The sequence below is a fragment of the Passer domesticus genome, chromosome 2 (assembly GCF_036417665.1).
Source record: "Passer domesticus isolate bPasDom1 chromosome 2, bPasDom1.hap1, whole genome shotgun sequence".
In the NCBI taxonomy this organism is placed as follows: Eukaryota; Metazoa; Chordata; class Aves; order Passeriformes; family Passeridae; genus Passer; species Passer domesticus.
Window position 1 is genome coordinate 26,902,378 of NC_087475.1, and position 122,964 is coordinate 27,025,341.

Sequence of the window (122,964 nt, forward strand, 5' to 3'; positions counted from 1 at the left end):
GCTGGGCTCGGTTGGGTTTGGCAGGTGCCGGTGAGCGGGGCGCGGGCGGCCTCGGGCTGGCGGCTGCTCCTCCTTGGCTTTCGCTCCTCCACCCTTGGGCGGGTGCCGGCAAGCAGAGCCAGGCCAAGCGGGGGGCACCGAGGGCGGCAGGCTGCCCCGGCCCGGGAGCCATCTTGGGAGCGGGGCTGGCTCTCCCGAGCGCCGCGGGCCGCCCGCACTCGGGATCGGCCCCGAACCCGGACCGCGCCGAGCCGGGAGCCCGGCGGGCGGGGACAGGCGGGCGGCTGTCGGTGCCTCCCCCGGCGGCACTTGGCAGCCGCCCGCGGGCAGTGGGGGAGGGCGGCTGGGTGGCGGCGGAGGAGGAGGAGGAGGAGGGGAGCGGAGGCGGGGACCAGCCGGCCCCGGCCCGGCCCGGCCCAGCCCAGCCCAGCGCGTTGCCCCGGCCGGACACGGCGCCCGGGGCGGAGATGGCGGACGAGCCGCAGAAGAAGTCGCACTTGTCGGCCCTGGTGGGACACACGAACGGGCTCACCAAGCCCGCCTCGCTGACCGCCACCCGCTCCGCGGGAGGGGCAGGCGGAGGCGCCACCGCCTCCTCCAAGAAACTCGTGATCAAGAACTTCAGAGGTGGGTTCGGGGCAGGCCGGGCCCTCTGTCCTGGCAGGTGCGCTCGGCCCGATCTTTGTTTACCGCGGCCCCGCCGCTCCCCGCCCCTTGCCGGCGGCCGGGCCCCGCCGCTGTCACCCGGCCGGGTGACACCGATAACGCCGCCGTGCCCGTGGAGGGCTCCCGGGGACACGCGTGGGGCTCCGTGCGCGGGGGCAGCGGCCGTCGGCAGCGGGCAGAAAGCCACCGTGGTGTCAGCGCTGATTAAAGCCAGGCCGGGGTGGTTGCCTCGCTGAGAGGAACACGGGCGTCAAACCCAGCAGCCGGGGGTGAGGCGCGTCGTGCAGAGGCTCGGGTGGAATTAGTGACCCCTCCGAGTGCCAGACGTACATGGCCAAGAGCACAGTGGCTTGGCAGAACTTGATGGAGCAGCAGGGACAGACATTGCTGCAGGCTCCCCCCGTTGGGTGGCCGGTTTCAAACTACCTGTGTCTTACTTCACAGAAAGACCCAAATTACCAGATAATTATACTCAGGACACCTGGCAGAAACTTCATGAAGCGGTGGGAGCAATACAGAGTAGCATTTCTATTAAATACAACCTTGAAGAGCTCTACCAGGTAAGCTGCATGAGGTTTTGGTTTCGTTTTTTTTTTTGCAAATAAACTGCTTTGGCACACATTTAACTTAATGTATTTTGATTTGTTAAAAGCTGACTGAATACTTCGCTACATACTCTGTTTCTAGTCAGTTTTTGTTTATCAGTTCCTCAGAGAGCTACCAGGATCTGGGCCCATGAAAAAGCAGTTTCTCTTGGGAGGCACAGAAAGCTATTCCTGGGCAGGTCTGAGATCTGAAGTGTTAGTATGTTCAATACTCTGCCCACTCAACATGCTGAAAAACAGGATGTTACTCTAGCAGGGTTATGAAGTTAAGTATTTTATGATGATTTTTGTCCATACTTGTAAATAGTAATGTTGAAGTACTTGATATTATTACATTAAAATACTATACTTCTGTACCTTTTGGGGAATTAAAAAGGAATCTTGATTGAGCAGGCAACAAACTGTCCCTTTATCCACATTGCAGATTACTGTTAGATTTTTACAACAATCTTAGTTTTTTGGTTGAAGTGTTGAAAAAGCATTTCTGGAACACCTGGACCACTAGAGCGGGGGCTAGCGAGGATAAAAGAGAGACTCCTGAGCCATTTCTCTACTTTCTACAACTATGTGGTTTAGTTCTGTGTTATTTCAGATGTATGTGCTTTGAGATACTTAAGTGAAGTAGCAGCTTTTTAGGGTGATCATGCTGTAAAAGACTAGTGATGCACTAAATTGTGCTACATAACATAAGTTAGTTATGAGTTTTCTGTGGGTGCAAGTGTTTTATTTGCAGATTGATGTCCTTGCTAGACCAGGACTGAAAACATTATTATGCACACCTAAAATTTTCTAAATGTTTAGTTGAGTTGTAAAGGGGAGACTGTGAGAGAGGAGAAGGCCAGTAGTCCTTACTGGGTCCCTGCTCAAGAAGATGAGCATGGATTTCAGAACTGACTATTCTTATCTCTTTAGTTAGGGTATGTAATATATGGGTCTAAAATGGCTGGTTATGTAAATGTATATTGATATAAAATAACTATTCCCTTTAAATTGAAAGCTTGACTGTAATATATTTATCTGTTGATACTTGCAGGTTCGAACAACATAAAGCATTTTATTGTTTTAAATTCAGCATTTGAAAAACCCTGCTTTTTCAAGTCTAGCAAAAAAAAACCACCAAAAACCAGCCCACAGATGCTTTGAGTGTTACCTAACTTGTTTTCAGAGGCTCAGAAATGAGATTATAGTAATATGGCTATGAAATCACTAGGGTACGTGCTTGAGTTTTGGCAGAAGAGGAGAGATATTTCAGATAAACTGTGAAGGGAGAATTGTACTTCTTGCTTTTTCTCTTTGCCTTTTTATTTGTAAAAACTGTGCAGGGCTGGTTGAATAATCCTTAACACAGCAAATCAGGAAGATTTCTGCACAGTGGGTGGCAGTGCTCGTGTGCCTGTGCATGGACAGGTATTTACTGTCCTGCCAGAGGAATAAAAGATGAGGTTCAGCATCCATTGGAAACCTGATCTGTATTTACAGATCATTTTAACTGCCTGTTGGTGAGCATAGAGTCATCCACAGGGGAAAATATCTCTGGGTGCATCAGTTCATACTATCAGGCCTTTGTGGTGGTTTTTTGGGGTTTTTTTGAGTCTTTATCTGACATTGTGGGAGGAAGTGAGAGGCCTGCTCGAGTTCAGTGCACCAGCCTGGTGTACCAGCCTACAGTTGGACCTTCTGATTTATTCATTTAATTTGGCACAGTGGCTGGGAAGAAACTGAAGAACAATGATGAGGCTGTGTGGAAGCCTGAAGGATACTCCTTTCCAGGCATTAGGGGCAGCATGGAATCAGGCATGAAGGTGCTTGGCAGAAATGTAGTCAGTGAGCAATGGGAGGGTGGCAGCCAGTTTTTTGTGACTAAAATAGAAGTGATGTCTGGGATTGGTTGTAGATTGCACAGATCTTGATAGAAGTAGCTTGTACTTGATGGGATAGAGAAAGTGGGGCAGTACAAAGAATTGCTGAATGAGGAGTGAGTGATAAAAATAATGGAAAAAGAAAATTACCTTTGCAACGAGGTCCTAAATAACCTGAATTGGGGCAGCACTGCCCTTCTGGAGGACATAGAAAAGGACAGTGTAGTAGCAAAGGAAAGACAGTAGAGCAGTGAAGGAAAAAATTATGAGAGTCCTGACTAGACTTAAAGTTGGATGGGTGGATAGGAGTAGCTGTAACATTATCTGCAAAGTGATTGTCTGAATACTGTTTGTTGCAAGTTATCATTTTACTTGCCTTAAGACCACATGAAAAATGTTACAGGCACTGTGTTATAATTTTGTTTGTTTGCCTGCTTTAATATTGTATCAAAATTGTGGAGGCCATTTTTATGTGCATTTAAATAAAATTAGATTAGGTAGGTTAGAATCTTCTGGAGCAGAGGAAAATATTCTTGGGTCAGTTTTAGCTGCTCAGGTGACAAAGTGCTTTAAATCCTTGGCAGTGTTCTGTGCAATATTGCCTCATAATATAACAGCAGTTGATATTGATGTAATGACCACCAGAACATTTGGCTTTGGGCAGAATTGGCATCCTTAGTAAACTGGGATAAATACTCAAATAAATCCTATGAACTCCCAATGAATATGTTCAAGTCTTTATGTAATGGTTAATGTGGGGTTGGTTTTGGGGGTTTTGTTATTGTTTGGGGTTTTTCTTAATTATTTTTTCCTCTCAGTTTATGTACCTCAGCGTGTGTGAATCGGTGGAAATACTTGGGAAGAAATAAGTTGATAAAAAGACAGGAAAGGCACTATACTTATTTACCATTTAGAGAGATTGGTTGAAATGTCTAACTTAAAGTTATAAAAAAATTAAAATATTTCATATGGTTGTGTTCCTGCCCCAAAAAAGCACTTGTGTGCATACTGAGGGATGCACAGAATGGACCTTCTGGAGGAGTTCTACTGCTGAGCAGTACTGAAGGAAGCAGAATTCTGGTAGTGTTTAACAGCACATCTGAAATATGACCCAGATTGTGATGGTGGATCTTGTTTGTGACACAATCTAGCAAAAAAGAGGGGACCAAAATCAGGAAGGACTCCTGAAGTCATAATTTTTCTACATAACTTTGTTTTGATGTTTTGGTTTTGTGCACAGCTTGAACATATAATGCTGATTTTTTTTTCCTTTGTCAGCCTTAATTGCATAGACACAAAAATTTAAGTTTTTTTTGTCTTATTCATAATCCTTTTTTGGTTTTTAGGCTGTTGAAAATCTCTGTTCCTACAAAGTCTCTGCTACACTCTACAAACAGCTGCGACAAGTCTGTGAAGAACATGTGAAAGCACAAATCCTTCAGTTTAGAGAATATCCTTTTGTCATGCACAGAAGTGGTTAGAATGGTTAGTTTAAATGATTATTTTTTAAAACAAGACTTCGCAAAAAATGTACCAGTAATTGTCAATGTGTTAAAGAGGTTCTTTGCTTATATGTTTTTAAATCGGTCATAGGCACCTTTAGTTATCTGGGTGAATAATTTTTGTGTATTGATGTGTAGCATCCTAAAAAGGATTTATCTATCATTTTAATAGGGATGGAAATTTTACACTAAATCTAGAAAATGTCAGTAGCACTGTGAGATTTCTCAGCAGCTATGAATTTCTGTGGCAGGTGAGTAGTGATGCTTATGGCAGCAATAACTTAAAAAAAAATCACAGTGATTATCAACAACAGTAAAAAATTTTCAAACTCAGTGTACCTGTTTGACCAAAAATAACTACTGGTCAACAGTGATGTATCACAGAGGCATTCAACAAGCCTTCATGCATCTTATGTGTATCTTGGGAGGTTCCTGGAAGAGCTCTAAGTTCAAGAGGTCATTTGGCTGTCTTGGGATGCATAGAAGGATGAAGTTTTATGGTAAATTTCCCCATGGTTTACTGAGGTTACATTGCTGGACTTTTCTTGTGGCTGATGGGTCACAGAAGTGCCTGTTGATCTTCTGTGGACACTTGGCTGTAGCCAGCTCTGTTTCCTGAAGCCAGTCAAGCTTTGCATGCTGAGAAGGTGCTTTATATCATAGGTGTCTTTGTGTAAGAGCTACGGGCTTGCATGACTGGAGCACAGGTGAATAGTCTATGTCCACCTTGCTGTCCCCACATTCCTGGAAAATACCTTAGCCAGCAGATGGTGGATGGAGAGTGCCATATTGAACAGATATTACAGCACTGTGGCTTCTGGCATTGTTTCCCAGCTCTCTATGGATTTTTTTAGCAGAAGATGATAGGATAAAGTAGAAAAAAACTAATGGCCAGGGCTCAGGACGAACCTGCTTTCCAGGTGAATGCTTTAAATGTGCTTTGAACTGTGACTCTCAGTTTCTTGGATCACTGCATTCCCCAGGTAGGTGCCTACACTCAGAGTAATTTAGGGTTTGTAATGGTTTGTAGCGCCAACATGGTTTTGGGCTGTGTGGTTTTGGTTTTTGTTAGTGGTTTGCTTTTTTTTTTCAGTCCCATTGATGACATTTGGCTTCTACATAGCACATTAGTACAGTAGTCTTTAACATACCTGTTCTTTGACAACCAAATCTTATAGTCTTCTTTCAAACAGCTTACAACCATCTTTTGCATTCCTGCTTTTTCAGACTTCAGATGATGTTATGAAGAAAACATTTTAAAACTAGTTTTTGCAAACTTTGCTTTCACTTTGCCCAATTGATAGGGTGATGGTGGATTGGAGAGTTGAAAATTTAAATTTTACAGGTGTACCACTTTGTATCCCAAGGACATGAGATCAGATTAATCAGATTTAGCCAGGATGAGTTGGAAATGATGATAATGTGTGGGAGAGGAAGGTAAAGCCTCATTTTGATTTACTTGTGAGATACATGAGAAATGTATTATTTGTAAATAACAGTCAGATGTGTTGTGTAATGAAGAAAACTCTGTAGATTACTTAGGGTGACCTGGAGATGTATGTGAAAAGAGTGGTATTTGGATTTGTTGGGATTATTTGGAACTGTAACTGCTTTTAAGAGATTAGGGTCACTCCTGTTGTGCTCAGTGTGAACTCATTAAATAAACAAAATAACCTCTCCATCCCTCTCACCTCAGTTGGTGACAAACGTGTGTTTGACGCTGGTGGGATTTCTTGTTTAAATCTGTATTAAGGTTGCACAGTGCAGCCACTAGATGGTATTACTGAAGAGCTGGGAGTGTTATTCCTTGAAAACACAGGGAGGCCTTTTGGAGAGCTGCCAGCCACTGTGCTGGGCAGCTCTGCAGTTAAGGGTTTATCCCTGGCAGGCACAGTAGCATTGGAATATCCATGGAGCAGCTTTGCCTAATGGCTGGCAGAGATCATCTCCAGAATCTGGCCTCTAAAGGTACTGGCAAACTAGTTTTCCTTAATGGATGCTGTACAGATTCTCTGGATAGTCTTTTATTTTTAAAGAAGATAAATAAATGCTGGCAAGATCATTGCAGACAAATGGTAAGTTGAATGTTTGTTCAGAGTACATATCCTTGAGGTGTGAAATCTGGCTAAAATTAGTTTGTCATAGTTTTAACTTGGTACTGCACTTCATCTCCTCCTCCAAGTTTTAGCATTGCTTTTCGCTTTTCACTTTGCTGGCTGAGGGAACTTGTTGAAATGTAGGTTCTGTTAATTCTGACTTTCATAGGTTCATATAAGGATTAAACATCACTCAGAAATATATTGAGACCTTTTTTTCTTTGGGTGGAAAGAAAAACTAACCAAGAAATGCTGAAGTTATTTGCTGTTCATCATTTCAAGTAATTGAAGAGTCTTTGCTTTTAGATAGCTCCAAGAACTAGGTTAACTTTCCAAAGCAGAAGTTGTTATCCTGACTACAGAGCTAAGAAACAGAAAAGATAAAGAACTGAAACTTGCTTTTCATCTGCCTTTTTTGTCTTCTACCTCCACAATGATTTATGCTACAGAAAAAAGTCCTCTCTGAAGCACACTCTATGAAAACTGCCTTTAAGAAGGCATCATTATAATTCCAAACTAACATTTTACAATGAGTTTTTATTGCACTGTCACTTACTTAGCTCTGGCTGCAGATGTCTCATATGGTTGAATTTCTATTTTCGTTCCTTGAATCCACTGTTCTTTGCTTTCTTGTGAGGTTAGGGCAGAGGTATATGATTTTTATCTGAATTAAAAATGGAAGGTGTTAGGGAAACTATTTGAATTTAGCAGTCTCATGAAAACAGAGTTGAAGATACTGCCTTGAAAATGTAGTTAGCATGAACCTGTGTTTTCATGAAAGGGCTTATGCTGTGAACACTGTTTGCTTTAATTACTTCTAAGCATTTTTCTTCCTTAAAGCAACAACCTGTAGCAAGTGGCTTTCTTGTCCATGTGCTGGGTTAGCACTTGTGCTATTTAAGAAAAAAAAAAATCAGCCTTACTGCTGGTTACTTTAATATGCTTGGCCAGTAGCTATATCAGCTTGAGAGTTGCTTCAGAGGCAGTGAAGTCTTTTAGGAAAGGAGTAGGTGGATAGCTGGGAATAGAAATCTCTGTCTGGCCTGGGGGGAGTTACTGACATCCGGAGTTACACTAATGCTAAACTGGGAGTTGTCAGCCTTCTTATGAGTAAAGTTAAAAATGAATTTTGAATGTAAAATTCTAGCAAGCTACAAAATCACCTCCTCTTCCTCCCAACTTCTTTAATTTAAAAAAAGATTATATTTTTAATCTTTTAACTGCTGGATGTAATGTATCTCTATTTTTCTTACAATTTTGGCAGCTAACTTTTACTATGAAAAGTTCTGTTGCACAGCTTATTTCTGTCTTAGTTTAAATCTTCTTTTTTTTTGGGTTTTTTTATTTTAAAGCAAGAAGCTAGCTATTTCAGGGTGTTTACTGACTGTATTGGAGGTGCTGTTTGAATAGCTTTGTGTATCAGTGGTATAAAACTCCTAACAAGGTAATAAAACTATTTAGCTAATGTTTATGAATTTGAAAACTGTCTTGGATATACTTGGAAATACCACCAAGTAATGGTATTAACTTCAGTAGATTGCATACCCATGGCTGTACAAGTCACCATAAATGTTTAAAATACCTACATCAGTAAATGAGATGTGTGTCTGTGATGTAGTTTTTCAGAAGTTGTTTTATAATTTAAAATACCACATGGAGGTGAAGAGAAAAATATTTTATTTGTATATTTCAGATCATGATCAGAAGCATTTTCTTATTTTTGGATCGTACATATGTGCTTCAGAATTCAGTGCTTCCTTCTATATGGTAGGTATCCATGTAAGTATTCCTATAATCTTTAGAGTGTTGATGTGCTATTACATTTGCAAAGATAGAAAATAAATTTTTCACATTATATTTGAGCTATATAATAGATGTCTAAAATTTTTTGTCAGTTTATGGAGATGCATGTGTCAGCATATGCATGTGTCATGTCCTCCTTTCCCAGGAGTATTCACTGTCAAGGGGGGTAAAAGAGGAAGGTCTGTGAACAGGGGCTTCAGAGCCAAGGCTTATGTGCAGCTGTTGTCAGAGCCTGGGTGAGGCTGGGTCTGTGGGAACCTCCCCTTGACTGCTGCTTCCCACCTTAGCACTGCTCAGCATTACTGTAGCTGCTCCTGGTTTTGACAAAATTCAGCTTCTTGCTCTGTTTTTTAAAGTAAGTCGGATACAGTGACAAGGTGCAGATTATCTTTCCAGCTCTGATCACTGGATGATGCTTTTGTACTTTCAGCTCACCATGGTCACATCTTTGGGCATTCTGCTTTAAAGCATCCCCCCTGGGGGGCATTTTACATCATTGCCCAAGCAAACAAACCCAGGCTTTGACAAAAATTTCTTGTACTGTTAGTACGTTATCTGAAGCGCCTTCCCCACAAAAAAAGTAGATAAAGTACTGAAGTAAGAGCATGTCTTCTCCCTGCCTGGCTGGCTGCTGTGCTCTTGTGAGTTTCTCAGGCTGTCTGAAGAGCTTGGCATCTTTCTCCAGCCTCTTGCTTGTCCAGTGGATGTCTTTTGTTCCCACCTTCAGCAGTTTTCCTCCAACTCTTTGTGTTAGGCTTCTTTTAACTAAACATTGGTGATGAGGTCTGTTCATACTTTGTATTATTTTTCTCCCACTGGGAATATTGCTTTTATTGAAATCCTGATGCATGTGAAGAAGTCAGAGGTAACAAGTTCTATCTAGGATTGCTCAGTTTGCATTATCATTTAGCCTCTTCATGGCATAGAGGCACCATTCCTCATCATCTTAGAAGATAAGATCCTACAGATACCAAGAATTCATGCTTTGAACAAAATTTACATATTATATGTGGAATGTCTGATGCAGGGAATTTTATTTTCAGGTATATGATCAGGTTTGGTTTTTTTTAATAAGCAGAGAAACTTACAGTCTATTATGTGAAAGTTGGACAAGCTGGTAACAATTCTCCACTGAAGTGTATGCCTGTGGTAGCATGTGATCTGGTCTTTTTAGGATAATTCTTGGTACAGTTTTGTTGGAGGATGGTGTCAAAAAGAATATTAATGTGTTCTTTTTCTGTATAATATATATATGCACTATATATTTTAAACATATGTATGATTTTTCAAAATAATCAAGAGTGTGACTAATTTCCAATATTCACATAGGGATATGGGGCTAGAGTTGTTTAGAAACCATATCATTAGTGACAAGCAAGTTCAGACCAAGACTATTGATGGAATTCTCCTGCTGATCGAACGAGAGCGCAATGGTGAAGCTGTGGACAGAAGCTTGCTGCGGAGTTTGTTGAGCATGCTCTCAGATCTGCAGGTGAGTACAGCCACATTCACTAGTAACAGCTTTGTTTTGAAACACAGTGTGGATTGCCTGAGTTGTGTTTTGTACAAAAATTATTCTGTTCACCTAGTAAATGTGTGCAAAATCTAGCTATTGCATTGGTATGGTTGCCTCTTCTTTACCATGTGCAATCATGTGCTATTTTTAAATGAGACCTCTTTGCCTGTTTTCCTTAGCAGAGCTAATGGCCTTAATAGATTTACAGGTCTTCTAGTATGTGCATTATTTTGTCTGTTTTAATCACTTAGTGTCTCATCCTAGTGTCAGTAAATGTAGGAACAGAAAAATCCCTCTCTGTCACTGTAAAAAGGTGTCACTTTTTGGAGTCCAGATCTTGGGTCTACATCACAAAAACATCACTCTACTGGCAACTTCTTAGAAATGCTGAGGCTGGAATGGGATGCCATATTAAGGCCAAGGTTTTCAGATAGATCATGTCAAGCTGCAACTTACTGGAACTTTCCATGAGCAGAGACAGAAAGTAACCAAGGAGACTGACAAATGCTGTGCTTCTGGCTTCCGCAGGTTGTCCTTGAGTTAACGTTGCAGCCTTGTGTGATCTGCAGTGAAACTTTGGAGCTATCCTTCATTCCTAAAACCTGCTGAGGTTGCTCCATTTCAAAGTGGCAATACAGCTTTACAAAACTGGCTGAAGGTTTGAAGGAGTTTGGAGGGGCAGACTACATAAAAAATCCCTTTCTGGTTAGGCAGCTTACCTGGTTTTCTGCCTTTCATGTTAATCCTCTTGACTTTAATATGTAGCTTCCTCTATCATCCCAGAAAAATTAGTCTGTTTGAGAGAGAAGCCATTGAAAAAAAATTAAAGTTTTGAAAGTGATAGAATGGGTTGGGTTGGAAGGGGCCTTGAAGATCATCTACCTCCAATCCCCTTGCATTGGGCAGGGAACCTTCAACTAGGAGTCCTTTCGAGACAAAAAGTGGTCAGAATGTAATGAGTTTTACAGCTCTGTTATATGTTTTGGAAAAATATTTTCTTCTATTCTTCCACCACACAAGGAATTTTCCCTTTTTCTTTTTGCTGTCCCACTGTTTGCATATTAATCCCTAGTTCCTCAGACTGTTATAACTTTTTATTTATGTAGTTCTTTCTGACTTATTTCCTTTCTATAATAAACTGTTAGTCATTATGCAGAGATTTTTTTATGTCTATGATTGTTATTGGTGTCCTTTTTGCACACCTTATTTGTTCCCTGTAGAAGAAATTCACCTTATTTGATATAATTCATTTTTCCTGGGCCACTGAGAGAAACCTGGCAGATCTGAAGTTGTGTTACTCAGCATATTAATATTTTACTGATGAGAATTACCTGGTTTGTGCTAGTTGGAGGTTTGGGTTTTTTTTTTGTGACGCAGAAGTATGAGTGGGAGTTTAGATCTCGGGTGGGTTGGATGTCATTGCTGTGCTGTGATGTTGGGTACTGGTGTTGGGCTGTGTTCCTTAAACAGAAGCCTGTTAATTTAGGCTGTTCAGGTGCTGATGACTGAAACAAATTGTTGCTGCTCTGGGAAGTCAGGTCTGATCTCAGTCTTTCTGAAACCAGTGGGCAAACAGAGAATTTTTTAATGTTACATTGACTTTTCTCACAGCTGTGTACATCCTTAAAATTTTACTTGCCCTCTTACACCTGACAAAATAGGATACTTTTATTGTGAGCTTAATGTAAGTAACTAAATTGATTTCTCGAGCCAGGTTTACAAGGAGTCATTTGAACAGAGGTTTCTGGAAGAGACAAATTGTTTATATGCTGCAGAAGGCCAAAGATTAATGCAGGAAAGAGAGGTAGGTGCATATGGTAGATGATTGCTTTTATGTTAGTTTTCTCAACTCTGGGTTTACATAAGAACTTTGGTAGTGCCATGGTGTACTAATGTCCAGTGAAATTTACTGGCACACAGGTATTCAAAACACACATGTGTGTTGATTTGGACCGTGGTATTGTATCAATAGGGGGAGCAGACCCCAGGTTGTAATGGAATTTGGTAGATACAATTGTGTAGTAACACAGTGACATTTTTGTAGCTAAAGTCACATTATCAACTATAGTACCTTTAGTATGAGGTTACATTGATTAATAAAAATACAGATTATGTAGTACATAACATTCTGGTGGAATAGTCCTTTCCAATTCATGTACTCTTTTAAAAATGAAGTTTAATTGTCATGGAAGAAGATTAGCTGTCTTTCATACCTTTATAGTTGAACTGTCTTGTTGTTGTCTTGTCTTGTTAGGTCCCAGAATATCTTCACCATGTTAGTAAGCGTTTGGAAGAAGAAGGAGACAGAGTAATAACATATTTAGATCACAGCACACAGTGAGTACAAATTTTATCATTTTTACTGTAAGTCAAGCATTCTTCATAAATCAGTATGATTATCTATGGTTGTAGAGACACTGAGATAATGTCTTCATTGTCTTATAGATATTATCTTGTTGAGAGTGCTTGTGAAATAGGTTTTTTTAAAGGCTTCGGTTTTTTCAAAAGTTACTTCCTCAAAATAAAAGTATATTTTCAGTAAGAAAGAAAAAAATTGTTCAGAAATATTAATTCTGTATACTGCAGTTAGAAAACATTGTATAAGACCTCAAATTTCCATTTCCAAAACAGCAGCTGATTTTAGCCATTCTTGTACTGATAAAATCTTTAGCCACAAATCTCTTGAGGGAAGGAAAGACTTATTAGAAAAAAACCCAACCAAAAAAGCAAAACCACAAACAAACAAAAACCCAAATAAAATCTGAATAAACCCAGAAAGGCAGAGGACATGAGTATCATTTGTAAACAGTCCATGGTGTGTATTTAACAGTACATCAGCTATTGTCAATGTACTGTGTGATGTTGCTTGTCCTTTTTTCACTTGGATTTTAAGTAATAGTTTGTGTTTTGTTGGATTAACACATGCCTGCAGGAACTGACACTACATAAATCCATATAGAGTTTGTCCTGTAGTAAACTGTTGCTTTTTTCTTTAGTTAAGAAAGTGACATTAAATTTATTGGGTTTTAGTCTTCTGGAGGATTTATTGGCATGTCAAAAAGGATAACTGAATAAAAATTTTTTTAACTTATTCTTTTATATATATATATGTATTTTTGTGTATTTATATATAGATGTATAGATATACGTGTGTGTTGTGTGTCATGGCACATGCTTGAACTTGGATCTTCCTGTAAATGCTGATTGCAGGGTGACTTGCATTTTCTGGTGAAATCACTCATTGAAATATATGGAACTATTTTTGTTTATAAGTTATAGCAGATACATGTATTTATTTACTATTTAGGCTAAAATATAGATTGATACCATTACATTTTCAGTCTAGAGAGACATCAAGTACTTGCATTGAATCTTGCCCTTAAAAACTTAGAAACCTACTTTTAGAAGGTTTCACACTAATTTTCTTCCCTTGTATTAAGAACCAGCAGTTACAGTTGGAGCACTTGGTGTTCCTGGAGTCATACTGTTTCTGTGTGTACCTGAAAACAGCAGAGAGGATGCTATTTAGTTGCAGCTGGCCTGATCTTGAGATGGAAATGATACTTCCAGGATAAAAGCATCAAGTGAAACACCATGCCAAATACTTCAGACAACACCTGAGACAACACAAGTGTGTTGTTGCAGCCCACAGAGGGATTCTTTCAGCTCAGCTGAAAGAGTACATGCTGCTCTGGATAGCTGACCAGATGAAGTGTGTCTGCTTGTCAGTCAGTAGGTGACCAAGGCACATGGCTTTGAGGTCATACAGAAGGTGCCTTCTGGCTCCTTCCTTAGCCAAGATAAATACTCATTTTCTTTGCTTGCTAGGATGTGGTGCTTGGCCTCAAGCAGACAAATTGTCCCTTCTCCTGTACTCAGAACAGGTCTTCCAGGGCAGGGGATGGTACTTCATACAACCCTGACTCCTGCTGTTGGAAACAGCCAGCAGCTGCAGATAGCAGTTGTTGGAAATGGCAGGGGATATGGCAAGTACCATAAAAATGGCCATGTTAAAAACAAGGATCTGTATAAACAGCATTTCATATTCACTTATGACCACTGCAGGGGTCAAATGTGATGCCCTGATACTCTCCTGGTGTCTGCCTGTTTTCAGCTCAGTGTATTTTGTGAACCTGCTGGGGTTTGTGACTTTGTATCTCAGAAATATTTGCGGTCTTTCTAGGGATTCACATCAGCTTTTCTGTCTGTGCCAGGCTTTGGCAAAAGCCACAGTTCCACAGGTGATGAAGTGCCTCCTTTTAAGCCTGGTACCCAGTACCATCTCTGATGATCCCAGTTCATGCATTGAAAAGTGATCAGTCAGTTCCTTTCACCCCTTTCCTACCTGCTAATGGTATCCCTAAGTCATCTCCTTCCCAGAAAGAAGAGTCTAGACACTTGCAGCTGTCTCTCTTGTAGCTGCTGCTGCATGTTTTGATCATCCCTGCTTCCTTCTCTGACCTTTCCAAATGAAGGACCTAAACTGGTGTGTTGTAGGGAAGGTCAGGCATGTCACTGATGGGCTGTTTCAGGAAAGAGTGTGTTAGCAAAGGCACACTTGTGTTTCAGCAAAAGTGCATCCTCCTAGGAAAGGCTGCCATCACTCCAAGTTGAGCACCTCTCTTCCAGAAAATCCCAATTAAGGTTCTGAGAACCAGTTTTGTAATACTTAACTCATAAAGAAGTGGTTGATCTTATGTTGTTCCATTGTAAGCAGGGTAGAAGTTTAAATATTGGAATTAATTAAGGAAGTGCCTTTGCACTTCAGTCATTTATTTTATCTTTTAGGTGATGAAAAATGTAAGGGAAAACTTCCCATTTTTCTGTCCTGTCTAAAATTAATGTACAAATATAAAAAGTAGGGGATATTCAAAGGCAAATTTAAAAGTTTTTGAAAATTTCTGTCTTCTGCCTCTTGCTCAATTTATGCTTGTGTGCATATGTAATACAATTAGCTGAAAATTTTACAATTAGCTGAATTTTTAACATAACTAGTATGTATTGTTTTGTTTTGAAGTTCAAACCTTTGGAGGTTTTTGATTTGCTTGCTTGTTTGTTTCCAGAATTCAGTGACTTGTTTCCAGTTATGCTTTTGTATTGTCTTTTGCAATGTAAACTTCTCACTTCTACTGTGTAAGGAATTTCCTTTTATAAATTATTTATTTTTAAATTACATACACAGTTTATTGTTGTCTCATATCACGTGATGATTTTTGTCTTAATTTGTAACCTCTAAGTAGAAAATTGTTGGTGTTTTTTGTATTATATTATTTGTGCAAGTTATGCACAAATACTCTTTGACAGAAGGCAATTCCTTTATACTCTAATGCTTCTAATATTTTTTTCTTGTATTATTCAGGAAACCATTGATTGCTTGTGTGGAGAAGCAGCTACTAGGAGAACACTTAGCAGCTATTTTGCAAAAAGGTATTTTTTTAATAATTGCAATCTGTAATTAGCAATGAAGTTATTATCATATGAATTATCATCATACGCTGCGATAGCTGTAAATTCCATAGCTTTTACTTTAGGAGGTATATTAGTCATGGGAAAAACTTCCACAGACACAGAAAGCCAGTCCTGTGATTGTTACCCTCACAGTGACAAGTAAATGGTATATTTGGAAAGAAATGTCTAAAATCTAATTCCATATTTGTAAAGGCTGCTAAGCCTCTAAATCTCCTTTAACTTGCAGCAGTGGGCTTAGGAATTAAACCTTTGGAACTGCTTCTTTCCTAGAATTACATAAACTTCCAAATGAGAGCTGCAGTTACTGTTGTAGCTTCTATTATGTGATAATCACAGAGCTGAAGTGCAATAGTTTCACATATTCTGGTGATTGTGTAGTTTAAGAATTGTGGGTTACTGGAACTGGCCGCATTCGAGGCCATGAGCTTTCCTATGCCTTTGTCTGTACCTTACCTTTTGTCTGGCAATTTCAGATAAGAACTGCAGCCTTCTTAGGAGGTCCTTTTTCATACATTAGTGTGTTCAAATTGCCATTTGTTCCTTTTAAATTTTAATCTCTCCTTTTTCACTGAATTTCTGGATTTCTTCAGTATTCCCTGATCTTTTAATGATCTTTTCCTTCTCTTGCAGTAGCTGTATTTTAGGTTTTAGATCTTCTAACAAATTGTCCTTACATCTGTAGTTTTTATGTTGCAAAACAGATGTCTCTGGTAGTCTGGTATCTTCAAGCTCCCTCACACCCATGTTTAACTCTTTCATGTTATACATGCCCTTTCTATGTATTTTTCGTCCTTTTAAAGAAGACTTATGCTCAGTCTTATCTCAACTACACTGGGAATAGCTTGTTTCACTGTTTTCAATACATTTATAGAAATAAGCTTGGTCACTTAATCTTAGCTATTTTTAAACTTATAAACAGAAGGTAAGAATAATTATATTGTGCTGATATTTGTCAATTTTGCTTGCTCTTTAATTCAAGTGTGATTAAGTAACTTTTACAGTGATGTGCTTGTTTATCAAGTGGCTTAAACAGGAAGTATGTGGTCTTGTTTTAAACTGAACTTTTTACTGGTTTGCAATGTGTGTGAGTCATCCATGTCAATACAGAGAGATTTTTACATTTTTCTAGCTCTCTGGTTACTGTGCTTCAGGACTCCAGTATTGTTGGAGCAGGTTTTGCATTCTGTGTCTCTACTGGAAAAAGTAATTTAAAAAGCTTCTATCAACACTTGACTTTCTTAGTTTTCTGTATTTGTTTGATCTAGGACGCATTTTAATTTGCTTATGGCATCCTAGTACCCTGTTCAAGTAGAAGAAGATGCTGCCTTTTTTAGGTTTTCTTCATTAAGTCAAGGAATGTGAAGTAGTCAGTTTGATACAGGAGAAAAAAAACTTTAAAAATGCAGGGTCTGTATAAGAAGCCTTTTTTCCTTATATTAGTATAACTGCTGTTGACTAGATATTTGGGGTCAGACCTAGTGGTGAGGGGTTTTTTGTGAGTACAGTAGATATTCCCAAGGCTATGGCAGTGCTTTCTGGAAGCTCTGTGAAACCTTTTATTAGGGACTTTGCTGCATGTCCTTTTCGTTTGTCAAATGTGTGACTAAATATTTTTTTTCAGTCACACAGCTCATATTAGAGAAAAAGGGAAGGCTATATTTTGTGATCTAGGTTAAAATAAAACAGATAATGTTCTGGTGTCTTTAACTGAATAGGAGGTAATGGGATGGGCTTTTCTTAATTAAGACAGCTGGGGTTATTCAGCATGGAAAAGAGAAGGCTCCCAGGAGACCTCACAGTGACCTTCCAGTTCTTAAAGAGGACTTATAAAAAAGAGGGGGCAGATAGTGATAGGTCAGGGGGGAATGGTTTTAACTAAAAGATGAGAGATCCAAGATGAGATGTTAGGAAGAAATTCTCTGCTATGAGGGTGGTGAGTGACTGGAATATGTTGTCCAGAGAAGCTGTGGATGCCCCATCCCTGGCCAGGTTGGGAGGAGATATGAGCAACCTGGTCTGGTGGAATGTGTCCCTGCCAGCAGCTGGGAATTATAACAAGATGATCTTCCAATCCAAGCCTTTTTATGACTCTTTGGTTTACAGGATTTTAATTCCATGTTCAATGAAAAAAGAGCACTAAAACCCTCTGTTCAGGACTATGTGTATTCTGTTGTCTTACATTTAAAGTATGTCTATTCTTCTGATATCTCAGAAGTATAGGAAATCTCAAAACAGCAGACAAAAGTTTACCTGGCATCATTCTTCAACATTGCTTGCCTTTCTGAACATGTATGCAAGTTAAAATATACAGTGAAAGTATTTTTAAGCTGAAGAATATAGTAGAGTATGGGATAATTTGGTAGTGATTTGCAAATCAATTTTTAATGTAATTTAAAAATTAGCATTCATGAAATAATATGATAAAGTAGGACAGTTGTACAGTGTCAGCTACAGTGATGGTGTGAATTGTCAACCTGTGTAAAATCAAGATTTTTGCTTTTTAAAAAAATGTCATAAGTCTTTGATGCTATGCTCTGGTATTACAAAAGCCTCTGTAACGGGCAGCAAAGTACTTCTGATTACACGTGGACTACATTTGCCATACTCTCAGATGGAAAAATCTGTATGAAGTTACTTGCTTGTTACCTTCTTTGGCCTTCACTTCTCCATTTGTTAGCCCAAAGCTTAACCTCATGTAGGGTGAATCAGCAAAGCAAAAGTTGCTTGAAAGGAATTTGTAATCTTGTGTTATTCCATTGGTAGGAGCGTAGGTTGTTCCCAGCACATTTTTAATCTAAAAACATGGCTCACCATGCTCCACAGGAAAAAATCTTGTGAAGTATTTATCATTACTTTAATTTTAGGGTGGTTTACTTAGCTTTCTATTTTCTTTAGTGGTTCTTGATAAAACTATACCCTTGAAAGTTATGAAGCTCTCTTCATAACCATTCTGCAAAAGGCGCACGATCATCACCTTGTTGGGAAAGTATTTCAGTTGAATTACTAGTATATTCTCTAATATATTTGTAACTGTATTTATGTAACTGTATTCAAATTCCCTTTTTTTTTCTAATTTAATTTTTTAGGACTTGATAGTCTGCTTGATGAAAATAGAATATCAGATTTGACCCAGACATACCAGCTGTTCAGCCGGGTAAAAGGTGGGCAGCAGATCCTTTTGCAGCATTGGAGTGAATACATCAAGGTATTTCAAAGATCTATTACTAATGTGAAAATTTATGCTGTTACAAATTTCTTCTGTCAAAGCCAAGAATAATATATAGGTGTATCACCAAACTTCTGTTTTAAGGAAATATGGGGAGGGATGTTAATGCTTCTGCCTCAGCAACAATCCCATGATAAGAAACAGCAACACCTGCTTTGGTTTTAAATTTCTGCTTAGAAATTGCTTTCCTTATAGGTTTGAACAGTATACAGGATGGCATTGCTTTTAAATAGAACCACATGCACATGTGTTTAGACCATTCTGGACTGTACTAGGTGCTGTTTTGCTCCAAATACACTCAAGTGTTTACATATCTGCAAAACCTGTTACTCTTCTGCAGCTTAGGCAGTGCTACTTGTAGCCAACCTACAGCAATGCTGATGGGTTTTAAAGCTGTTGGGAAGGGAATGCTTCTATTGAAAAGAATTCATCAGTCATATTTAGATGTTTTGGGTTGGTTTGTTTGTCATAATATCCATATAGTATGCTGTCCCAGGGAGCTTGCACTCTAGTGCTCTTGCAAGGTGAAGGCAGGAAAGAGTCACAGATTTTTCTCCCTGAAGTTGATAATTCCTGATGTCAGGGCTCTCCCCTGAATTGCCTATGTGTTCATCAACCTTCAGGATTAAGTGCACAAGATCAGTTAATTCCAGAGGTGTCTTTTCTGCATGCCTGTGTCTGGAGTGGAGTTCAGCGTGATCCACCAGTGCTGCAGCTCATGGGAGTGGAACATGACTACCCTCTGCCCCCAGAATGGAGAAGGAGTTTACTCCTTAGGGTGTTGCCCAGTTGAATGGTGGTGAGGTGGCTGAGGAGATCCTCCTTCTGCCTTTCTCCCAGGTCATGCTCATCACTTAATCCTAGTGCTGCCTGCCACTCCATAGGCTCTCCTGTTGTCTGTTTTATCACAATACCTGGGCAAGATCAGTTTAATCCCAGGTTCAGAGAGCTAAAGAAACTCACAGACAAGTCTATGTGCTGGTCCAAGGAAAGAAGTAGGAGTTCAAGATGGGTAGAAAACAAGGAAAGGAATCTCTCACAACAGCAAGTTGTTAAATTGGATTATCATTCCCTGTGTTTCACAGAATCAGGCCTCTTACAGCTTTGAGATGGTTGTGTACCTAGAGCCTAGGTACCAAAAGCCTAGAAAACCTTTTCTGTAGTGTCAGTAAATCTCCTTCCAAACATTGTGCAACAGTGAAGAGAGGCTTCAAGAACTTGTAATGTTTGTCTTGTGAGCCAATTTACTGTGGTAAGGGTCTGTGTTCCACTGTAGTCACCCTTTATGAATTCAGAGGTGCCATTTGGCTTTTTGCATCTAGGTTTGCTGTTTCAGAATGGGGGGAAAGCCTTGCAATTTGTGAATGTACCTTATGGAGACTGTGAGATGCCCAAATGCTGATGAAGGGGAAATTGTGACAAGTGGAAGATCTGATGGACTAGGTGACCATCAGAGGTCTCTTCCAGCCCAAACTGTTCTGTGATTCTGTGATACACATGTTGATTCTAAGGACCTTGGGAGCCTTGTGTTCAGCTTTACTCTGAAATGGTACTTGAGCGAGATCTCCATGAAAGATGACAGTGGCTAAATTCGATAATGCAATGGCAATTCTGAGGCTGGAGAGGGACTTCCCCCATCTCTTTTACTGTTGTTGGCTAACATACTTCAGTTGGCAAAAATATACACATTGATTACTCTTTTGCTTGTGCTGTGTCCTCTTTCACACCTTGGAAAACTGATCATTCTGTCCAGGGCACTGATTAAGCAAATGTTACTTGTCCAGAGGTGAAAATCCTCCTTCACAGGGTATTTTAGACATCCATTAGACAAATGGTGTTCTGTCTCTGAGATAATAAATGTGGGAACAGGAAGAGAAAGTCAGGTCTGTGGCTGCTTCTTGTGCATGAGAAAGTTTTGTTTCCCTGCAAGTCAGCGAGGATCATTTTGGTGTAGAGTACTTGATGAAAAAGAAATCTTTGAGGGCTGAGCAGCAGTTAAATTTTTGCTACCTGTTTAATCAGTTAAACTCTGTAGTGGGTTTAATAAAAATAGTGCTAAGTTTTCCTTTATACTTGACATTTCTGAGGCAGTTTCCATTTAATTTATTTTACATGAATCATAGTTCTGTATCTCACTGTGAACTTGCACATCATGGTCATGTCTACTGTATATTTTTTTTACTTTTGTCTTAAATGTAAATAATACTTCAATCAAGCACTAATGTTTGAAATCCATTAATGTGTGTCTAGTTTTTATTTTAAATTTCAATGCATCTCATTTTTTTTAAAACCTGAAGTCATAAGTAGTTCTATAAAAAAATTCCTTTTTCTAATGGTAACTTTTATAAGGGTAAATGTGTCTGTTGGGGGAGATAGGTAGCACTCTAAAGTATTTTACTATCAAAAGTGTTTGTTTTACAGAACTTTGGGACAACAATAGTGGTTAATCCTGAAAAAGACAAGGATATGGTGCAAGAGCTACTAGATTTTAAGGATAAAGTGGACCATATCATAGAAGTGTGCTTTCAGAAAAATGAAAAATTTATAAACTTGATGAAGGAGTCCTTTGAAACATTTATCAACAAGAGACCAAATAAGCCTGCAGAATTGATAGGTACACAAATATTTTTCTGTAAAATATTTCAAAAGTCTGTAGAAAGCATGATAATGCTGCTGAGTGTGCTAGTGCAATGGTGGTGCAGTCACACTGTGCTTTAGCAGAGTGGTTTTGGGACACGAGGCAGATGTTAACCCGGGCGTGTGGCGGGCCCCAGAGCTTGGGTGTGCTGTCAGGGGGGCCTGGTGGGGCACGTCACCTCCTGTCCCTGCACTCTGCTGCTTGGCCTGGTGCTAACACCTGCTCACTGGGGCTGCCACGGGAGTAACTGGTCAGGGGGAAGAGCAGCTGTGGCAAGTAAAGGGGAACTGGCTTTAGTTGTGGTAGTAGAGGAGCTGTGGGGATGTTGTGGATCTCTCAGAAAGGAGTAAGTACAGCCCATCCATCTGTCTTGAAGGCTGAAGTTGGGATAGCAATTTTAAAGCCTACAGATAAAAGGAGTTTTAATAGAGGGAAAAAACCCACTACCTTGACAGGAGAATTCGTGCTTATTAAGGGGAAAGATAATAACAAATACTTTAAAAATATTGTTTAGTTTATCCCTGATCGGACAAAAGCTGTCCTGACGGTTTTGCCTGCTGAAAAACTGGAGCTGTGGCATGTTACACCAGGAGAGGATCCTGCTCCTTGGTTGTTTGTTTTTCCTCTGTACTTTGTTTTGCCTTTATTTGGCTGATTTTGTGTCTTCCTTCTAAAATCAGCTTTATGTAGGACAGATTGCACAACATAGTGATACAGGTTAAAGCCATGATATGGGCTGTTGTCATTTGTGGATCATGGTGTTCCAGCTCCCACAAAGGTTTTCTTCTTACACAGAAGGTTGTATAAGGATACTAACGTGGCTTAATAAATACTTAGCTAAATTCAAGGCTTAGCCTTACTTCTGGCATTCTGAAACTACTAACTGGAAAGCATTGCTTCTGTTAAAATGTTAATATGCTCCCACCAAGGAGCATGAGGGACATGGTGAAGATCTATAAAAATCTAATCTTCTTTATGTTGTTTGTTTCTGTTTCTCATAAAATACATTCATATACATTGTATGCTTCCAAAACATTGTCTTTCAACAAGTAATGTGCTTGTATGACACAAAATGTGGGAACTTCTAATGTATTAATTTTAATTATTATCCTGTATTCATTTTTTGCCTTGGAATATTCCTTTTTGCAATAGTTTTCCATTATATATACCTAGGGCTCCAGTAATATTCCAGTAATACAGTAGGGCTCTGTCATTCTACTGAGCATAGGGATGGGAAAAAGGAAAATAGAAAATGTAGTGCTTATCCTGTGTTTTAACTTATAGTCGTACTTAACACATAGTAATATTTCAAGCAGGAGATGCTTAAGTTGGTTATTTCAGATCTATTTTTTAAGCTGTTACCTAATTTATTTATTTGTAGCAAAATATGTGGATTCCAAGTTAAGAGCTGGTAATAAAGAAGCAACAGATGAAGAGCTGGAAAGAATCCTTGACAAAATAATGATCATATTTAGATTCATTCATGGTAAGCAATAGCAGTTCACTGTCGATGCAATTAAAACTGTTCCCTTTGCTATTATCAGGGCTGCTTTCCTCTGAATGCAAATCTTTTTCAGCATGAATTTCTGTTCAACTCAGTCTTTAATTCAGGTTGCCTTACTCTTGAAGGAGCACAATAAATATACAGGGGAGGACAAATAGTTCTGTGGAGATGGCAACTTAGACCTTCCAGAGTCTTGTGAGTGGAGACCTGAGAGTTAGAGGTGTTGCTGGAAGTTTAACATAAATTAACCATGGCTGTAGCCACAACTTCTCCTCTAATGACAGTACAGACTTTCCTGTTCACTTATGTAAGTTATAGGTACAAAGCATAAAAACCCAGCAACTTTTCTTGACTTCTCTTTTCTCATCATGGTTGAGAAGGAATGCAGAGGAGGGCTCAAAATGACAGGAAAAAGTGTTATTGCTGAGTTTCACTGCCTTTGAAATGCATTTCCTTCATGTATCTCACTGTCTGAGCAAAACTCTTGAATGTGTTAGGATTTTTTTTTTCTAGATTGGCTATCATAAAAACCAGTGGTCTAACCAATATAGATGCATTGTCACTGCTGTGAGGGAAGTGGAATGTGTATCCTGGGCTGGGGCACAATAGCAGGAATTACCCAGTTCAGTATTAGGTTGTCTGAGATTTATGGGGTTTTCTCCTCATAAAAATCCCAAACAAGTACAATATGATGGGAAAGCAGTCAAGTCATAAAATAGTATCATTTGCATAATTGAATCATAATTGCAGCATTTTTGTCAGATGGAGATGGTGAATGAAAACAGTTGTACTGGCAGCTTGTCAACCTAAGAGAATAATTTTTCTTAATCTGAAACTTTCACCACTCTCTTTCTCTTCATAGATTTTGTAGTACTGAGCTAAAAGCATAGATTTTATTTTGAGCTGTCTAGTACATAAGAGCACTTTCAAGAGCAGATAATAAGTAGTAGGTAGTTTCTGGGCATTGGCCTTTTTGATAATGTCTTGATGCAGCTGGTTCATGAAACTTCATCAGGGCAGGATGGGGAGGGAAGAAGAATATCATAAGAAGCCCAAATTGGAAGGTGTTCACAAGGAATTACAAGAGGCTACTGTCGGCAGCACAAGTAGTGCCTTGGGTTACAGTAAATTTGTTCCTCTTAAAAGGCAAACATCTTTCACTTTCATATGGGAGAAGTTTGGGTTTAAGGTGTGAAAATTTGTGGATATCTATTTGACTCTTTCATTTCAAAAGGCTATTGGCAAACCATATGAGGAGACTTCTGTTAAATTTTCATTCCCTTAGGCTTTTAAAATATATTCTTTAATACATAGAAAAGCTCGCTCCTCCCTTTTTTCTTTTAATAAATCAGACCAGTGGAAGGAGAATATTTTCTGGACCCCAGAGTAATTTTGTGTGTTTTGTAGCTGATCCAATGGGAAATACAAGGCAGCTCAAGGTCCTGGAGCAGAATAAAAAAAAGTAAACATTTTGCAAAATATGTTAAAAAATAGTAAAATTTAAAAAGAACAAAATGTCTACATGTTTTTCTTCATTGCTACATAGTGAATATTGTTCTGCTAATCAGCTTTTCATGAGAAAGGCTTGTGTCTCAAACCTGAAGGGCAGTGATGTGGATAGACTGTATCATTTCATTTCATTTTTTTTGTTTCAATTTCATTACAGGGAAAGATGTGTTTGAGGCATTTTATAAGAAAGACTTAGCCAAAAGGCTGCTGGTTGGAAAAAGTGCATCAGTAGATGCTGAGAAGTCCATGTTGTCAAAGCTTAAACATGGTAGGTGTCTTCAGATGTGTTAAATTTGTATTACTTTTTGGCGTGCAAATTTGGAATCCCTATTTTCTCATGCTTTTAAGAAGTGACAAGCCAAATTTTAAGTAATAGCTGTTTAGCTCTTAATTTAAATAGTAAGGGAGGATGTAGTGTGTGTATACGTATATCTATCTCAGACCTTTCATTATGCTTAGCAAGAATTATAAGGCTGACTTCTTAGGTATGAGACTGGTTTATTTAATGTACCTACAAAGGAGCAAAATCCTGAAAAGGCACCTATTTGAGGGTGCTCTGTAACCTGGTAAATGTATGAGATTCTGTTGTCTCAGGTTAAATGTTTATCACTTGTTCTGTGCTTCTCTGTAATTGTGGGATCTTTGATTTTTTTTTGTGTGTGTGACAGAATGTGGCGCTGCTTTTACCAGCAAACTGGAGGGCATGTTCAAGGACATGGAACTGTCCAAAGATGTCATGGTACAGTTCAAGCAGGTACATTAGCTTTTGTTTGTATTCTGAATTTCCCACAGTCATGGGGAGGCTTTTAGTGGTCCTATCCTTTGGATTAAGCTAAAATTAAGCAAAACAGATTTTAAGCAGGTCCTAGTCATAAAAATAGTGTCTACTTACTGTTCTGTTCATACAACAGAATTTATTTATTGTATACAATAATTTTACAATTTTATTTGGTTCCTTTTAAAGTAAATTAGTCTAAATACCACATAATAATTTAGTTGACTGACATCCTTGGAATTATGTATCCCCTCATTCTGTAAACTGGTGCTGCTCTGATAAATTTTTTGTGAATGGACCACACCAGAGAAACTCCCTGAAGGTGGCTAAGTGTGCAGAAACCATACATGTCTAAGCTCCAGAGTTTCCAGCTTGTTCCTGATGCTTGCAGGAATTACTGTACATGCTCACCCTGTTGTTGCATTTCTCTCTGGGTACTTGTTTTGGGCCTTATTGAAGTCAGGATGTTGGGTTAGAGATCTGATCCAGGACAACACCTGTAATAAAATACTGTAGTGACTCTTCTGTCCCAGATTTTGCAGTCTGGCTTGACTAATGCTCTACTCCAATTATATGAAAAAGTTTTGTCTAGCAGATGTAGAAGTCCAAGGGGATCCTTTTGATCTTGCAGTCCTTGCCTTGGCTTCTTTTCTTTGGCTTTATTTGCATGTGATTAAAGCTTCTTTGACCTTAGCACCCTGTATAGACAGAGGTCTAGAATATTTCAAGGCATGTTGATCTTTTTGTAGTTCCAACTGCTTGCTGTGTTTTGACGTTGGGGAAGTGGTCATTAGGTAGTTACTCAAAATGCTGGTAGAGCATGTCTAACCAAGGTTGTGGCCTTAAGAATTTTTAATTGTTACACTAGTCCTAAATTTCTAACTTAAGTATATACATTTTCTAATTTAGTATGCAGATAGTAAGTATACTTGAATAATATTTGTCTCTTGTATTTTAGTATATGCAGAACCAAAGTGACCCAGGAAATATAGACCTGACAGTAAATATATTGACTATGGGATATTGGCCAACTTACACACCTATGGAAGTCCACTTAAATTCAGAGGTTCGTGTTTGAATTCTTCTTCTAAATACACTTTTCCAAATTAAATTATCACAGAGTGCATTAATGTCCTTCATTTAAAGTTTTTCTGCTAGATATCTAAGGGGTTTGTGTAATTTTAAGGATTCCATAATTGCAAAAAATAGAACGTAGTGGATAAAGTTCACTTCCTTCAGATGATTATTTCACTCAGTGTGTTTAGGTTTTTTTTACCTGTATAATAATAATATCATTGCTTTACTTAGCATTGCAGTCAGTTACTTAAAAGTTTGCAATGGTCAGTTCACCTTAATTTAGTCAATCTTTAACTATATTGGTTAGGCACTTTGAACTAGTCAATAGTTGTGTTTTTGCATGTTCCTTTTTTCAAAGTTCCTTCATCTCTTCCCTGCAATCTGTCACACAAAACTAGTCCCTGCATTTAAATAGTATTTGCTTGAAAAATGATTGTTTCCAAGTTGAGAGATTCTTGCAAAGCTCCTTTCAGTAGCAATTTAGTTGAAATGTGTATTTGGGGTCCCTATTTCCTACAATACCTTGTTTGATTGGAGGTGTGGGAAGTACTTCAGAGGCCAGAGATGGTAATAGGGTTCCCACTCAGTTTGAAAGATATGGAAGCTCTTGTACTCTTGTTCCTGGGGTGTCTTCTCCTCTGTGGCAGACTACTTCTGAAGGATCCAACCTGAGCAACACCATGAAAATGGAAGAGTAGAACCCCCTTACTTGGAAGTACAAGGGCATAAAGTAGTGGCACTGGACTGGAGTTCCATTCCATCCTTGGATTGCAGGAAGAATTTAAGAGTAGATGGTACTAGCCAGTGTAAAGCTGTGAGATGGAAGCTTTTTGTCCCATGACTTCTAGGTCAGATTCAAAGTCTGGGACAAAACCAGTATCTCTCTTGAGGTTTAAAACCCTATACAGGGAGTTTATTTTACTCTTATTCAAAACAAGCAAATTAAAAACCCAAGGAAAATTCAGTTATTTTTGAATTGAGGCTTTCTTATATGCCTAGTAGTACTTGAGAGCAAAATTTTGCTCTTTGGGTTAAGTTTTTCCCACCCAAGAACCTATTTTGAAACATGGTTGAGGAGAATAAAGAAATTACAATGTGAAATAATTTGGTATCAACTGCAAGATAAAATGATCATGTTTCTTCTTTTCTTAACAGATGATAAAGCTTCAAGAAGTATTTAAAACCTTTTACCTGGGAAAACACAGTGGTCGAAAACTTCAGTGGCAGACCACTTTAGGACATGCTGTCCTAAAGGCAGAATTTAAGGAAGTGAGTTTGCTTGGATAATGCCTTGCCTGTTAGGTTAAAATTCAAGTCAATTATTTGGAATCTAATAATGTGTTGCATTTTCTTTATAAAGGTAGTAACATTTTTGTGGAGGAACAATCACAATCCAGTACTGTTGTTTTGTACAGAAAGTAGGCTTTTTATTATAAACTGAAAGCTAACAAGACAACAATATGATACCTTTTGGTAATATTAATTTGACAGGAATTGTTGCTCATTCAAATAAATCAGGTTGTAATAAAGCAAGAAATTAAAACAAGAAAAAACACAGCATTTTTTATCTGTAATTTCGAATTGTTTTGATTGTAGAAATCCTGGTGATGCTTTTGGTATGCTTCACATACATAAAGAAACTGAAGGGTGTTAGTCATGTGATGGCTGTGGTTAAAATTTAAATGCTTGTTGAATTATTTAACTGTTAATAGCTGCACTGTTTGTTCATGTGGTTTTGTTTTATCTCATGCAGTATCTTGCCTTGTAATAGGCAGCTTCACGGAGCCACAGCAAAGACAGAAAAACCCTTGAATTCTTCTACTAACTCGTTGTGAATATTAATTTGAGTTAATTAAGGACAAATTCAGTATTGATGGAGGCGACACCAAAATGTCATATATTGTAATTAAAATGAAGTGAAGGATGTGAAGTAAATACCAGGCTATTCTAGCAAGCTTCTGCTGTGTATTGCATTGTTACTGTAAGAGGAGCAAAACCAGGAGATTTTATAAATATCCTGTTTCCTCAATGCTACATTCAGCAGATTCTTGTGTGCCAGGCATTCTAAAATGCGTATCCATTCTTCTAAAAATAGAAAAATTAATGTGTACTTTCTGTGACTGTCAAATGTAGGCAGTACAATAGAAAATTCTCTGAATGTTACTATTATTTGTTGTTTCTCTTTTAGGGGAAGAAGGAGTTTCAAGTATCACTCTTTCAGACGTTAGTATTGCTTATGTTTAACGAAGGAGATGAATTCAGTTTTGAAGAAATTAAAATGGCTACTGGTGTAGGTAGGAAGAATACTTTCTGGTTTTTAAATTTATTCATGAAGTGATTGGCAATTGTGATTTGGTATGTGAAGGCCTAATTTTAAGAAATTTGTCATGATCATTAGGATGAACTTCATGTGCTAATAGCATACACACACCAAAAGAGATGAGGAGAACACACTGCAGGTGTTTCTTAGTGTATTTTCTTGGTGTGTAAAATTGACCCTTCAGAAAATTATTAGTAAGAGCTGTGTGGCATGTGGTACTACTAACAACCTATTAGATTTACAAAATGTATCTCTGCAATTCTTAAAATGTAAGTGGGGATCAAGACTGTTGTGTGTACAGACTGTTTTTGCTCCTGTTCAGTTTCACATACTATATTTTGAAAATGGTCTGTTGTAGAATGCTCTCAGTTGGGGGTGATTTAAGAGATTTTTTTTCAGTTGAGCTAAGAGCTCACCTGCCTGTTGCCCATTCTTGTTGCTGGGGTGCCCCTTGACAGCTGACAGGTCTGATTTGTTCAGAGCAGCCGTGTGTGCTGGGTGTGTACTCTGTAGCTCTCTGCCTCTGAAGGACAAAGAAAACTGAGGAAGAGTACAGTTTTCTTTTTAACCATCTGCAGTATCTGTCTTGTGTTTTTATGTTCCTGGATGGGTTTTTTCCCTGAACTTAAACTCTTAAAATAATTATAGCAAAACACTGTCATCATGACTCTCTGCAAGTCATGATCAATCAGCAGCTTATACCCAGTAGTCCTTCACACGTTGAAGCTTAAGATCAACCTAATACAGCAGTATCTGAAAGAGTATTTGAGCCCTTAAAAGTACTAAAATATTGTAATATATTTACTAAAAGACTGTAAAATGGAGATATCCAGAATCATTGCAGTTCAGAATGATGCATTGCAGAAGTACAGCCTGGGTGTTCCATTGTCTCAGTGTCAGTGCTTCAGGTTACTTAGTCATCCTCTCCATTAATGGTAAGGGAGCTGAAGAAAATCCATGCCAGTGATAATAATCATCCAAATAGTCTGGAGAGGCTCATTAGGTTGGAGTGCAATGATTACAGAACATACAGAAACAGGTTCATGCAAGCCTGATCCAGGTCCTGCTTTCTCATCTTGGATTGCTGTCCCTTGGAGCTGGCATTCTGGCTGCCTGACAGCAGCAGATAAAATCTGCTGCATGGAAATCTGTTCCATTATAGCACAAAATAAGGAATTCAACAGACTGTTTTTAAGGCAGGTGGCTGGAATTGATAGTTTGGAGCTACCTCTATGCCATTGTACTGAGCACCATGTCTATATTTCTCTCCCCTTTGGAGAAGTAGTATAAAAATTCAAGTGGTAAGGACAGTTCATGGTCCACAGAGTTCCTGTGAGGCCAGGATGAATAGCACAGAATCACAGAATGGCTTGGATGGGAAGGGATCTTAAAGATAATCTAGTTCCAGCCCCCTGCCCTGGGCAGGGACAGGTTCCATTAAGCCAGGTTACTCAGAGCTCCATCCAGTCTGGTCTTGAAGACTTCCAGGGAAGGAGCATCCAGAACTTCTCTGGACAACCTGTTCCTAGTGTCTTGCCAATCTGACAAAGAATTTCTTTCTAATACCTAATCTATTCTGTTTCAGTTTGAAGCCATTCCCTCCTTGTCATGTCACTATGTGGTCTTGTAAATTTACAAGTTCCTGTCCATTTTTCCTGTAGGGATTAACTGGCCATGGCTGGAACTTGTGTTTTCCAATCACTGTTACAATAAATTATCATCAGCCTCTTTAATGAGGTTGTTCCTGGTACATTAGGACAGTGAGACAATGCATAAACTGTTCCTCAGAGAAAGAATGGTCACCTTTTCTCTGTGCTTCTTCAAGATGTGTTATCCAAATATATTCTGTGTTTTTGCTTGCCTGTCAAGGGAGCCTCTAGGAGCTCCCTTGGAGTAGTTTTTACTTCTACTTCGGAGATTGATAGGCAATTGTAAATTTCTTCCCTTTGGCACACTGTAACCTGTGACTTCACATGCAAAGCTCCAGAGTGTTTTAACAGCAGCCTTGTGTTTGGACAAAAACACAGCTCAACAATCTGCATTTACTGAGGCTGAAACACACAAAATGTATCAAATGTCAGTTTAGCCCACATTGTTTAAAGGGTTTTTCAAAGAAATCATAGAACAGTTGGACGTTTAAAAGAAGGAAAAGGTGGCTCTGTGTAAAAGATTTTTTTTTTAAATAGGTAAAAGATTATTTTAAAAATAGCAATAGTGTTAATCTTTTACTCAGCTGTACTGCAGCACTAGATTGCAAAACCTTTTGTTCAGTTTTTAGGCGACAACTCTGTTCGGGAGATCCAACACATTCCGTGATAATTTTATGCTGTGAATAAAGTATTTTAGAGACTGCAGAGGCTGTTTCAATGCAAAATCTTGATACAAGATTTTGCAACATAATTAGAATGTTTAAGACTTCATTGTATCTTGTCTAAATGCTTTTAGCCTTAAATATTACTAGCTAAAATTTTCCTCACACACTTGTGTCTATTACTTTCCTGGTTTGGGTGAAGTTTGACTATAATAGCTGTCAGCTCTACCCTCCCACAAAACTTCTTCCTGTCAATTTAGATTTCTGTATTTTTATTCTATTATGTATTTTTTGCTGTGTGATAAAAGCACTGATGAAATCTTGAAATAGGTGGCTTTGAGTTTCTTGTACACTGACTTTTTCTTTTCCAAAGTCCTGTTACTACCACACAAAACTAAAACAATAAAACTAAGTTGTGTTAATGTGAAATCTTTTCTGAAATTGTTTTGGAAGGAAAACTCACTGAGATGAGCCTAAGTCTGTCTTTGATGTATATAATCCTATGCATGCTCGCAGCATTTAACCTGTGAAAGACAAGACCAAGTTTGAAGGCTGTGAGCTACTTCTTAATTGGAACTTAGTTGGAAGAAATTATTAACATAAAACCATTAGCTTTTCAATTTATTTCTAGATTAATCCAATAAACTCTTGATGTTAATGTTTTGTTCTGCTTTCTCCCATATCTGAACTCCTTCACAGAGGACAGTGAATTAAGAAGAACCTTGCAGTCTTTAGCTTGTGGAAAAGCACGAGTATTGATTAAAAATCCAAAGGGCAAGGATGTGGAAGATGGAGATAAATTCATCTTTAATGGTGATTTCAAGCATAAATTGTTTAGAATAAAGATCAACCAGATTCAAATGAAAGAAACAGTACGTATTTTTTGCATTCATTCAGTTTATGTGTTAACTGTTTATCTACATATGGAAAGATGTTATCTCTTGTATTTTTTGCATATAAAGAAATTAATATTTAAATTCAAATTATAATTAATTTTTAGTGTAGTCAAGATGACCCAGGCAATAAAGACTTTAAAATCACTGAAACTGAAAACAAGTTAGGTTTCTTCCTATGCTTGCAAATTTAAATGTCTGTATATTAAACTAAAAGGATCTTGTAGATGTTTCAGTCCATCTTAGAAGTTTCTGTGGTATTGCGAAGTGTGGGTTCTATATTGAACTCATGAATCAAATGTCACCATGTCACTTCTATATTTAGCAGGTAAGAAGGCTATAAAAGTCAGGGTTGTCCCTGATTCTGCAGTGAAAACAAACCTTTTTTGTTGTATCTGAATTCCCATTCTTGACACAAGGTGACATTTTAATTAACAGTGGCTTTTTTCTTTTTTGCCTTTGCATGTTAAAGTCCCTGAAAGTCAGACTGGAGTTTGACACACAACGCTGCTGTATTTGGACTGTCAAAGCGTTATGTGTTCTCTCAAAAATCTTAAGGGTCTTAAGGGAGTTTCTAAGATTTACTTTTATTTATCAGATAATGCAAAATAAGACACATTTTTTTCTTTTACATTATCCTGAATTTTCTCTCTTACTTGCTTTAACAGTACACTTCCATCACTTAGCCCTCAGAATGCAGTAATGCATGCATCTGTCTCAAAGAAGAGTGCATGAGCTTCATTATATTGCAAAGGCTGACTATAGAGATAGAATTAATAAAAAGTAGCAACAGAGGGTGATATGATTTGTGGTGCTGTATTCTTCTTTAGGTTGAGGAACAGGTCAGCACAACTGAAAGAGTATTTCAGGACAGGCAATATCAGATTGATGCTGCTATTGTACGAATAATGAAGATGAGAAAGACTCTTGGTCATAATCTTCTTGTTTCTGAATTATATAATCAACTGAAATTTCCTGTAAAGGTAACTCATGTTTTTGTTTGTCATACCATCCTAGATTTATCTAAATAGATGTAATATAATGTTTCTATTCATCTTGTCTATAAGAGCAAGAAATGTGAAAACGTTTTGGGATTAAACCCAAAGATGAAGGTATTGTGTGAACAGAAATAAGTCAGAGTATCAGTACCACATCACTTATATACTGTGGTGCATTTCTCATGTAGCTTTTTGCAGTATTTTTTTAATATGTTTGCCTTTGATTACTAACTGTTATACTAATCTCATCTTTTCTTGTAGCCCGGAGACTTGAAAAAGAGAATTGAATCTCTCATTGACAGAGACTATATGGAGAGAGACAAAGACAACCCCAATCAGTACCACTATGTTGCATAAAGGAGAAGAAATAGTTTTATTTAAAAAACTTAAAAACCCTAAAAAATAAAAACCAAAATCATCCACATATATCTTTAGGACACCAAATACATATGCTGTTCCAGACTTTCCTTTTAGCAGATTTCAGGTTGATGTATATTATTCAAGCAGCTGCATGCACTGCTGTGGAAAAGAAGCAAAATGACATGTCAATTGATCACCTTTGTCAAGACTTCTTACTAATTTTTAAATGCCCTTGTTTTTTTTTTCCCCCCTTAGTTGATTTTTTTGTTCTTTTGGGTTCTTCAAAATTTAGTTTTGCAGTTTTGTTTAACAATGTCATTGAAGTTGGATGGAAAGGTGAAATCACCTGTGTGAGAAATACTTCTGTCATGGATGCAAGTCTGGTTTCTTCATGTAGGTGTTCCTAACTGCATCCACAAAGTCCCTAAATGCTGCATTCTTTAGCTACAGTTACAACTTGGGTAACTTTTTAAAAATCCTTCATTGATGAACATGTATGTACAAGCAGTGTTGTTGAAATGCACTGAAGTTTTGCACCATGAAAACCTTTAAATTGTGTTCAGTTAATTTTCTTCCAAGTTATTACAAACTTCAGTCTGGTTTGGATAAATCAGGTTTTGAAGTGAGATTCTTGAAGTGCCAAGAGGACAACTGCATTCATGTGTGTACTGAGCTGTTGGATTATTTAGCTAAAACATGAATTGTTCTATTATTACTACTTCTGCTGGCTTGGGTGGCAAAGATTAGATCTGAGTCAACGAGGCCCTACCTCATTTTAGGGCAGCAGGTGTACTTCACTGTTTCTGTAATTGCTGTAACATTTAGTTTTGCCTTGAAAATGACATCCAGGGAACCTACCAAACAGTGTGCTCCACTTTAAGAAAACAAAACCTTTTAAAAAAAATACTTTTATGGTCTCAATATTGGGAAAGCATAGCTTTTTGCCTTGAAAGACTAAGGACTTTGTGAGTACTTTGTTACATATTGTACATATGTAAGTTGATTTGAATTAAAGAGTGAAAGACACTGTAGATCTGTTAGATAACTGTAACTATAAGGAAGACACCTTTTCTGGTAATACTTGCAAGACTGTTTATTTTCTTGATTTGTCTACTGGTATGTTTAATTCTGAAAAAGAGCTACCAAAGGAGTTTGGATCACTACATCAAGAAGAATTTACCTGAACAATATTTTCTTGAGAGATACCTTACTAAGTTTATCTAATGTGGGGTTTGTGCATCAATTAAAAGGCCACTTCTTAAAGTAAACAGTGCTATGAGGTGACAGTTTGTGGAACTACATATTAAAAGTCCTTATTCTGTCCTCTGGTGTTATTAATTGTATTGCATTCTGAATTATTTTTGTTCCCTTTGTGTTTGGAAACTAAACACATTTAGTTTATTGTATTTAAAGCATATTTAATATTATAATTTAATGTAGACTTATTTTAATATTTCAATCTTCAGTTAATGCAAATAAAATCTTTGATGCGTATTAAGGATTAATTTATTAGCCTTTGTGAGAATGTGGCACTTCAGTTTATTTTTGAGGTTGTTTTTTTAGAGTTATACCTTTCATTTTGTAGTTCACTTTTTATGTATATGAAAACCAATCAGATCCATCTTACCAGACTTCTAAATCAAAAAGGAATATGTGCCTCACAGAAGGGTAATGACCAGAGAGGCTTTATCCACACTGAAAACTGGTGGTAGTGTGCAATAGCTGTTAGGAAGCAGTGAGAATGTACTGCCTGTCCCTTCTGAACCCAAATGTTCTGGTTCAGTAGTTTTAAACAATAGCTTAAAGCAGTGGTGTTATCCTGAAGATGACTGAAATGGTCTGCCTCAAGAAGCAATGTTAATTAAAAGTGCTGAGATGTGCAGTTTTTCTTAATTGTCATGAACTAAGGGCTCTTTGGTCACATTATTCTGGTCTAGCAATTAAAAATTAATTGTTCCACAGCAGTGGAAATTATGAAGCCTGTCTTTCTGTGCTCCATGCTCTTGGTTCCCAACTGTATCATCCCCTGCAAATAACCTGAAGCAGCAGGATTCAGAGGGGTTCTGCTTTCTGCTTGTGGGAGTGGGGTTTTGTCCCTCATCCGGCTGCTCATCCCCTTACCCCCCTGAACCTACAGAGAATGTCACGATCCTTGAAGACTTTCACTCTTCCAGACTGGTCTGCAAGTGGCTTCAGAGGTTCAGAAGCTTTGGGAGAGACTGACAGGCCAGGTAATTGTGACTCTTTTTCTCAGGTCCTTATTTTTAATGTGATTTCCTCAAATTTTTCTAACTGGGATGTTTTATGTGCTCAACCAAAGAGGTAAGCAGTTATGTTATGAGTCAGCCTGGAAATCACTTCTCCATAGTGAAATAGCTGCATTTGATTGCTTTGCAGTAGCTCGTGGTGGAATTTGGCTGAACAGTCTGCCTCAATCAGTTCTTTGGGGTCACATTGCCTGAGTGTACCTGTACCCACAGGGCAGAGGTTGTTCAATGTTTCTTCCTGGAAGATCACCCAGTGTTGAAGATGTTGGACAGTAAAGATGTCCTCTATAGAGCATCTTTGTTCAGGTATGTCAGGGAAACCTGGATCTTGACAATTCAGCGTCCTTAGAACAAACTGTATAGCAGCTTCTATGGAATGACAAAAATAACAGCAGGAGCCTGGATACATCTGGGGGCTCTAGCTTATCCCAACATATTATACATTTAAAAAGCAATTTTCCTAAATGTGACACGCTGTTGTCTAGCCCAACATTTCCTGAGGGAAAGCATGTGTGGGAATGTAGGCTGGGGGCTGACTTAAAGGTTCTTCCCAAGCCTGGCAGTCACAGCTCTCCTTAGCCAGCCAACAGCCTCCTTTCTGCCCTCTCCTTGGGTCTTTTTTTCTTTGTTCTCTATTTTAGCTTTCCCTGGATTCCTTTATCTGAACCTGCAATTTAACTCTTGATCTGCTGCATGTAGCTTTTTTCATCCTTTCTTTGTGCTATACATATTTGAAAAAAATAAAATTACACACCTTTCAGGTAACTTCAGTTGAAGGTTTAGATTGGATACAAGGAAAACTTTTTTTACTGAAAGGGTTATCAATCACTGGATCAATCTGTCCAGGGAAATTATGAAGCCACTATCCCTGCAGGCATTTAAAAGACCTACAGATCTGGTTCTTGGGAACACGGTTTAGTGGCAGGCTAGGCAGTGCTGGGTTACCAGTTGAACCCAGTGACGTTTGGCCTGCTGTCAGCCTTTTCCAACCTAAATGGTTCCGTTCTGTTTGTAGGTTTACCATCTTTGGCAGGTATGTTCAGGAGAGTGGACTCTGTACCATGAACTTGGTTAGCCATTCCTTTCCCTTCAGAAAGGAAGTGACTGTGTGGAGTCAGGTAATGCTCAGCAAAGGGCTATGGGAAAATGGAGTAATGTTTTGTGGAAATTCTTTCCTTGTAAAATCTCCTAGCCTGTACTCTGCCTTGACCTCACAGGACAGCTTTTACTGTAGTAATGGCTCCTAACTCTCCTGGGTGTTTGCCATGAGCAGCCCATTCTGCATCCACAGCTCTGAAGAAAGGCCAGGGAGTGCAGCAGTTTCCTCTCAGGGCCGGGAGCATGCTGGCTGGCCAGCAGCTCTGCCAGGTGAAATGTGCAGTGGCTGGACATGGACCACATTTCCTTTCCCTCAGTGAGTCTGGACCTCTGGGCTGTGTATCCAGCAGCTTTCACAGCAGCTGTAACTTTGTGTCTTGCCCTGCTACCATGTTTGATTGATGTCAGCCAACAAGTTACCAAGCAGTGGGGCTGAGGGCCAGCACAGCTGTGCAAGACTCGATGCATTTGTCCAGCAAACACCCTGGCAGTACTTGTACTGAGAGAGGTGGAAGCTGAGAGGGTGCTGTCTGTGCCCCATTAGCACAGGCCCAGTGAGCTCATGAGCCACAGCACGGAAGGGCAGCATCATTCTCTGCTGAGAACCTGATGTTCTTTGCTTACCAAATTTTACCACAATAGTGTTGCTTTATGCAACTTACTTGTATTTAGTGATCATTTTCTTTGTTAGCAATCCAAGCGCCTGTCATTTTTCCCTTCACAGATGCCTGCTGGTTTTCCAGCAGGGAGGCAGAACGCTGCACAGCAGGTGAAGTTTAAACCCGACCTTGGGCCTCCCTCCCCGTTTGTCCTGTGGCAGACTTTGTGTTCCACAGACCTTCCTCCGCTCCCCGTGCAGGTTCCAAAAACAGTGATCCAAAATGAGAACAACCCATGTCCCACCTCCTCAACTGCTCTGCAGATGAGTCATTCAAACACTTGACCAGAGCTGCTCATTATGTCCTTTTTCAAATTAACTTCTGCTTTTGGCAGTGCATGGAAAGAATAAAGATTGCTAGAAGTGTTGTGGGGAAAAACAAACAAACTAAAATAATAGATTATTGTGTCTAAAAATGCACAGATAAAAATGCAGCATTAAGAAATATATATGTATTTATAGCAATAGCATTGAAAAGGAAAGGTAGATTCCCATGTCATCCTAAGGAGCAACTAAACTTATCCAGGATCTTTTGGGGAAACAGGAACTGTGAGTGAACTGAGACAAACAGCAAGGAAAGGTCAAGTTCACAGCAGCTGAACTTGAGTTTAGCAGCTGGGAGTAGCTAAAATTGCCTTTCAAATGGGTTCAATGTAAAAATGTATGAAGGCAGCTTGGGAGCAGAAATTCTGCCTCAGAGATGATTAATCTGGAACAGCCTGCGGTGAGGAGAGGGACTATACAGCCGTCGTTGTGAGAAACAGAGGCACACTGCTACTGGCACACATTCCCATCGTGCTAAAAACAGGATTGCAGGAGCAAGATACAGCTTCTGAGGTTTCACAGCAAGTAAGCACACCCCAACAGAGTGCATGAAAGAGAGCACTGGATTACAAAGTGCTCAAATTACCTGGGCTGCCCATCGCCATTACACCTGAGAATGTTACATGCTAACTTCACCTGGTTTTGGTTTTCTCAAAAAAAAAAAAAAAAAGGGATTCCTTAACAACCATCAGCCATCTGAAGCTATGTGAAAGTGCAATTTTTGCCACGTCATTAGCAGTCCCTGTTTTGTTTTGGAACACATGTGACTCATATGTATATACCTGGGTATATAGAGACAGAACACTTCAGCGACAACAGACCACCAGCTTCCAATGTTTTTATACAGCTGAGGCTGAACTAATTCTGTGCGAGACGACTGTGCTCACCTTAGACTGCCCTCAGACTGAGCGGCAGGAACCACAGTCTGGAGGCAGTACAGAGCTCAGCGGGGTTACCGGCACCCAAACCCCCCCTCACACCGGCACCCAAACTCTCCCTCACACCGGCACCCAAACCCCCCCCACCCCGGCACCCAAACTCTCCCTCACCCTCACACCGGCACCCAAACCCCCCCTCACCCCGGCACCCAAACTCTCCCTCACCCTCACACCGACACCCACTCCCTCCTCACCCCGGCCCCGCTCTCGCGAGACCCGCCCCTCCCTCCCCGGCGCGGCGCTGCCCCGCGCCGGGTCACGTGCGGGACGGCCCGCCCCTGTGACGTCAGCGGTCACATGAGCGGCCGGGGCCGTCGCAGAGCGCCCCGCGCCGCCGCCGCCCTCGGTCCGCGCCCGTCCCTGCGCCCCGCCATGGCCCGGGCGCTGCTGGCGGCGGCCGCCCTGCTCGGTAAGGGGGTGACGCGGGCGGCTGTGCGCTCGGCGGGGTGGCGGGGGCGGGTCGCTGCGGCCTGAGGCGGCCCCGGGGCCGGCGGCGCTGGACGCGGCACCTGTGCCTGGAGACCCGCCCGCCCGCTCCCGGCCGCTCCGGCCTTGCCGGGAGCTGAGTGAGCCGCGGGGGCTCTGGGGGCCATCCCGGGCCCTGCGGCGGCCGGGAGCCTCTGGGGGCCGGCCGGGCGATGCGGGGCGGCCGCGCTCGGCGCTGGAGCCCGGGAACGCCGCTCCGAGCACCTGCGCGGGGTGTGGGACTGCGCTCCTGGAAACGCGCCTGGAGCGCGGGGCATGGAGAGGCGGGAGGTACTGATGTCATTGCTAGGAAGCAGCGCTTTTCCGTAGGGCATGTAGTGCTCCCATGCTTAATGGCTTTCTTCCTGCCCTATCTTGAGTAAAACACGAAACGTGTCTGGAATAGAGAGATTTCAGTGCCTCGATGAGAAGGTTTGTTAGGTCAGCAAGGCTGTTTTACGAGGAAGTGTGTCTTGCTTGTTTACTGATAACTACCTTGCTTTTGGTTTCTTGTCTCGAAAGCCACATCACACAACGCTATCAGGTTTCTGAGCTGTGGCTTTGGCAGCAAAGGAAACTTGTTCTGCAGCTGGCCAAAATATTTCTCAGATAGAGTAGCAGTTGAGAATGCTTATCTGCCATCATTTTTGAGCTGGGACAGTCTTGGCGAGTCCTGTAAGGTCTCCTTGGTAGTAAATATTGTTATCGCCATTGACCGAACTTCAGTTTCACTGAGCCCAGGAGATGCCGCTCGCAAAGGGCGCTGAGCAGTTCAGATATCCAGCCCTCGTGAGCCAGTGCAGCAAGCACAGTGATTTACACTGCTCCTGCTTTTCAGGGCTGCCAGCTGAAGCATGGCTGAACTGGTGTCGTAGTGGGAATTACTGGAATAGATTGTTTGGTATAGTTATGGCTTGAATGAAGAATTGCTTTACAGTTTGCTTTCAAATCAGCTTTTGTGATTTTTATGTGGTACCACAGTTAATACGTTTAGCCATTATAGTAGTCTTCCTCTGCTTAGTTGGCAGTCACTATCTTTGTTGCTTTCTGGCACGTGAGATGTGTTAGGTTTCTGCAACTGAGGCAACAGAATAGTTTATTTTGCCACAGACTTATTTATTTTTTATTTATTTTTATTTACTGATAGTCGTGACTTTGCACCAGCGTCTAGTAGCTTAGTAGCTGGGTGTTTCTGCATAGCTTTATATGACAATCTTGGGGAAAGATCTTGTGGTGCAATTAGAGACCCCTTTCTTGCTAGAGTGTGTGGTTTGGGTTGTGGGTGAGGGGAGAAGAATAAGAGATAAAAACAATAAATAGGCTGAAGTTTTCAGATATTTTAGGTCGTTTGCAGCCTTTTAATCATCTGAGTTAACGCTGGTTAGGATAAGGTCATGATCACAGGAGACTGAAAGATTAGTATGGGTGGGGCAGATGTGAAAACTTGTTTGGTGATGCCTTGACTTCAGGACAGCAGAAATTTTTTTTCCACCTGAATACCTCACCACACCTCGCTTACTGTTTCCCTTTTCTATATAGATGGAGTAGCAAGCACTAAGCTGAATGTTTCATGTGTCAGCATTGAGAATTTTGTAATTAATTTCCTCGCCACCATCAAATATACACATGGAATTAAGAAAACATTTAGGTATCGTATGGTACATGCAGGAAAAGGAGGCTGTGGGAAATGGAAGTACCTCCCCTAAACTTAGCTGCTGCTTTTTGAAATACTGAGTAAGATGGTGCTTGTCTGCTGTTGAGCACGATGAGTCAGTTGGGTTGTGTGCCAAGCCCAACAGAGCTGCTCGTGCTCTCTGAGATCTACAGCACCCGTACATTTTTTCATTATTGAAGCACAGACAAAGAGGACACATTCCTGAAAATTTAAGGTTAGAATCAGACATGTGTAGTGAATAAGTAATGAAGTGTTTGAGAATTGCAGAAGGGAAAATTAGTTTTTCAAAATAGTGTGATGCCATTTCAGAGTCACGGACGTATAATCCACGTGTTTCTATTGTGCAACTCTAGTCCAAAGAGGAATTTCAAACTTTGCTACCCATGTAGAGATAGATAGTTGAGAAACCTGATAATGAATTCCAGCCTGTGAGAAATCTGGTGCAGAATTGGTTTTTTCATGTTTGGCATTATTGGGTGTTTGCAACTGAGACCAGTATAACTTGGTTTTCACAAAACCTAACTGCTTTAATGTTGAGCAACTTTGGAAATATTGTTTTACCAAGTGCTGCCCTTGACATGGTGTTTGCTTGATAGCTGCTTGAAGTGTGTTGACACAGTCTCTAAGGATCTGAATTAGTGTGCCTGTCATCATGTGATAGGTTACTTGGCTTTGACTTCAGCAGCTTTTCTGACTCGTGAAGTAACTTCTTACTAGCTGAGAACTCTGCAGATTCCCTGACATGCCACTTCTGAGTTATGTTTCCAAGGTTTCTGTTCGGGCTGACCAAGGAGTTCATTTTTTTCGTGTAACCTGCTTCTAGATTGTTCTGTAGCGATTAGGATGTTTTCTAATCAGTAGCAGATGACAAAGTGAGGAATTGCCTCTAAGTACTGAGGAACCTGACTCAAAGATTGATACTCTGTTGCAACATTAACTGCTGTTATCTCTGAGAAGCCTTTGTAGGTCTCAAAGATAAAAGTTTATTTCTAGCAAAAGGCACACCTTGCTTTTGCTTGTTTCAGCTTCAACAGTTTGTCTTTGCTCTCAAGTCAGCTGTGATTATTTGGAAATCCCTTGAGAAAGCTTGGTGCTGAAATGGATTTCTTGGTATGTGATCTCTTAAGCTTGGCAGAAGACGCTTCTGGGCATGTGAGTGGGGGGAATTACAACAGCCATTTGAACACTCCCTTGCATTATCTTGTTTCTATATTGCATACTTTTAAATGTACCTTATGTTTTGGTAAATCAGGATTACACAGTTTTTGGGCATCTGACTTCAAGATGGACTGGTGTCCCTTTCAGTCTTAGTATAACAGTTTCCTAACCTTCTCTGTCCCTTGACAGCACCACTGACTGTCAGTACTACTTTTTCTGCTGTTAATTCCAAATGTGAGAGTTTTAGGTGCACCCTGGCATTAAGAGTACAGAGTTTAAATGTGCTTCATCTCTGTGCAGTGCATACTTGTTCCCTCTCCAGTGTTCAGCATTGAGCACAGTAGTTCACAGTTGATATGTTTGGTTTCCTTGTATTAAACTTCTGATGGCATCTGTTTTCTTAACAAGAATTCACTCTGGTATGGGAACACCTGTATTCTTACTTTCCTTGTGTTAAGATCTACTCTGTAGGACTAGGAGAGTTGTTTTATTCACCAGTTAGTTTATTTCCAGTATCCTCTGCTCTGGGGAAGCTTTCTCTTTAAACTGTCACACAGTGCTCCTTTCTTCAAAACATTGTTTGGGGCTGGCAGCTGCCTTGAAGAATGTGTGTTACTTGTGTGGTGTGATACAGCAGCACTAACCAGAGCCAGTGCAAAATGGACTTGTGTGAATGCTGAAAAGGGTCTGGCCAGGGGAGTTCAGCTCTCCCAGTGCACTCATCCAATCACTTGCTGTAGAGCTATCCCAAGACTTCCTTCCTTTAGATAGGAAGCTATAAAGAAGTTTCATGTGACTAAATTTGACTAAATTGCAGTTGTGCAATTCTGTGGTCAAATGGCAAGTGTATGGCTGTTAGGTAGCCTTTCTTTTCTAATGCTTTTGTACTTGTATAATTTGGTTTATAAAGACAGGAGTTATTAATCTTCAAACTGAAATTGAAAAACAAAATGTTTACTGCCTTAATTGAAGTCAACAATATCAAAACCATAATCTGAGATAACATGAATTTGTCTCTTGGTTGGCGAGGATGCATATTCTGGGCTGGATCAGGAACTTGATGTAATCAGGTGTTGCACCTCCTCAAGGGCAGCAGGTTCTCTTACCCTTGAATTAAGCTCTGTTCTCCCTTTCCCCACCACTGTGTGGGTATTCAAGTGAGTCCAGCCTTGTCTTTCCCTGCCAGCTTTCCAGGTAGCCAGCATTCAGTCTCATGTGTCCATTGGTGAAAGGTCAGTATAACTCATCATTTTATGGAGACCATCTTGCTTCTTGCAAAGTGTTTTGTACATCAAGCCTGTCACGGGATATTCCTGCTTTCAGTTGTTCCTGTCTTTTTCTTTCTGTGTTATCCTGAGGTGGCATAGGTGCTCAATCCTAAGGAAGTGATCTTGACTTGGTCTTCTGATAAAGAACTTGGTCCTCGTGTCCCTGTGGGAATGGTACATACATTGGAAGACAGGGCATTGGAGGAGAGTGTAACTCCTTGGGGATTTTTCCATTCTATTCTCTGGCATAGATTTGGGAGTTAAAAGTGGTGACTAAAGTTACCACTGTTCACAAAATGGCACTGAGATGACAGGATCATTCTGAACCATCAGAATGAGTAAACTACTGGGCAGTCTGGTTAACATGTACAATAGAAAATAAACCTTCTTTAGATAATAACCAGCATTTCTTATCTCCTTGGATTAATGCCCCACAGATAGCAGTGTTCGCTGTGTTTGTCATCAGAACACTTGGGCAAAGGTGCAAGGCAACACGAGAGTGCTGCAGCTCAGGTACAGAATGAGTAAGTAGGGCTGGCATCCCTTATCCCAGGGTGCTGCTGCACAGTATTTCCAGGGTGGGCTGGAGCTGAGGAGAGTCCGTGGGTGTGACCAGGCTGAGGGGTTCCCTGAGCCCCATCACAGCACATCCTGTGCCGCAGCCATGGTTTTCCTCCTGAACACTGCAGGCAGTCCCATCCACTGGATATCTGTATGGCTTAAAGTACTGATGATATGGGATGTGTGCCCAGGTGGATTTGGATGGCTTGCTGCCCTTTATTCCAAGAGGGAGAACAATGCTAAAGAAGTTTTTACTTATGCAGGAAAATGATTATAATAATAAACCCAGATTATACGGCAGTAGCTTTAGTTTTTCCTTATAGTCAGTGTTTCATGTTTCTAATAAAAATTGGAGGCAAAGTAAATCATTAACTGTAGTAACTGAGGTCCTCTTTGCAAGCAGATGGTGTACACAATTACCATTAAATATGCTTGGTTTTCTAGCACACAACAACCATTCATCTCTCTCCCTTAGTAGGTTGCCATTATATGGGAGAGTAAATCAGGAGTAGCTGTGTTTGACTAACAGGATTTCAGTTATAAAAAAGCTGAAACCTGAAAGCATGTGCTAGATTGTTTTGTTAGCTTTGTAGTTTCCAGCTTAAAACAAACAACTTTATGAGGTGGATTTCTTTAAGATAAATTGTTAGACAATCAAGGAAGTATTTGTTTTGTTTGACTTAGTTATTTTATCTCAGACTGTTAATATACTTTGGGGTTTTTTTAAGGTAGGTATGTTAGATAAAGAAGGATGCTGGATTTAATTCAAGCCAGATCTCTGGTTGTTGTTTTAACAGTTACTTTAAGTGTTTTCTTGTGTGAGACTGTACTTGCAGAAATGAGATATAAAGGGAGAGATTGTCTTATGATTTTCAATTGAAAATATGCAGCTAGAATAAATAGTATAAGCAGTCTTTTTTTGGAACTTACTGGAACACAAAGGAAGCATCTGAACCAAGTGAAATTTCTTTCATGTTAGTACATTTTTGGTAATTCCATTACTAGATATTCATAATGTAGTGCTTCCAGCCAAAAGAATAATGAACCCAACAAAACTTACTTTTTGCTATTGAAAGGTCTTGGACTGCTTCATTTAAATCTGAAGTGCTGCACTTGCTGTGCCATGGATCGTTGTTGTAGAAGGCTCTGCAGATTATTAAGAGGAACGTTTAAAGCCTAAAGTTAAGAATCTGAAGGTTGTATCAGTTTTTGTGTTTAACTGCAAAGAATGATATTGTTATGAGATGTACAAACAATATTCTCAACTTGTAGATATGCCCTGATAGAATTAAGCAATACATTATGTAACTTTAGTAGAAATATTCCCAGGATGGATTGATTCAACATCAGTTTGCTTTTCTGAAGTCTTGACATTTTGACTGTAGGCTTGTAGTGTTTGTAGGCTGGTGATGATTCATGCATTAATCACTGCTCGACACTGCCTTCACAAAACTCAACAGCTGCTTTCCTGCGAGCTGCTCCTGTGCCTTAAACTGTCTGGAGCAGAGAGTAGGCGGGACCTTCTTTCCTTCAGCGTCTTGATTTGTTCTTAGCTGGTTTTTTCTAATTTTTTCTTTGCTCCCATACATTTCACTTGGTTTCATCAGGACCTTGGGAGCAGATGATGTTGCAGCTCAGCTCTGTCTGATCACCATCCCTGTGAGTGTTGCTTTGCTTGCAGTGAAACAGCTCTCACCACTCCATCAAGGACACTCAGTGTCTCGTGCTGGATGCGTCTGTCTCGTCACTGAAACTGCAAATCCAGCAGCTGCTGAATAGTTCTTAAGAAGGACTGAGGTTTTATAACATTTGTTCCACACTAAGGAAATCAGGGTTCATATAATGATATGACTTCAACCTTACAAAAATCAAGTAGTTATGGAGGTGTTACTATTTAATGTTTATTCATACCCCTTATTCTCTATTACTTAAACTTGCTGAGGGTGATTTATCAGCACTTCATTATTCAGAATATGTCTTCCATTTGATGCTTTCTGGTATCTCTGCATTGTCTGTTTTTCTCTGAATCATTTGTATTGGACAGGTCTGTCATGTTTTCATTTAGGCCAGCAACATTTTTCTCAATTGTTTTTCAGTCTTTTCTTTCCCCTGCATTTCTTTTAAGAATTGTTTTTCTTTCATTCTTTTACTCAGTTACTTCATTATTTTTAGCTCTAAAATTGCCAAGATTTTAATAGCTATCAAACAAGGGAGTCTGCATACATACTGGAGGTATTCATTCTAGCACATTTTTCAGTCATGGTGTTAGTTCAAGGAGCAATTGATTCTTATTCCCTGCCTCTACTCTCTCCTGCGCTGTACTAAAAATCTTTAGGAAGGTGTAAGCAGCTTGCTTTGGAGAAAACTAGTGCTTGCATGAAATGTAAACAAGTTCCAGATGTAAATGCAGATTTAAACTTCCATGTGGATGAACCTGTTTCTGATACTGCTCTGAATTGCAGTAAATAACATTTCTTTGGGAATATGTGGTCCTTAATGAACATTTTATGCTGGACATAAAGACAAAGGTAGGACAGTTTTCATTTGAAATAAGTTTTCTACACTATCTGTTCTTAAGCATTTTCTTTCTTCTGTCTATCTCTGATTTCAAGTCTAGACTCCAAAAACTGGGTACGTTGGATGAATTCCAGTTTCAGCTTTGCCCTCCTTGGTGCTGGGAGAAGATGTGATGTTGCTAAGAGGAAGGCAACAAGGGAAAATGCTTGCTGGGTGCCAGAGAAATAGTTTCCGCTGTGTCCCTGCAACTGATGTGCCTTCTGCTGCAGTCCAGCTGACAAAAGTCCAATTTTTCCTAATAATTGTCTTTGTACAATTGTACACACCATAGTTTTGCAGTGAAAAGTTTTAAGATTTGTCTTTTGAGAACTTCTCAGGGGGAGAAGTTAGCTAATGGATAATCCCTCATCTGGATCTCTTTGCTATTATCAGCAGTTGAATGCATTAACATGTTTGACTCCTTAAAGCTTATTTGCTTGTGATAATGGCTTATGTCTTGCAGCTGTTTTTTTATCAGGTTTTCTGCAAGACTGAAGTTGTTGCAAATGCAAACTGATAAGGTGCTAGCATGAGAATGGTGCAGGCTTTTTGCAGTGAGGTTCACTTGGGGGGTGGTGGTGGTGACAAATTGAGAATCTGAAAAATAAAAGATTCTAAAATAAAGAACTAGTCAGGTGCAGGAGCACTGTCAGGTATCTCTTGCCACAAGTGAAGTAGGAGATAACCAGCTTTCCAGCTGTTTCCAGCCTGCCAGGGTGCATCCCCTGTGTGAAGCTTTGTTGGCACTGGTCACTGTGCCAGTCCGTGCTGCCATCAGAAGGGATGACTGCGTGCTCCCCTTGCTGCCTGTGCTTGCCTGGTTGAGTCAGTACTTTGGGCAGTTGTACTCAGTGTGCTCTGAGCGTAGAGCCTGGAGTGGAACAAGGGGCAGAAAGGCTTTTCTTTGCTTTTCTCAGCAGCTCAGTCTGAGTTTAGCTTAAACCAGTCAGGAAAACATAACCTTAGTGTGTGTCAAGGTCTTGGCCTCCTTCTCCTCCTCTAACGTGTGGAGAGCGTGAGGACGATAAAGAGAAGTTCTCCTGGCAATGGTAGCATGCTCTATCATGCTGGTTTTGGCAGTGCCTTCAAAACATCTGCAGTCAATCCAGGCTTTCTAAATGCTGCATTCAGTGCATGTACAGCTGAGTGTCCTGGTACAGCAGGAGTGAAGGCTGCATGGTGTGCTGTGGGGGGAAGGCAGTGTTGGAGGCATGCAGGATCAAATAAGCTAAGCCAGGTCTGGCTGAAGATGGTAAAATGGTTGCTGTGTGCAGAGAACACAGAAGCTACCTTGAACACTATGACTGGTGTTTGTTGCCTTTCTTATCTCTTAGGAACCAGAATGTCAACAGTTTTGGTTTGGGTGGCTTTGAGTTTTATAAATGAGGTGTTTAATTTATCCTCTGTTTGTTAGTGATGTTGAAGCTAACCTAGAAACTGTTAATGCCCAAGTTTCAAACTCAACTCATGCTTAAGTTTTACTCCCAAAATGTACAGTTGTACATATTTGTCTCTTTGAGATTGAAAATGCAAGTTAACACCAAGTTAACCATTTTTATTTTTCATCAGGCTTTTTACAGGCTTCCTCTTCATTTGAAGTGAAAGATTCAAGTGGTAAGGTCTGCATAATTGCTGATTTGACAGTAGCCTTCTCAGTGGAATACAAAACCAATCTGCAGAAAGAGGTAAGGGCAGTATCTGACTGCTTGTCATTTATCAGTATTTTTAGTATTTATAAAATATATGGTATCTTTGCAAGTGTGCAGTATTTAAACTTTCGCTGAGTATCTGTACATGAAGAATTGCTTCCATGAAGATTTTTACTCTCCCAGTCATGTTGCATCAGCTTTTCTTTATTACCAATGCTTCTTCTCATTAAAAGGCAAGGCTGAGGCTGCCTGAAACAATCACAAACAAAACATGTGGAATTACTTTTGTGACTGAAATTCCACACCTGTCCTGTTGATAACTAAGGTGGCTTTCACTGGAACTGTGAAGGCAAAGACACTACGAGTTCTCCTTTGGTAACCTGATTGCACTCATATGGACTAAATCTGAACTGAAACATAGCTTTTAAACTTTTTAAACTCTGGAAATCTGTGACCTTCTTAGAAAATCTCTACATTTCAGTGTATCTACAGACTAGTGCAATGCTTACAAATTGTTCTGTATTAACAGCAAAAGCTTGTTAATGGAAAATTAAGAATTTGCCTTAGCAAATAAGTTTTGGGGGTTTTTGTATCTTCACTACTGAATAGGAATTGGGGATTATATATAGTCTTATTGCAGTTTTGTGTTGTTGATTTCTTTTCCTAGGCATCAGGTGTAATACAAAGTTAAAAAAAATCCTACTACTTTACCAGTGATACACTTGCTATGTGTGATTTGAACTGAACCTTATATTGTATAATCCATGTTTTTAGTGGTGCTGATGGTCTGAAATCCTGCTGATACTGGTATATGTGTTTGGTGTATGTGTTCAGAACTGACTTCTTTCATGACATACTTTTGACTGTTTTGTATTGTAAGCAGTAAGCTCAGAACTTCTCAGTAAATGTTGTATTGGTCTTCAGACAACACATTTCTTCACAATGTGTAATAAACTCAAAGTATTACAGCCAAGCTGTGTAGGATGCACCATTCACTTTTGTTCGTGCTCAGTTGTACTACAAGAAGCAAAGCTTAAATTCTCCCCTTTTTCACATGCCCAGAGTTTGCTAGATTTTATTCTTGTAGTACAGAAGTACCTGCAAATTCATGTTGCTGGTTTAGAAGGAAGAAAAGTCTTAAGAGGTGCTGTGAGTATGTACTGTTTAGTCCTCCAGTTTCAGAGAGCAGGATTCTCAAGCTTGAATGTCAGTAGCATGCTGCTTGCTATATACTGGCATATAACTACACATCTTATACATTAATGTCTGCTGGATGTTTGCAACAGTTTCACAGGATATTAAAAAAGCTGGGAGAAAAAGCTTACATGTGTTTTATTTTCTACCCCACAGTTTGTACACTTTTTTCTTCCACAAAATGCTTCAGTAGACTCACAGAGCTCATGTGGTAAAGATAACACATCTCATCCAGTTCTGATATTGGATTTTGGAGCAGGACATTCGTTAAGCCTGAATTTCTCAGAATCTGCAGACAAGTACCAAGTTGAAGAGTTAGTTTTTCATTACAATCTGTCAGATGCAACTTTATTCCCAAATTCAACTGCAGGTAAAATAAAAACTTACTGTTGTTATTGTGAAACCCTTCCAGATATAATACTAAGTCCTTTCTTTGAATACTGGTTCATACTAATGCATTGTATTTTTTTACAGGAGGCATGAAGACTGTATCACATAAAGGTATCATTCAGGCACACGTGGGCACAAAATACAGATGCATCAACTCCAGGCACATCAATATGAAGAATGTGAATGTTACTTTTAGCAATGTCACTTTGGAAGCCTATCTCACAAATGGCACTTTCAGTGTGAACAGTAAGTATCTTGTAACAGAAAATGTACTTGATGAGCTAATATTTCCAATAATAGGTTATTTCTTTTTAAGTCCTGACTAATCATATTTAAGGTGAATACTGGATCTAAAACTCTGACAACAGCATTTTTTGACATGAATGGACTTGCCTCTGGTTTTCTCTGTAGGTTGTCAGAATCCGTGGCTAAGGAATAGTGCCCTGGGTTCCCATAGGTATTGTACTGGGCACTTCATGAGCATGGGTGTTAAACAAATCTGCAGTAGGTTGAGTGGGCACATGGCCAAAATCCTAGTTTAACAAGTATCTGATAACTTCCAAGCATTATGGCCTCTGCCAAAGTAGTTTGAACTAGTACTCTGTGCTCTGGGGAAAATTAGTGAAATAATGACAGGCAGTAGAGAATTGGTCTATAGAGAGCAGAAATGTACATCTTCCTACAGGAGGTTTTATGTCAGCTGTAAAAGTCAGGTTTTTCTCCTTCAGAGACAATCACAAAGTCAGATTTTTATCCTGATTGTTTGTATTGAAAAGTAGTGTGGAAGTTTACTTCAAATTATTAAGGGCCAATTACCTCATGGTGTGTTTATGTCCTTTGCTTTTGTGGCAGCAGTCTTCAAACACAAAAGAGATGTATAAACTGATCACCCATACTATCTTAAGGAGTGATAACTCTTTGCCTTACTTTTAGAGTCTTCATTTTCCCTGAGATGTAGAACTTTCCTTCAGCTGTTAATCACATTTATGCATCTGCTAAGCTGAAACAAATACTAAAAACTAGGGTAGCCATTGCTAGCATGGAATGGTTACAATGAACAAGTGCCTTTTACTGGAGTATCTCTACCTTGTCCCATTTCTGTGAAAAATGCCTTGCCTGATGCATAGTAATAGTGGCATTGACTTCTTTTATGGCTGCTTCACATGACTGGCTCAGATTTGTATGTATCACTCCCTTATCAAACTTTTCCATTCAGTGAATTAGTTTGCAGTAAAGATGTGTACCTACATTTATGATTTAAAAAACTCACACCAAACCCCGATTTCTATTACTGCAGTCTTCAGAACTATATATTTTTTTATTTATTCATTTTTTAAATTATGGAACTTTGATCTAATTGTTTTACCAGGTAAGTATGATAAGTGATCATTTATGAGCAGGCTCAAACATAAGACACGATACTGGGAAAAACTGATTTTTAACTTCAACAAAACTTTAATAAAATCACCCTACTGTGTAACAATTTTCTTTTGAAGACATAAAGATCTTCTTTTATATAGACCTCTAATTCTGTTCTGGTAAGCTTGAGTGTTCCCCTGTCCCTTAGGCAGCTAGTTATTGATAAACTTTAGATCTGGGATTTTTCCTTAATGTTTTTCTTTTCTCTGCAAATCTTTAATGAAAGGATATTTCTGCCCGTGATCAGTACAAGGCTCACTGAAGGGAAGAAGGGTCAATATTCAGTGCATCTGCAACTAGTAATTGTGACTTCTGTCAGTGTACTAGAAGGTAGTGACTGAGGGGATAGTAGTGGTTTTCTGCAGCTCTGAAAGGGAGACTTCCATTTCCTCTCTCTTGGTAGTTTTGCCAGCTGCTTTCCTGTAACTGTCAGGAAAAGACATAAGGATTTGTCTCATCTTTTGATCTGTCCTGAAGAGCTACTAGAAATTGCTCTAAATCAGTTGAGTAAAAATAATGTATCAAACTCCAACTAGGCAACTTCCACTCAATGTGATTTGGTTGTTTCCATCTCTGACGACATAAAGAAGAGCCTCTATGCATTGAGGTCTTGCAGATAGAGGGTAATTCTCCACTGAAGTGCCCAGAAGGATGCTCTTTGGTTTGTTAGGAAATGATTGCATTTTGGGATCAGACCAGTATCAGTCTACAAAATACAGGATCACTCCTCCTTCATCTGCCTTCATTCTGCTCTTGGACTTTCCAGCAATGGAGTAGAAATAGGAAAGCATGCTATGTTGGAGTGTGTGTGACTTCAGATGGTGTGATTAGAGTTCTTCTTTCTGAGCCGTAATCAAAAATTAAGCTGCTTAAACTGTTTAAGGATATTTATTAGGTGTCTTGTATCTGCAAGATACATACGCATTAAATTTTAGAAGTAGGCCCTTTGAGTGAGAGTTGATTGTTGCTGCAGTTGCTGTTTCCTTAAAAAGTTGCAAGTTGTTATCCCAGGCATGTGGAGATGACCTTGGCTTGGAACATGGAAGTCTCTACTTTAGTAATGTCTTTGTTATGACCTTTGGTTTTGGCTTAGATGTTCAGTGCAGGAACCTTCCTGGCTCCCAGATCAAGTTAAGATCTTGCTGCCACATGTTTCCAAGTAGTCTGGCAAATAAATCAGAGTCACTGTTCTCTGGGAAGTTGCTGCTGGACTGGATAAAAAGAGAAGGTGAACTTGCACACCTTCACAGCCTTGACCCCGTGGAGGGTGGCTCCTCGTGCAGGGCTGAAGGGAGGATGAATGTGAGAGGATACAGCAGAAAACTTGGCATCAGAAGCAGTGTCTTAGAATCCCCTTGTTAAGGACAGAAGAGCCAGAGCAATATATTAAGGCTACTCTGGTTATTGCCAAAATAATGAAGAGTGAGTGGAAGGAGAATACATCTCCTGGGAGACCACTTTGAACAGTGAGCAGAACTGTTCCTCTGCTTTTCCCACATGAGCACCCAGGGATCCCAGTCTGGCTGTGAACAGCCAGCAGGAACGCTGCCCCTGACAGATTTACTCTGACCCAATGGCAAAGCAAAATGATGGATGTGAATGAGAGTGAATGTGGTCACCATGAGCTTCAGTAAATTACCAGCAGAGGTGTCATTTTCTCATGGCATGCTTTAAAAGGGTCTCAGACTTTGCAACAAGACTTCAGGTAATGCTTTACCGTTGTGTTTCTGAGCTTTTGTTATCTTTTATTAGAAAAAAAGCTACTTGAAATTGTATTGTCCTTTCTCTCAAGGATTAAAAAGGTAGATCATCCCACATCTTGATTTTGTTTGGTAACAACTGTTTTCCTTTCTCTGCAGAGACAGAATGTGCTGAAGATATGGTCATTACTACTACTATGGCGCCTACAACTCCTAAACAGACTACTCCAACAACTAGCCCAGCACCAACAGCATCACCCCCAAATCCTGCAGTTGGTAAATACAATGTGACTGGTCCAAATGGAACCTGTGTACTTGCCTACATGGGCTTACAGCTTAATATCACCTATCCAAAAAAAGATGAAAAGGTACATTTTGATTTTTTTCTTCAAAGCCTTCAATTTTCTTCTTTGAGGAAGACTTGGTAAATTATTATAAGCTGACCTTTTTCTTTTAGAAGCCTGGGTGTTTGTGTTCATCCATCATTATCCTGTATTTGAATTGCTTAACCAGATCTGGACTAGTGACATTCCAAACACTTGTACTGAAAGTGATTCTTAAGGATTATGCCATTCACTAAAAGCAGTATTAAACTTGTCTGTTGAATTTAGGAAGTGTATATATGGTCATTTAAGAGAAGTAGTAAAAATTACCAAGATATAACTAGGGGAATCCTGTTATCAAAGTTGCAATCAAAACAAGATTTTTAAACTGTTAAATGAAATACAGAAATTTGGCCTGAGGTGTAGAAAGAGTGAATGACTAGTAGAAGAGAAAATTAGTACTGTAAAACTGGACAGGCTTCTGACTTAATTACCCTTCAGCCAGCACTGAAGACATTTGAGTTTCACTTTGATGCTTAAAAGCTACTTTACAGCTGATTTTATTAGTAAAAAAAAAACAACAAAAAACAAAAAAAAAAAAAATACAAGGTTTATGTAAGATGCAACCCTGGCACAAATTCTTTCCCTCCACTATTGGTGCAGAGCCTGGCTTGCTAATCCCTCCAACAGGAAACAGTGGTTTGCAAAAGGAGCTACTGCATTTATTTATGATATTGATGACTGAAAGGTAAAATCATGATCACTTATAGCTGGTGTGTGGCTGTGCAGTGGCTTGTTGTGATGGTAACTGTGTTTTAGCCACCTTAATTGTGTGAAATTCCCTGATTCTGGTGTCCTGCTTCTGGTGGAACAGCTGATTTCTAGTGTAATGACCACTGAGGGGGTGGCAAGTAGGTTTTCTGGTCACACGAGGATCAGCTAAGAGCTACTGAAAAGGGTTTCTATTTAATTGTTTGGCAAGGGGCATTTAACCCACAGCCTTCTGTAGATGCAAGAGAGTATAAAATCACGAACCATGGACAAAACTAAGACATTTTGAACTGAAATGACATGCAAGATGATTGTGCTGACAGGTGGTCCCCTTAATTGCTTCTACCTTACCTCAAAGCAGTATTTTATAGCATCTTGCCCTCTGTGTGGTGTGGTGGTTCTTGATGTTTTTTCTTATGCTACAAGGACCAAAGCAGTTTGTGTGGAGAAAGCAGTTGGGTTCTTGGCTGCAGAAAGCTTTGTTAGATGTGGCCTTAGTTGTGTGTCAGCCTGGTAACTCGGGTGCAGCCTGCACAGCTCTGCCCTGGTGCCTGGAACATAGGGCAAACACAACACTGTAGGCACGAGACACAAGCCAGCCACACCTCAGCTGAGTGTAAGGTGATGTGCTCAGTCTCTTCAAGTGTCATAATTGTTCCTCTACTCTCACAGATGGGTTTGGATTTGCTGAATTTCATACCACACAATACAACTTCTTCTGGGAAATGTGACAATACATCTGCCTTGTTGAACCTGACTTTTGACAAAACGAGGGTTATCTTCCAGTTTGCCTTGGTAAGAATCTCTGCACCAAGTGTGTAGGGTCTGCAGCACTTTCCATGTGGGAAAACTAACTGGGGCAAGAGGAAAAAAGACAGCTACAAAGAGAGTAACTAGTTCCCTTGGTGTTAATACTAGGATTTAGTGGGTTTTATGCTTGGTTACCACTGTGTGAAAAGAATGTGTTTGTGTATATATGCACACATACATATGTGTACACAGAAAAGTATTTTGTTTGGAGTGGGAGCTTCCTTGAAGATTGTGTTGCTTACTCTTTAAGGCTTCTTGCTGAAACTGGGAGCAGCCTGTGACAAGTGGGCATCTGATCTAATTTTAAGCCTCTAGCTGGATTTAAGTCCTCATTAATATTCTGTGTACAGCCCAAAGACCAAGTGTTCTTGTCTTCTGCTCTCCTATGACAGTTGGGAATCCTGTTTCCCACAGCCCTGCCCCAGGTGCTGTATTGGAGCTGCATACCTTTGAGGACTGAATCCACTGCTTGTCAGAGCTTCATGCTCCTTTTTATGCTGATCACGTTGAGCTGTTGCTATTAAATGACTCTACAGCTCTGTGGGGTACCGAGTTCACTGCAAGTAGGCTGCTTAGGCAATGGGTGGGACTATGCCTGCAGTGTGGAAGTCAAGTCAACAGTTTGGGGGTGTCAAGGCCTCCTTTCTCTAGCTTTTTGCCCTCTCACAAAATAACCTTCCTTAAGGTGCATACTTTCTGTAGCTTTTCTCTCCTAAAGTCCAAGTAAATACCTCCTCTGGATGCCAATCCCATTTGTGGTCTACATTTTAAAAACCTTTCTCAAAATGCATGCAGACTGGTACCTGAACGTGAACAGCTTACGTTGTACATCATCATCTTAAATGACAACTACTGATTTGTTGCCTTTTGTTTTTTTTTAAAGAATGCAAGTGCTGAAAAATTCTTCCTGCAAGGTGTGAGTGTAAGCACGACCCTGCCTCCTGAAGCAAAAAGTAAGGACTTCTAAAAAATCTATTCTCTGTGACTACTTCTTTAAATATTAAAGGGAGCCTACACTAAATAATGTATGATAAGTGTTGGGGATGAGTGTATCAAATTGTGGCTTTATGGGCTTATAGCTCCTGCTCTTCAGATTTATGTAACAAGGGTTTCTCTTATACAGATCCAAAATTTGAAGCATCAAACAACAGCATGAGCGAGCTGAGAGCTTCAGTAGGGAACTCCTACAAGTGCAGTTCTGAGGAGAACCTGCAGGTCTCGGACCAAGCCCTTGTCAATGTATTTAATGTTCAGGTCCAGATTTTCAAGATTGATGGAGACAAATTTGGACCAGGTAAGAGGTTTGCATTTGGCAGCTCCTGTCAAACCAAGATTTGTGAAGTATACTTTGATATAAATACAACATTCTGTAGTCAAATGTCAGCTTGTGGGTGCTATGCTTAGCCTCTGCATGCCCCACTACAGATGATGTGGGGGCTGATTAAGATGTCCAAGTTGAGGCTGGTGTGAGAAGTATGTAAAAAGCTGTGAAACAACTTGGACTTGTTCCTGATGGTCCAGAGAAGAGTAAGGAAGGGTGCTACCTTTCCCTCCAAACTGTGTGCAGACAGTTGTGTGAAAGGGACAAACCTGTTCCTTGTGACTATGATGAAAGCAAAATGACTGTGGGAAGGGTTGCATGGATATTTATGATGGCTAAATTTGTGTGTAACAGCTCTTGAGGAGGAAACAATCAGTATAATCTCCATATTGTGCATACAGCTGGTACTAGAAAGACTTCATCCTGAATGATCACAGTTAGTGGACCTGGCTTCCTTTTCATTGTTGACAAGCTAGCTGAGCCAGTTTTATCGACATGCTGAGAGCAGAATGCTGAAGTTCTGGATGTAGCCATCTGTTGGTGCAATAGTACCTAACGTGGATCTTTTTCTCTCTCTTCAGTGGAAGAATGTCAACTGGATGAAAATAACATGCTGATCCCTATAATAGTTGGTGCAGCCCTTGCTGGTCTTGTTCTAATTGTCTTGATTGCTTACCTGATTGGCAGAAAGAGGAGCCATGCTGGATATCAAACAATTTAATTACTTGCACTAAAATCCAGCATAGAGGAAAAGCAATTGCAAGAGGCTGGGGGGAAAAATCCCCCTACGTTTCCCCTGAACTGGTTGATATTGTAAGGTAACATCTTTTCTTGCAAATTGCTTCTTTAAAGTCTGCTTTATTAAATGTGAAATCATCTTGCAGCATTTAACTATGCACAAAAATAACTTCTGAAGATTCTGGTGTTTAATTTTGCTAACTAGTTTTAATATTTACCCATTTAGAAACAAGCTAAAAGTTTTTAAGGGTGCTTTTTTGGAATTGGCGTAAGATTATGTCAGCTACAGATTCCAGAGAGGGATGTTGCTAACTCTGACTCAACTTCAGAACTCTTAACAAAGGGAAAAGTTCATTATTTGCACCGCTGCCACTGAGCGATGATGTTAAGTATACTGATGATGCATTTCAAAAAATGTAGTAACAACTGACAAAATTGAAATCTAAAATCTGAACTTCACCTTGTCTCTTAGGTGTGTATTTTTTACTAAGCTTTAAACTGGCCTGGCACATGCAGGGTGTGAATGACGCAATACTCAAACCTTACAGGAACTCTTTATGATTGGACAACTCCCCTGTTTGATATTTTTGATGCTATGCCAGCTTGTTAGGAGCTGGTACTTTTTTAAAATGGGTGTTATTTTTATTTACTTTTTTTTGTAAAGTTATTTCAGTCTGTTTTGTTGGAAGGTTCAGAGAGATCCTGTTACTGCACATGTGTACAATATAGATCTCAATCTGCTGATTCTATTGCTTTAAACTTGGCTGGGGGGTTGTACACTTTAAGGATCAGTTCTTATGTATGCATTGCCTGTAACAATGCTAATAAAGACACTTTTTTTTCTGTATTTCTTAGTATTGCTGATCACTCTGAAAACCATTTGTTGAGGGATGAAGTCATGGTTTGGCTATACTTGGGAAGCTTGAGACAATCTTTAGTGTGGAGTTAAATAAGTGCTTACGTTTTTTCTTTGTGGCACAAAGGAAAACCTTAATGTGTGTGCCTTGGAATCAGGTTCGGTTTGCACTTTGTGTTTGGAAACAAGGAAAGCTATGTGCTGGTAACCTGAGACCTGGAGGAGTTAACTCTTTAAACTTCCTGAGACATGTCGCTATACCAGTCTGCCTGCCTAAGCCTCACTTTCTGACAGTACTGCTAAGGTTCTTAGTCTAAGGACGGTGTAAATGACATTTCATGTTTGGTTTTGAAGTTTTCTACTTTCCACAAAGTAGGAAACTCACATCTGCTGAGAGCCATGTGCCTTGTTAGGTGTTGGAAATGAACCTTGGTGTTTAAAGCTTCCCTGACTCCCTCCTGCAGGAAGGCTCTGGTGTTAACAGTACCAGCTCTGCAGGGCAGCAACTGGGGCACACCACAGCACTGCACAGAACACTCCTGACCAAGAGAACCTAATGCAGGGCAGGAAGGCTGGCTGTGGACCAAACCCTGCCATCTTGGAGGTACCTGGAAGCTGTGAATTTTCCTAGTAGTGAATAGTGCTTCCCACTACCTGCTGACATGCTAGGAGTATGTTACTGCTACTGTCCTTATAATTCAGCACTTAAAGAGAATGTGTATGTCTGGTACCATAAAGGATAGGATAGCTCAGAATTACTGTTGAGTAGCAGTCTTTAGTTGTCTAAAGTGCACTCCTCTACTTTCTCTGAAAAAGGTGATTTATTTTTTTTCTGCTGAGGAATGAAAAAATCTCAATTTGCGAGATAGGGGGAAGCCATGTTTCACGAGGAATGAAAAGAGATTGGAGTACTGTTCAAAAGTAGTTGTTGCACATGGAACATAAAACCCCACAAAATGCTCCAGCTGTCTCTCCTTTCCCCAGCTGGAAGGAGAGAATTTGGCCACGAGAGGGCTCTGTACGGACAGGAAAGCAATTCCCAGACTCCTGGCCCCAGCAGGGCTAGAAGTGGCCTAGTGCCAATACAGACTTAGGAACGATGCCGTGTCTTCCCCTGTCAACAAAATCTGCTTGTGGATGGCTTTACGAGTGTTTCTCCTCAAATTTTTAGGGGCATGGGTGTGGGAGAATTGCACTGCTGTGGGAGCTGCTCTGTCTCACACTGCATAGATCAACTGCTAGTGCTGATCACTGCTCTCTTGCCCTGCACTTTTTGAGTTCCTTAAGTGAGAGCAGTGAGGAGAAAGTTGCTTGTATTCCATCCAGTGACTGGCAGTCAGGACTCAGGTCACATAATTTTCTCTCTACACCACAAAACAGGTTCTGACAAATTAAATTAATTTATTTTGTACAAATGGTAATGGTGTCACAGTTAACACAGTAATACATAATTTTATACATCTGTTTGCTCTTAATATTACAAAATTCCCTGGGACTGTTTATTTAAAAGGAGGGTCCTGACATTGATCACATTCTAGTCTGAAGATACCTTAATCCTTAAAAAATAAAAACAACACACCACCAACAAACAGTAACAGAACCACCAGTTCCAGTTATCAAATCTGACATACAGTACAAAGTGTTAACACACTTACTTGAAAGGCAGGAAAAATTGGTCAAGTGTCAATTAATTCATGGAAAGCTTAAAGTGTGCTTTAATCAGTGCAAATAGAGGAATGTGTCAATTGCTGTAGTATCTGACCACCTGGTTACATCTGGCATGTTATCCCTGAGAAAGCACCTTCTCCCTGCAAGTCTCTCGGAGTTTGTTGATTGTTGCCATGGATAAGCTTCCAGGATCAGTGAATATTTTCTGAGGGCAAAAGAAGAAAATTCTTACTTAAAATGCTGGCTTTGGACAGCATGCTAGAATTCTCACATAATTCTGAGGTGTGAAATTCCTGCTCCAATGTCCATACTGTGAAATTGCTCACTGCTCTTTGGCCTGCCTGTAACAGGGTAACATCTTCATCTTCTGGGCTGTAAACACACAGTAAACCTGCAGCTCATAACAAGTGCAGTAAGTTACACAAAAGCAGCAATAGAAGATTTGGTTTGAATGTGTGTCCAGTTGAGATTATTTTAGATGGCAGGTGGTGGAAAGTGCCATATTTAGAACATATTAAACTGTCCTGGGTAATGTGACAAAGCACCAGTGCACTTCTCCAGGACATGGTTTTGTGCACATTGAGCAAACAGTGACAGTAGAGTTGACAAAGTGATGTATGACAGATGTGCTCCTGTTACTTGTTTTGCAGCTACCACCTTTTATGTTTCCATCTTCTGAGATAAGCCCTGAATCTAATGTTTTATACTGATGTGGTACTCACTGTATTAATAATTTAAAATAATAATCCTTAGCTTGCAGACTGTCATAACACTTGGACATTCACCTTCATGGGTTTTTGTCTGGAAATAAGAACCTGCTGGTACCATCTTGTTCTAAACAGAATGCTGTGTGTTCAGGCACTACAGCCATTTATCAGTGCAAGTTTAAAATTCACTTTGTGCTTATTCTATTATACTGTATTTACAGTTCATCTGAAAATGAGCTGCACAGGATCAATATCCACAGTTCACTGGAAAAATGCACTAAAATTATCTTCTCATTAGACTTCCTGCCATAACTGGTAAAAAGGGCAAAAATAATTTTCTTCCTTGTATGACAGAAAATGTGGATGGATTTCTATATATATAATTAGAGAATAACCATTAAAAAGAATATTTAATTTATAACAGTTATTAAATATAGACTATTTAATATATGTATTAGAAAGGTTTGAGTTTCTTATTTAAAAAGCAATCCTAACAGCTATGTTTCTCCCAAATGTATCCATCTTTTGCTCAGTGAAAAACATTTCTAAGTCAATCTTGGTTTTAATGTGGAATGACTAAAAGCTGCAGAGAATTTACCTGCATGAAGCTGTGACACTCTGTTACAAATGTTCCTTTGGTGATCTGCTTAAATTTATCACAAATGTCAGGGAAATTCGTGGCTTCCAAAATAAAAGCTTGGTTTTGCTTAATCAATGTTAAGGCCACACGGAAGATGATCTTTGACCCTTCATAGAATAAACAATCCCATATTCGGAGCACAGTCTGCAGTAAAGGAGAGAATTCAGATGAACCTTGATTTCCAGTAAGCAATTATTACTAAAGCAGTACAAATGAAATAATCTGGGGTGTAGTAACAGAACTTTATGTTACCAATTACCTCCACTGGAAGAATGTCAATGAACAGGCATATAAACCAGCGTGACACCACCAGGGTCCACATGACTCCGTGTCTTTCCATCAGCTCTGCCACAGCTGGAACTTTCATTTTCACAAGTTCTCCAAGGACTTCCTGATCAGTTTTCAGGCCCAACATTGCAGGACTGTAATAATCTTGGAGAGAAGAAATCAAAACTCAGGAATCTGTGCACATGATCTTTTCATGAAATTGAAGAGAATGTCCTCTGCAGCTGAATGTGTAAAGGCACACTGAGCCTAGGAATCCCAAGGTGAAGTAAATTAACCCACAGCACAAAGATCTCTGCACTGTGGTCGTAGAGTGCTGCTCTTTGAGCCAAGCTGATCCCTCTACACAAACACTTCATTCATGCCTTCTGAAGTATCTTCTTTCTCTCTGATGTTTTTTGGCAATGCATTCTTCCTTCCCAAGGAAGGATTGTTGGTGGTTTTTGACTGCTAGCTTAAATTACAACAGTTTAAACAGTTCAATAAACCACTAACTCCTTCCTGTGGGGGGGGCTGCACAACTCCCAGTCCACACGACACCCAGAAAGGTAACAAAAAACCCAAACCACCACAATAACCTGCAGTCGAACTAGAAAAGCAAATTTCCCAGAGCATCAGCTGTGCAGGGGTGTGGGAGGCTAGATACTCCCCATCTTCCTAGGTGTGACCTAGCCATTAAGGTAGGAGCTTTTCTCTCCTTTTCTCTGAGCCAAGACAATCCCAGTTTTCACGGAATAATTCTGAAAGGAAGTGAATGACAGATCCCTCAGGCAACATCTCTTCCTACTTAACTTACCTGCAAGACAGGGACTGAAATAAGGCCTGCATTCCTGCACTTGTGGTCACTGCAGTAACTGGTAAAGTCACAATTAAGAACAGAGCATTCTCTGGCTGTCAGTCCACAGCCTGTTTATGAGGGTAAGCATTTTCATTACCAAGGTGCAGGCTGAATAAAAAGCATCTCAGCTCTATAAACGAGTAGCTTTGGGTATATTTAAGGGAAGAAAAATATGTTTCAGTTCATAAGTATTCACATATGTCATATGTCCCAGTATGACACAAGAACTACACAGATGTTTAAGAAATTCATATTTTGAGTTTATATGTTGACAAAAACATTTGAGCTGGATTTGGCCACTCCAGTCCTGGGAAGCAACTTGTGATAGTTCATGAGCACTTTGCTGACAAGACCTATGTTGTTAACCTTTGTTTATGGAAATAAACCAGTGGTAACACAAGTGCCTTTCTTTCCTTCACTGATTCTGGAAAGCTGCAATTCAGGTTTCTCTGTCTTAACTGGTTTCTGCCAATGTCCCCAGACACAGCATAGGCCAACAGTTCATATAAAGGTGAAGGAATCAGAGCAAAGTCTATTTGCCTGAAATAATTCTAATAAAACCTACCAGTGCCACAGGTAAGTTCAAAAATATGTCCAAACTATGTAGTACATCTACAACCACTTAAATTTCTGCAATTTCACAACAGCAATTTAAAATTCCACTCTTTCCTGTGCCAGTGGTTGACCTGAATAGACTTCCCACTCCATGAGCTACTTGCTCTACATTTGTTCTTTCCAAACTCTAGAACATCTACAGGAGTTTTTAACAGTACTACAGAGCATCACATTCAATCTTTAGGAACCTAGCTTTCTGTCTGGGATCCTTTGTTCCCCCTGAAGACTGAGATGTAAAACTCCTCTACAGACCTAATAGTCACTGCCATTCATATATATTCTTTAACAATCTGCTTTTCAGTTGCTTGTAGGGAAAGCTCCAACAGCTTAAACACAAGTAATCCCATGGAAAAGTGTACTGAAAACACACCGAGACCTCGGAGCTAATACAAACCCCTCTCTTTCTGCATATGTTGTATTAGTGCTGTGCTCATTTTTGAACTGGAATGCAGTAACAGTAACATTAATTGGCTGAGGACATATTTTTTTAATATGCTGCTTTAATGCAAGTGAAATCTAATCATATCTCAAATAACAAGTAACAGAACAAGCCCTTTCCCTTTCCTATCCTTCCTCCTCTCATACATCCACAAACCATTTTTCTCCTCTTTATCTGTGCCCCTGAAACACGTGAGCACTGAAAAGTTCTTCAAGTTACCCCTGGCAAATGTCCTCAGGAGGAAGGACAGCAGCCCACTCGCTCTGCTGCAATCATCTGATATGCTGAAACCAACAGCAGCTGCTATTTTTAATCTGTACAGCAAAGTAAATGTCAAGATCTCAGGAATACAACTGGACACGTACCCAGCTCTTTGAGAGCTGGAAAGCAAAAAGTTAACAGACAGACAACATAGATATGTCACTCCACAAATTACTGCAGCAGCCAGGAAGCTTTGGTGTAAATTAAACTTTCATTCAAGTCTGTTAGATTGTACTGCTGGACAGCAAGAAAAAAGGAACTATTCATCTATCTAGGGCAGCCCCCTGCTGTTCCTCGTGGAGCAGGAGCAGCTCCCATGTGCCCTGGTACACAGCACTGCAATGTTCAGCCCAGCGCTGCTGCACAACCCGTGGGAGGAGTGATTAACAATTTATGCAAATGCCAATAACTGAGGAGCAGGGGTTTTCAGGGTATTAGCTGCCAGTTCACAACAGAAGTTAGGTTAAAAGAATCTGCACTCAAGACATATTTACATGTAATTGTTGTGTGTTAATTATAGTTCATGTAGGTATTAATTATAATGATTATACTTAATGAATATGTAATTATAATTTTCTATTTATTTTTCCTGTATATATACTTTTATACATAAATGTATATATACAAGATTAGGTCCTTAAATTAGGAAAGCCACATTTCCAAATCCTTCAGAAACAATCCTGGAGGACCTCATATTTCTGCAAAATTTACCCACAGATCACTTACAAGGAATACCTTTCACAGTCCACATCTGGTTTCACTCGGGAAAATGATTTTGTAACTTGGGTCAGTGCCTAAGTGCTTGGTAACATTTAACCTACATGGCTCTTCTATTCCCTTCTTATTTACTAGGGATTCCCAGTCATTAAGCCTTCTGGAAATGCCCTCTCAGCAAAAATCCTGCAGCGCTCCCTTGCTGCAAATGCTTCACTGTGTGCCCTACTTTCCTAATATTTTATAATTGGCTGCTCTGCCCAGAAGTCAAAATATCCTTGTTTATAACCAAGTCTACACAAGCCTACCCCTCCCACACACCACAAAGCTGTTTTTCAGAAAATACAGTGCAGGCAGTTATTTTTACTCATCTACCATTGAAACACATTAACTTTATATTCCTTACATATATCTTACAAATTGTTTGAAATTTTTAGATTGGCATGATCCACATTAATTAGCATTTTAATTCTTTTTCCCCTCTCAATCATCTGGCAAAATACTGAGCAGCTGATGACCCAGAACAAACCTGAGTCAGTAACTGCTCTCAATCTGCCACTTACTAATTAAAAAAATAGGCTAATTATACTGTTGATATCTGTTGATCTAGGTGGTTTATAGGAATGTCCTCTGACAAAAATCATTCCCCTGAAAAAAACACATAGCCAGGTTGTTTCATATTTTCCTTCAAATGGTCAAATGGAACTGATAATTTTTAGGTGATCACACACTACATTAATTTTCATCACATTTTCTGGAAGGCAAGAAATTAAATACTGCATTATAAATTATTATTGTATTATTAATTTATTACTAAATTGCAGAAAAATATCTAGATGAAAATCAAGTTTCTCGATATGCAATTTGGCATTTTCAGGTGCTTCTGTAAACTGATCAAAGGCTTTCTGTACTTTCCTCTCAGCTTTCCCTTTGTTGCTTACCCATGTGCTTTCCCCAGTCTGTTGTTCCGAGTACCTGCCTATGGATTTTGGATGCCTGCTAAGTTTAGGAGTGCCTGGGAGTGTAACAGAGGGCAATGTGGGCAGCACCCCACATGGAATTCATCCTCCCAAGTGCTCCTTCCTCACTGAACAGCAGTGTAGCCCTGTGGCTCTGTTGGGATCATCAGCTGCTGCTTCTTGGAGTCAAGCAGCAAACAGGAAAAGCCAGCTTCACCAGCTGCCAGCTACGTTATTGCTACTGTACAACACAGGTGACCACATGAAGGGACTTCTTCCCTTGTTCAAAGGGCTTTTTGTTACTAACACTGCACCGCCCGTGGCATGCAGTCACTGAGCTGGAAACCTGTCCTGCAGAGACATTCCTAACACTACATTTCATTGTCTCCCTGTCACATTAGTTAGCACCTCTGGATCTTACCAGAATGTACAGGACTAAGATATAACTGGCTGCTTGTGCTCCAGAACACTAATAAGATTTGTAGGAAATAAGGATAAAGCTTGTAGGGACTCTATGACCTTGTTCTCTGTTACAAATAGATTAAGAGGTTCCAAAAATAAAAGTTTAAGAAGCAATACTCTTATAGTCTTAAATTATTTCTAGGAGTCAAGAGCTACAGAAGTTAAAAAAAAAATCCTTCCAGTCTGTTGCATATATGTCAGGTTAAATATACATATTCCTAGTGGAACTAAATCTGTAAGTGTTACAAAAATACCCAAAACAAGACCTCAGCTCTGCTGCTTATCTTCCAGCATTTCTATTATTTCAAGAGCCTACACAGCCCAGCCTGGAACAGAATGATTTGTCTTGGAGATTCAAACCAACTGGAAAGTTAAAAACTGGCTGGTTTAACTTTTCTCACAGTCTACACAATGCAAAGTATTTTATTCACAAGAATATGTTTATAAATGTCCATGAGAACTGGGGGTGTGTGTGTGTGAGATGATGATAATGTTCTCTTTTCTCCCATAGTAGCAGAAATAGTTCATTTTTATACCACCAAGCACCATTCAAAAATGTCTCCTTGCTGGAGATACCATTTGTTACCACACCTCACGGGAATCCAGGAGGGAAATAGAGCAGGCCTAAGGGCTGGCACAAAAATTCTGAGGTTTCCATTAACAGAATTTCATGCAAAGCTCTGTTCTTCATTTCCTACATTTCAAGTCAAACCTGGAACAGACTCCATCATGTGCATTTGTAGGGGAAAAATATAAACATTTAAAACATACCAGCTTTTGTGTCTTCTAAGTATCTATATCATGAGCCTTACATTAAAAGCTGAAAAACCTACTTTTGGGAAGAAATCAGAAAGCCACAACAGGAAAAGGAGGAAACCCAAGAGTACTGCCAATTCTTTTGCAGTATCAGGCCAGAGTGACCCCTGCAGGTGTCCTGTCCAGAGTGATATCCTGCAGATATCTGGTTAAATGGCAAGCTAAAACCTCTTAACTATGCTATTTTTAAAACACAAGTTCCTAGTTTTCGAGGGAAGAGAAAATAAATTTAAAAAATCTAACAAACCAAGCAACAGGCTCAAGCTATATTTTATCTCTTCCTTCAAACTAAACTGACTGAACTTCTGTCCTGGGGTACTGAACTCACAACAACCGGCATTAGCTGTTTCATTCACAACTGAACATTGGCTTTAAGAAAATATACAGAAATTAAATTTATTTTGGATGGCTGAACTATCCTAAAAAATGGGAATGCAAGCATTTTATAGATCCTTATTGGTTGATATTGAGATTACACAGAATTTAGAGTAATGTATCTTGAGAAATTACTTACTATTAACACCTTCCTAGCAGCACAAAAAGGCTGTGTTTGTTTCTACATCATGCCATCTGCCTGTATTCATCTTTGGCTTCTAGTCCCAAACTTGGAAAATAGATCCCAGAGAGCTGAAAGAGCCTTTGGTTTCTCATTTGCATTTCACAGAGCACAGTGGGATTCTGAGCAGATGCAGTAGCTACCTGCCATTTGGAAACTGAAGAAGGATACTTGTTCATTAGAAAGACAATGGAAAGGCAGGCAAAGATGTCATCCTTCCACACAGCACAGAAGACAGAGATGAAATACAAAGCAACAAAGACTTCATGTATAACCCCTCAAAGAAACAAACTGAGGTTAGCAGCATGCTGGAAAACACAAATGCAACTTTCAGACATTCTAGTTACAGAGAATGAAATTGGCTATTTTGGTTATTTATTTACATACCAGCTCTGTTACAACTGAGCAAAATACTGTTGGCCAGCTCTCATCTCTTCCCTCTCTGCCCTCTTCATATCTGCTACCCCTGGAATGGCTACATTTGTCGATAGCAGTTTTGTCACAGTATCACTGAGCTGACAGGCACCATCAGACACAGTACACACAAAATATTCCCCACTTGCCTGTTCCCAAATAGCCTGACCCGACTCCAGTCATTGCATCCCAAGAATTGTGCCTGTCTAAAGAGCTGCATGCTTTGGAGAAGTCTGCACCTTATGGGGCTGACCCAAGAGCCAAGGCTTTTAACTCACAAAACCCTTTGACAGACTTTTATCACCAATGTCCTCAAACCGAGAGGAAATTCAAGAACAAGCATTGAAAACTACAACTGCTTATCATGCCTGTTGAGGAAACAAACTTTAAAAAAAAAAAGCTTACAACCGTATAATGAGTCTTAATGACTGATGACTTCAGCTGAGTAAGGATTCCTGGATCTGTTGTTTTAACTCCTCCATGGGATTAGGAAGAATAGGTATTTTATCAGTTGACCACACTGACAAGTTATTCTTAACACCTCAGCACAAAACACAGCAGTGATACCCTCTCATGCTCAAGAAAAACCCCAGTGTTACATTTTCATCAGCTCTTCACAAGACTGCTACAGTCACACCATGGGGGCCACTGAGCACATTACTTGAGACTGGGACAGAAGCACCTTCAAACAGAGAGCTGGACCAACACATATGGTTCTAGTGCAACCAAGGTTGCATTTTCTAAGCATCTCTCTCAAACTTAACACTCACATCTTGTACATTGAGGTAGGCAAAAGTTATTACTGTACTTGATTTTCTTCATTTAATTTCCTTTACTCCCAAAGCACGTCTCCTTACACCAACACATTCTTTATGTTGCCACCTAAGCTGCATTTGCATTATACTATATTTTGAAACAGGATCAAAGCCTGCTGTCAGTGCTTCTTTCTACTATGACATATTTTAAAAAAAAAAACACTTAGAGTTGAACTTTTGAAGAAATTCCATTTTGCAGTATCTTAAGTTGCAAATACAATAAATCCAGAGTAAGCACATCTTAGCTCAAAAAAGCCAAAGCAATCCTTAGATATATTCACTATTGAAGAGAGAATATATCATCTCTGATTATGACATTAGGAAAACTGAGGTTAGAAAACTGCACCCAGCTCTGATATTTACAATTCAGGCAGAAAGTTGAAGAACTGGAAAAGACACAAAAGAAATGGTTATAAACACTACTTAGAAAAACTGATTTCTGTAATGAACCTCTTTATTTGTAGCATTTATGCAAGAAAATGAGAAGTGATGTTAACAACTTCATAGAGAAGGCATTGTGGGCTTTTCAATATAATAAGAGAAAGTCTTAAAAAAAAAAAAAGCAATACCTGCAAATGAGGACAACTCAAATTCCAATTAAAAAACACAGCAAGTGTTTTTAATAAGACTGATTTACAGTTTGAATACATTACTAGCAGTGGTGACAGGGTTGCTCTTTCAAACCAAGTCTGGGCCCTCTCAGATATCCTGGCCTAGCCTTGAACACTTCCAGGGACAGGGCACCCACAACTTCTCTGGGCAGCCTGTTCCACTGCCTTACCATCCTCTGAGTAAAACATTTCCTTCTGACATCTAATCTAAGTGTCCCCTGTTTCAGTTTAAAACCATTCCCCCTTGTCCTATCACTATCTGCTCCTGTTGTTCTCCACCTTTTTCAAAGCTCTCAAAGTACTGAAAGGCCACACTGGAAAGAATTACTATTTCCTCACTTGGATTTTTGTATGGAAAGTTACATTTTCAGTTACATTTACAGTTTTATGAGTTTTGGTATTTAATACACAGATAACTTCAAGCATATTAATACATTTTACGGGGATTTACAAGTTAAAATACAAAACTGTATCCTGGAATTGGCTTTGAGCACATATAACCCATCATACATTTGTCAGCTGATATGTTATGCTTCTTACTGTCAAAGCAATATATTCAGGAAGGTTCATTTATTAAAATTGTAACTGAACATACAGAGCCCTAGCTGACCATCAGAAAGTAACAAAACCCAAAAAAAAGCTGCTGTGGCTTTGCTGCGTTAACTCTGCAGGCAGAACAGCACAGTCCCTTTAGCATGGAGATGGCTCTGTCTACATGCACGAGTGTTTTCATAACTCAAGCTATTAGATAAAAATAAAATATTAAAAAAGAAAATAGAGCTTCCTCTAACATGGCTACTCTAATACAATATAAAGCACAAACTAAGTGAGCCTTGTGCTGCATACTAAGGCTTGGCCACTAATAAGTTCTTCCATGTCACAAAAAACCCAGGACCTCTTCTTCGACCTCTTCTTCCAGACCCACACTTCTGTGTTTATGCCACTCTACCTACCTTCCTCCTTTGTGTGCAGCAGGGAATCCTACCTTTGATCAGTCCTAGCCGAATTAAGATTTCATTGGCACGTTATTTTGCTGATGGCTTTTGAAAAGGATGCCACTTTGATTTACTCGGTAGATACACAAGCAAACAGCACTGTCTGCAGAGACAGCCAAAGGCTGCAGTCCCACACAGAGCGGTGCCATGGATGGCCTACTGAAGATACTTCAACATAATCAAATTGTAACAAGGAAGGCTTTCTTGTCAGAATGAAGGAGGCATTCTTGACTTTGCCTTGGTGGAACAGGTTCTGTTTCCAGTGTAAATACAGTAGTGTAAAGACATGTCAAGGAACACAATATTCTTCAGTGTTTTTAAACACTAGAGGTGCTTTTGCTGCATGTTTCCTCACAAAAGTAAGGCTGACAGTATGGATATTCTTGTCAGGTACAGCAAACTTCTGTTTCACACAGAAGTTTAAAAGTTCTACCCAGCCACCTAAAACACACCTAAATAATGAGATTGTTTTTTAGTGATGAAGTTTGAGACTGGGTGGGAGGGAGATATGATACAGAAAGTAAATAAATTATTTCAAATGTCTAAACACCTGTGTAATTTTAAAGAAAAAAAAAATCAGTTGCTTATTTCCTGCTTGCTCAAGTCTCACAAATCCCCTAGCAGTTCAGATTTGTAAGTACTGAGGATTTCAGGCTTATCATGGTTTCTAAATACAGGCACATGACTCCTTCATTCCACCTTCAGCTTAACAGGACACTACATGCTTAACTCCTAGGTATATTCAACTGACCTCTAATGCTCAAACATTAATGCTTTCATTGTGGCTGGCGTTAACAGTAAAACATGACGGAGTCCCCTATTTCAAAACCCTTAATTGTTCAGCTGACCAGCAAAATGCTCCTGTCTCTGAGTACCAGATGTGATGTTGGAGGCCAGAGGGGCACACCACCAATGGCTTCAAATGCAATCACAGAGGAACTCCATGGATGAGTGAGAATCCTGACAACTCACAGACCTGTAGCTGAGAGCTGCCAGAGGAAGAAGATAAAGAAGCAGCCCAGAACAGATCAATCTGCTGAAATGTTTTGGGTTGACAGTACTATAAAAAAAGCTCAGTTGTCAAAAACTACTTTGCAAACATGGTGTCATGCATGTCATAGCCTTGAAAGGAGCTTTCCACTCCAAAAGCACATATTTGAGGTGCTCAAGTCTTCTCTCTGAAAAGAAATGCTTTTCATCACAACACTCCCCCATCTTAGGCTGCAAATTCAGCTCAGTTTAGGTCTAGCAGTGTTTTCTACCTGCACAGCTAAATAAAAACACTTCCTGTGAAGAGGTCCTCTCCCTTTGGAGATGCAGATCTGAAAAGATGCAGCTGCCAAGCCAGTTCTGCATTCAGAGGTTCCCTGGCAATACCCAGTTAGGGCATTTAAATAAATTCAGCCACAAGAACAAGATAAATACAGGCTTAACTTCAATTAAAAGCAAACAGTCTAAACAGAAATACTTTACAGCTTAGTACAGCCTTCTACATTTCCCGAGTAGTCCTTCCCTCCAAACCTGGAAGTCTGTATGATGGGACTCAAAAGATTGTTATAACATGAATCACTCAAAAGAGAAGGATATTCAAGAGTTTGATACGTAGCTATGAGGCCTTTCAGTTCAAATATTCATGGTGCCTAATCTCTTGTGCAACCTGCGAGTCTCTGGCTGATACAATAGCGAGTCAGAGCTGAACACGCATGGGAGATATCTGACATCTCAGCATGCAGCCACCTGCCTTAACCAGCAGGCACTACACTGCACACCACAGTGGCACCTTGCTTTGCACCTCGTGCACTTGCAGCTAATGCAGCCTTCAGTGCAGCATACTGCTTTGGTGACCATTTTATCATTCAAAACTCTCCTCTTTTTATTTTTTATAAACAACCAGGCAGTACACATGGGTAAAAAAATTTAGTAGAGGCTGCTAAAAAGTAATGAGACAAGGAAGACTGTTATTGCTGCTAAAAAGTAATGAGACTGATTCTTGAAGAATGCTACACTTCATTTAAGATTTTTATTAAGAACACTGGAGAAAAAGAAAAAGCTGGTATTTATTGACAGCACTAAACTAAGAGATACTGACCCATGTCAATACACAAAGCACAACAAAGGAATGGTGGAAAGACTGGAGTAAGAGACATGATGACATTTAAAATAACAAGAATGTGCAAATAAAGTTCAGCAAAAAGGTGTTTTGAATTCCTAAATGCTGTGGAAAAAATATCTGTTGACAATGAGAGAGAAGGAATGGCACACGCATTATGATGGAGATCACAAATCAAAACCACAGTGCCACTAGGAAAAAAAGGCAAGGGAAATCCTACAGCTTTTCTCTCTTAAGGAAAACACTTTCTACTGTGAGAAGAGTCACTGCACAAGCCACTAGCTGATTCTCCACCAGAAAATAAAAGTGTGCCATTGTGATCAGGTTTATAAAAATAAAAATTGAAAAATCAATTCAAGCTGGAACAAGCACACAGAATAATTATTAGGCTAAAACAAGAACAGAGAAAAGTTTCATGCAAGAGAAAAGTTTGACTGAAGGATCATAGCCATACAAAAACCTCCAAAATTAATTGACTGCATCCTACAAATACATGAAAAGTAAGCACAAAAGAGGGGTTTGACTTTTCTCACCCCTAAAAGTTGGCATTGACACCAGAATAAAAGGATATCAAGTTGGCCATGGATGGGGTAGTGCAGAACTCATGAGACCTCTCTTAACCACAGGAGAAGTACTCTACAACTCATTTTCAGTAAGAGTAACTCCAATATAATAGCCCAGTACATGTTGATATACACAATTGCATCCAGACTGAGAACCACTGAAGGTGGAAGGGGGCATTATTCTTCTATATATAAGCATAACTGTCATGCTAAATTGAAACCAAATTGTTGAGTTTTTCTTCTCATAAGCTCACCATTTAACCACAAATATGTAAAATACGACAAGTATACTCCTTTACTTACATACTAAGGTACCAGTTAAAAGGTCCTACCTACTCAATGCTTTCTAAAGCAATCTCTCCACTCTTTCCTTAACAGCACAAAAAATCCACAAAACTTCTCCGTGAGGATCAGAGTGATGAACAGAACAGAAATAGCAGAGCTATGCTGTATACAAACTGCAGGCACATCACTCTGAGCTTACACTGAATCTATACTGCTTCTTGTGGGCAATGCTGTCTGCTCCAGCCATCTGTCTGAATGAGGGTGGGAATAAAAAAAACTTGGTAACACCAAAATTTCAGTTAAACAAATAATTCTCTTCCCCCTTGCTGTGTTTAAATGATAATCCCCCCAAATCCCTGGCTGAGCTGATGACAGACAACAGGCAGAAATGCATGGGCTTGCCCTCAGCAGTAGCAGGAACTTTCTGGCCTCACCCAGCTGCATCCAGCAGTGCTGGGTAAATGAAAGTTCACCCAAATGAAAGGCATTGGTCCTCTCACCAATCAACCAAAGCCTAATTTATTGTCTCTCTCTCCCAGCTGTTTTATCTCCATTTGGATGTAACAGAACAATTCAGGCCAGAAAACCTTTACTGATGGAGTCCCATTTTCTGTCACTTGCCCAGAATGTTCCCATCTGTCACACTGTACATTTCCCAATCAATGCCATTGATCTGTGGCTGGCTTAGTTCATCTGCTGAGCAAGAAAACCACTGTCAGCATCACAGTTCTGGAGAGGCTGTTTAATGTAATTAAATGCATGTGGGCAGGGGAGGAAGCACCCACAGGGAGATGGCAGAGGGCAGAGAATGGATTTCCAAATTGTCCTAAAGCACTGCTGATTTAACTGGAAGTGACAGGACCCACTCAAAAATGAGGACATGACCTGGAGGAATATTTGGTGCAATGACAGGGGGAAAACATGCATATTATAATGCAAACAAATCAAGAAAACCAAATCAGCAACCAAACCAATGGAAATATATTGGCTAATCAAACTGTTAGGATCCAACAAAACTGATTCCTCGTCTTCCCTCTGAAAACCTGGAAAACATTCAAGATCTACAAGATCTTGAGAGGTGTTTCTCTGCTTCCCTGACAAATAATTATAGGGCTTAAAACTCAAATGTGCAATACCTTGCACTGTTAACAGAAAGACAGTAATTATTTACCTGAGTGAATTGCTTTATGAATATGGTTTGTCTGATTCTTTCTCTCACACATGCACACACAGTATTTCACTGAAATTATGCCAACTATTTTATCTGTCATGCTTTGACTTTTATAAATATACAAATAAAACTATATTGGAGAGTGGTGGGAATAGAAGGGATAAAAATATTTTTTAAAATCCCAGGGCAGGGGGAAGAGCATCAACAAGTTTTCTGTAAATAAAGCCTTGTATTATTAAATACAAATATTCATACTATATAGAAGATTCGTATTGCCTAGTTGGACCCAGGCTAAAGTCAGTAACAACAATCTTGTCACAGAAAAGTAAAAATATTCTTATAACTTGAGTAAATATACACTTACTTTATACACAGTAATTGCATTTCATGTTATGAGTTTCTTCTCATCACCAATGCTACCTGCCTAAGATAAAGTCAACAACTAGGAGGGAAAAATAAGAACAACTTTTGCCACAAGTATCAGTAAAGTGTAGAAGAATATATAAAAATGAAGGTTTTCTGATAAAGTGAATTAGGTTCCCTACCAAATACGACAAACAAAACATTCTGACTCTACCTCCTTTGCCTCAAAAAAAGTGTGTAAGACTATTGAAAGGATTAACAGCAAGAGTTTCCACACATCACTTCACAATAAACCTGTCTTTTACCGAGTGCCTTATCCCTGACACAGTGATGTCAAAGCAGACAAATACCCATGCACGGCAGCAGCAGGTCCCAGGGCAGACAGGAGCCCTGTCTCCTACCTGTTTGCACAGCTCAGAGCTCTCAAGGCTGAACAAAAGCAACAGTCAGTTGATTTCTTTAGACTATTTTTACAGCTTGAAAGTAAACTTCAAGGCTGCATAATGTTAAATATTTGCAGACTCACTGAACAACTCATAGCATTCCCTGCCTGTCTCTACTCTTTCAGTCTGGAAACAAAGTCCAACCACTGTTTCCACACAAGGAAAATCCAAGTTCCTACAGTGTGTATTCAATGTAAAATAATTTCTTACAGTCATCCGAAAGCATGAAATGAATCTTTCAGCAATTCTTCTTTATTTCTCAATGTCTTTCCTTTCTATGCAATGGGGAACCAATTGTTTTTTGTTTTATCCTAAACATGTACAGACAGAAGAAAAAGTGAAAGTTTCAATCAGCCTTGACCAGTACCTAGTTGACAGTGTCATGCTGAATTCCACCTTCAACCATTTGAGATAAAAATCTGTGCAAAAGCTAAACTAGGCCAATAAGGAATCAGTCCTCCATTTTCTACTGGTCTTCCAGTGATACCTTCCATCTACATTAAAGCTGTATCTGTAGTCAGACCTGTGCAATGCTAATAGGAATTCACAATAAAACCATTCTCCCTCTGTAATTAAATCCCAAGAAAAACATTCCCAAATGCATTTCACCGGAGTAAAAAATATAGCTGTGCCTGGTCTGCTTCTGGTTTTAAACCACCTCACATGTGCAGTGAGGTTCAGCTTATACATGGGGCAAAACTGACTGTGTAAACATCTCCTGCAAACCCAGGGATCCAGGCAAGGGAACTCAGAGCTACTGAACAGACCAGATGCAGATATTGTCTACATCTGGAAAAGAATGCAAAGATAAAAGCCAAGCTCCAATATATTAATAAAACTATTTTAACATACCAGGCAATATCCTTCCAATAAGAGCATCTAGCAACCAAAAAGACTCCTCTTCATTCTTTGTAATAAGAATCAGGTATCCAGCAATGAAGTTCATGCCCTGAAATAGAAAGGTTTTGAGATGCATACACTTATCTTAACAGTTTCTAGGTTACTTCTTTTGATTAAGGGCTAAATTACTAGAGTTCTACAAAGTGTGCATATTCAATCAAATGTGCATAATCTAGTAATGAAGGCCACTGGTTGAGTAACCTGCTAAACCTGCACACAAGAATTATTAACAAAGATCAAGGAGAGGAAAACTAAAAGAAAAGGCTTAGCAGTTTACACTTTCAATTTTGCCTTTTTTTTTTCCGAAGTCCAATGCAACTGAAAGTTGCTTTGATCAGAATCCAAACACAGCTGTATTAGGTGAGCACTAGAAACACAACAAACCTGCAGGTACATAGTGAAGCTGCAGGAGGAGAATGGCTGACCCAAACACATTAAGTAAAATGTTGCAGTTCCAGCAGCTTTTAGAAGCTTTTGCTGCTTAACTCATCCCAAGGTTGTGTGCAAACCATTTTCTTCCATAATACCTCCAGTACTCCACAGATACATATAATAGCACTGATCCTGTGAGGAGACCAGATGTGCAAAGAATCCACACAAGGGTTTTTTTATGTGTTCTTCTTGCATTAGCCCATTAAACAGGAAAGGTACCAAAATATTTTATTAACAATTGGACATGTAGAAGCTACTACTAAACAGAAATTGTGTGTTATGTTGTTTAACCACCTTGATAGAGAATCCTGACACTTGCAAAATTGAGTATTCTTAATTCTACCCCTTCTGTTATTATAAAATATTAAAATTATATTTTGATAAATATGTATTACTGAAAATAATAGAAATCATTCATCTTTTGAAGAATGGGAGTAAATTTCTGTACTAAAACTAGCTGGGGTACACAAGAAAAAAAAATTTTTTCAGAGACTTCAGTGTACATTTAAGTCACTCTGAGTCTTCTCCTCTCAAGATTTAAAAAAAATGCTCTTCATATTCTTTCAACCGTGGAGTAGTTGTATTTACTACAAAACTTTCTCAGCTAAAATGAGCTATATGTTAGCACACACATTCTTGCTTAGGAAGCAGAGGAGACAGAAGAGAACTTAAGTGAACTGAAAACACATTTTGCTCATGACTGTGCCTGCTTCTTTAAGATCCTTAAAGACAGACACTTTTTTCTTGACTGTCAGACTATCACGAATCAACTTATGTTCTTTGTGTCCCACAGGAAACTTTACAGTACTTGACAGTGATAACAGAAGCTTTCTTGAGCTGCCATCAAAGCAATAAAAGGTTGAACTTCAAAGAAATTTTCTTCCTACTTACATTATTTATATTGGAAGATGGCACTAAAAAATGCTACCAGCCCCCAAGTACATGACACCACATTAATGCTGGTCTGTTCTTTGAAAAACATGACACTGAAAACACAGGAAACTGAGATCTCATGATGCCTTGTACATACCAAGGACTGTGTGGGGAAAGCTGGCAGGACGAGGGAAAGGCAAGCTCGCTTCCTCTTGCTCTCCCCTAAGCAACAACTTAGGCTGCAGCTAACAAATGGAACCAAACTGATCAAGCTGGCTACAAGAACAGCCACTGAGAAATTCAGAAGGATATTTTAATTTGCCTGAAGATATTCATACCCCACCCCACCCTCCCAGGGCCAGTCTATAAACAGAAATAGTTTGTGGGTGCTTCTAAAAACACACATTCAAATGGACAAGAACAGTTAGCACTGGTGAAATGCAACATTGTTCACAAAACAGTGATTACCTACCTGACAATATCCTACTGCTTTATTATGATGCCCATATGCTACCAATACATTGTAGAGCGCGTGTTGCAAACACGGATCAGCAGTTTTGCGGAATTTTACATTATCTGGAAATGTTCTGTTCATGTCTAAACAAAAGGGAAAAAGACCAAAATTAAGAGCTGTTCCTTGTCAGTTTCCAAAAAACTTTTATAGGTCTTCCAAAAAACGTTTATAGGTCTTCTGAAGTACAACTGAAGCTTCACTATGGTTCATTGAACTGTTGTTTTAGTGGATTAATATTAAAAACAGCTTCACCTCCATTTTGGCTAAAAGGGCACTTGCATTCAAGGATAATCTATTCCTGGAAAGAATAATCCTATTAGTGTACAGAAACCAATTTCAAGCAGACCTAAAGAAATTCTCCTGCAGACTGGACTCGCTCCATGCCTGACTGCAAAGGCTTAAATGAAAGCAAACCAGGTATTTAGACTGACAGACACAAGACACGCCAAACATAGTGAGTCAAGTGGCATGAAATGAGTTTGCCTCTAGGAAAGCACATTATTGTAACAAATCAGATGAACTTTCAATTGACTTACTGAGTGAACTTCTACCAAACAGCAGTAGCCAAAAAACCCTAGACCTGTTCCCGCAGCTGCCGATTTCCACTTAAAAATCACTTTTTAAAATTTAACTTTCTCCACGATGCAATCATGAGAAGAGTTGTGTTTTCACTGGTGCAGGATCATCAAGAATGGGAGTGGTTTCTGATAACCAAGCAGCAGAGCACATTCCCACATGCTTCAAGCTCAATGCTTAACCAAGTCATTACTTACATTTCCAGCCATTAATTTCTTTCAGACCAAACACTAATGGTAGGATTCATCTCTCCTTAAAAAGGTCTAAAAGTTAGACATGCAAGTTTGAGCTAGTCACCCCAAAAATAACCCTTAGTTGCTGCAAAAAAACAGGCAGAGTTAATTTTTGGCCTGCTTCACTCCATAAAGAGAAAACCCAAGGTCACCTGCAAAGAGCTGTGCATATGATCTTTAAATAGAATTTTTCTCTCCAACTTAAATGTCTAAAAGTAACTTTGCAGATTTTCCAAACCCACGAGTTATTAATAAAATATGAGTAGTTGTTTGGGTTATATTTGACAACAACAAATTGGGTTAAAGTTAAAAACAAACTTCAGTAACAGCACTTCTGTACAGATCTTCATGTCCTAAGAATTATCACTTTTTATCAGCCTTTTCCGGCATAAAGGAAGAAGTCTGTTACAGCTTTGACACAAAGTTCAGCTATAAGCAACCAAAGGAAGAAAGCTCCCCAAAATCATGAATAGTGTAGTGGAAGTCACATGCATGAAGGAGTTATCACACTAATTGCTATTTCTTCCTTTTAAAGGGAACAAATCATTTGCAGGAAAATATTTCACTTTGCCTCTCGTGTATGAGAAGAAAAGCACAAGGAAAAAGACAATTTTTGAGAGGACCTGAACAACAGACAGTTGCAGGACAAATAAATTTATTTTGTTTCTTCTTGGTAGGAATATTATGCAGCATAGTATTTGCATAATCAGAATTTATTCTTTATTAAAGTATATAAGGAATATTCCAGAAAAGATTAATGCTGCATTTTAGCCATGGCTCTTCTCTCCAGGTATGCAGAGGGTGAGAGGAGAGTAAGAAAAGGCCATCACCTACAAAGCAGGGACTACTCAAACTGAACTCATCTGTAATTTCACAACCTGCAATTGAGAGAATCAGCTGCAACTTGTTTTCTGATTGCAGAGCATGTTTTTTCCCAGAAGGACAGGGGGAAGCCTTACCTAGTTTTATGAAGGATTTAAAACTTTTCTTTATATTTAGTAACAATATTCTAGTTTAGGGTGAGGGGATGGAGAGAAAAGCTAAAAAGCTTTACCCTTAATAGAAGATATGGAGCATGGTTTCACAGGACTCCTTGTGCCAGATTATTCCTTTGAGCACAAGAGCAGAAGATTGCATTCCCTCTCCATCCTGCCCTTTCTGCTCCATTTGCATGCTCTCCCTCCTCCTCCAGTTCTTCCAGAGGCTCCTCTGACTCAAGATGAGGGAACCCAGCCCTCCACAGGCACACACAAGCCAGTGTTTTACCCTGCTACAAGATGAGGGTCAGAGATGGCTTGAGGCAAATGGAAGGAACAGGCAAGGGCTGTTCATTTGGCTTCACCACTTCATCCACTTTAACCCATCTGTTCCAGGAGAGACATACAAACACCTCCTTCTCATGCTCTGCACAGCCTACCCTCTGACCTATTCTCCATTAATCTACTTCATTCTTAATAGACATTACTGTCCAAAGGAACACAGCCTCAAACTAGTCCAGTTTTGGGAAAAAAAAAAAAGAATCAGTGTTCTTTTCAAACAGCAAAATGAACATTAGAACCTTACAATGCTCAATAAATCCCCAAATTTTGACCATCTTTTCATTATGTGCAGATCTGCTGCTTATAAATAAACTAGGTATGGGAGCACAGAACCAGGAAGAAGGTCACAATGAAAAGACTAGCTACTCTTTTGTAATAAATTCAGATTAAATCTCAATAGCAAATTTTTTTTGCAATCTTTCAGCTCTCTGAGCTGGCAGTTTTATGCTGCTATAAAATAAAACAAACCACCAGCTTTCCTGCTGATTTATCTCTGTGCAGCAACCATGAGAAGACCACTGGATTCTTTCTTCCTTCTCATGGGTCTGCAGTATTTCAACCTCATTCAGTAATACAAACAGGCAGAATACATTAGCCTCAGTTTATAAAACTGATGTCTATTTTGGTACCAAGAACCACAGTCACTGATGCTATTTCTGGAGCAAAGAGATTTGAAAGCACAGTCCAGAAAACCAGCGCTTTTGAAACCAGTCTCATGCTTTTCCTACTTAGGGTACTTCAAAAGTCATGCACCTACAAGACAACCTTCTTCACCTTGCTAGCTCATCTTTCCTTTCTGTCCTGATCCCAGCTAGGATAGAGTTAATTTCTGCAGTAGTTGGAAGAGGGTGTGGCTATAGGGTCTGGAAGTTGTTCTATACCACCTCACCAATGCCAGGGGCCTGGGAAAGGGACTGTCTTCCAGGGGGAAGGGGTTCCATCCAGTTGAGAAAGTTGCAGAGGGAGCCACCTGGTATTGTCTATTATCATTTGTTTTCTTTCTGTGTGAATTGTTTTATACACCTTTTGTTATTAATATTGTTGCTGTTACTGTTCATTTTCGTATCTCATTGCTGTTTCCAGTAAATTGCTCTTATCCCAGCCTGTGATCTTTGCCTTTTGTCCCTCTAGCTGGAGACGGGGAGAGAACCGGCACGTGGTTTTAATGGGAGTGCTAAATTGAAGAAAACATTTCCTAAACCATGGCACTTTTACTTTCATATCCTGGTACTTCCCACTTCAAGACACAGGTGGTCAGTAAATTACACAATTATTTTTATAACTAACATATCCAATCCACTTAGGGTCATTTCTTTGCCACTGCTACATCTGTGATGTGCATCTGCTCTGAAGAGCTTCCAGGCACGTGATTTTTTCTTATTTTACACAGTAGAGAGCAGAGCAAAAATTCACTTCAACTGCCAGTACAAGCACTCAAAAACTCCAGTGCAAATCCAGAATAATGAGGTTAGGCCATAAATTGCAACTCGTAAAAACTGTATACTTAAAGAGTATTTTGGATTTGTTACAACTGGGTGTTTAGCAGTCATCCTCAAGCTCTTTCCTGCAACACCTGGAAATATAAATTGTTTTGGAGGCCTGGGGGGTTTGTTTGTTTTAAGTTAAGGCCAAGTTTTTCATTAACTAAAGTCAGAAAAACTGATCCTCACAACCTCAACCACCAAGTAACAGTTCAAGAGCTTTCAGTAATCAAGAAAGCCAACAGGGTTAGGATTTCCTATAAAAGAACAATATTGCCACTGTATAAATCTGAGAAGCACATGCATAAATTCCAGTCCCCTTCATCTCCAAAAGATGATACCAGAATTAGAGAAATTACAGAAAGAATGGCAACAGGGAAGACCACAGATATGAATGGCTACCATCTACAGCATAAACCCAGGTGGATAAAAGCTACTTAGTTTAGAGGGAGATGATTAACAGCACTGAGACAGCAAAATCATGAGCAAATTTTTTGAATTTTTTCCTATCCAACATTATTAGGTACAAACATGCAGCATATGTCTTGGCAACTCTCGAAACTGCAGATAACTGGAGAGTAGGAAAAACATTCTGAGGAAGTGTCACTACACACTCCATTCCCTTCAGCTGTTCTGGTCGACCAAAGACCATGTGAGGCAGCTGCTTGGATATGACCTGAGAAAGGGCTCCTCTTACAGAGAGGCACAAGAGCTGACAATGCTCTTCCCCTTCCTTTAAATGCTTTAAACTCACCTGAAAATCCCCAAATTCCACTCACAGTTTCAGAGATGCTTCAGAGAAGCTTCTTAGTGCTTTTGATAGTAAAATATTCCCTGTCTCCAGTGAAATGGCAATCACCATTGTTTGAATTACTTTTCTGACCCTGTCATAAACTCAATTAAAGCTCCTGCAACTATCATCCAATCCATAGTCAGATCCTTATGCCAGCTGTCACACAGCACAGCTCAGGCTCTGGGACTGACTGATAAGCACAAAATCACAGCCTTCACGGCACCTTACAATTCCACCTCATGAACTGCAAGAGTGGAAACACAGATTAGCTGCGTGTATGTGCCCGAGCACTTGCAGACACAGACACTTCTGTCCAAGAGTGTGTTTTTCAATGGAGAGAAAGGACAAGATACAAGAGCTAAAATTCAAATCAGCCCAGCCTAAAGGGAGCTTACCCCAAGGAAGCTACAACTTACAATCCAGTCTTTTTGCATCCAGCCCAGCCATGTAGTCTCTGCATTAGAAGGACAGCCACTTCTTATCCTACAACATCATTTGTCCTACTAAACTTTCTATAATAGAGCATGAAAAACCAAGTGTTGCTGGAATGCATGTACTTCTAAATGTCTACATAAACTAAGACATGAAAATTTAGACACCTGCATTCTTTTAGCTCTCTTTTAATGGTTAGAGTAAGAAGCCTGTTCCCTCTTACATTTTTCTTTAAAAAACAAAAATGTTCAAAGAGCAAATACCATATAAAATAAAGTAGCAATAAAGCTCATCAGATCAGAATCAGGAAGTTAAAGGGCAAAAATGGTGAAAGAACAGATTACAGATTTAATTAGCTGAAAGACTTCCATTGCTATTACAAATCAGATTTTTCTTTAAAGATTAGACCACTTCTTCACACAGTCTACCTGCCCTTTTTAACCTGATTACCACATCAAAAGCTTTCCCATATGAAAACTAATTTCAAACATACATGAAAATTGTTTGCAGCTTCTGGGCATGTGGAAGAAAAAGGACACATTGGCTCTTACACATTTTAAATTGAATTTGAAATAAAGTCTTTGGGTGGCCTTGTCCTCCTGCCCCTCCCCTGGGAAACAAAGAAAAAAAGTGTGATTGCTGTTCTCTTGTTTATAAACCTCAGCACTGTGCTGGGCTGTAACTCCACAGCTGTGGGAATAAATACTGCACCATTGCATGAAAATTCTGGAAACTGCAAATATGAAAGCAGAGGTACAATTCCACACCTTACCTTGCTTTATTATTAAAAACAACTACATTAATGGGAGAACAACACTTGAAGAGACAAAATCAAAGTCAGGCAACAATTCACACTGAAATTTCGAGTCCTCAGCCAAAGCCTCATACAATGTGCACAGGCAACAGGAGCATAAGTTAATTAAACACACTAACCACAAAGTTTACATTCACCTTAAGTACTTTGTTCCTTTTATCCATCCTATGGTCCACATTGGTTCTTCCTTTCCAAAGGAGGAGTGTCTGAGGTCTTTATTATATTTCTCCCCTCCAATAAAATCTTCCAAGCCATTTTTCCTTATCTTTTCCTTCACTTGCCCCACGTTAATTTTCTCTTCTGCAGTTTTCCAATCAATGCAGTAGCTCTTCCGAAACTTTATTTCCTCCATAATTCACAAACAGATCTTTATCCTCTCCCAGTATTTTTCCTCCCCCACAAAAATATTTTTTCATTTTAACCTGTGGGGAAAGCCAGCTACTGACCCTTCCTGTCTTTGTCTACTACTGGAAAAAAGTTGTTTTCAACTCTCTCTTGCAGCACTTTTACCGCAATTGAATAGTTTGATGCTTCTCCACACCCTTACCAAGGTGGGCTTTAGAAAGTCATCTTACCAGCTCCTTCTTTATTCATAATAACAGCTCTACTGTTTCTAGTTCTGAGCAGGATATAAGCCTGCAGATTTCTGGCTAGTCTCCATATTCACAGGAACATGAAGTTTATGCTCCAGAATACCTTACTAAGGCGTGTAGTCCCAAAAGCCCAAAGTACTGCTGTTGTGGGGAAAGGCAAGACAAGAAACTGCATAAACCAAAAGTTTTTGGATGCTTATCCAGCTTGAAAAAAAAATCCATCACACCCAAACTTTAAATACCTGGGTTTTTGCAAGAGGAAAAAGACAACCTGCCTTTCTAATCAAATGGCCTCAGCATTGTTCTGGAGTACAGCTCAATCTCCTGACTTTTTAATTGGACAATTCAACCAATATCAGCTCGGCCACAAAGGCTCTGCTGTAGCAGGTTTCAGGACAAGTATCAGTTAAATCAAACTCCTACTTGTCCTCACCTACTGCCTTTTTCCTCCCAGTGGGCCAGCCTAAGGTCTGGGTGCCCTTATACCCTGCCATCAGTACTGGCCACTGATCAATGTTCACAGAAAGCACACATGAAAATGGATTAGTAGGGGAGGGGTGTTTCACCTCCTAACATTTCTCCCAGGGATTTACATTTAGTGTTTAATACTTCATGCATCAAGTGGATTCCCCCACCTCTCAGTTTATCGAATTCCTTTTTAAACCAGTTCATACTTCTAACCTCTGCAGCACAGTAACAAGCGCCACAACTCTTCTAACCCTGCAGCACAGCAAATTTCGTTCAGTGTCCTTGGTTCTTATGTTACAAAAAACAACAATTGCTCCTTATTCACCCTCTTTGCACCATGTATAATTCATATATATCTATCAACAGCTTTTTCTTATCTGTCTTCTTACTCAACCTGAAATCCTAGCATACTTCACCTGCTCCTTATGGGCCTCTATGCTACCTCTTCAATCATCCCTGCTCCAGTATCCTATGGGATAGAATTAAGGAGAAACAGACCCAAAGGCAGGTGTCATGGCTCAAAGTTACAACTCTTCAATCACTTGGATGACACTGTAATGTTTTCTAGTTTATTCCTTCTCAAATAATTTCTAATCTTCCTTAAAAGCATTTCTTAATGCTTTTAACCACACAATGAATCTGGAAAGATCTGTGCTGTTAAAGAGCTTATGGCTAATCTAATTTAAGTGTTAATTCAGCACTTAAACCACTACTACAGAAACATCAAGTTTTCCATGACATAACTTGATCTCTAACACTGAAGGCCATAGGATGGATAAATACAGATGAACAGCATTATCAAGAGAATAACCTGTTTTGATTGCTTCAAGCAGCTTGGCATTCTTCTCTCCTTCAAGCAGTCTGTGGTAATACCCAGGGTTTTGTTCCATGTTGGTTTGGGCCCCACTCACAATCATCCAGACCAATGCACGGTGTTCATTGGGGATGCCTTTCCTGATATATCTCTTCACTGCAAGACAAAAAGTTTGGCTTGGTTCATTTTTAAAGAAATAAAAAAATATCCAACTGTATTATTCTTTTTTAAATGAGCAGCCTGAAGTTAAGTCATAGGAAAACTCTTAACTGGATATTATTATGTTTTCTCTCCTATGCTACCATTTTAGGATAAGCATTTACTTCTCAGCTGCATAGTATATTTTAGATTCACTCCTAAGTTCTTGTCACTCAGACTCCCCCCTCAGATCTTCAGACTCAGGTTTTCCTCCGTCCTCTCTTCCCTTGTGTCAATTTTGAATCCTTTCCTCTTCTGCTTTTCTGGATGGAGATACAAACAGCAAATCTTCCCCCTTGATCTTTGTCCTTCTCCATTCTGACAAGCACTGACTTGACTTTTCCTACATGACCAGTGGCCTCTGAAACGATGGCTCTGCCCATTTAACTCTAACATCAATGACCAAGTTACCATAACCCTCGGGCTTCAGCTCAGCACTGACCACTGAAACACAGCAGAATCTGAGGATAATAAAACATGTGCCTCCTGTCTAAATGAGCCCCAGAAGAACTGGAGATGTAAGTGAGCAGGAGATTATTTTTTCCTAGAATAACTGTGGAAGTATTTTCAAATCTAAAGTAGCTCTTATCTACTGCATCATTTTCATCATAAGGGTGTACTTCAGCTTTTTTTTTTAAAGCAGATGATTCAGTGTAAATAACTATGATGCAAAATTACAGGAAGAAGCATCAGGCTAATGACAACAAGAGCAGCTTCCTCCTGGGAATGGTATGAAAAATATTAATAAGGAGTCAATGCTGCTTACGGGTACATAATCCTAAATCTGCTTTGCCTTTTCTGACCCAAAAAGACAGCTGAATGTTTGAGATTCTTCTCCTTTTTTCACAGAGAAGAAAATAACAAATGAAACAGACATTTTGTACTAAATGAATCATTTTGTATCAATAAAAGCATCAACTTCTCCTCTCTAAATTTTATGGGACTCAAATCCAAGTGGGGATTTTTATTCCACCCACACATTACCACACACAATATCACTACCTAGCCAGGTTTTATTGAATCACACAGTTCTGTAATAAATGCTGCCTAAATTAAAGGCCTTAAAAACAGCAGAGTGAAGCAAGGTTCTACAACTCAGCCAGACACCTTCTAAATACATTCCACCTAATTACAGCTGCCCATCCTTCAGGGCCCAAAGCTGCTTCTCCCGGGACACCCAACATAAAAATGCACAAATAATGAGCATTTCACCCACCTAAAATCTGGTGTTTTCTCTCAAAGAAACATATTTGTAATACATGCCTGGTCTGCAGGGTACAGTCTTTGTTTAACTTTTCAATGAGGATTTATATTACAGGTTACAGACTAGACTTCTAGCTGTAAAGTTACCTTAACTACAACCTTCTTTTAGACTGGAAATAATTCACTTGTTTCCATGGTGGCTTAATAATCCCCACTTCATCTTTTTATAAGATTTTGAACTCCAATGCTCAAGAAATCCTATACATTGACATAGCAAATACAGAGATGACTATGAAGAACCAGTCCCATTTAGGTTAACAAGGGACATTCAGATGAGTCTAGAAACAAACTTACTGGTTTAAATACTGGATTATAGCATTTTAGCACATAATCCCAATGGCATTTTTTTCTGGAACAACTGTAAATTCTGGAAGCATAGCCAACATTGATATCCAACAATACACATTAAATTCAAGAGAAGCATGGACAAGCCTTTGACAGTGGCACAAGGGGAAAGCAGCCTGCAGCACAGCACACACTCATTATTCCTCAGTGTCATTCTCATGGCAATAGACAGCCAGGGGCTTGTATCACCCCAAGTGACTACTGACCCAGCTCCCCCACTCCCTGAGGAATGCAAAAGCCCTTTACATTGTGCTTTTTTATCTCACACCATTATAATACCTGCTAGGATCTGCAAAGTGGCATTCAGAAGCAGCAAAATCATTTTGAAAAGGAGGACAGCTGCAGTTTAATATATATAATTTATATATGTAGATAGACATAGATATATAATATTCTATAAATGGAACTGTCTTTATACAAATATATACATATATAAGCTTTCCTCCACATTATCCCTGGGAACTAGGAAGCCCACAAGAACAGTTCACACTACAGAATACCCTCCCACTGTAACATCTGAGAGGCTTTCCCAGATGAGGCCAGGTCGTGCACAGGTCTCCACCCACACATGCAGTGCCAGTTGCAAACCAAGGGCTTGATCTCAAAAGCAGCACTGTTGAATACCCCAAGCACTGCACACAGAATCACTCCCAGGACAATTATAGCAGGTGATCTAAATTCTAGACCATACACAGGTAAGAAATATCTTTAGGTAAAGTTTTGGCCTCTGTTCATTAACAAAATATGAAACACCAATTTTTAGGAAACCCTCCTCCCCCTTAATAATTTAATTGCCTCTGACACTTAGTGCCAGTTTCACAAGTTTAGAGTCACACTTTATGAATGTGATTTCCTTTTAACAAGAAAAAACAGCTACCTGATAGAGGTAAGTACCTCTAAAAGTGGTAAGTTCCTAAAGTAACTTTCAAGAGAAAATTATGCAGAAAATAACATTTCTCTAATACTGTACACTACTTACAGTAACAAGGTATAAAAATAAGTAATTTCAACCTGCCTGTCCTCATTTGATGGTAGACTATGAGATTTTGGAGACTTCTGCTTCAAGGCAAGTGTTGCATTGCCTTTTTCCCCTATTAACATTGTTTCATTCTACAGCATAGATTCAAGTTTATGCAGCAAAAATCCCCTAAACATTTAAAAACAAAAATTATCTCATCTTGAAAATATTTTTTGAGAAGCATCTGCATCCACTTTTTCAGGTACTAACAATTATTGTTGAATGTTGAGGAAATACACTTGGGCCCCAGAAGAAAAATTCTGTGGAAGACTGGAAACAGCATATAAGGAACTGAAAGCTTTATTTCATGAATACATAACAGAAAAAACAGAGCACATAAGTGCTGTAATAAAGTTACAGACAAACTGACTTTTCTTCTGCCAAGCCCTGGGCTGGAACAGAAATGCTCATGTTATAACCACTGTTTAATAAGTTTACTTTTCCCTTTCACTGTATTTTATCAAAGATCAGAAAGTATCTTCTGCTACTGGCCACTTTTCACTAGTACAGCCAAATTCTTTTGTGTAGCATGATTTTGGTCAGAATTAGGATAGTTTAAGCAGTTAGGTCAGACAGTTTGTTGTCCACCTGTAAACAAAACAGAGCAGAAAGCTGTATTTTTGTCCCATAAAGACAGAGCTGAATGATACAAGGAAAAAAATTAGGAGGATCTCAGTAGTGGCAGAGGGAGAGATAGAGAGAAAGAAGCCAAGTCACAAACAATGATTATAAACTCTCATGTGCAGTGGAAACAAGGTGAAGGCGGGGGGGGAACAGAATACCTGAAAAATAAAAATTAAAAAAAGGAAGAGACTGGAGAATGAGTGAAAGGAGCTGTTAGCCAAATTCTCATGACCCACCCTACCAGCATGCTGCAACACAGAACAAAAGAACACACTGCTTAATTACCATTGTTAAAATGTAGTCTAATTCTTTTTCTTTATAGTGGAACAGAATTATACACACACAAACCACCCTGGATATGAGGCAAACCCAGCAGCATGTGAACATGCCATGTTTCCAAACTGGAAAATTAACACAAATCATCACTTCTTCCTGTTCGCCTGGGCAGAAATTATGAGCTTCTCTGTGTGTAGACAAATGGGTGTGGAACTACTGAGATACCACACATGCACTGCCTCTCTCATATCTCCTCACAGCAGGACACACAACATTGGTTCACAGCTACTGTGTTTGGGGAGGGAAGTGGCAAATCAAATATTCTTCTCAGTTCTAGCTTATGGCAGAGCCAGCAGCTCTGAGCAAAGCTTCATAGCAACGAATCAGGTCCTGGAGGAGGGAAATTCAGTGAATAACCAGCAGAGCTTCTGCTATTTGCCTGCAAGGAAATCACTGCATAATCATCTTGCAGGATAAAGCACACACATGCTTACACAATTCCATGTGCATGTCACAGAATTCAATCTTAGTACTGAAATGAGAAGGAACATATTTAAAAATCAGTAATTGCACAGGTTAAGCTTTCACTCTCCTCCTCTGAGGTATCAGATGAGGCTAATGCAGAAAGCTTTTTGTAACAACTCTGAATCTATACTCAGACTTCATTTCCTCAGTATTACTTTTTCCTGTCACCCTGCCTGCAATTACCTGTATATGTGAGAATCCATAGCCTAGAAATCCAGGTATCTTTAGCACAAGTCAGTAGCATCAAAGATGATGCACCAGCCAAACAGGACTTGTGACAGTCCAGAGCCATTGCCTGTGTCCCCTCAGTGCATTTACACACTCCCAGATCCCACAGTGAGCAACCTGTTGGAGACAATCAAAGCCACATGAAAGGCTGCTGCCATTATGTGCCCAGTGGGGCAGCACGGCCATTGGTTCTGAAGTCTGGTGCACAAGTTGAGAGATTTGGTCAAAGTTTTGACTCCAAAATAAGACCAAAGGCATTCCACTCTTAGTATCACAGTAACATTCTGTTTCTAAAATGCTAGAACTGGGAACACAAAGAGAAATGAACTCACAGAAACTGCTAAAAGCTGCCACTGTTACCACTCACACATTAAGAGAAGGGTATGAATCAAACTGAGATTATTCTTCCCCAGCTAGAAGACTAAGTTCTGCAAAATTTCAAAATCCTCACTAATTCAAAATGGCATGATGTTCTCACTACATTCAAACTTGACACCCCAAACAAAAACATCTTTACATTTCTATGAAAAAATAATACAGTAGGAGTAGATCCTTTGTGGTTAGCAGCATATGATCTAGCAGTTATAGCTCAAACCTACATTTTCTGGAATTTCTCACCCACAACACAGACATCTGTACACAAAATACACTGTTATATTTAAAATGTCTCGCTAGTTATCATCCCATTTCTGGTGCCAAGGAAGAAAAACAGCCCCAAAACTATCAGAATCACCAGCCAAAGGCTGCACCTGGAGCACAGCTCTATATTTTACTCAATTTTTCCTTAATATTCTTCAGAGAACTCTGCCCAACTCCAAAAGACAACCAGAGAAAGCAACCTGATAAGCACCATTTACAGCAAACAGGAAAATTTAGATGCTTATATGAAAACATAACCCAGAGAGAGAGAGGGAGGGAACTCCATCCTTTAGTTTCACAGGATTCCCTAACACCTTCTGACTCCCTGCATTTATTTCTACCTGTATCTCTTGCAAGATAAAGCATTACTAGAGGTTTTCATGCTCTTTGAAGCAGACATTAACACTTCCATCAGCATTTTATCCAGTGTTGCATTAGCCCCTGCATTAATCCTACTTTCTTCCCTTTGTAAGGCATTTACCATCAGTTCTTAGTACACAGCTTCTGAGCTGCATGGTACATGTCATTTTACAAAAGGAGGATAAGGAGAGCTAGAAAATCTCAGCAGCCTAAAGAACTGTTAAAGAGGCAGCAACTGAGAGCCCCAGCATCCTGATCCCTGGGGTTCAAGACAGCATCTTCTACATAATCTCATGTTTTTTTAAAGAGAGCACAGAGTACAATACAGCCAACAGCTGCACAACAGCATCTTGGAGTGCCAGTGGCCACAATAGCTGGGTTACAGATGTAACAAGATATTCCTGTGCTGAAGAGGGATTACTCTTTTGGAAGGTTTAAATGAAATCCCGCTAACAATACCATACTTGCTTATGAATTATTACTGTTTATACTATTGGTTTTCATTTGAAGACAGAAACGGTACTCAACACTTAAAAATACAAACCTATTGAATCCTAACATAATGCACTTTTACTGATAAAGAGACATGAAGCTCACCTTTTAAACTCTTCTGTATACTGTTATTCCCCTTTAGGAGCTTGGACCATTTTATTGCTCTTCTAGTGAGTACCACTAGGTACCTGGAAAAGAATGCTTCATAGGATGCATAATCAAAGTCTTCTGGCCTTTCAAACCCATATGGATCAACCCTACAAAATAAAAAGAATTCCTATTATAATGTTTCTACATACCTACAGCTGAAGAAAAAAAAAAGGCAAGTAAGATTTAAATAACTTCCAGCTGCTATTTCTAAAAGCAGCTCAAGACTCCCTCCTCCCAGCAAAAGCCTACTTCACACAAACTGTTACACTCCATTTAGCATATCAAAGCTGTTTAAATAAATGAACTTAAACATGCACTGTTCAGTCAGTTTCACAGATTTCCCTGGTTTTTTTAAGTAAGGAGTTATTGGAGCAAAGGACCCATTGTGTGAAAAACTGACACAAAATTACGGCCACATAAAAGTCTGGGAGGTATCTGCTGAACAGCTGAAAAACATGAAGTATAGCACAACAGCTTCAATATGGCCTGAATTCTCTTTCCAGACAGTTCTGCACAGAAAAATGACAACAGAAAGCACACATGTAACAAGTTACAAAGGTTATTTTTTAAACAGGTAACTTCTGAAATTATCTTCATGAAAATATACAACATGGAAAAAGACAAATCCTTGTGTCGAGCTACTTCTTCATATGTAGTACCAACATCCTTATTTTATTATCTTGTAAATTGTTCAAAGTTACAGCACATTATCTCAGGCAGCACAATAATGACAGAGTATCAGAACTGCATGGCTAATTCTATTCTAATATATCAACTCACCTTGCTAAATTATATTTATGGCAACTTTCCAGGGTGCTCCATACCAGCAAATTATCACCTGAGTACAGGACACTAATGGGCTTCGCAGAAGTTAAACAGGCAGAGGGATCTGTCCAGTCAGACAAGGTTTCAGGACAGACTTCAGCATTTAACTTCCCAAAACACTGTCTGTTTCATTCACAGCGAAGGAACTTGGCCATGGAGCAGCACTGGCACAGCCTTGGGAAAACTGGCTCACGGGAGCGTCACAGGTAGTAAAGCATGAATCAGATGAGGAACACTTAAATATTCAGACCCCAAATCGCTATTAGATTGTTGGCTGTTTAGAAGAGCACCTTAGTATTCATGTATCCTCCAATGCGACACAAAAGCCACAGGTGTAAAAGGCAGCGAGACGCCCGACACAGGTTTCTCTGAAGACACGGAACATGAAACCACACACACACACAAAACCCCCTCACACGTCCATCAACACACATCTCTTATTTACGACTGCGACTGCCCAGGCAGCAAGTGCAGATTAATTTCACGCTCCACTCCATTCCCAAGGTAGAAAGGGAAAACAAAGAGGGAGGACGCAGGGTTTAGGGAAGCCACCTTCCCCGGCTGCCCTCGGGCAGGGCAGGCTGCGGCGGCCGCTCGGTGCCCTCAGCCACAGCCGCGCCCGGGCCGGTCCGCGGGGGCTTCCCCGGCCGCAGCCCCCGGCAGGGCCGGCTCCGAGCGCCCGGCGAGGCGCAGCTCGCCCTCCCAGCGCCGCCGGCACGGAGCGAGCCCAGCGCGGCCGGCAGCCCGGCCGGCAGCCCTACCTGTACGCCCAGTCCCGCCCGTCCTCTCGCCTCGCCATGGGCCGCCCCGCTGGCGCCCGGCGCGGGCGGGCGCTCCCCAGGCCGAGCAGCGCCGCGGCCGCGGCCCCGCGCCGAGCTCCGGCTCCACAGTTCAACTCTCTGCCGCCCTGCGAGGGGCGGGGGCGGCCGTGGGCCCGCCCCTGCCCGGCCCGGCAGCGGGCAGCGGAGAGCCGGGCAGGGCAGAGCAGGGCAGGGCAGCTCCGCGCCCGCGGGGCCGGGCCGCCTTCCCTGCCCAGCCAGCCCCGCAGGGAGGCGCGGGTCTGATCCTGGTCCTGGTCCCGGCTTATATGTGTGCATTTCACATTTCCCTCGCATCTTGGGAAAAAAAAAATCAAATGTTTTAGCACGAGGGAAATGTCTCACTAGTACGAGGGGAGGGAGAGTGGTTTCAGGTACAGCTCTTCAACCCCTAGGAATTTCCCAATAACGGGAGAAAAAAGGTGGTTGGGTTATTATTTAAGTTCACTTGGTTTGGGAATTTTTTTTTTTCCCCGAATCGTCACAATCTTCTTTTTAATTTCCCCAAATTATTCATTACAGTCATAATCACAGAATATTCTAAGTTGAAATGGACCCACAAGGATCATCAAAGCCCAACTCCTGCCCCAAGAGGGACACCCCCAGAGCCACACCATGAGCCTGAGAGCACTGTCCAAATGCATCTTCAGCTCTGTCAGGCTGGTGTTCCAGTGCCCAGCCATCCTCTTGGTGAAGAACGTTTTTCCAATACACTGAAATATTCCCAAGTTCAGCTTCTGCTGATTAGTTTCCACTGTAAACTAACATTCATTTAGATAGTATTTAAATAATAAATGGCAGAATGTAAAAAAATGTGGTGTAATAATACAGAAAATTATATTTTTAAAAATTGGCTTCCCCATTTCCAGAATCCACCTCTAAAATTAGCACACTGTTCCTCATATTTAGAGGTCTTGAACAAAGCCTGAAGCCCACAAGGACTTGGCCCTACCTGACTGCCAGCAGTTTCATTCATAACACACCACAAAACGGAAGGGAGAGAGCAAAATTGTATCCCTGCTTGTCCTTTTTTGAATAAAGTTCTGACTTTGCACCCAGCAAAATGCTTGGAAAATTACAGCTACTGCTAGGGAAACATTATCTTGTTCAGGCAGCAAGTAAGAGTTGCTGCAGACAACAGATGGGATTTCACAAGGGAGATCAACAGTTGTTCCAGCACACTCTTCAGGAAAGCCACCTTCCCTCTGCGGGATCACAGGCAATCACCCACGCAGAAATGTAAAAGTAGTTCGGCTCCAGTGGCAAGGGAAAGAAAATAAAGAGGTTTGTGCTTGGTTTAACTGGCGCTGCAGCGCTGTGAAAATCTGTGATCGTTCAGCAAAACGTAATCATTACTTTTTTTGCGCGGGAGGGCGTTCTGCGCTTCAGCGGGCACAGGGCTGCTCCTGCGGGAAGGCGCTGCTGCTCAAAGCACCGTGCTCAAGGCACCGCGGGCTCGGGCAGAGGTGCAGCGGCATTGCATTGCAGCGGCATTGCAGCGGCATTGCAGCGGCATTGCAGCGGCATTGCAGCGGCATTGCAGCGGCATTGCAGCGGCATTGCATTGCAGCGGCATTGCAGCGGGCCGGGCCGGGGCGCAGCGCTGCCCCGGCGGAGCGTGGGCAGAGGCACACTCGGCAAACAGCTCTGCCCTGCGAGGTGGCCACGGGCTCACGGACACTCCTTGGCACAGGGGTGAATGGGAGGCAGCGCTGTCCCGCGGAAGAAAAGGAAGCCTCAGTTAAGCAGAATAGCCTCTTCTCCTTTAAATCCTGAAGGCACAGGCTTTTTAGGTAACAGAGTTGTACTTCATCTCTCAGCATCAGGCTCTTTGGTGTGTATGCCCCTTAAAATGGATGCATCAAAAGTTCCCTGCAAACAGCAGATTGTTTCTGTGATTAATTAAGGTACATCTGCTGTGCATCAAGGGTAGCCTTGTCTATAACACAGTGTACTTTTACTGAAGCTTCAAATAACAGTTTCTGTTGCTCTAACACAAACACAACTGTGTGACTGACTCAGATTTATGCCTGTTACACACAAAAACTCCCATTAACAATGCTTAGGTTATCAACTGATTAATAGAAATCATTCCTAAATTTCAGCACAATAATTGGATCCCCATATTTTGTCTGATAATACGAGCCAGCCCACTGGCAAGAGAGAATACCTTGGTTGTCCTTCCCAGGGTATCAATGCTGCTCTCTTCTGGGCAGATGAGATCATGTTGCTTTTAAAGGCATTCAAAGAAACTAATGCATAAACCGTCAAATCTGAAAACTGCTTTGGTGGTGTGATCAGCAGAAAAAGATACTATTTACTTTTTGTGTTTTACTTCTGAAGGAGCTGGTGACAGTGGCAGAGTGCAAAAGCGTAGGCTTAGTTCACATTCAGATCAGTGAAGCTCACAGCCTTCCTATCTGCCATCTGGTGCAAAAAGAAATACACTTTATATAACTTCTCCCCCACCCCCTTTTTGCATCAGAACCTTATCCCTGAAGTTTTTATGTTTTGGTGAACGTGTTTGGTAGAAATTCTCGTCGTTGTGCTCCCAGAGTAAAACAGTGACTCCCTTAAAATAGTGACTTCCCTTTAAGGGTAGGCATTTAGACATGTTCCCTGCAAAGGCAGATGAAGACAGCAGATGAATGTTTCACAGGCTGAGGCATTCAGAGCTTTGCTTGTCTCATACCCTGCATTTTAGTGAGCAAGGCTTCCCTTCTTGTGTTTGCAGAGCAGTTGCTAAATACCAGGACGATTCTCAGCCTTATCAGGAATTATTCGGGAGTGGCTTTATGCTTCCTAACATTGTGACATGTGTGCTGCCTCACCTATGTTTGATGTATCAGCAGAGCTGTAATGAGGCTCAGCTCCTCATATACCACCCCACAGCCATTGTTACTCTTAAGGCCAGAAGTGGAGAAGAAGCACCAGGAGAAATTCCTCAATGATATTTGTGCTGGAAGTATTTCTTTGACTGCTTGTGGGAACCATAAGGATTCTTTATCTATTCAAGAATGGAAGAAATTTATTTATTATTTTGAATATCAGATATGTGTCTGGCATTTTTTCCCCTGAGGTTCTTTTTTGCTGGCTTCAGGGAGGCCAAAGAACAGAAATTGTTAGGGGAAAGAAAAGCACTATAGGACCAAGAAAGAATAAGGTGTGTGTGAATATAGGTGTACATGGGTATAGTGTGCCAGATATTTTTAAAACAGCACAGGTGTTTGTTCATAAGAAATAAGAAATACCAGTAAGAAACAATATTTCCTGCAAAGGCAGCAGCTCTGCTTTTTCAGATCCAGACAGGAATTTAAACTTTAAAAAAAGCCCTTAAGTGCTTACAAGATGGTTTAATAGCCCCTCCTAAAACCTATGAATGCATTAGTATTGAAGAAGAGATAAAAAGATAATTCTCACTACAGACTGGGTGCTGTAGTATCCTAAGTAAGGGATGAAAATCCCACAGCATACGTGGCTTCCCTAGCTCATGTGATTTTCCATACAGCCTCTCATCTTTGTGTCTGTACTTAGTTAACCACACCACACAAGTGTACTCTGCTTCCTTGGAGCTCTATTTTTTGGCTGGAGCTACTTTCCCATGACCTGAAATAAATCTGCTGCTCCATACTTGGGGGAAAACAGTTAAGGTTAAGCAGATTTGGCAGTATAGAATATCCAGTAAGAAGTAAACATGTCTGTGTGGGTGTTTATATACCATATATATAACCATCACATCCAGACACCTTTAGTTCCTGTTACAACCAGCTACCTACCAAGTTTAGTCAATCCTCACCTACATATGAATTAAGGCTCTCAATCCATATTGAAATGTAATGAAATGCTGAACTTGTTCCATGTTTTTGTCCCAGCAAATTGCATCATGCTTACATAATTGTAGTCTGCAGGCCTGATTAAACCTGTTCATGTGAATTGTTCCATCAGCATTCACTGAACTTTAGAACAGACTGCATAGCAAGGACAGAAATGTATTTTTAAAATTAATTTCCACTATTCCCTAAAGGCTTCACAGCTTCATGTCTATGAAGGTTACTAGCTATAAGGACAAGTTACATCCACGTGTAGTCTGGGAACCGCCAGTATTTTGATTATTCTCAGTATGACTGTGGCCCCAGGAGTCAAAGCATACTGATAACTGCATCTATAAAAAGGAGCTCTAAAGCTTGCTGCATAGCACTGCAGCTGCCTGGAGAATCAACATTACCCATGGAAACCTCTGCAGAAGGGTTTCTGCACCCAGCTGCCGTCCTCCAGCTGCATCAGAAAAGAAGGCTCAAGGCTGTGACAATACTGGAAACAGCAGAAGAGAAATTATATGGTAGTGCCCTCAGTGTGAAAAACACAGCAAAATTATATGTCAGAAATTATATGGGAAAGACACTGAAACATTATTAGCAGGAAGTGTTCCTAAGGCAGGGACAAGGGTGTCCTTAGGAAAAAGGTCAGTAGCTACCACACATCAGAAACCAGCAGTGTGGAACTGAGTAGAGCAGGAGAGAAATTAATGAATCTACCTTAGGTCAAGCTCCAACTCTGTAAAACATTTTTGTTATTCAGCTGACAAAGTGAAGTATTTTCTAGATGGCTTTGTTCTGTTTATCTTGTTTTTCCTTATCTACTTGAATGATCATGAGGGATGTGCTGAAAGCCCTCTAAATCACGCTGATGATGTTTACCTTATTGGCTGCATGAGTACAAGGCTTATAAGTGAACTTTGAAATTTCATAGGGAGAGATGGTAGACAAGATTGGAGATTATTAACTTTCCTACTTGTTCCATCCCCTTTTCTTTCTTATCCCCAGTTGTGAAGGTACCCTGCCTAGCAAATCTGGTAGCTCAAATATCTACTGATTAGGGATGGGGTTTAATTTGGATGTTCTCTGTCTACTATGACTTCACATTTGTTCCTAGTTGAGGAAAGTTAAGGCAAACCTTCTTCTGGTCTTTGATGGCTTCTGCTTTAGCATTCCTCTGCAAGGACTCTCATTTCAGTTGTCTCAAGTAGTATATCAGTTGGTAAGAAACAGGAAGAGTTACCATTACAGGTCTTTAAATACAGTATTTGCATATAAATACATAATCTTATCTGTGAATAACATTAGCTATTTCAGTTAGTTGTCTCTATGCAGTTAGGGGTTTCTCTAGAAATAAATCATTAAATAAAAAAAAACCTTAAAGTAACAATATGATTTGGTGTAAAGAGAAGGAGGTATATCTGCCCACTCAGGAACAGTCATCAATTTCACACATGGAATAAGGATGAGTTTTGTAGGAGCACAGATGTGAAGTTTCTGTAATTACATACTATTTTATAATGCATGCATACAGGGGTACTTAGTTTAAGTTAGATCAGCAAATTCCTTTTCTGTGAGTTCCGAGCTTTGGAGTGCTGTACTCTGCAAAAGGTAATGTGCTCCCAAGGAGGTTGTTCTTCACCACAGCTTTCTGCATGTTTATCCCCTATACATTTTCAAACTCACAGCCTGAAAGAAAGAAAAGTTTTGTGAAAACCTAAAACTGGGTTTGACAGCAAGAGCAAGTGAAGCTTCTTGGAACTGCAAGGTTATAGCAACAACCATCAGTACAGACATGCCTCAGTACTTACATGGGATCAGGATATCAGCTGAAGTATCATGTTTTTAAATTCCTTTGGAAGGGAAGAAACTGTGATTGCAACATCCAGGATCAAATTATTACTTTCTTCTGGCTTACTTTGTCAGGTTACAAATTACATCACATGACTAATACTAGAGGAAGAATGTCATTCTCATTTTGTGTTAATTTGCAGATAAGCGTTCCTAGTACTATGACAAACTGGTGCATTATCAGCATTGAAATAATTTAATTTTTCTTTTTCATATTTCAGGTATTTCTGACACTGTTCTTTCCCGTCTTAGAGTAATCACATTGAAGAGGGAAGCATAACATTGAAAACCATCAGCAACATTCTGGTATTTCCACAGTTTGCTGCACAATTAGATACAAAAATATGTTCTCAGTCCGCTCTTTGATCCTTTTTTCCATTCAAAGTGTAGCTCTTTTGTCAACAAAACAGCAGTTTGTTTTTTTTTTCAACTGAGAAATTTTATTTTAGCTGTATGAATTAAAGAAAATTATAGAACTTAATTTGCTGTAATTATTCAGGGAGCCATAACAATCACTGAGTGTGACAGTGCTGTGCATTTATATTGCTTCTGCAACAGGTACTATTTCTGTGTTTTCATACTTCTCAAAAACATATTTTTCAAAAATTTTCTTCTCAGAACCTCCAAATATCTAATTTTTATAATTTCCTTTTGCATGACATCTTTTCACTGATAATTCTCCATGAGCAGTTGCTAGTTTTCTGAACACAGTCAAGTAAGCTTTATGATAATTATTATCTTTCCTGATCTATGCAAAGTAATTTTTTTCATGTGGTTGCAAAAGTGCAATCATTGTCTTATTAGACGTTGATGGAAAATTGTTGATGAAAAATTGACTGTAATAATAATCTGCATGTAGATGCAAATCAACTCACCAAAATATATAAGTAATACTTAGAATTGACATTAAGCCATTAGTATTGTGCACATGCCTTGTAGGGGCCCTGATTCTCTGCCACACTCAGTTACAGCTTAGCACATGATATCTACATGTGATGAAATAATTTGGAATTCTAAAGAATGACTGTATAAGTAATTCCAGCTGCAATTCTCTTAACTTCGCTGTCTTCCCTCAGACAAAGCTTTTTGTATTTTGATGGCAGCATAAATGCCCTGTATAACATTTGTTGAGAATTACAGACTTTGAGAATTTAATATTTCTTTGTATGTGGGCAACAAATTAGTTTGTATAATTGAAACACTTTTCAGCAAAGGAAGCTCAGATTCAATCCCACAGAAGTCAATGGAATGGGCTGAGTGTTCTTCACGCCTCTTAATAATTTTCAGTGCTTTGTTTCATCCTGTCCTAGCCCCTGGGGTTCAAGCAGCTGAGGAGTCAAGGATCAGAGAGAGTGTATGAATCACTCAAGAAGAGATGATTCTCCTCCACTGTGAAAATCTGTCACTCAGGCCTTCACTCAAGAAAAAAAGGGTGGTTTCTCTCTCCAGCTCCAGTGTCCAGCTCTGAAACCCACCCAAGTCTTAGAGCCTTCCAAGGTGCAACACAGAGTTGCTGATCCAGAAGAAGCAGTGCTGGGAAGATCTCATGCTCCTCCTAGCCAAAAAGATCCAGTCTCTGATTGAAGGAACTGACTGTCTCTCGTGAAATATATTATGTGTGGCTGCTCTGTCTTCACATGGCATTTCTTTACTTGTGTTACAAAAAGTAGAGGCGGGGGCTATACATTAAAGCAAGCAAATCATAAACGTGAAAGTGTAATCACAGTTTTGCTTCACATCTGAGTGCTCTGGGAAAGTAAGCATGAAGGAGCTGCAAGTAGAACAAAAGCAAGTTCGGCCTTCCATCTGGTAGAAAAAAAATCTGCTGGTGCATTGAAAATTGTCCAGAACAGTGCAGAATTTCCCCCCTGCACGTTACAGGATCAATTATTGCTCACAGCAAAGCTGCAAGTCTGGCATCTCTATGCAAGCTGAGAATCAAATGGCCAGATACTAGGTAGATGGATGCCTTGCTGAGAACTTCCTCAGATTCACCCAGTGCTTCAGAAAATAAAAAAAATAATAAAAAAAAGAAAATGGAAAAAATTAAAAGAAGGGACTCTTGGAAGTCCTCTTCTGGGGAGGACATAGCTACATAGCTTTCAAAGTGCACACAGTACTCATGAGCATGACTGGGACTTATTCTGTGTGGAAAAACACTGTAGTTCTTTTGATTGCACTGGCTGTATTCTAGAGTACTGCTGTCTGGTTACTACAAGGAATGGCCAGAGTTAACAGACTAGGTTCTAGCACCAAACAAATGCAGGATTAGCAAGGTGTTGTATTTCCCACAGCAATGATAGTGTGTCCCTGACAATACCTTTCATATTCCCAGGAGAGAAAGCTATTGCTGGTCCTTGCAGTTAAAGTTTTTGTAGTCATAATAAGCAGTACTTAAAAACCTCACAGTTGCTGTCAAGGGTCCTCACAAAGGGTCATTTGTAATGAAACACAAGACCGCTCTGGTGGACTGATTTCTGGGAAGAAATAACAATTAGGTAACACTTACATAAGAGTCAATGTCTGGCTTTAGCTTTTTGGTGGTCTGATTTGCTGCTCCAGCACCCTTCAGTACCTTTTGTAAATACATCCTCCTGTGCACTTATTGGCAACTTGCACTCCCCTGACCACAGAGCTACCTTCAGTTGTCTGAGTCCAGCCTGCATTTAACATTTCTTGCTAAACAGTTTTGAAAACCAGTGGATGAAAACATCAAATAATATTTGAGAAATTTGCAGGAGGTGATTGCAGGCAGCAAAGCTGTGAATGCTGAAATATTGACTATAAGGACATGCAAAGATGCTTGTCTTGTCACTTCCATTTTACCACTTACCTTTAATTAAACTGAAAAACAAAGGCATCTTGGTTCTCCTCCCTGAATATACATACTGCAATACAGTAATTCTGTTGATGGTCTGCACTATTAAAGATGGGTAAAAATGTTAAGAAGAGACAGAATCTGGTTTTGACAAATGTTAGGAGAGATGAGGCAGGATACTACAGAGAATCACTGCATCAGGGTTTTTGCAGCTCTAATTTGAACATGACTATTTTTAGAAGACCTGTTGTACATACCAACAATGCTAATCAGACAACCATATTCCTAAAGCCAGTGACATCACATGCAGCTCTCAGGATTTAACTAAAGCACGTGTTCAGCAAATAGTGATAAAAAGTAATTAATTATTTTTGTTTCCATCGAGCTGAATGATGCTTTTATTTTGCCTGTCTTTTCCTTTTAGTAGTCTTGAGAATAATTTTACAGCCTTTAGTTCTTAGTATTTAATGGAGTGAATGACTTTCTACAAAATTCAGATGTTTTATGTTATGGATGGAAGCCATGATTTCCCGGTGCCTTCATTTTATTGCTATTTTGTGATCCTTCTAGGATTTGGGGAAGTAAATAACTCCTACACAGAAACCTGTCTCCTTCATTACTAAATGGTGAGAGAAGCAGAGAAGACTCTGTAATTGCTGGCAGGAGATACGTGAACACATTTGCCATATAGACACACATTTATAAGAGGGGCATGCTGAACTGGCCCAGAATAAGAGAGCTATTGCAGGGCAAAATTCTTGCCTTTGCCAAGGGCATCTTTCTTATCACCATTTACTACTAGCAAGCTGTTCACTCACAGATCTACCCACAGTGCTGAATGATAATGTTCATAAGTGATAAAGCAGCCTCATTAAAAAAGTTTCCGACTGGCTGTGGTGGCTGGGGAATGCAAATTGAGTGGCAAGCAGAGGGGAATCAGAGAGGCACTTTGAGCTATGCCTGCAGCAGCATAACGCCCAAAGAAATCACTGTGCAGACATTATCAGTGAATGTCAAAAGGGCCTTGAAGTAAATTGTGAAGGATTTGGTTGTTGATCTCAGCAAAATACCATCCAGACCTTGTCAGCTGTGGAAAATGGAAAGAAAGAGTCCAAGCCTACAAAATGCAAGGGCTCCAATTAGGCAAAGCCACTTAGCTGTTGGTTCGTGCTCAGTGCAGGTACTGAGCTCACTGCAGACACTACATAGACTCACAGAATCTTAGTGTCACCACAACCAGGGAAATCAAAGAAACTCTCCAACACCATCTTTAACGTATTAGAGAATCAGGCATTACTTTATTCTGGCTAGGGTGTGCAATGAGAATCCTTCCATCCACACATGACAACAGTATCAGAGCATCATTTCTGTTGGCAACAATCTTTAAGATCATTGAGTCCAACCATTAACCCAGCACTGCCAAATTCCCCTTTTGCCCTGAAGTGGCAGAAATGGGGTGAGGGAGAGGGAGGGGCTCAAAAAATGGCTTGTGTGAGGTGAAGGAACCAGTGCTGTTCTTAGAGAGAGATTGCCAGTGTTACAGTCTTCCTTTCAGTCCCGCACAACCACATCATTTAAATGACAACAAACCCTAAGATTATTGTTTTCCACAGTAATCTGGAAAAGCAGTTGAAGGATTTCCATCCTATAAAATTGTAATGGTTTTGGTTTGCTAATTTGGGATTTCCTGGCCAATGTACTAATGAGTGTGGTGGGTTCAGTGCTGGCCAATCACCAGTGCACTCAGTCTCTGCTGTGAGGTAAGATTAGAAGAAAGGCAAAGCAGGCTCAAAACTTTAAAAGGGTATAAAGAAAAAAATATTAACAGTAACTAAAAGAAGGAGGAAAAAGAATCAGAATAAAACCTCCAGGACACTTCTCCTCCCCCAACCTTTTCTTTCCCAATGACAATGCAAAGAAACAAAATCTGAAATTTTAGTCAGTTTACCACCTCTAAAATAGTCTTTCTTCAGTTCACTTAAGGAGAGAAGTCTTTCTTGTTAATGGAGACTTCTCTACAAGAAAATAGTTCTCTCATGGTTCTCTTCATGAACAGCAGCCCCCTGGGGAAATCTGTAATCGTGAAATCCCTCCCATTTTCCACAAGCTTTTCCATAGCTGTCTTTATGGGTTATGTCAACTTATGGGGTACTGTTTTAAAGATGAGTTGTCCAAAAGTAAAGGTTGTTATTATATATCTCTAAAATAATCTTCATCTCTGGGAACAGAGGTCTTCCTCTTCTCTCCCTGGGGTCACAGGGTCTTCATCATTCTCCTCTCTTGTTGCTCAAACTTCTCATAGAATACAACTACTTTATTTTCTTTTACATAAAAGTATACTCTGTGCCAAGTGGTAATAGGGCTTTAAGACCTCCATGGTCTGGTACTCCTAAGTCCCTGTGGCAACTTCACTGTCAACTGAGCCTGGAAGCCCTGTGTGCATCTGGAAAGACATAGGTAATGACATGAAAGGTCTTGCAGCAAGGAAAGGAGGTCTAGTCAGTCAAAATTCCTGCATTTTATCAGCCGAAAGGTGCTGTATGTGCAAAGGGAATGCCTCCAGACTGGCAAAATATGGTATGGAGGTATTGCCTCTGCTCCCCTTAGCTTTGCCGACATAACTCACCAACTGTTGTGGGGTCAAAGATAAGCTATTAAAATCTAGGAATGAAATAGAGTCTCTGGATTGCTGGAGGGAGGAGGTACCAAGTGCTGGTCTTTGCTAGCAACAGGGGCTTCTGGGCATAAATCAAGGTTTCAGGTTTGTTACCACAGCCTTTGCTGTGCATTTCTCCTTCCCTGGTACTGTAGGAAGCCTCCACAGCCTGCTCTTCTGTGCTCCACAGCTGCTCATTGTCATGGAGGGCAGCCCTGCAGCAGCCCCAGGACAGCTCCTGTCATGGCTGCAGCCCTGCAGCTCTGGGATTTGCATGAGCAGAGGGAAAGCCATGGGCAAACACACTCATGTGTGACTCAAGGCGATGCCTTGTGTTTCTTGCACAACCCACCTGTTCCCATGGGCAGGTGGGGGACAGTGGTGGCAGTGGCAGAGCAAGAGGAGTCTGGTGTTTGTACCAGGTTTTGGATCGGGGCTGCCTTACAGAGCACAGCGCTTATGGTCTTGTGGCTTGTACGGAGGGAGACGATGGCAGAGCTCAGCCCTGGTGCAAATATAACAGGCCTGGCTTGTTTGCTGTGCATTTGTGGTCTGATGGCTGGGTGCCAGATATCCTTGTGCCATGCTGGAAATGGCAGAGGAGATGCTGTACCTGCCTTGCAGCAGTAGCACCAGCTGCCTGTGCCTTGTGCTGCCCAGCTCCAGGGTGCAGAGGACTCTGCCTTCCTTACCAAGTTCCTCCTGGAGCTGGGGTGGTGGCAGAAGGTAAAATCCCAAGGTATGCAAGGATGGGTGTGTACTGCCCTAGAGCACAGGTGGGGGTGGAAATGCTTTCTCTGCTCCTCCCAGTATTTTAGTTATTTGAGCACCCAATTGTCACTAAATTTGAGATCTGCTGCCAGAATTCAGTATATGTGTGCATCTGTGTAGCTGATCAAAATAGCATGTTCAAACTGCTGGAGTTTTTTTAATGTCTGTGAGCCATTTCTTTTAAAAAATAGCAGTGAAACTTCAGAATGGAAAGATTACTATGTTACTGAAAACTCAGTTTGTTTTCAGGGTTTTCCCAGGAATTAATGAGCAGCTGCATGTTGGAAAGAAATTCTTTCTCGTGAGGCTCTTGGGAGAGCTCAGGAGTCCTTACTGAACAATAACTGGAAAATTTGACCCAGACACCAAGTTCTCCATGTTTCTTGGAAGCACATGATTCATGTTCCAGTCTCATTTTGTAGCCCTTGAACAAGACAGAAATGTAAGGGGAAAAGTAGGAAAATGGAAAGGAAGAGAGGGAAGCCAGCAATAGGAAATGCATGTGTCACAGGATGAGCTTGGCAGAGTTTCCATGTGAGCAGTGAGGGCAAAACAAATATTCTTTTGTCTATTAAAACTTCTCTTTGCAACACCTTATTTTTACTTTTGTGAAGCATTCATAATTTTTCTTTTGTGAATTGGTGAAGGAATCCAGATGACTTTTAAACACAAACATGGATTTTGAAAAAACAGATATGAATAACATATTTTCCTAGAAAGTGGTTCAGTGGGGCCCAGACTGAAATTTTTTGAACTCTAGAGGTTTAACTCGTTGTGGCACAGAGATCAGTAACACTGCAAGTCATTGCTTGAGTCTTAATCCTGGACCTTGCTGTGAGACCTTTGGAGTCAGTCAATATGGGTATTAATTCAAGTCTGTGTATTACTAAAGACTGCAGCGGGGACCTGAAAATGATCAGATAATCATCATGTACTGTTGCTTCAGCTCCTGGAAGAGCAATTTTAATGATTTTGTGCTGTGGACTGTGGCTGCTGCTGAAGTGGGAGCAAAGATCCCTATTTCCATTACAAAGAGTGATGTTTAATGATCAGCTGAAGTATTGAAATTACCATGCTAGGGCAATATCCTCGTGCCTGGAGCAGCTGGTCATGCACACAAAACGAAGCATTGTGGGAGAACTGTTGGGCAGGGTGAAGAATTAACTCTGAGCTATCATCTTCAGGCAGAATTTGTTTTCCCGACTCCCTCAAGGATGCAGGGCTTTTCCTTGGCAGCAAATAGACATCTCCACATGGCAAACTCGCCATCTGCAGGCCAGTGAGACAACTCGCCGGGGCAGGGAAGAAACAGCCCCACAAGCTCAGGGACACCTTGCTTACGGTCCTCTTACGATTTCTTCCTCTTTTGTGCCTCATTTAACAAAAGGAAATCACTCTCTGGGTGTTATCCCGAAGAAGGTTAGGGTGTCTGTCTCTTCAGCTTAATCCTATCCCAGTAGATTGTTTAAAAATGTTAAAAAATGTAGACTTGATGTTCTTCTACAGCAGGCTTCTTCTGCCCTTACTAACTGAGGTCTGGTCTCAGCTGTGAGGAGAGAGCACAGCTTCCCAGCCCAGGCCTTAACACCCTCCCCAGGCTACTACAAATCAGTACTGTTTCGTCCCATGAAACACAGTTTTTATTAGAACACACTGTTTCATAAGCATATTTTTGCCATGAGAACACGTTTTATTTTTTAAAGATACTAAAACGTAGTGTTTCAGGAAGTTTGAGCTTTCTTTGCCAGGCTGGAAGAATATTATTGCAATGCATTTTTGTATTTGAAATAAATCTTAAGGAGGATATTGACCTTATTTCAGTGGTTATTTTGTACTGCTCTTGAATGTCAATTGCATCCAATTAACCATAGAAAGTCAAAACCTAAAGAAAATGTTTCATTTTCATAATGTTTCCATTCAGCCCTCAAAAAAAACCAAGAGGAAACTGAAGCAACCTCAGTTTCCCCCCATTTTGAATAAAAACTATCCCTAAGCTGAGATGATTTTTCATTTAAACCTGGGTTTCTAAAGAAGAAAGCATAAAGAAAGAAATGTTGCATTTCTGTCTGCTTAGAGTTGATTACTGGTGGTATACATTGGAGAGCAGTGTCCACTTGTTTTTTAAAAAATATTTAAAGAAGACTGAACCTAATTTGGTCACCAGATTACTGACTCCTTCTGCCAGCCGTGAACCACAGGTAGCCAAACCCGATCCAGCCCTGCCAGAGCAGCGGGTTTCTATCAGGTGTGCATTTAAAAACTGCCCTCAGCAAGCAAAGGCAAGACAAGCAGTCATGTCAGGTCGTGCAACTCTGACCAGCCACCCCCTCGATGGGCAGCACAGGAGGAAGTTGGTCCAACCAGCCCCGTCCTTAGCCTGTTACTTCTCCTATTTCAGTAGCCAGCATCACCTCCCTGACACAGTTTTCCTTTTGCCCATGTCTGAGGAGCCAGCAGGGAAAAGGCAGCAGGGAACAAGCTGCAGAAAATGTCATTTGCTGGGCTCTTTTCAAAGCCATGCCATTTGCATAATTAATGTTCCATATTTTCTACCTATTCCCAGCTGTCACATGAAACTTGGCATGTGTCAGCTCTCCTGGGCGTAAGGAAAACAGTTTGTATATTGATGAGACATTTACAGGTGCTGTTTGTCTTAATTTCTCATGCTTCTTCCCTGATAATGACAGAATGAATACCAGCTTGTTTATTTTATATGCTTTTACTATTTTAATCTTCTCAACACACAAATAAGACTCAGTGGTACAAATAAAGAACCCTCTGAGGAGGAAAACAGTTTTATTAAGAAATCTGTATGCCATGACAATGGTACAGACTTTCTTGTCACATGATGTGTGTAATTTAAATGAGTTAATAAAGAAGATGTCTTTTGGGGATTTCTGGTCTTCTCCAATAAGTGTCCCGGAGCTTGGAGACACTTAGAGTTGAGATACATTTGGGGGACCTTATTTGGGTGTTCGGAACACTGCTGCCTGCGCTGTTCCCTTCCTGAGAAGGATGAAAGATCTCAGTAACGGGGTTAGCAATCCAGAGTTGACTTTTGATTGTCCATTGCATTGTTAAGAATCCCAGGGAGCACACGGATTTCACTCTGATGGTGTAATTTGGCTTCACAGCTGTTTCTTGAGAAGGATGGGCTGTGTCCAAAAGTGTCCAAAAGGCTTCTTTCTTTGATTCCTTCCAGAAGTCTTGGGAAGTACAGTGATGGAAAGGACTCATCTACTATTTAGACTCCATCTCAGCCAGCAACTGCAGCAAATGGTGTTGTGCAGGTCAAAATGGTGTGCAGCCTGCTGAAAGCTGTTGAATTTCTTTGTGGTAAAGGCAGGCACTGGCTGCATTCACCTACAGGGCTGCAGGGAGCTGGCCATCCCTGCACACCAATTCTTTTGCTCACATGCTTTTCTTCTGTAGTTGCAGGGGAAATAGGTGCCCATGAAACTCTCCTGTATTTCTGGAATCTGGGCAATTTATTTAGGAGAGGCTTTGGTTGCCTAACATGAGGCATCTTACAAAAGAATCTTGATTTTCAGAGAGCAAATGCTGAGCACTTTCCCCAAAAATCAAATCTGTGATAAGATGCCCTTTTTTGGATATTCAGGGTCACTATCAATTTTTTAAAAGAGAGCCCAAAGCTATTTGGTGGCTTTTTGAGGATAACCAGTTCAGTGCATTATAGATTTTTATGGCTTTATTTCCCATTGATGTTTCCCTCTGGCAGTACATTTATGCTGTTGAATGACAAGCACCATTGAAAGCCTGCTGTAGTGCTTGTTTGCCAAATGAAAATCCCACCATCTTACACAGTTGTTCTTGCACCTACAACTGAGGACATATTGAGGTTACTACCAAGTGCAGTAACAGGAGGTGTGTAGCAATTCCCTAAACTGTTTCAGGTCCTTCAGGTCATAAGAGGTAAAATACTGACCTGCTGATTCTTTGGTTATTCAGTATACAAAAATATTTTAGTTGGCAGGAAAGCAGATACCTAGCAAGCTTTTCTCCCCCTCTATTTTTCCTAAATTCTCATCAAGGAATGAAAAATGTTTCGATTCTATAGAAAGATGTTTATGGAAATGAAAAGAAGAAATAAAGTTCACAGGACCTAATACATTTTGGAAACCACATGGTGAGTGCAACAGTTGAAACTGTTTTGCTGAAAATACACGTCCCTGTGCTCATTTCTCAGGTAAGAGAAATTTACTTAGTGTTCCAGAGAAACCCCCTGCCCCAAAATCTGTAAGGATTCCAGCTATTACTTGTCAGGTTTGTCTGATCAACCAGACAAACTTCTTTTGGGTGGTGTCCATAGCGGCACAGGAATAAGAGAAGAAATGTTTCCCTAAATTTTCTTGCTATTCCTGGCACTATTTTTCCTCTGCTTTCACCACTGCTTGCCTACATCCTGCTTTACAAATTCAACCATTAGGGGGGGCATTTCCACTGTCAGCAGCTCAGATTTCATCTGTAGTATCTTGTGCCTGGCACAGATGCTGAATAGTGCTGGGATATGAGGTCTCTTCTGTTATCTCTAGTGCTTTCTTCTTTTATCAGCTCCATTGACATCCAAAATAGTACAAAGGGGAAAACCTGAGTCAAATGGTTACTTAAGGTCTTGGTCTCTATCTTTTTTTGTCATGTGTGATGTGTTAAATATTATCCAACTGGAGAAGATGCTGATCAATTACTAAGTTATACAGTTCATAGCCAAAAGTGTGCACTCATTCTTTTTTTTCTCATTTAAACAATTTGGAATCAGACAGCACTTCCAGGACAATTATTTCTTCCTGGCTTCGATGTCTGGGTAAAAGCAGTGACACATTTCCTGACACTGCAGTGGACCAGTTGTGTCTTATGATACAGCACTGGCATCTGTTCTTCAATGAGGTAAACCTTCACAGGGTCTGGGCTTCTTCAGCTGGCAATAGCTATTCTTTATGTGCCCTTTTTAAATCTAAACCACCACAAACCTATCCTTTTGGGATTTCTGTATTACTAAGCCCATCTGGCAGGTGACCTGCCAAGAAGAAGGGCTAGGGGAGATTTGACTATGGCCTAATTAGAGAGGCCATAAAAAGTCTGAAGGACTTTACTGATGGCTGGTACCGGGAGCCTGCCTGGCTTCTCTGTTGCTTCAGTCTCTAGGCTCCACTAACTACTGAGCCCCCCTCAGACCTGCTTCTGCAGATGGGACCCTTCAGGTACCCCAGCCCCAGCTCAGAGTCTGGACTCCCTTTAAATGCCTCTTTTATTCAGGGTTTCAAAAACTTCTGGAAAGCTTCACTTTTGGAGACTCCAAATCAATGAACTATGCTTGAGGCAATAATGTCGTTATTAATTTTGCCCAATGTCCTTAAAAAATCTCTTTCTGTGAGAGTCTGATTCCATAAGAATATGAAATTTCAAAATATGTCATCATAGAGGGGAATCTTGAAAAACCTTGTCTACCTGGGCTTTGGGTTTTTTTCATATTCCCTTTTCCAGGCCTGGTTGCAATTGTGTCTGTGTCTATAGCTAAGCCAGGGCTTTGTGGAGTCATTACTAAATAAAATACCTGCTACATTTAGTATAGGCTAAGGATCTAATTCCTCCAGTGACCTTGAGAGATGCTTGCCTTGAGAACTGTATATTAGTAAAACAGAGGGCTGTAGTATGGAAAAGGAACAGAACTGCACAGAATTACACCCATTGTCCAGAACCCCAAAAGCAGAGATTGCTGGCAGATGCCTCAAAAGTATCTGTTATTAGGTCAGACAAATTGAAACAGCAGCTGGGAAGGCTCTGTTCACTGCCTCTCCTGTGATGGAGTAGGAGATGTGCCTAAAGGATAGCAGGGAGAGAAGGCTCCTGGGGGTAAAAAATTTGTGAAAGACTACTGGACACTGAGAATGAAACTGTTTTCTGTTGTGTCAGAAAGGCTCTCATCAGAGTTCAAGCCTGGCCATTTGCACACCTGGCACCATTTGCATAGATTAATACATCACTCTTCAAACTCTCTTTCTTTCTGAAATAATAATTCCTGGCATTTCTTTGCTTATCACCAGTGCTAAATTTCCTGTCCACATGGTCGGGAGTGACTTGCTTACTGCAAGGCACACACCAGTCTTCTACTGCTCCATCATGACTGGAATTTTTATGGCCTTGCTCTCTTCTTTCCTGAAGGATTTAGGTGTGCTGTCTCCCAGAATGAAGTGATTTCCTTAAGGAAAAGGATTTCCTTACCCATAAGGATGCATTTAATGAAAATCTATGTCAGGTTTTAAGTGTACTTGGAGTGGGGGGGGGGTCATTTGACTTGCATGGATGTTTTATTTTACCAGCAGAGATTAAGGCATGCAACAGCCTAAAAGTTGACCCCCACAAGATGACCCTGCCTGGCTTACCCTGAACACAGGATGCTGCCTCTTAGTCTGCTAGTGATGCATCTCTGTTGAGAAAATCACACAAGGCAGGTATAAACTGAAAGACCTATGGGCTTCCTGGTGCCCAAGGACAAGCTCTTCTGGGAAGCACCTGTTTAATATTTGTCTTACTTTCTGGCAGAGACAAGAATTCCTTCAATTTGTTACAGAGTAATAATATTTCCAGGTGCAAATAAGGGGCAACTTTCTCCCCAGTTTCTTTTAAAAGGTTAGCAAAAGAATAATTGAGATATTGAGAATAGTGGCTTCTAATCATAATAATTAAATTCTAATTAGATTAATTAAAACTCCCTCTATGAGAAGGTGACATGTCTAGTGGATAAGAGAAAGGCTGAGTGTGTTGTCTAACTAGACTTTAATAAAGCCTTTGACTCTGTTTTCCACAGCACTGACCTGGAGGAACTGGCTGCTCATGGCTAGGAAGGTTGAACTGTTTGCTGGGTAAAAAAACAGATGGATGGCCAGGCCCAGAAGGTGAGGCTGAATGGAGTTGCATCCATCTGTTGTCTGGTCACCTGTGATGTTCCCCAGGGCTCAGTACTGGGTCCAGTCCTGTTTAATACCTTTATTAATGACCTGGACAAGGACAGAGAGGCTGGAAATCTGCCCGGAAGAAAAGGACCTAGGGGTGAGCATGAGCCAGCATTGCCCAGGTGGCCAAGAAGGCCAATGGCATCCTGGCCTGTACCAGCAATAGTGTGACCAGCAGGATGAGGGCAGTGATTGTCCCCCTGTACTCAACACCAATGAGGCCACACCTCAAATTCTGTGCTCTCTTTTGGGCTTCTTGATGCAAGAAGGACTGTGGGGCTGGAGGATGTCCAGAGAAGAGCAATGGAGCTGGTGGAAGGGTCTGGAGCACAAGTGTGATGAGGACCTGCTGTGGTGTTTAGCCTGGAGAAAAGGAAACTGAGGAGAGACCTCATCACTCTCTACAACTACTTGAAAGGAGGTTGTAGTGAGGTTTGTGTTGGTCTCTTCTCCCAGGTAACAAGCAATAGACAAGTCCAGCAAGTCTTGGACCCCAATAGTCCAAGACCTGAGACCCCTCAAAACTTGAGTGGTCTCAAGTTGTGCTGGGAGAACTTTAGATTAGATATTAGGAAAACTTTCTTCACCAAAATGAGTGTCAGGCATTGGCACAGGCTGCCCAGGGAAATGGTGGAGCCACCATCCCTGGAAGTGTTCAAAAAATATGTGGATGTGGTGCTTAGGGACATGGTTTAGTGGTGGACTTGGCAGTGCTGGGTAATGGGTGGACACAACAGTCTTAGAAATCTTTCCCAACCACAACAATTCTATGCTTCTGTGATTTTCCTGTACAGGCAGAAGAAGCCAGCTAACAGAGAATTTATTCTTCAAGTCTGGTGCAAATGCTCTATGCTTTAACAATTTTCTCAAATGTGAAATGAAATCATGGACAATAAAAAGTAAATTACGCTTTTGGTTTAGTACAAAATGGCCTTTATGGTTGCCAGCTTATAAAAGTTTGGTGGGCAAAGTAAACCCTGAGTGTAAGGGCAGTGTTGTATTTCAAATAAAATCTATTTTAGTTTTTGAGGACTGGTATGTTGCATAAATAAAATTTTCGTTTTGTGACCCTCTAAATGCCAGAAAGCCTAATTCTTGGCAGGTTGGGAAGGAAAAAGAAGTCAAAGTTTAAGCCTCTTCAGTGGTCAGGAGACACAATGTTCGCGTTCCCACTTCCTCTCAGCCATGTCCCCAATGGGGCCAGCGCAGTTGTCATGTATGTGACTCAGATATATATTGTGCTGGCAAATGGGCTTGATCTCAGCTTGCTGCCAGCCTGCTCTTGTCCTAAATCTCTTGATAGCAGTGGGTGGGGGCATTCTGCCGACCTGTGCTTAAGGAACAGCCAGACCTCAGCTGCAGAATGTGCTAAATAATAAAAATGGAAGGGAATTAATAAAAATGGAAGGGAATTCACTGCCATAAGGAAGCAGGGCCCTGTTTGTATGAACCCTCAGTCCTGCTGAAGTTGAGTCCTTAGGATATGCCTTTGGGGCTCCTCCACGGTAAGTTTTAATACGAATGTGCAATTACAATGCTGAGCTAAACTCCTGTATGGGAGAGCTGGCACTGTGAGATGTTCTGTCTGTCACAGCTTTACTGAGACACCCCAGGCAGCAGCCCTGCCCTCACTTCTCCAAAACAACGTTTATCACACACAAACCTTTTGCATAAGATGCTATTATTGTAAACACAAAAATTTACCCTGTTTTTAGGATTCAGTGACACTGGCTGCTTTTTACTGCTGTGTTTCACATTGCATTGTAAAATAAAAACTTCCTAAGACTTTAATGTCAGCTGAGGCACCTGCCTCATGTTTGTGTGCCCCAGCATTTAGAGTGGGACAGATGTCCCAGGAAAGCTGAATTGCTATGTCAAAGTGTTGAGCCCCTCTGGCTTACCTTGTCGTCATGGCCTTTCAGCGTTGAGCATTTTTGAGCTCTTACACTTGTTGCATATTCATTTGCAGTAATTAAGAACCACTTGAAATGGCGTACCTTTACAACAATAGTGCATACAGTGTGTATGGCCAAAGTGCAAATAGCTTCAGAGGAGGTTAAATCACAATTTTTCCAATATTAATATTAATGAGTCTGACCATTTGCATTTGTGGTAAATCCTCTTGTAGCATCAATGTCCTTTGAGGATTTTTCTGCAGATAAATGAAGCATTCCCCTCCTTCCCTCACTACATCTGCTAACAACGTCACTCAATGCAGCAATAGATCAACAGTTCCTGCTAATCTGTGAAAAGGCAGAGCTTAGAACAACTGCTTTTTGACATAATTAAAGCTACACTGCCTTCCACTATTCCTGGAAGAAGTACTAGCAGAGTTTCATTAGAACAAGTAAATACAAATAGAGTTCAGCCTGAACAGTTGTCTTTGTTACAAACAAAGCCCATTAGTTAGCAAGGAGAATTTGAAGCAGGGCTGAATTCACGCTGATCTCAAAGCTCTTCTCATATTTAATTTATAAACTGATGATTAATTCAGTGATTAGCTAATTCGCTTGCAGTGATTAATTTAATTCATGTCTTCAGGCTAATGCTTAAGAAAGAAAAAAACCCTAGCTCTGATAGATGCACATCAATGTCCTTGTGATTAAAAAATGATAATATAATGCCCTGGAGAAAAAAGGAGAAAAGAAAGATCAAGTGAATCGGTAGCATGATCTGTTGTAAGTTCTTGCCTAAGCTGTAGCCGTAATTTTTAGCTGTGATGTTTAAATGTGTCAGTTACTCTAATGATCAATGGTTTGAAAGCTGAATCTAAGGATCCTTCACTGTAGCTTTCCACTGTGTATTTTGAGAATGGTGTTGCTTTAGAGCAGTCCTCCAGCTCTGCCTTTTTCTCACTGGTTTTGCCAGCTGCCTGCTCACTCCCCTCCCTTTCAGCAGCATCTTTCTCATGCCTCACCAAAGTCTTTGACGAGAGCGCTTTGTACTTCTTAAATCCAGGCTGCTTTTCTCTGTTTCCAGCAGCATTTACCTCATCTTTTGATGCAACATGTAATGATGAGAATGATTTGGGGGATTTCTCTCTATTAGACAAACTGGTCTCTTTTGGGACAGCACTGCTTTTACAGTTTATGCCATTGCTTGGTGATGGAGCTTGATAGCTTCTGAAATGACCCACAGGGCCCTCCTCTCCTGAGCCATCATTGCTGTGCCCCTCTGACTGAGCTGAAGAGCCCAGCTGGTATTTCTCTCTTCTCTCAGGTTCACTCTTCTTTTCTGGACTACCAGTTTTATACCTTGGTTTTTCATCATGTGGTGATGGAAACTGCTCCTTTTTGAATGTGGCATTATTTTCTTGAGACTTCACAGGCAAATTTGAGCGTGGGGACTGGCACATCCCAGAAGCTGGATCTTTGTTTTTATCTTTTACAACATTTGCATCAGGCTTTGTAAAACTTTCAGATATAGTTTCTCGTTTTTCTCCTCCTGGAATATTTTTCTCAGGCTTCAATAATGTACTTGAAGGAGGAAATGGATGGTTACCAGAACCTTGGTATTTATCTTTCTCTTTCTCTTTTACAGCCTTTTGTTCAGGTGACCTGCTGTTCTCTCCTGCTGGTGTCTTTTGCTTCTTCTCTTCTGAAGCACTTTTTTCTTGAGGCTTCAGCACTTCATTTGAAGAAGGCAGCTTCTCAGAATATGGATCTCTATCCTTTTCTTTTATGGAATTAGTACCAGGCTTCTTAAAACCTGAAGAATCTGATGTTTTTTGGTTTTGTTCTGAAATAATTTTTTCTTGAGGCTTAATCAATATTTCTGGTGGTATTGATGGACACTTTCTGGAACTTGGGAGCTCATCTTTCTCTTTTGCAGTATTTATATCAGGTGTCAGAAAATCTTCAAATCTCATTTGCTGTTTGTCTTCTGGAATATTTTTCTCATGCATTTCTGATTTTCTTGATAGAGGTAGCTGGTGCTTCCCAGAAAACTGCTGCTCAATATCCTCTTTTACTACCTCTGTTTCGGGTGATCCAGTGTCTTCTGCTGCTGGTGTCTTTTGCTTCCTCTCTCCTGAAGAGCTTCTGTCTTGACAATTTGGCACTTTGTTTGAAGGAGGTGACTGGAACTTCTCAGAGGTATGTTTAGTCTCTTTTTTGTCTGGCTCAGTTTCAGGCTTTACGAGGTCACCTGGTGACATCTGTTTCTGTGTCTCTAGAGGGGTATTGTCCTCATCAGCCATCTTATTGTCCTGACTTCTATGTATTGGTGGCATTGAATAATTGTTGAAGTCTGACTTGCCATTTTTTAGCCCTTCACTGTCATTTGTATGTTTCATTGGCTCATCTGATGGGTGCAGGTGGTTTTTCCTACTATTGTAATAGATGTTTTCATCTCCTGTCACATCCTGTTTGTGTTCCATAAAATCTCTTGGAGATGCTAGATTCTCCAAACTCTCTCCAGTATTTTTCACTCCTTGAATGTTGGTATCATGCTCTGATGAAGGTAACTGGGATGTTTGAAGACTATGAGCATCATTCTCCTTTGAAGAGTTATTATCATGGTCCATAGTATTATTTGGTGTGAATACTTGTTCCTGCTCAAATTTATGCAAGACATTTCTCTCTTCTTTCTCCTCTGCCTCCATGCTATCAATTTCATAGTTCATGTCATTATCTGAGGAAAAGGGCTTATCCCTTACATGTTCAGATATTTTATTTCTACTTTTTGCATCCTTCTTTTGGTCTGAGACCAATTCAGTTGATGAAGGAATCGGGTTATCTTCTAGCATACCACAACCTTGCTTTTTGGTATCATCTAATATTGGTGTTTGGCTCTTCTCCAAGGGTAACAGGGGATTTCCTGCTAGTGTGGTTTTATTTTCATGTTTTCCTGGCTTTGTGGTTGAATGTGAAAGACAGCTCTCAAGTCTCTGACATGTATTTGTCTCTTTGTCTGTAGAGTTTTCATTTTCTGTTGCATGATCTGGGAATAGTGCTTGGTTCTTAAAATCACACATGGTTTTCTTCCCCCCCATTGTGTCATTGCCACCATTTGTTAACTCATCTGAAGCGGGGTGTGAGTGCTTCTCACAGCCATGGCTGTCATGCTCATGTTCCACAGCACCAGCTCCCTGTCCCACCAGATCCAGAGGTGGAAGTGCAGGAGGATTTCCAAGAGTGTGATGGATACTTTGTCCTGCAATCCCACTCATCAATATTGGTAAAGGGGTTGACAAGGGTGACTGCCATGCCTCAGAGTCAGGCCAGGACATCTCATCTGCCGTGTCCTCTTCATACTCAATGACAGATTCAGATGGCTTGTGGCAGGTCTCCAGGTCAGTTAAAGAACTCCTTTGTAGGGCTTGATTGTTTGCGTGATTCATCACTTCATTTGATGAAGATAATTTGTCCTTTCCAAAATCTTCTTCTGAAATAAAGGAACTGTGCTTCATAAGTTCATCTGGCAAAGGGCTTTGTGTCTTTTCCAAAGGAGAAGAGGTGTCCTCTTCTGCTGCAGCACCAGGCTTTGGCTCCTGGCTGTCATTTGAGGAGAGTGTAGGTTTATTCTGATTTGTGTCTGGAATTTGCATGTCCCCACTGGAAACATTAAAGTTATTTTGTGAGCTAAAATTCATTTGAGGAGGCTGAGGCTGCATGGTTTTTAATTCATTTTGCATTTGGCTGTTGGGTGTCTTATTTTCCTCCTGCTCTGTATTTGGGATATCACTATAATTTTTGCTAGAAGTAGAAGACATTCTGTCTTCATTGTAAAATGTTGCTTCTTTTTTGGCTTCCTCAGAACATTTGCCTCTTAAATCCAGTGCCTCTATTGGTGGCTTTGTGCCAGAAGCTGGTATTAGGACTGTTAGCTGTCGATCATCCATCGAAGGCTCAACTTCACAAGATGCTGAAAATTTTGGAGAGTAAAATGGCAGTATGTTTTCCAGTGCTTTCTGCTCTGGAACACATTTTTGGCCTGCAAAGAAAGGATCTTTTTCTGGCTCTGTGAGCTCTGTGTCATCTTCATCTGAACAGTATACATACAGAGATATTTCAGGAATCTCTCCTGCTTTAGTATCCTGAGGACATTGTTCATGGGATCCTTCAGCTGTGCTACAGTCAGGTGACTCAGAAGGTGGGCTGTTTTCTTTAACATGTTGCAGAGCGTTGGTAATTCCCAATAGTGAAGATGTGTCAGGCCCAGCTGGCATGTTAGTCTTCTCATAATCTAGAGCACATTCAGGTAAGGGGGGGATGCAGTCTGCAAGAGCTTTGTTTCTGTGAGTAGTTGAAGAGTTATTTAGAACAGGATGAAAGTTGGGTCCCTGTTTTGTGGAATCTGTTTTAGCCTCAGCACAGTCCTTTGCATCTGACATGGCCTCTGGTGCCACCAGTAACTCTTCTTTGTCCGCCTTGTCCTGTGCTGCATTTCCCAGAGTTTTGTCCCCTCTGTGGTCTCTGTTGGATCCCTCCTTTTCCTTCAGTAGTGTGCCATGACCAAAAGGCTGCTTTGTGGCATTATTTTTCGACCAGCTCCACGGATGGTTAATTTTGGTAGCCATGCTGAGTCTGGGCACTGGGACCATGGAGCACACTAAATTTTGGGACTCTGGACCCTTTATCCCTGTGGCTGTCATTGCTGCCATGCGCAGCACTCTGACCTCAGGCTTATGAATAGCTTTTCTGCTGGGGAAGTTTTTAGTCTTTCTCTCACCTTTGCGCAAGAGCGATGTTTTCACCTCTGCAGCTGAGCAGAGAGTGCTTTGTTCAAACTTCTCCTTCAGTTTGGACAAGACTGAATTCTTGTTGACTATTTTTGGCAAACTGCTGTTTGCTTCCTTCTTTTTCCAGCTGGGAGACTTCTCCTTGGCTTCTTTTTCCTCAGCAGCTAAAAATTTCTTGAGGATGTTTTTCACTGTGTTTTTTCCAGTGACATTAGTCCACCTTGCCCTCTCACTGGGTGCTGTGTCTGCATCCTCGTCCACTGCTTTTCCGTCTCCCTTCCTGTCTCTACTTCTGTCCAGCTTGTTACCAGCCTTGCTCACCCACATCTTCTCTTTAATGACCAGTTTGCCGACTTCTCTTCTCTTCTTGGTGTACGGCTCGCGATTGTTGTTTAGAAACCTGGACCGCAAGAGCTGAAATCTGGTTGGATACTGAACCCTGACTGGATCTGGACATGGCTTGTTAGAGCTCACCTGATTTTCTTTACCTTCTGCCCATTTTGTCCTCTTGTTGCTGATCTGTGGATCGCCAGCTGCAAGCTCGGTGACGTATTGCAGCAGGCTGCTGAGAACAGCAAAGGCTCCTTGCTCTGTTGCCATCCTATTGAGCTTCTTCTTCAGCACCAGAGGGTCTATAAGCGTCTTATTATCTCCACAGAAGTGTGCGCTTCTGGTGCTGTGCAAGAGAAAACATAAAGGTCTTTTCAGGTTGTCAGCATTGTCACTACCTTCTTACTTTGCTTTAATGGCATGCTGCTACGCATGAAATGGAAAAAAATCACTTAAATTTAGAACTTCTCAAGAGAGTTGATGTTAGTGGCCTGTTAAAAAGCATACAAAGTGCTCAACAAGCTTCATGAGGCATGGTGTAGCAGGAGTGTCAGGGCCTCACATCGTCCCACACAGCACTGTCAGCTCGTTCTTCTGTGTTTTGTGGGCAGTGGAAGCACTTAGGGAAGCAAGCAAATCAGGGTCACTGCATCTCCTCTGTGTCACTAGTCCCTCATTTAGAATTACCATGTCCTAAAGTGAGGGCAACACTGAAGGTATTTTCCTTTCCTGCTAGGTAAAGTATAGGTAAAGGCAAATATGATAAGATTGCAGTTAGCACAAAACCATGGTTCTGTCTCTGGTTTATAACCATTAAAACAAAATATCAAGGCTGAAGGGCCCAAATGCGCCACTGATGGTTTTTACTACTGGTATAGGTTAGAAGTCAGTAGATACCTCCCCAGAATTTAAAGAAAACACAACAGAGTTGCTGTTATTTGCTTTTTGACAATATTCAAATCCCACATCAGGACTATGCTCTTAAATCTGCTTTGTGAAGGCTACAAACACCACAACAACAACCCTGGCAATGCCCCTGGAGGAAGAAGGATGGTATATTGGACCTTTGCTTGTTTGAAGAATCAGGCCCTTGGACAGCTGGGGATTTAGGCAATGCTTTAATTGGTGTGGATCAGTTACTAAATAAAATACTGAACTCAGCATAAAAGCTGGAGCTTGAAGTCAATAACAATAGATAGGACTAGGAGGGAAAAATCAAGAGGTGTCAGCTTTCTGACACCATGAAAATCTGGAAGGTTACTTCACCATGCAGTGAAATAGATTCGTGCACAGAATGCAGCTTGCATACCTGCAGGGGATTAATTTTTATGACCAGAAGTGGAATAAAAAAATTCTTTAAATTAAGTCCACATGTAGAAAATGAAGAAAGGCTGCAAAGAGGCTCATCCTTTAGGGAGTGTCAAGCTTGGAAAGTTGGGGAAGGCGCAGCTGTGCCCCAGCAACTGGCACACCATGGCCTCTGAAGGAAACTGGACCTGGCCCCCCACTGCAATATTATGGAGGCTGTTTGCAAAGTGAAGGGCTGGTCCTTGTCCAGTTGGGTTGTGATATTTGGATTCCACTTGGCTGCATTTCAAGTGCACATATTGAAAATTACATCCCTCGGCTGCATTTGCCATCTTGAATGGAAGAAGGTCTATTTATAATGACTTTGTAGGTATTTTTAAAGGCCAATAAAAGAAAAAAGCCCGACAACTGGCCCATGTCTAATGTGACAAACAATACCTCATAGGTTTTGATAGGGAATAAGCACAGGTGGTGTCATCCACCCTTTCCCTTGCCAAATTGACCACAGCCAAAGAGGCAAAGCTTCTATGTCACACCAAGAAGCTCATTTATCCCAAATATGGGAATTTTCAGAATAAAGAAAGAACCAAAATTCAGAGCATAATTGGCTAAAAATATCCAGGTTCATTCCCTCTCCTTGCAAGTCTGCTGATATATTTTAAGTGCAAGCTTACCATCCCTCTCCTCCTTAACTAGTGTCTAGTGTACTCAGAAAAACATGTGGGGCCATCAACCAGTGTGCTTCAGGGTCATCTCTGATCTCAGAACAGCAGTGGAACCAGATGCCCTGCTTCCCCCTCCCTTCTGGACTGCTTTGGTTTCTATAAATGGCCACAGCAAAATACAGACTAGTCTTGCTTTCAGCATAGCCAAACTACTATTGATTGTGAAGGAAAGGAGATCAGACCCTCTCTGCTAGGAATATTCACAGTAATTAATCACATATGAGCTATGAAATTCAAACAACTTCGTTAAAATATGCTATAAGTGAGCTCTATTCAGGGATTTCCTTTTCCATGTTAGAGTGTTATTATAGGATGCCATCTGAAATGTAGCATTTGTGGGAATACTGCATTGCCTTAAGTACCAAGACCTGTTGCATGGTTGAGTGTTTGATCCATATTCACCAGCCAGCAGCAGAAAATGAACAAACAGCTATGGCACCTATTTAGGGCATCTGTAGTTCTTCCAAGGAGACGTCACCTGCAAATGACCATCGTGACCATGTAAATCTGAAATGCACTCTGTGCCAGGGCAGTGGTACAATGAGACTGAATTCTGAGACCACCACAGAAAATGGAGGTAGTTGTGAGTCTGCTTTAACTAGCGTTTGGGAAACACCATGGTTTCCCCTCAAGGAAGGAGGCCTAAGTAAGAGGCTTCTCATGTTTGGGAGCATGACTGCCAGGCTAAATCATAATCCCTAATTTTTCCTTACTGTCTTTTCCCAAGTTGCATCCTGCTGTTTTTAAACTATGTCATCTATCAATGAAATATAGTCACCTCTGTATCAACTACAGACAGTAAATTCTAATCCCATTGGGAGTATCCAGACAGATAATCCCAATGCACAGGGGAACCCCATGCCAGCAGAATTCACTTCCCAGGACTGTGAGCTATGCCATATGACAAGGCAGACACTTGAGTTCCTCCCTGATCCTGCAAAATGGCCTAACATGTGCTTTATTTCCCTCACCCCTGTCTTCCCCTGGAGACACTGGCTTCCACTTTTTAATGACTGTGATGTGCCTCAGTGTGCTGCTGGTTATGGAAGCTGGTTTATGCCGCTGCATGGTTATCAGTGTCTGGAGGACAGACTGCTTGGACCTGTAGAGGAGGCAAGGCCACCTTCAAAAGGTTCCTGTCCTCTTGGCCTACAAATAATTAAGATGCATAAGACAGGCTGTTTAGTTACTTATTTATAGGTTCTTTGGGGACACTTATCACAGGCAGCATCAGAGTGGTAACAGGCTAATATGCTAATGGGCAGCAGTGCAATCCTATCCTGCTGGCCAGCCTGTCCCGGAGAAACCTCTGCAGTGGATACTCCTGTGTCATGGGCAGAGGAGAGCTGAGGTGCCAAGGCCAAGGGACAGGAGCTGGCACTCTCTCCCAGACCTGCCCGCTGCCTCCTGCACCAGTGCCCTCCAGCCTTTCCATTCAGTTAGGGGTACTGATGCTGCTCAGTTGCAGAGCATGGTGACATCCCATGGCATTTGCTAAAAGCATACAGTTATAGGATTTTCTGGTTTAGTGTCTCTGGCATGGAAAAGAGAAGGCCCTGTCTCTTGATCCTGAATTTCATGTTAAATATCTGATCATCGTTTGAGACACTCTGGCTGCCCAAAGGACTGGCTGTTGCAGGGACAGTGGCATGGGCAGAAGGAAACAGCACTATGGAGGCCTCATCAAAAAACAAGGAACAAATTGAAAACCACTGTCCTGCAAAAGCTGTCAGAGATCAATAAGATTGGTCTGCCTTACTGTTGGTAGGCTCTGGGGAAATGGACCTGAGCTGGAGTGTGCAAAGTGCTGCATCTCATGGCCTTCCTCATCCCTGGGCATCCCTACCTGTCTCTGTGTGGTGTTTGGTCCAATGACGTGCCCCTAGATGAGGAATACAGCCAGGAGCAGCTCTGCCCACTCAAAACGATGCACAGGCCTTTTGAATGTGTTCAATGAAATGATGGCCAAGGCACTGCTCATCCCAACAGCTGCAGAAATGGTGCTTTAGAGGTTCAGTCCTTTTTTTTTAATGAGATTCTCTTACTGATCTCTGAAACACTACTTGGCTCTGCCCAGGTTGGATAGAAGGTAAAACGGGAAAGATTATGAATCCCCTTAATATTTGTTGGTGATTATTTTTTTTCCTAAAGGAAGAAGAAAAGCCAAAGTACTAAAAAAAGTCCTACCTTATGCAGAATATGTTCTTCTCTCTTCTCTATTGCTGAATTTATTACAGGAGTGCTAGAGGCATCCTAAACTAGAAGCAATGTTTTCAGAAAGTCTTGGTATTCTCTGGCATGGCACCAAAAGCTACTGACACAATTGCTGCCTTTGGTTTAACCCATCTCCAAAGCAAACAAGAAAGCACCTTGCGAAGCTGCCAAGAGAAAACATGCTACAACAAGAGAGCGAGAGGTAACGCGCGGTACGGAAAACCTCCCCATACGGACATGGTCATGCAGGCTGCTATTCCTACTGACAGGCATCACCTGCTCCTGTGTCTGCCACATTACATCCCAGTGATGAATCCAGCAGTGGCTTACACGGAAAAAGGCGTAGGAAAGTACTCATGTATTTTTAGCTATCTTTTTAAAACACAGTTCAGCAGCTGGAGAAAGACAGGAGAAACCAACACCACGTAGGCAATCACACATGGTGGAAATTAGAAAGCATTACGGAGACCTCACTTTCTGAACTTCTAAAGTAAAACATGAGGTTAAATGTGGGAACGATTTTTGAGCTCACTTCTGCGTTATTTCATTGAGGATTCCATATTCGTGCCTGTGCTGCTCTTTGGGGGCATTAGGATCTCCTTCATCAAGCCTACTGTTCACTCTGTTTATGGTATGCAACTTCTAACCCAATTGTAGTTTGCTGGTTTTCTTGAAAAAATTAGAAAATAAAAGAAAAAGGAAAAATTAAAAGAAGGGGGAAAAAGGGGAAAGGGAAAGGGAAAGGAAGAGAAAAAAAGGATGAAAAAAAGGTAAAAAAATAAAAATGAAAAAAGAAAAAAAGAAAAAAGAAAAAGAGAAAAAAA

At 40.4% G+C, this 122,964-nt stretch overlaps 3 protein-coding genes and 1 long non-coding RNA gene across 9 annotated transcripts; 2 read left to right on the top strand and 2 right to left on the bottom strand.

Moving 5' to 3' along the window:
- The first annotated feature begins 397 nt into the window (after nucleotides 1–397).
- CUL4A (cullin 4A) lies at nucleotides 398–34,621 on the top strand. Of its 3 annotated transcripts, XM_064407860.1 has the most exons (20): nucleotides 404–627; nucleotides 1,111–1,226; nucleotides 4,477–4,580; nucleotides 6,638–6,707; nucleotides 8,422–8,495; nucleotides 9,861–10,023; nucleotides 11,762–11,851; nucleotides 12,302–12,384; nucleotides 15,407–15,474; nucleotides 18,603–18,721; nucleotides 21,164–21,356; nucleotides 22,762–22,866; nucleotides 24,551–24,661; nucleotides 25,062–25,147; nucleotides 26,127–26,234; nucleotides 27,401–27,514; nucleotides 28,434–28,539; nucleotides 31,576–31,748; nucleotides 32,600–32,752; nucleotides 33,029–34,621. In XM_064407860.1, the coding sequence occupies exons 1-20, from the start codon at nucleotides 468–470 to the stop codon at nucleotides 33,122–33,124; spliced, it is 2,292 nt and encodes a 763-aa protein (XP_064263930.1). In that variant the 5' UTR covers nucleotides 404–467; the 3' UTR covers nucleotides 33,125–34,621. The 3 variants fall into 3 exon arrangements, 2 of the variants coding, with proteins under 2 accessions (XP_064263930.1, XP_064263931.1); XM_064407861.1 differs by lacking the exons at nucleotides 404–627; nucleotides 1,111–1,226; nucleotides 4,477–4,580; nucleotides 6,638–6,707 and adding an exon at nucleotides 4,595–4,615; XR_010355656.1 differs by lacking the exons at nucleotides 21,164–21,356; nucleotides 26,127–26,234; nucleotides 27,401–27,514; ... (2 more) ...; nucleotides 32,600–32,752; nucleotides 33,029–34,621 and having other exon boundaries at nucleotides 398–627.
- On the bottom strand, nucleotides 34,080–38,470 carry LOC135293560 (uncharacterized). The gene is made up of 2 exons (XR_010355657.1): nucleotides 38,257–38,470; nucleotides 34,080–35,763 (listed from the first exon to the last, which is right to left on the bottom strand). It is a non-coding gene; the product is annotated as an uncharacterized LOC135293560 (long non-coding RNA).
- Nucleotides 38,471–38,670: 200 nt separating this feature from the next.
- On the top strand, nucleotides 38,671–57,257 carry LAMP1 (lysosomal associated membrane protein 1). Of its 2 annotated transcripts, none has more exons than XM_064407863.1 (9): nucleotides 38,671–38,821; nucleotides 47,665–47,780; nucleotides 49,095–49,308; nucleotides 49,413–49,574; nucleotides 52,607–52,815; nucleotides 54,214–54,336; nucleotides 55,235–55,304; nucleotides 55,475–55,645; nucleotides 56,254–57,257. In XM_064407863.1, exons 1-9 carry the CDS (start codon nucleotides 38,710–38,712, stop codon nucleotides 56,391–56,393), a joined length of 1,317 nt encoding a protein of 438 aa, XP_064263933.1. In that variant the 5' UTR covers nucleotides 38,671–38,709; the 3' UTR covers nucleotides 56,394–57,257. The 2 variants fall into 2 exon arrangements, with proteins under 2 accessions (XP_064263933.1, XP_064263932.1); XM_064407862.1 differs by lacking the exon at nucleotides 38,671–38,821 and adding an exon at nucleotides 39,036–39,168.
- On the bottom strand, nucleotides 56,680–92,095 carry GRTP1 (growth hormone regulated TBC protein 1). 3 transcript variants are annotated; one of them, XM_064407865.1, is made up of 8 exons: nucleotides 91,943–92,095; nucleotides 90,312–90,463; nucleotides 84,236–84,394; nucleotides 76,674–76,798; nucleotides 74,849–74,945; nucleotides 60,541–60,713; nucleotides 60,240–60,425; nucleotides 56,680–59,139 (listed from the first exon to the last, which is right to left on the bottom strand). In XM_064407865.1, the coding sequence occupies exons 1-8, from the start codon at nucleotides 91,978–91,980 to the stop codon at nucleotides 59,050–59,052; spliced, it is 1,020 nt and encodes a 339-aa protein (XP_064263935.1). In that variant the 5' UTR covers nucleotides 91,981–92,095; the 3' UTR covers nucleotides 56,680–59,049. The 3 variants fall into 3 exon arrangements, with proteins under 3 accessions (XP_064263935.1, XP_064263937.1, XP_064263936.1); XM_064407867.1 differs by lacking the exon at nucleotides 91,943–92,095 and adding an exon at nucleotides 91,137–91,284; XM_064407866.1 differs by lacking the exons at nucleotides 90,312–90,463; nucleotides 91,943–92,095 and adding an exon at nucleotides 88,671–88,692.
- Nucleotides 92,096–122,964: the final 30,869 nt, after the last annotated feature.

Bases quoted from the DNA above. Each gene is read 5' to 3' on its own strand.
- GRTP1 (XM_064407865.1), bottom strand. From the start codon at position 91,980: ATGGCGAGGCGAGAGGACGGGCGGGACTGGGCGTACAG. The intron at 84,395-90,311 runs GTGAGCTTCATG...TTTGTCTTGCAG, and splicing joins TATACAGAAGAGTTTAAAAG to TGAAGAGATATATCAGGAAA. The intron at 60,714-74,848 runs GTATGTTAAAAT...CTTCTCTCCAAG, and splicing joins TATTGGAAGGATATTGCCTG to ATTATTACAGTCCTGCAATG.
- LAMP1 (XM_064407862.1), top strand. From the start codon at position 39,051: ATGCGGGGCGGCCGCGCTCGGCGCTGGAGCCCGGGAACGCCGCTCCGA. The intron at 39,169-47,664 runs GTACTGATGTCA...ATTTTTCATCAG, and splicing joins GGGGCATGGAGAGGCGGGAG to GCTTTTTACAGGCTTCCTCT. The intron at 52,816-54,213 runs GTACATTTTGAT...CTACTCTCACAG, and splicing joins ATCCAAAAAAAGATGAAAAG to ATGGGTTTGGATTTGCTGAA.
- CUL4A (XM_064407860.1), top strand. From the start codon at position 468: ATGGCGGACGAGCCGCAGAAGAAGTCGCACTTGTCGGCCCTGGTGGGA. The intron at 628-1,110 runs GTGGGTTCGGGG...CTTACTTCACAG, and splicing joins CGTGATCAAGAACTTCAGAG to AAAGACCCAAATTACCAGAT. The intron at 31,749-32,599 runs GTACGTATTTTT...ATTCTTCTTTAG, and splicing joins AGATTCAAATGAAAGAAACA to GTTGAGGAACAGGTCAGCAC.